Source organism: Esox lucius, chromosome 2 (assembly GCF_011004845.1).
Source record: "Esox lucius isolate fEsoLuc1 chromosome 2, fEsoLuc1.pri, whole genome shotgun sequence".
In the NCBI taxonomy this organism is placed as follows: domain Eukaryota; kingdom Metazoa; phylum Chordata; class Actinopteri; order Esociformes; family Esocidae; genus Esox; species Esox lucius.
The window spans coordinates 20,391,998-20,536,176 of NC_047570.1; the positions used below are offsets into that span (position 1 = coordinate 20,391,998).

The 144,179-nt window shown below is 39.3% G+C and overlaps 2 protein-coding genes across 5 annotated transcripts; both read left to right on the forward strand.

The window, feature by feature from the left end:
• The first annotated feature begins 945 nt into the window (after nucleotides 1-945).
• spi1b (Spi-1 proto-oncogene b) lies at nucleotides 946-21,992 on the forward strand. Of its 2 annotated transcripts, XM_010890487.4 has the most exons (6): nucleotides 946-1,454; nucleotides 1,904-1,994; nucleotides 2,860-3,047; nucleotides 8,884-8,937; nucleotides 14,909-15,068; nucleotides 15,234-21,992. In XM_010890487.4, the coding sequence occupies exons 1-6, from the start codon at nucleotides 1,407-1,409 to the stop codon at nucleotides 15,554-15,556; spliced, it is 864 nt and encodes a 287-aa protein (XP_010888789.1). In that variant the 5' UTR covers nucleotides 946-1,406; the 3' UTR covers nucleotides 15,557-21,992. The 2 variants fall into 2 exon arrangements, with proteins under 2 accessions (XP_010888789.1, XP_010888790.1); XM_010890488.4 differs by lacking the exon at nucleotides 8,884-8,937 and having other exon boundaries at nucleotides 1,072-1,454.
• Nucleotides 21,993-23,823: 1,831 nt separating this feature from the next.
• On the forward strand, nucleotides 23,824-118,321 carry mybpc3 (myosin binding protein C3). 3 transcript variants are annotated; one of them, XM_010890489.5, is made up of 31 exons: nucleotides 23,824-23,988; nucleotides 30,643-30,798; nucleotides 46,687-46,764; nucleotides 46,870-47,018; nucleotides 47,220-47,337; nucleotides 52,407-52,455; nucleotides 52,870-52,929; nucleotides 53,057-53,059; nucleotides 63,708-63,874; nucleotides 73,475-73,607; nucleotides 73,786-73,788; nucleotides 73,904-74,028; nucleotides 74,286-74,391; nucleotides 76,204-76,370; nucleotides 78,368-78,533; nucleotides 78,625-78,731; nucleotides 78,820-78,849; nucleotides 78,967-79,106; nucleotides 83,465-83,624; nucleotides 86,166-86,270; nucleotides 87,728-87,916; nucleotides 89,691-89,825; nucleotides 95,837-96,004; nucleotides 97,539-97,627; nucleotides 100,372-100,567; nucleotides 100,841-100,980; nucleotides 107,154-107,313; nucleotides 107,579-107,715; nucleotides 109,296-109,482; nucleotides 115,053-115,073; nucleotides 117,449-118,321. In XM_010890489.5, the coding sequence occupies exons 1-31, from the start codon at nucleotides 23,964-23,966 to the stop codon at nucleotides 117,487-117,489; spliced, it is 3,510 nt and encodes a 1,169-aa protein (XP_010888791.1). In that variant the 5' UTR covers nucleotides 23,824-23,963; the 3' UTR covers nucleotides 117,490-118,321. The 3 variants fall into 3 exon arrangements, with proteins under 3 accessions (XP_010888791.1, XP_019910482.1, XP_019910484.1); XM_020054923.3 differs by lacking the exon at nucleotides 53,057-53,059; XM_020054925.3 differs by lacking the exons at nucleotides 23,824-23,988; nucleotides 30,643-30,798; nucleotides 46,687-46,764; nucleotides 46,870-47,018; nucleotides 47,220-47,337 and adding an exon at nucleotides 51,172-51,275.
• Nucleotides 118,322-144,179: the final 25,858 nt, after the last annotated feature.

Consider the following 144,179-nt stretch of genomic DNA (forward strand, 5'->3'; position numbering starts at 1 on the left):
ATACCACATCCAGCATGTCAAAGTGATTCTCTTAGTTTGCCTTTCAATATGTTAATTTGTGCTAAAATAAAAAAAGAAGTTGAAAGCATTTAGAATCATTCACAGACAACTTCATATGGTCCTACAGCTAGATATATCATATATTGACATTGACATCCTTAGAAAAAAATTCTACAAAGAGGGGTTTTTAGTTTTTGTGTTATATAAAGAGTTCAACAACCAAGGGAATATAATGATACTTAAATTATCTTCAAGGAGATGTTGATCTTAAAGTATTTCAAGTAGCTTGTCTTTATCAGACTGATGCACTCTTCCTCTGTGCACGCATACACAAGTCTGTTAGTGGTGGCTTGCCTTGTTTTGTCATGCTCTGTGAAAACAAAGAGGTTGCGTGTCAGTGAGAAAAAAGAACTGAGACAGATAGGGCTGGTTTACCCAAATACTACCTAATACTGGACAGAAACTCACTCATATTGGGTCCTGTAAACCGCCCATCAGGTCAGGAAATTAAGTTAAAATTAATTTGTCAAGTTCTAGTAGAATACATTCAATACATGGTGAGAAAGAATTTTTTTTTGAGAAAACAGAATAAAATATTGGGGATTTATCAAGAATCCCCCCACCAACACCACCATTGTCAAATAATGCATTTTGTCTTCTTTCCCTTAATTTCCATAGATCTGTTGCAAGTTTGCAAAAAAGGAAGTGGCATAATTTTATCAGCTCACCTAATCTGGACACAGCTAAAACAGTTGTTTGGATAGAAATACAACAGAAAAAAATGAATTCACCATTGTTCGTTATGAATATCACGATTATCAACAATTATAACAACAATTACTGTTTACAAAGACCCTCAAGAATTTACCACTGTAAATCATTGTTTTTATTGTCAAAATACATTTGCAAATTCACTGCACACAGTAATATTGGTCTGAACTAGAAATTAAACCTACTTGAAATGTGACAATGCTATTTACTGATAAATGCTATGCTACTGTCAAGACAGTTAGAAATTGAAATGATTGGCTGGTTTGGGATGTGACACAACTGAGTCTTGATAAATCTCCTCCTGACAAATCACCAATGACCAGGAACAAGCACCAGACACTCTAAAATGCGCACACCCACAAAGATATACAGAAGTCAATATATCATGTTCCCTTTACATTTGTAGTCATTGAGTAGTAATTTATTTTATTTTATTAAGCTAAATTAGAGTCCCAGAGAATAGTGTGGCTTACAACTAGACAGTTGAGTAGAGGGAGACATTTTGGATTTCGTTTGGTGAGAGGAAATTTGGTAAACGTTGTGCAATGGTGCGGGAACAGTTTTGAAAGAGTGTGAGAAACAATTGCAAGCTCAGTGCCTGTGAGTACAGTAGGTAGGTTCGAGAAGAAGCCTCCATGTTGCATCCATACAGAATGGAGGGGTATCTCATCTCACCTGGTCCTGTAAGTACATAATGAGTCAAATATTTTATGTTTAGTTTCCACTATATAACAAGTATGTGTTTATTTGTTGAGTTTTTGTACTTGTTTATATGACACAGGACTTGCTTATACAGACAATGCCTCTTATTAATTGTAATCTCATTGCATTCAGGTCTGGATTTCATACAAATATACTTCAAAATCTATTAAAATTATGTTTTTAAGTTAGTGAAATACAATAATAAATTACAGTAACCTGATTACAATTCCATTTTTAAAATTGGTACACAATATTTGTTTATGCAGTGTAAGTAGTTTTATATTTCATAAGACAAATATTTCACAATAGTTTATACAACAAACATAACATCTTGTAAGGTTATGACAGATAACAAAACCATGCCACAGTTATACAGTCAGTTTAATTAAAAAAAGTTATTAAAAAACAATATAACTTTTTGTTTTAACAGCCATCAGAAGACATGTATGAATCTGAGATCTATAGACAACAGATTTCAGAATATTCATATCAGTATGTCATTGATGGAGAGAGCCAAGGAGGTAAGCTTTAAAACATTTTGGATCATTTACCAATAATCCTGATAACTAAGATAAAAATGTGTTTCCCTTACTATTATGAACATAACAAGAATTGTGAAGGCAAAATATTTGATTTTTATAGCATGATTCACACTGAGGTATATAGTACAGGCTAAAGTAGCAATAGGTTTTTACCAGGCCACAGGAAATCATACACAGTAAGCTATATTAAAGATACCAAGCACCAAGACACTGCAGCTGGAGCCAACCATGTTGCCTCTATGGACTACAGGAAACAGATGCATTTCAGTCTAAAGCTGTACCTACAGACGTCAAACAACTTTTACCCCTGGGGTTTATTGATATGGAAAGGTTCTGTTGTCCTTTCTCTTGTAATAACTTAATTCAAAAATACTGCCAAGAGTTGTATTTACCCTGTATTTACTAGGAGATATAGCCTAGTTGGTCCTACTACATTTAATATAGTAATGACCACAGAAATGTGTCAACTTGATCATGTGAAAACATTTTAATAATGGCAAGTCACCGTTAGAGTGTTAGGAGTAAAAAAATATCACTCAAACATGATTAAATTGGAAAAAGCTTGGAGTTTCTACATATTTTAACACATCTGAGACAATTGGACTAAAAAGTGCAGAAGGAAATTATCTACCAAAGCAAAATAGTATGAACAGCAAACTGCCTAATGCATTTTAATTTTGAACACTTTAAACGACTAACATACATAGTGAGTTTCCTGTATTTAGATTTGTTTATTAAGTAGGTTATCTCTTCGCTATCTAACAGTGCCATTTAGTGTACACTTGTGTCTAAACAGGATCCTTCAGACCTACTATAAATCTGTGGAACATTTCTCTCTGTTCAGATCACTGGGACTATCACAACACTCACCATGTTCATCAACTGGAGTTTGAAAATCTGCCAGAGAGCCATTTTACTGAGCTCCAGAGTGTTCAGCATCTACATGTACCTAGCATGGCTCGTTACAGTGATGTTGATACTCTCCCTCTGGACCCTGGCCTTGGAGGACACCATCATGTCATATCCCCACCGGTAAGACAAACCTCTGACCACTTTTTGTTATGTTAAGTGTTTTTTGTGTAGGACAAAGGATACATAGACAGTCTGATATTGTGGCCTTTTCTCGGGAGCCTGCAATTCAACAAAACTATAATGTGCCAACACACCAACTGATAATCAGAATTAGCCTCTTGAAAATAAAAACACTGATGATTAAAAGTATTCATAGTGAAAAATATAAAATGTTTATAGGAGTTTGACAGGCCTCACAGCCATTGCCTACTGCTATAACAGCAACCTGACATCACAAATCATGTATCCCCTAATCTTTGCTAATTCTTTACATCAAGTAACTTCAGAGTGTGATCTGATATGTACATGTGCAATAGTAACCCTGTGCAGTAGTTGCCTTGTTTTGCCATACAAAAAGTAAGCACTTCCTCAAAATATAAGGTCTGTTTGACCATAGAGTAGACTTGAAAGTCCTCCCCCTTTTTTAGTCACACATATTTAGTGAGAAACACTTGAATCATCAACTCAACTCACACAACACACTTAGCATTCCATATAAAAACGGATTCAGATTTAATGTGTGCAAAAACATGTGAACCCCTTCATTCAATAGCTTGTGGCACCTACATTAGCAAAAATAACTTCAATAACCAAATTATCTTCAATAACCACATCAGTCTATGACATCTGCTTTAAGGGATTTTTCCACTCCTCTTTACAGAATTTAGGCATTAGAGTAAAGTTTTAGGGGTGTCTGGCACGTATTGCCCACTTCAGGTCTTGTCATAGTATCTTGATTGGATTAGGATCAGGACAATTCAAAACACAAGTCTTTCTCCTGAGCCATTCTTTTTAGTACGTTTAATTTAATGCTTTGATAATTATCTTTTTGTTTACTGTGATGATGTCCTGAATCTATCTGTTCAATTATGTGCCACATACTTTCATTTATCATCTACAAAAATGAATGTGTCTTGAGCTTTGTGTGCCTTAGGGTTACTTTGTTATGACCACATTATTTGTGGACCTCAATTGATTTTCTGGCTCAATCTCATCTTTAAAAAGAGTTGCAATGTTTAGTTTTATGTAGTCAGCAAACTAGTTCGATTGTTTGTCTTGTTTCTACAGATGTCAGTCATTTAGAAACAACGCTAGCTGCTTGTTGAAGCTTACTATCTGGTTTGTCTATGAGGCTGATTAGAGAGGTTCTCTAACAAGCAGGTGCTTCGCTCGAAGAGGGAGAGGTGGAGGAAAAGTGGGAGGTGTAAAAAGTTTGAGGTGGATGAAAAGTGAGTAGTGGATAGAGAGAGACAGGTGTAGAAAGAAGGAGAACACAACAGAGAGAATAACCTAGATTCCCACATTTTTGTTGTGTTGAGTGTGAATTGTCTACACTTGAGAAATAATATATTATTCCAAAATACATTAATGGTGTGTAATATTAAAGGAGAATATGTGCTCTTTAATACCAAGTAAACTTGGAATTTTAATTTGGTCTGGTTTCAATTTCTTTTTAAATGAGTGAGAATGTTTTTTTATTTTTAGTTTGTTTTTTATTTCTCTGTAATCTTCAGCAGCATATGTATTGGGGTCTACATGGGTAGCCATGGCAATATGATTTCTTGCAACTTTTGATACACACCTTAATTTAGAAACTCCTTTCAGCCAGATACAGAGATGTGTGTACATCTAAATGTCACTATATGTCTTAGCTTTTCAAATATGAAATCAAAACAGAAATATACTTTTCCAGACTAAATTTATAGTGACTTTAGTAACCATTGCTCAACGATATTTGGCAACTTATATCGTTGAGCAATGAACAACTTCAATTTATAAGTATTTTCCTGCCAGATAAACGGACTACCTATATACACTGATCTAAAATAATTTGAAAACACAATCATCACAGTATAACACCAATTCAACTAACCTTCAGGGATATCAATCTGTCCAGTTAGGAAGCATAAGTGATTGTGAAACAATGTCACCTGTTTTGGTGCAAATGAAAGTGACAACAGGTGCACTGGAGAGGCAACAGCAAGACAACTCCCAAAAAAGGGAATGGTTTTGCATGTGGTGGCCACAGACAATCACTCTCTGCTTATCCTTTTTGACTGATGCCTCTCTAGATTTGTGTTTTGCTAGTGTCCTTGTCACTACTGTTAGGATACCTGCAGCTCATTCAGGTTATACAGGTTGTCCAGCTCCTCCAGGATGGGACATCCATACATGCTGTCGCAAGAACGTTCGTTGTGTCTCCCAGTACAGTCTCAAGAGCATGGAGGAAATACCAGGAGACAGGCCGTTACACGAGGAGAGCTAGACAAGGCTGTAGAAGGGCATCAACTTAGCAGCAGGACCGGTATCTGCTCCATTGTGCAAGAAGGAACAGGAGGAGCACTGCCAGAGCTCTACAAAATGACCTCCAGCAGGCTACTGGTGTTCATGTTTCTGACCAAACTAGGAATGCAAAGGTACACGGAACGTTATCGAACCGTTTGCTATGCCCCCTGCGGTTCAATACACACACGTGATTTCCAAAACAGGCTTATTGCGCTGCAGACTACACACACACTGTAGATTCAGATCCGCAGAACCAGACATGTAGCTTGTGAACAGGTAAGGCAGGCTACTGCTTGGGGCACCAGGTCGTTAGGGGGCTCCTGAGGGTTGACAAACTTTACTCCACAACAATATCTCAAAATGGGGTAATGGCAGGGACCACGACCTCTCCCTAAAACAACCAATGGACAATTTGCAATGACATCTCAGTAGGAAACCCCCCTAAAGGTGCCCCACAGGGTATCTGCAGTTTTCAGGAAGTTAACTTTAAGACTTTATTAGAGTCACTATGAATTCAATTTAAGACCAATTTCACAAACACACCCCATTCAAAAAATACATAAGGACACCACTTCGACAGAACTACCCACTGTTGTTAGAGCAGTAAGCCTACTACTAACAATAACATTACTGGCTGTATTTCGTGGGACTGTCATCGGTGAGTTCAAAGGAATCAACTATTACCAAGAATATTTTTGTACAAGCACATAGAGCACTGCACACTTTCGTGGGTAGTGCTAACATGAGCCCATGCCCCTGGTGGACAAAGATCAAAATAACACCCCAACAGCAAAATTGGGTTTAAGTTGGTTTAATTAGCTACAGTTGAAATAAAAAGAAACTGAAAGCAGAATTTCTCATGGTCAACAAGTGCATTATACAGTCGCTCATAGAGTGGATGGAGTGGCCATCACAGTCTCCTGACCTTATTTCATTGATCCACTCTGCAGATATCTCAAATGTGCGGTTCATGCAAGACAACCAAAGACTTTGCATGACCTGAAGGCATTTTGCCTTGACGAATGGGCAGCTATACCACCTGCAAGAATGTTGGGACTCATAGACAATGTTGCAATGTTTTGTTTTATGATTGTGCCATTCTGTTATGACTTACAGTTGAATATGAATCCAGTAAGAAATAAAAGACGTGTTTTGCCTGCTAACTCATGTTATCTTTACGAATGTAATATATATTACCAATTCTCCAAGGATATGCAAACGTTTGAGCAACTGTATATAAGATCAGTATAGGTCACTATTTCAGAGCCAGTACAATGGGAGTAGTTGTGTTATTCCGCCACTGTTTAAGTGACTGTTTTGACAAAAATTTTTAAATGATTTCTAACGTGGTTCCTGCTATTGATATTTAAAACGGTTGTATATGTGTGCTGCTTTTGTGAGCCACAGCCAAGGTAGGGGCTTGGACGGTTTGACTCTGTCATCACAGAATTGCTTCGCCTACATACAGTAGGTTTGCAAGAGAAAGGTCTCAAGTCATGCTCTGTAAACCCAGGCATCCGAGTTCTCTTTCTAAATGTTTTTCTGCAACTGAGGGCCTAGCTCCAATAGTCACGGTTCACCACTGCATCTTATAGATGGATTTATCTTCTGTCCACTTTTGATTCATGAACAGAATCATTAAATTAATCAGAGTCAGGAGAGAATCTTTCTTGATTTTTTACTTCTGTGCACCAGATTTACATTGCAACTGGGACATTTTGCCATTGACACAATCCACCTGTCCTGTCCTCTTGTCAAAATGATTGGCACTGCAAAACACTTTTTTTCAGTGGGAACTTGCAGTTGGAGCAGACCATTTATAAGGGTGGGGTGGAGGGGGCTCATGTTAAATAGAAGTAATTACACACCTACCATCATTTAAAGTGACTCAGCTGTTCTAGTAGGATTTTCCTGACATTTTGTTAGTTGCATCTCAGAGCAAAAGCCATGGTGCGCAGAGAGCTTCCAAAGCTTCAGAGGGATCTCATTGTTGAAAGATATCAGTCAGGAGAAGGGTACAAAATAATTTCCAAAGCATTAGATATACCATGGAACACAGTGAAGACAGTTATCATCAAGTGGAGGAAATATGGCACAACAGAGACATTAACAAGAACTGGACGTCCCTCCAAAAATGTATAAAAACTGGTCAGGGAGGCTTCCAAGAGGCCTACAGCAACATTTAAGGAACTTCAGGAATTGCTGGCAAGTACTGGCTGTGTGCTACATTTGACAACAATCTCCCATATTCTTCATATGAATGGGCTATGGGGTAGGGTGGCAAGACGGAAGCCTTTTCTTACAAAGAAAACATCCAAATCTGGCTGAAGTGTGCAAAACCAAACAAGTCGCACATGTTATTTTCTGATGAAACCAATGTTGAACTTTTTGGCGATAATTCCATAAGGTATTTTTGGCGCAAAATCAACACTGCACACGACCCAAAGAACATCATACCCACAGTGAAGCATGGTTGTGCCAGCGTCATGCTTTGGGGCTGTTTTTCTTCAGCTGGAACCAGGGTCTTAGTCAGGGTGGAGGGAATTATGAACAGTTCCAAATACCAGGACATTTTGGCACAAAACCTTCAGGGGTCCGTTAGAAAGCTGAAAATGAAGAGGAAGTTCACCTTTCAGCAAGACAACGACCCAATGCACACATCCAAATCCAAAAAAGTATGGCTTCACCAAAAGAAGATTTACGTTTTGGAATGGCCCAGCCAGAGCCCAGACCTGAATCTAATTGAACATCTGTGGGGTGATCTGAAGAGGGCTGTGCACAGGAGATGTCCTCACAATCTAACAGATTTGGAGTACTTTTGCAAAGAAGAGTGGGCAAATATTGCCACGCCAAGACGTGCCATGATAATAGACTCCTACCCAAAAAGACGGAGTGCTGTAATAAAATCAAAAGGTGCTTCAACAAAGTATTAGTTTAAGGGTGTGCACACTTATGCAACCAGGTTATTGTGAGAATGAACATCTGAAAGTGTTGTGGTCAGATGAGACCAAAATTGCGCTCTTTGGCATTAACTCAACTCGCTGTGTTTGGAGGAGGAGGAATGCTGCCTATGACCGCAAGAACACCATCCCCACCGTCATACATGGAGGTGGAAACATTATGCTTTAGGGGTGTTTTTTTTGCCTCATAGGGACAATGGACGATGGACGGGGTCAATCCCTCCTGAGATGTGTGCAAACCTGGTGGCCAACTACAAGAAACGTCTGACCTCTGTGATTGCCAACAAGAGTTTTGCCGCCAAGTACTATGTCATGTTTTGCAGAGTGGTCAAATACTTATTGTGATTCAAACTAGATCCTGCAAACGTTAGGAACAGGAGTGGTGGAGAGCGGTTTAGCCAATAGGCTACCGCCACACGTTTCTTGTAATTAAATCCACAACATTTAAATTACATTTTCTTGAGTAATGAAAAATTAATTTCTGTTGACCAATAAATTATCACTGCAGTGGAACACAGTATAATATATTTCTATTTCTTCCAAAACCCCAGGGAAGGCAGTGCCCTTCCTGTCTACCCAGACCGCACGTCACTGGCTATATCAAGGTACCAACTAAAACATATTTTATTTTATTTAAATCAAGCCCCAATAAATTTAGATGTAGAGTTCGAATCTAGTTATAGTTATTATTTATCATGCTTCTCCTCTTACACTATTTAAGATAGCAAGCAAGTTTATTTATATATCACAATTCATACATCGAATCAATTCAATGTGCTTTACAAAGAAAATGAAAGAAATATTAAAATACAATAACATAAAAACCAATACTCAAATGAAAACATCAACATCAATATAATAAAGAATAGAATAAGAAAATATAAAAATAATTAAAACGGGATTAAAACATAGGAAGCTATAAGGCTAAACAGTGTGGTTAAGTTTAAGTGCACAGTCTTAGGCACATGAAAATATAAGTGTTTTTAACCTGGATTTAAAAATGTATACGTTTGGGGCACGTCTAAGATCTTCTGGTAGTTTATTCCAGTTGTGTACAGCATAACTGCTAGACGCAGCTTCTCCATGTTTAGTTTGGACTCTGGGATCTACTAGCTGACCTGTGTTCATGGATAGAGGCACAGTTCAAACTTTTAGACTGGTTTTAATTGAGTTGCTTGCTTTCAACTTTTTATATCTTTTATACTTTAAAATATTTAACAATTAATCAACTTTTAAAATGTAACTGACTTGAATGGGATTTCTATAGAATCTGCCTATTTGACACTACTGTCAGTATTGTCTCTTCACTGTGAAATCAAAAATGCTACTTTCGACACAAAATTATCTACTTCCACCACTTCTCAACAAGTAGAAAATAATATAGCTATAAAAACCTACATCTAATTCTCTTCTATTCTACTGTTAACAAGAACAGAAAAAGCTTTTACCTTTCAAAAATTACAGCAGTTTCAAAAACTGCACCATAAACGTTTTCGGTTAACTTTTTATAAATTGCTGCCATTGTGAACATTTAGCAAACAAAATAAACAAAAGGTTAAAGCATTTAATATTTAATATATTTCCCAGCTATACAAATCAGAAAATCTGAAAGCAAGTGGAGTAACCGCATCATTGTCATGGTGCGGTGAGCAGCAGCGCCACATGTCATATTTTCACAAGTTCCCATATCTCACGAACACATCCCGGACTGTCACATGTTTCCAATCTTCCACACCAGGTCCAAATCTAGCTCGTTTGTATGTGTATATGTTTCCCCTCTGCTCCCCACATTGTGGATCATTGTTGCTGTTTGTAGGTTAATCGGTGAGTGTTGTTTAATGTACTGTTTGAATGTTTATTGTTAAGACGCATGTTGCGCACTTTTATTTCATTCAGTCATTAGTATTGTTTTCCGTTCGTGTTTAGTTTGTTTGTTGAGTATTAAAACCCACAAACGAGATTACTGCCTGCGCCTGGTTCCTAACCAACACTACACCACGACGAGTTGTTACAATCATCTTTTCCAAAATTCCTGACAGTTTCCCCACTTTTCCAGCATGTTACACAGAAAGTTATTGTTATGAAAGTGTTAGTCTACTTTTCAGCAATTCAAATCTGAAATAATTAAAAAAATATCACTTAAAGTCAAAATACTCAATCACCACCCAGACACAGCGAGATAAGATTTGAATTTGATTTAATACCATAACAAATTGATGTAGTTTGGAATGTCCTTTGACATATCCCATTTAATTACAATTTTATAAATCTGAGCAGAATTGTAAATGTACAGTATCTCACAAAAGTGAGTACACCCCTGACATTTTTGTAAATATTTAAGTATATCTTTTCATGTGACAACACTGAAGAAATGACAATTTGCTACAATGTAAAGTATTGAGTGTACAGCTTGTATAACAGTGTAAATTTGCTGTCCCCTCAAACTAAAACAATACACAGCCATTAATGTCTAAACCGCTGGTAACAAATGTGAGTACCCCCCTAAGTAAAATGTTTCAAATTGTGCCCAAAGTGTCAATATTTTGTGTGGCCAACATCCTTTTCCAGCACTGCCTCAACCTTCTTGGGCATGGAGTTCACCTGAGCTTCACGGGTTGCCACTGGAGTTCTTTTCCACTCCTCCATGACAACATCACAGAGCTGGTGGATGTTGTCATCACAGAGCTGGTGGATGTTAGAGACCTTGCGCTCCTTTTGAGGATGCCCCACAGAGGCTCAATAGGGTTTAAGTCTGGAGACATGCTTGGCCAGTCCATCACCTTTACCCTCAGCTTCTTTAGCAAGGCAGTGGTCATCTTGGAAGTGTGTTTGGGGTCGTTATCATGTTGGAATACTGCCTTGCGGCCCAGTCTCTGAAGGGAGGGGATCATGCTCTGCTTCAGTATGTCACAGTACATGTTGGCATTCAAGGTACCCTCAATGAACTGTAGCTCCCCAGTGCCAGCATCACTCATGCAGCCCCAGACCATGACAGTCCCACCACCATGCTTGACACACTTGTCTTTGTACTCCTCACCTGGGCAGCAATGCTGGCAGCACTCCTACGTCTATTTCCCAAAGGCAACCTCTGGATATGACGCTGAGCACGTGCACTCAACTTCTTTGGTCGATCATGGCAAGGCCTGTTCTGAGTGGAACCTGTCCTGTTAAACTGCTGTATGTTCTTGGCCACCGTGCTGCAGCTCAATTTCAGGGTCTTGGCAATCTTTTTATAGCCTATGCCATCTTTATGTAGAGCAACACATTTTATTCAGATCCTCAGAGATTTCTTTGCCCTGAGGTGCCATGTTGAACTTCCAGTGACCAGTATGAGGGAGTGTGACAGCGATGACACCAAATTTAACACACCTGCTCCCCATTCACACCTGAGACCTTCTAACACTAATGAGTCACATGACACCAGAAGGGAATTTGCACATTTTCACATAGGGGTGTACTCACTTTTGTTGCCAGCGCTTTAGACACTAATGGCTGTGTTTTGAGTTATTTTGAAGGGACAGCAGATTTACACTGTCATACAAGCTGTACACTCACTACTTTCAATTGTAGCAAAGTGTCATTTCTTCGGTGTTGTCACATAGATACACTCAAATATTTACAAAAATGTGAGGGGTGTACTCACTTTTGAGAGATACTGCATATTTATATTCTGTGATAGTTGTCAAATATACATTTGTGCTCAAAGGTTTGCATACCCTTGGAGAATTGGTAATAAACAGCTCTGAAAAACATTACGGGACCACTGCACCTTTTTCTTTCCTTTACAAAAAAGTTAAAAAGGGAAGTTTTGAGTGAGGATCAGAAGCGTTCAATTTACAGTGGTCTCTTAATTTTAACCCTTCTGTTCCTCACTCAAAACCTTCCTTTTTGACTTTTCTGGAGCTGTATGTACCATTTCTAAAGAAAACATGAGTGAGCAGGCCAAACACTTTTTTTCTTATGGGATTCACATTCAACTGTAGGTCATAACAGAATGGCACAATCATAAAACAAAACATGGCAACAAAGAAAAATAATTAACTAACCCCTGCTCAAAAGTCTGCATACCCTTAGTATTAATACTTTGTATTGCCCCCTTTAGCATCAATGAAAGCGTGCAGTCTTTTGTAATAGTTGTCTATGAGGCCCCACATTTTTGCAGGTTGTATAGCTGCCCATTCGTCTTGGCAAAATGCCTCCAGGTCAGAGGTGTCAAAACGATTCCATGGAAGGCAGAGTGTCTGCAGGTTTTAGTTTTTTCCTATAAATTAGTTCCCTGTTCAGACATAAACAACCAGGTGAGGGTAGAAACTTTCCAATTAGTGACCTAATTAATCAATTATGTAAAACTTGAGACTGAAAAACCTGCACACACTCGGCCCTCCATGAAACCGTTTTGACACCTCTGCTCCAGGTCGTGTAAAGTCTTTGGTTGTCTTTTTCTGCTGTAACCACTGGAGGGTCAACTAGGCCTTGTGTTTAGGGTCATTGTCGTGCTGGAAAGTCCAAGTGTCCCATGCACAGCTTTTGTGAGAATGCAAATTGTCAGACAGTATTTTCTGATAACATGCTGCATTCATCTTGCCATCAATTATCACAAGATTCCCCTTGCCTTTAAAGCTCACACACCCTCAAAACCTCAGTGACCCACCACCATGCTTCACAGTGGAGATGGTATTCTGTTCACTATAGGCCTTGTTGACCCGTCTCCAAACATAGTGCTTATGGTTATGACCATAAAGCTCTATTTTGGTAACGTCACTCCATATTACAGTGTGCCAGAAGCTGTGAGGTATGTCAAGGTGTTGTCAGGTATATTGTAACCAGGCTTTTTTTGGCATTGGCACAGTGAAGGGGGTTCTTTCTGACAACTCGACCATGAAGTTCATTTTTGTTCATGTACCAGTGCTAGCCTGTATTTCTCCTTAGGTTATCTGTGGGTTTTTCTTAGTATCCCAAACTAAGAAAAACCCACAGGCAGTTTTGACTGAAATCTTTCTTGGTCTACCTGACCTTGGCTTGGTATCAAGAGATCCCTGAATTTTCCACTTCTTAATAAGTGATTGAACAGTACTGACTGGCATTTGCAAGATTTTGGATATCTTTTTTTATCCTTATTTATAAAGTTCCATTACCTTGTTATGCAGGTTTTGACAGTTCTTTTCTGCTCCCCATGGCTCAGTATCTAGCCTGCTCAGTACATCCACGTGAGAGATAACAAGGTAATTGACTACTTATACATGGACAGTAATTTCTATTTAAAAAGCCACAGAGACGTGGACTATAAACCAATAGGTTCCGCGTTCAAGCCTCATCACAGTCAAAACAAATTATGCATTAGGATTTGTTCAGGATAGACAAAAACGTCACTGGCTACAACCTTCACTAGCTATTTTATAGTATGCCTAAAATAAAACTGTTTACAGTTATATTATGACTATTTCTGGTGCATTTTCGAAGTAGGCTACGCATCCATGCATGCATTATGAATCAGGATAGACAAAACGTTGCTGGCTGCAACCTTCCGTAGCTACGTTCTAATGAGCCTAAAATAAAACTGTTTATGGTTATATTGGGACTATTTTTGGTGGATTTCCAAAGTACGCATCCGTGCATGCTTTTTGGGGTAATATAGGCTAGATCACCCCCTCGAACAATAAAAGTGTAGGGGTTTCCACGATTCTGTCATCTTTTAACTTATTGTCACCTATATTGATATTTATTGCATCAATGTCATTCTTGAATGAAAGAATAACTAACGGTGTTGTGCCATGAAATGAAATAGCATTGGCAGTGTAAAGATAAAGCCTATTACTGGCTAATAAGCTGTTAAAATGGCCAGGTGGCATGCCATACAGGTCATATAAGCTATTTGTGGTAGAGGTAAACTTAATAAGAAACATTAGTCAGTTTAACACAATGCTTAATGGTGTCTAGTGAAATATTCAGATGTTGCGTAATGTTAATGTGTGACAAAATGTTGTAATGTCGAGATGCTATACCGATACTTGCACACTTACAGGTCTGTGGTGTAGTGATCTAAGACACAGCCTCTCATGTGGGAGACCTGGGTTTGAATCCTGCAAGGGCAATGGAATTTCTCATTTTTAATTGCGGGCCGGCTGAACTAGGCTTGCCTGGTTCCATTTCTAGTTTATTTTTCTTTCCCTTTTGCCTAATTTTACGCACACACTGCCCTGTCACACTGGTTTTTATATTTATTTAGAAAGCTAATCCTCTTACACCGTTTAATACAGAATCTTTGTTCAAAGCTTGAAATGTCACAGCCTGTTTTGCTCATATTTACCAAGGGAGCCAATATTAGTGGAGGGCACTGTATATACACATAAGCTCTAGATAAACTAGTTTGTTATAGAATTAATTAGTAGATAACGCTACAGTCCCCCCCCCCCCCCCATGGTAAACTACAAATACAAACAATGCTTTTATGGTCTTTTAGATAATGTTTTGCCAAAAATAAAAAGGGAAAATGTGTCAAGTATTGCTTTACTATCAAGATAAAAGAAACGTAAGAACCTGTGTGAAAATTGCTTATGATTGTTTGTCATGTTCCAGGTCCCGTATTACCCTCGAGCTATGGGATACCTGCACCCCTCTCCTCAGACGATGAGGAGCTCTGACGAGGAAGAGCCAGGAGGCCGCAGTCCACCGCTAGAGGTGTCTGATGAAGAGTGTCTGAGGGACCATATCACCCATGTGACTGGAATAGAGATTGGTAAGTTTAATGAACACTTTCTGGATCGGCTGCTCAAATTTTATTTTGCTTTTCATATTTCTACTTTCTAGGCCTCATCCATGTACAGTTACTCATGGGTAGGGAACATCATCAACAAATGCAAACTTGTTTTACCATTTTGAAATTTTGTGGACATCAATATAGGCAACAAGAAAAAAATCCGTCTGTACCAGTTCCTGCTGGATCTTCTGAGGAACGGGGACATGAAGGATAGTATCTGGTGGGTGGACAGGGACAAGGGTACCTTCCAGTTCTCCTCAAAACACAAGGAAGAACTTGCACATCGGTGGGGCGTGCAGAAGGGCAACCGCAAGAAAATGACCTATCAAAAGATGGCACGGGCTCTGCGCAACTATGGAAAAACAGGCGAGGTCAAAAAGGTCAAGAAAAAGCTGACTTATCAGTTCAGTGGTGAAGTGCTGGGGGGGAGGTCTCATATAGACAAGAGGCCCTATTCCCATTTGTAGAAGCATAAACATAAGAGGGGAATGTTTTGAAGAGGGGTAAGGTGAGTCAACTGTACAATATCAATGTTATAACAATTTTGTTTTTTAAAAATCATTAACATTTTTTTTTTTTTGCTTTAATTATTTTGTAAATAGCATTATGTATACACAAACATTTCATGTCTCATAAAATCAGACAGTCATAGCTTATATATCTTGGGACTTTTTTCATTCTTTAACATAGATAATCAGGATTTCATCATAATGATACAGAATTTATTGTTTCACTATCACTAGAGTAACAATTCTAGTGATAGTAACACTAGAGAACTACTGTCACTAGAGAATGTCTGCTCTACTACTAGAGCAGCAGTTCTCAATTGGTTTTCCTTTGAGACCCAAATTTGACGATGATAATTCAGTAGCAACTTCATTAGGTATGTTATGGATTGCATTGCCATTTACATTTTAGAAAGTTTTTTTGATTGTTGTGGCCTTATTGGACAGGTCTCTTTTGCAAAACACTGTGTCTTAATGGGCATTTGTCTGGTTAAATAAAGGTAAAATAAACAAGTTACATAAGTAGGCTATATTGCGTTTTGAAAGACAAAGACTTGGCAGACTTTTTTAGCAATATTAAAAAACAACAGTATTCAACCAAATTAGTTTGATATGACAATCTGTCACTTAACCACCATAGGAGGAATTATCTACCAATCATAGTGCTCATTCCGCTAACAGTAGCAGGAGTAAGAGTTTTAGCAATCCATGCTGTTTGTCATTTTGTAGAGCTCCAAATCGCCAAATTGTTTGGATATTCGTTCATCTTGCCAACTAAACCTCATAGGAATACAAACTGCTTAGTACTATTTTAGAAATATATTTGTTTATCCTTTAAATATGCATTAAAATTGAATGAAAGTATTAATATTTACCAAATATTAGTTAGCTGTACTCAAAAACATAAAGCGATATGAAATACTATTGTTGTTGCCAACTTTATGATATGAGTTTTATTGACCTTTGTAGATGTAGTCACTACTCAATTAATTTTATGAGTTAGGTGTTTTTACAATGCATCAATCAAAAGGGTAAACAGCATTAACACACAATAATAGCTTTGAAAACCTAACCTACCTAACCTGACTGGCAGACATGCTATATCCCTATGTGTAATGGCAGCTACAATCCCCGCAGCCAACGCGAGGCAGGGGTGCCCCCATACCCCTAGGGCCTTGCCCTGTCTATATTTAAAAAAAAGCACTGAGAGTCCATGAGTTTCGACTGCCAGGTAAAAGAAGCCAATGAAATAGGCTAAATAACAGATCTCCCTCATCCTTCCAGCCGAAAAGGGGGCTAAAGAGATACAAAATCCCTGCATCTGGCAACAATGGCCTTTGCGTATCTTAGGTGCATTAAGCCATTACGGCACTTTCAAAATTGCTAATCATTACATTTTGATAGATGACGGTAGACATAAGAAAAAGAAATATTCAAGCGGTGCTCAAAAGCGTAGCAATTGTGTTGTCTGAACAAGCTCGCCTAAAACATCCAAAGATTATGTCCTTATTTAGACAAGCTAGAGAGGAAGCTATGGTCAGCACCTCCAAAGATGAAACACTGCCTCCGCCGGTAGATAGCAGCAGCATGTCTTCACCAGCAACCAGCCACCAACAATACGGTTGTGCAACATGCATTTTTCATTGGCCAATTACATTTAGGATATGTCACACTTCCATATTGTGCACAAAGCTGCGCTTTAATAAATAGGCATAATTGTAGGCAATATCAACATTGGTGATATGGGTAACACTTTCCGATAAGGGTACATGAACTACCATTAACGAATGCATGTAGTTAATATGAATGAATGATAATCAAAGACATAAACAAACGGTTAGTAATGATAACCCCTACATTATGAATTACAAATGCATTAACTAACAGAGTGTAGTGTCATTTGTTCATGTTTAAACAGAACATAAATCATGTCATCAGTTAGTGATTGTTAATGTAGGATAAATCATCACTTTAATGAAGGGGACAAAATAATTACCTAATAGTGAGGTATCATTTATTAATGCTTTATTCCAGCTCAGTGGTTGCTCAGTGGGCCAAGAGTATGAACTCATGAGTTTGTGTTAGAATACTAGTGATAAACTAAAAGTGTAGGCTATAAAGGCAATTTGTAAAACAACCACTCTGGACACATTGACATGATCAAGGAAGAGATGAGTAATGTATTTTTGGTAGTAGTGTAAACAGGCAAGTCTGGTGCATACTAAGCAGTCAATCAAATTACATTTTGTCAAGCCCTTTTTACATCAGAAATTTCACAAAGTTCTTATACAACTTTAATTTTATAAGTTATATGTAAAATACATTTATGTTCAACTAATGTAGTTTTTACTAAAATTTAGTAAAATTATTAGCCAATTGCAAATTGCCTTCATGTTAACATGAATAGAACATGGCTGAGCAAGCTAGCAAAGTGCTAACCGAAACTAACAAACACTTGAGCCAGCATACAGCTAACTGGAGCCAGCTAATAACAAATCAAAGCCAGCTAACAACAGGAATTAGCTAATTGCAAAGCCTTACAGTGCAACAATTGCAAAGATCCTAAACAATACAGTTACAAATTTAAATTATATTAATCCTAGGGATATTGTCAGGAGTGTTGTTTTCGTATTCGTTTTTTTACAAAGGAAGGCAACACCGTCATTTCATTTTACATTCAATGTGGGTTTTCTGTCTAGTTCATAGTAATAAAATTACTATGCTTTTCCAACCCTCTACATACACTTTAACAGGGAATTGAAATTTCCAGTGTACTTTTGTACTTTACTGACATGGAAAACAGGATAAATTATGTGAAAGAAAACATGGCTTTTCCTTCAAGAGTTACAAGAACGCGCCTGGTGTTTGGATCGTATTCAGTCCCAACGCAATGTGACCATGTCTGTCTACCACCTACTGGCAAACTATAGAAAGTGTTTTTTAAATATATGTGATGTATTCCCCTTTCAAACAATACATAGCCTTAAATGCGACCATACATTTTGTGCGCATCACATTATTTGAAAACACAAATAGCCAGCCTACCTTATTAATAAAGGTTACAGCACTGTAATCATGTATTTTTTGTATTTTCTACTTTTTTTTATTTCTCTCTTACATTACTGAAAGGATTATTAAAGGTGGACAGCCATCATTCTATTGAAGTAGGAGGCAGTGGTATAAGCTAATAGATGGAGATACATTAAGAGGGATTTGGGGGAGGGGCCTCTCAGACCTTGCAGGGAGGCCTCTGCTAAGTCCCAGCTGCCACTGGCTACAAGGTTGTGCACTAAATCACAATCATTCGAAAAGTTGTGGATTTTTTCTTAGGGTTCAGCTGTTTTCACTCAAAGATGGCAAGTTTAACTTATGGCAAGTCTAACTGTGGTCACTCAAAGATGGCAAGTTTAACTTATGGCAAGTCTAACTGTGGTCACTCAAGGATGGCAAAATCTACCTGACGCAGATGAACAAATACATTTTGACATTATTGAAATACTGTGTTGTGAATAATCTCGTGTCAAATAAGCTTTTCACGCCCCTTAAATCAGTGACATCCCAAAAATTGATCATTGTTGCTCAAAAATCTTTAACTATTTTTAAAATGTTGCGCTTATAAAAGAAAATCTACAGTGTTTTACATTATTTACAGTTATTGTTTTAGATTTTGGTGATATGAGATTGTTTGGAGATGGGTCATGCTGAAACCCATGTATATCAGACATATTTACAGGCTCAAAGTCAAGTGATCAAGACAAAACACATGCTTGTTCAGTATTTGTTGCCAGACCATTGTCTTGGAAGGCGTATAAACTCGCTGACAATGTTGTTTACCTGGTAACTAACTCTCCGTCAAACAAGTGCTGTTGATGGTGATAATAGAATTGTTTCACTGCCTGTGTGAGATGTGTTTAGTTGCTTTCCAACTACGAGTTGAAGACCAGCCTTCATGTCACTGTTCATTTCATTCCAATACACACTGAGCAAGACTAAAGTAGCCACATAGAGTATTTATTGTGTAATCAGGTGAAAACCAATTAAGGTTTACCTGTTTACACAATTTAAAAAAAAATATCTCTGATACTAATCTGGAAGTTTCATTCAACTAGGTGAAACTATTGTATGGTAGAAAAACTCATACTAAAATATGCATTTTGGGATCTTTGGTTGTAAAAATGACACTGTTTAGAAAAAACTGCTCTCTGAAAATGTACAATTGTAATGTGCCCATATGTAACCAACATTATCAAAACCATTTGCTTTGAAACTTATTCCAGGCTGCATATTTGATTATTTGTGGAATGTATACAATATGTAAAAATGTGCTAAAGAAATTGTGAGAACAATATTTAAATAATCTTTTGATTGAATTGTTTAAATTTTTTATTTTAAACATTTCTTAACAGGCTGTTTTCTGATTATTTGATCATTTCAATAAATTTGTTATAATCATCCATATACCAAATGATCCAGTCATAATGTGCACACTTCTTCAGCATGCAAGTGGCCATCAGAGAATTCCGCTGATGAAGTAGATGGAGGTGTGGGCTGGCTACTGAGTTAGATTGTGGGCTGGTGTAGTTCCATATGGTCAGTGGTTGTAAGGCTGGTTGGACGCATTGCCAAATTATCTTAAATTATGTGGGAGAGGGCTTAAAACTTGTGAAATCTGTGGCATTGTATTCTGTGACAAAATGTTGACATTTTAGAGTGGACTTTTATTGTTCAGTGCACTAGGATCACCCATGTAATGATCATGCTGTTTAATCAGCTTATTTTGTGTGCAGTGAGGGGCAGATTACCACAGTGTAAAGATCAAAATGACAGGTATTGAAGGAGGCATTGTTGACAAAGGGAAGGGTATTGTGATAATCTAATTCATTAAGATGAGTGTTAGCTGCAAACCTGTAAACAACATCAGGATGGTCATTTTTACAAGAGCATGCTTTGCAGCATGGGTGAAGGAGGATTTATTGTATAATAGGAAAACGATTCTAGATTTGATTTCAGACTGGAGATGACTAATGTTGGTAGGGGAAGAAAGTGAGCTGTCTAACCAAATACAGAGGTATTTATAGGCATTCACATACTCTGAAACATCTAAGGTGAGAATGTTATTTTTTTGTGCGGTTGATTAGTAGTTTTAGAGCAAGTCATGTGTATATTAGTAAAGCTTTGTTGAAGGGTGTTCAACGTGGGACCATGTGCACAAAATAGTGTTGACACCATGGAGGAGGATAACAGTCACCAGTTTCAACCCTTAGATAAACAAAGGTCATTAAATCTGTTGATAAGGTTGAGCCGATAGACAGAGTCAAAAACGTTATTTTTTATTGTCCATAGCAGATATGTGTGGTGGCCTGCAAAAACCAAATGGATGTTGTACCCACTCATTTTATGATACATTTTTACATCATGTCCTTCAGACTGACATTTTTTTTTCATCAAATTTATATACAGAGCATGGGAAGTGTGCAAACCTATTTTCTTATATTACTTAATTACAAATGGTACACATTTCATTCTGTTTGATATTAATTCTAAATCACTGATACTTAATTATTCTGGTGACATTGGTTTATGTTGGGAAATATCTCAAAGACAAATACAACAGAAATATGTTGCTTAAATAGGGACCCACACCCAATAATTGGCAAAGCCACATTTGACTGCAGTAACAGAACTTCGTAGGTAAGTATATACCAGCTTTGTTCACACTGTTGGAGTGATTTTTGCCCTTTCTACTTGACATTTACTTACCGTTTTACGTCAACTGTATAAACTTTGTCACCCAAACACTTGGATATTATTTTGTACCCTTTTCCTAATCTTTTGTGATACTTCATGTCTGAAGACCGGTTGAATCAAACCTTGCAACACTTCCCCCTTTAATCCGGTTTGTTTGGGGAGGTGAGAACACACCGAATGACTTCACTGTGGTTTGTTGAACTAGGTGGTTTCGGGTGGCTTCCAACCTAGGATGTGTAATTTTGAGAACGAATGTACAGGAAATTATCCCAAATGTTGTGTATTATGGTTTGAACTCGCAATGTATTCTGTGACTAGCATGGCAATAAACTACATTGTGCCAGCTGGTGTTACAATTGAAGTATCTGTAATTATATAAAAATCTTCATTATGTTTACCTGATGTTAAAATACATAGATATATAGTTTCTTGTTTTCTACAATGATGTACAATGATGGACAATGATGATGCTCACCATACCCCCCTCCTCTTTCCTGTTTTGTTTATTAACAAAAGAGCGATGTCGTCATGTAAATCATTTACAAAGTTTCAACATTCCACTAATATATTAAAATGTAAATATTTTAAGGTCCCAACTCATGTCATATGACTTTTGTATTTGTGCAGTAATAAATAAGTGTGCAATTAATTGAGCTATGACCTGTATTTTTAACAGGAGAGCTGTATCTGTGCAAATCTACTAGCTAGCATACAGTATCTAGTTATATTTACAGTAGAGTGTTTACTGTGTGTAGCACCAGGAGCCTGGTGAGGGGTCCTCCTATGCTATAAATAAATGGGTACTTCCACTATTAAATGAAACCAGAAGTTAGGATGCAGTTCAGACGCTGTTAAAATGAGTTTTATTGAATTTTGTTCACTGTAATTAAAAACCCTAATTGTTAAAATGACTCCACTGGAACTCTTAAAACAGGGGGAAACCAAGATATAGAGGGCGCCCGGACATTATAACATAAACACTACAGGAAGAGGGGGGTGCGGGTAAGGTTACCCCACAATCTACAAAAACACCCAAACCTTACCTTTAGCGTGCACACACACCAAGTGGTCCTAACGATACACACCACCACCAATGCAAAACCAAAAAGGGCCACACAGGAAACCTCTGTGCACGTGCTCTGCCAACTGCCGGTACATAGAAATCCTACAAGATAGATGTACCATTTATATGGGAGTCAGTAGATTAAAACTGTTATACCCAACATGCTGCAAGTGGTAAGCAAAAGCTAACACAAAAATATCAATAAATACTTAATCACGCAAATAAGCAGTAGCCACAATAAATACTAAACTGCTCAAATAAGCAGTAGCCACATAAGTGAATAACAATAAGAATACAAATAAATCGAAGTAAATAGTAATCAGCGCTGAATCTTTAATTAAAATTATCACAAAGTTTGGAAGTTACAAGAATTCTTTAACAACCATGTTATTCATTGTTTCCAATGTACCGTTGTTAGCACCAGCCCAAACATATGCAGGTCATGCCACATCTGTTATAGGTGCACCTAGTGATGGGATGCGCGAAGCCGACGCTTTGAGTCTTGCATCGAAATTTCAAACCATTCTGCTCAAAACGATAGGGCCGAGTCTTGCATCCAAGCAACAATATCACGTTTTAAAAAACATGGCACTTTCCCACCATGCTTTAAAACATGAAACTAAAGAGTCTACAGCCTTATTATCAAGAACTAATGAAAATTACAAGCTGGTGAATGTCAAAACATTCCTGATACACATCATTCATTATTAATAACAAAAGTGTATCCATAATACTGTAGACTATTGTTAGAATTTTCATAGAAATTTGGTAGGAACGTCAGCTTGCTGATAGCTCAACATGTAGAGCTGTGGATGTAAATGTAGTTGTTTTAAAAAGCCCAGTTTGAGTCCCAGTGATTACTTTTTCATATATCGTTTTGCTGATAACATTGTCATGTTTGTAGGTTAAGCTTGTACTTAACTCGATGTTACCCTACATAAGCACCGCCCCTCCGCCCACAAAATGGCGGCACATTTTAAATACTTGGATGTGGGACAACAACATGATGTCAGGTAATCCAGAATCAAAAGTGAGTGATTCAGACTCAAGTCAGATGATAGGAATTTCAGAGATGCCTCTTTAGACAGCAATGATATAGATTTTTCCTACTTTGGTGATACTAATTATATTTGCCTTAGTCAACAGTTGATTACATTCAGTCAGAGTGCAGATTTAACTGTTTATACCCTTTATATGCTTGCTGTTTGTTTTTTATAATGCAAGTTAAATCAAGAAAGAGCAAGAGACCTTACTGGCTTCAAGCTTTAAATTTAACTCAACAACCTCCCTCATTCAGTCCTTTTGCACGTCATGCAGCTGAGGTGTTGGAAGAAGTGATGGTCAAAATATGGTCTGCAGGAAGTCAAGAGAGGTCTGAGGTTGTGTGAGTAGGTGGGCAATGGGGTGTGTTTTTTATCTCATTGTCAGAGAGGGTGATTGGGTCTACACATTGTGACAAAAGAGGTTCTGTTGGGATCCTCAGTATTAAAGACAGGGTGAACCAAATAGAAGTTCATTTGTTTTTGTTTGTTACTCGTGAGAAGAAACGTTCAGAGGATGGCAGAGCCAGTAAAAAAAATTGGTAAGTTACCTTGGTGGGGTTCCATATATTTTAACTAAAACATCTTTGTCTCTCCAGCTGCTATTTTAAGATTTTGCTGAATTTAGACTACTGACGTGAAGCTCTACTCTTTTTACTGATAGAGATCTTTTCTAATTATGTTCATTTGTGTCATTAACACCCAGAGAAGATACTCTACCAACAAACAATCAATTGCTTATTGTTCAAACAAACAATTAGGTTGAACAAATCACTCAATTGGTTTTTAATTTCAGCATAGACTCTATGTGTATCTATAAACCTATGTCTATCATACATAGATGGGTCTACCTTTCTCTGCATACGTGAGACATTGTTGATGGTCAATACACTGAGTTGGAGGACAGCATATATATACCAGTAATGCTGTAGAATAAGAATTGACTAAACATGTTGAAATTAACAGTTAAACTGAACAGAAAACTCTCAATAGTTCATGAGTCTTTTTAACTTGCAAGTGCAAGTGATCATGTTGTAGATATTTGCTGCCAGCCATTTCAATTAAAAATATACAGTTTTTAGTCATATTTATACAGTTGTGCTCATAAGTTTTCATACCCTGGCAGAAATTGTGAAATGTTGACATTTTGTTTTGAAAATATTTATTTAAGGATAGTGATCATATGAAGCCATGTATTATCACATAGTTGTTTGGCTCCTTTTTAAGTCATAATGATAATGGAAATCACCCAAATGGCCCTGATCAAAAGTTTACATACCCTTGACTTTTTGGCCTTGTTACAGACACACAAGGTGACACACACAGGTGAAAATGGCAATTAAAGGTGAATTTTCCACACTTGTGGCTTTTTAAATTGCAATTAGTGTCTGTGTATAAATAGTCAATGAGTTTGTTAGCTCTCACATGGGTGCACTGAGCAGGCTATATACTGAGCCATGGGGAGCAGAAAATAACTGTCAAAAGATCTGCGTAACAAAGTAATGGAACTTTATAAAGATGGACAAGGATATAAAAAGATATCCAAAGCCTTCTGGATGACCAGTAGTTACAGCAGAAAAAGGTGAAGATTCTGGAGTGACCACAATCTCCTGATCTCAACCGTGCAGTTCATGCAAGCCTTTGCAAGACCTGGAGGCATTTTGTCAAGGTCGAATGGGCAGCTATACCACCTGTAAGAATTCAGGGCCTCATAGACAACTTTTACAAAAGGCTGCATGCTGTCATTGATGCTATAGGAGCATTGCACAGTATTAAGAACTAAGGGTATGCAGACTTTTGAACAGGGGTCAGTTCATTATTTTTTGTTGCCATGATTTGTTTTATGATTGGGCCATTCTGTTATGACCTACAGTTGAATATGTATCCCATAAGAAATAAAAGACGTTGCTCATTCAAGTTTTATTACCAATTCTCCAAGGGTATGCAAACTTTTGACCACAACTGTAGTTTAGATCAGGGTTGCCCAACCCAGGAACCCCTTTCATGACCTGTTGGTTTTCTCTTCAACCCCATTTGTGACTAAACTGATTTATCTTTCCATCCGTCTAATTACAAGAATCAGGTGTGTTAAATTAGATTTGGAGAGAACTCAAAACTCAAAAGAAGACAACTTTTGACTTGATGACTGCTTTGCACACTCATGGAATTCTCTAAACCACCTTCATAGTGTAATCATCTCGAATGGTTTTCCAACAGTCTTGAAGGAGTTCCCGCATATGCTCAGCACTTGTTGTCTGCTTTTGCTAGTCTGCGGTCCAACTCACCCCAAACCATCTCAATTGGGTTGAGTGATTATGGAGGCCAGGTCATCTGATGCAGCACCATCAAATAGCCCTTACACAGCCTGTCATTGCCTGTTGAGTATCAAATTATAGTCCCACTAAGCACAAACCAGATGTTATATTGCTACAGAATGCTGTGGTAGCCATGCTTGTTGAGTGTGCCTTGAATTCTGACTAAATCACAGCAAAGTCAACAGCAAAGCACCCCTGCACAATCACACAATCTCCTCTATGCTTCACGGTCGGAACCTAACATGAGGAGATCATCTGTTCACACACAGTGTCTCACAAAGACCTGGCAGTTGGAACAAAAATGTCAGATTTCAACTCATCAGACCAAAGGACAGATTTCCACTGGTCTTATATCTATGTCTTGTGTGTTTGGGCCCAAGCAAGTGTCTTCTTATTGGCGTCCTTCAGTAGTGGTTTTGTTGCAGTAATTCAATCTTACAGGCCTGATTCACGCTGTCTCTGAACAGCGGAGTAGAATCTGAGGTGTAGTTTAATTACTGATTTCTGAAGCTGGTAACTCTAATGAAGTTATCCTCTACAGCACAGTAAACTCTGGGTCTTTCTTTCCTGTGGTGATTATCTTGAGAGCCAGTTTCATCATCATAATGGTTTTGTGACTGCACTTTAAGAAACATTAAATGTTCTTAAAAGATTTCCGGATTATCTGACCTGCATGTCTTTGTAATGTACTGTCAATTCTCTTGGCTTTTTTGTCCTGGTCTAACCATAATATACATTACTATATTACAGACATAACATTGGTCTTCAACACAACTGATTGGCTCAATCATCTTAAGGAAAGAAATCCCACAAATTAACTTTTAGCAAGAAATACCTGTTAAATTAAATGCATTCCAGGTAAGTACCTCATGAAACTGGTTGGGGGAATGCAAAAATTGTGCAAAGTTGTCGTCAAGGCGAATGGTTGCTATTTTGAAAAATCTAAAATGTGAAATTTATTTTGATCTGTTTATTCTACAATGTGGAAAATAGTAAAGAAAAAGAAATACCATTGAATGAGTCGGTGTATCCAAACCTTTTAAGGGAACTGTATGTATATACCCTACCAAACAAAGTTTTGGGGTTACTTAGAAATGTTTTTGTTAGTCATTGATGCAGTAAGTAATTAAAATAACTATTGTGTCTTTCAATCATTGCTTTCATCAAAGAATCCTCCATTTACAGCAATTACAGCCTTGCAAACCTTTGGCATTCTAATTGTCAATTTGTTGTGCTAATCTGAAGAGAAGAGAACAAGAATAGACTGATGAGTTTCAGAAGAAAGTTCTTTGTTTCTGGACATTTTTAGCCTGCAATCAAACTCACAATTGCTGATGCTCCACGTACTTAACTGGTCTAAAGAAGGACAGTTTTATTATTTCTTTAATCTGCACAACAGTTGCTTCTGTGCTGACATAATTGCAAAACTGTTTTCTAATGAGCAATAAGCATCTTAAATGGATTAATTTGGATTAGCAAACACAATGTGCCATTGGAACATAGGACTGATGGTTGCTGATAATGGGCCTCTGTATACCTATGTAGATATTCCATTAAAAATCTGCTGTTTCCAGCTACAATAGTAATTTACAACTATAACAATGTCTGGACTGTATTTCTGATCAATTTGATGTCATTTTAATGGACAAAAAAATTGCTTTCATATAAAAACAAGGACATTTCTAAGTGACCCCAAACTTGTGAAAAGTAGTGTACATTATATTATATATAGAGTATTATAAGAAAGTGGATGCAATGTTAGCTACCACCTGAAACATCCTCTGCAACCATCTTTGTATACCGAATGGAAACTCAATCTCGGCAAGCCCTTCGATACAACAGAGATGATCTATTATCTTATATCAACATGTAGTTCTGTACAGGAATCTTCCTGTTAGCTAATTGGCAACATCCAGATAGTTACCAATATTCCAAAACAGATACTGGCCAACTTTTGCAATCCATTTGATTGGTTAGAAGTGCCTAGCATAGTGTCACCTTGTTTAAGAGGCTAAGGAGGAAGAAGGACAAGAATGATTGGTCTATGAGACTGCAGACCTGTGTCCAGATCAGAAATTATCACTACATGAGGAGCACAAAGAAAACCAAGTACTTTAAGAACCACAGCACTGTGGAATGTTTGCTGCACAGCTGGTTTTAATTATCTTTGATCACAGTACACTTCAGACAGGCCCGGAGTACATTTTAACACAAAGCACTGTGGCATTCCAAACATAGTTGATCACACAGCAACATGTGCCCTTTTAGCTTGTCCGTAGGTACTGTGTCTGGTTTTATAAGGTAGAAAGTGGCTGTGGAGAACTGAGACATTGAGTGGCTCCAGCTTGTCCAGTGCCACCATGAATGACATCAAACCCTTCCTGATGACCTCCACCCTGGCCTGACACAACAGATTGTTTCCTCATGAGTAACCACAGCAGCAGGCACTCTAGATAGTCACAAGAGGCATCTGGCAGAAGATAACATATTGCATGTGGAAACTTGATCAGTCTAAAGTTGATAAAAATACATTTTTGTAAGGGAGTCTAATGTGTTATTTAGAAAGAGAGATGCTTGGAGACAGACATGTATGAAATGAAAATGGTAGGCCCTTCATTCAGCCAATATTTAACTTGACCTTCCACAAACCCTTAAGTAAAATAAGTAAGCATCACCAATATAACATATATATTTACTACCGTTCAAAAGTTTGGGGTCACTTAGAAATGTCCTTGTTTTCCATGAAAACATACATTAAATTGCAGTAGTTTAAATTTATTTTCATATTAAAACTAATTGATAAGGTTAGAAACAATATTTTTTTATTGAAGTTATAATAATATAATTGTGTCCTTCAAACTTTGCTTTTCAAAGAATCCGCCATTTGTAGCAATTACACCTTTGGCTGTCTAGTTGTCAATTTGTTGAGGTCATCTGAAGAGATTTCACCCCATGTTTCCTCCCAGAATTTGGATTGGCTTGATGGGCACTTTTTACATACCATACGATCAAGCTGCTCCCACAAGAGCTCAATCGAGTTTAGACCCAGTGGCTGCTGGCCACTCCATTATATACAGAATACCAGCTGACTGCTTCTTTCCCTAAATAGTTCCTTCATAGTTTGGAGCTGTGCTTTGGGTCATTGTCCTGTTGTAGGAGGAAATTGTCTCCAATCACGTGCTGTCCACAGGGTATGGTATGGCGTTCTTCTTCTACTCCACTTCCAATTCTTCTTCAAGATCCCTTTTACCTTGTACAAATCTCCCACTTAACCACCACCAAAACACACCCAGACCATCACATTGCCTCCACCATGCACTCCTCCAGCATCTTTTCATTTGCTCTGTGTCTCATGAATATTTTTCTTTGTGATCTGAACACCTCAAATTTAGATTGGTCTGTCCATAATCCATCCATCCCATCCATCTTCTTCCGCTTATCCGGGGCCGGGTCGCGGGGGCAGCAGTCTAAGCAGGGATGCCCAGACCTCCCTCTCCCCAGACACTTCCTCTAGCTCTTCCGGGGGGACACCGAGGCGTTCCCAGGCCAGCCGGGAGACATAGTCCCTCCAGCGTGTCCTAGGTCTTCCCCGGGGTCTCTTCCCGGTGGGACGGGACCGGAACACCTTCCCAGGAAGGCGTTCCGGAGGCATCCGAAACAGATGCCCAAGCCACCTCAGCTGACCCCTCTCGATGTGGAGGAGCAGCGGCTCTACTCTGAGCTCCTCCCGGGTGACCGAGCTTCTCACCCTATCTCTAAGGGATCGCCCAGCCACCCTGCGGAGAAAGCTCATTTCGGCCGCCTGTATCCGGGATCTTGTCCTTTCGGTCATGACCCAAAGCTCATGACCATAGGTGAGAGTAGGAACGTAGATTGACTGGTAAATCTTCACCACGACAGACCGATATATCGACTGCATTACTGCAGAAGCTGCACCGATCCGTCTGTCAATCTCCCGTTCCATCCTTCCCTCACTCGTGAACAAGACCCCTAGATACTTAAACTCCTCCACTTGAGGCAGGCACTCTCCACCAACCTGAAGTGGGCACTTCAGGTTCTGTCCATAATACTTTTTTCCAATCTTCCTCTGTCCCGTGTCTGTGTTCTTTTGCTAATTTCTTTCAATTCAGACTACAGGTTTTCCATTGGATTTCCATTGGAAGTCCGGAGACTGAGACTGATATTGTAAAACTGTGATTTTGTGGTCCTGCAACCATTTCTGTGTTGACGTAGATGTATTACTGGGGTCATTGCAACAGTATCTCCAATATTGCTTGGCAAAGATCAGGCACTGTCATTTGTGCGTTGGGCTCAGTAAGGGATTCTCTTGTGCAGCCCTTCCAAAGAGCTTGTTGACATGGAGCAGGCATCTAACTATCAAAACTGTGATCTTTTTTCCTCACTGTCCATTGTCTTTTTGGCACATTTGCAACTTCTGCAACTTTTTGATTGCTGCCCTGTGCTTAGTGGACATTTCAGGTGTATGTGTGGTTTTTATATCTTATACATGATCTGTGTAGGAAAACTATCATCTGTCTTCTTTCTGCTGAAAGGTCTTTGGTTTTACCCATGCTGATGGATGACAAAGGGAATTTACATGCATGTGTCCTCATATTTATATCCCAAAGGAACAGGAACAAATGAAAAGCATCAGTACAGTTCCTGAAACCTTAACTAAAAAGCATAGAATTACATAACAGTGCCCAGTTTGTTTGGTTTCATGTAGCCAATGCTTTTGAAACCTATATTTTGCAGAAAAAATCATACCACTAAATAAAATTAAAGAAATGAAATTTGGACAAAAAATGGACACTGGTACACTTACTAATTAGAGAAAAGTTCAGTTCTATGAATATCTTATTATAAACTTGCTATCACCAGAGACAGCCCTGGATGGAGAAGAGAATCCAGCAGTTCCAGACCCAGCTGATATAAACACTAAAGCTCCAGCGGAGGCCCCAGCAGATAGCTCGGAGATCCCTGCAGCCAGGAAATGTACATCTGCAGCTGATACTACACCAACAGCACCTCAGACAGGTAGCAAGTACACTCTTTCACTAAAATACCCATTCGTAGCTGTGGATAACAAGGTTATATGCTTGTTATACACAGCTATTGCTACTGGATACACAATTGTGGTGGTGGTGTAGGGTCACAATGAATGACAAAGGATATATTTACCTCATTGAAATCTGAAAAAAATAACTCAGCATCAACTGTTTTTATTTACAGTGGCTTCAGAATGTACAAAGAAACTGAATTTATAAATGATTAACATTTGCCATCAGTCTGTTACCTACATTACCCCATAACGACAATGCAAAAACAAGTTTTTAGAAATGAAAAAAACACGGAAATGAATGTACATAAATATTCAGACACTGCTTTGAAACTCCAAATTGAGCATAAATGCATCCTTTTTCATTGAGAGATCCATAGCACTCAATTAGAGGCCATCTGGCAAATACTATTGATTGGAGATTATTTAGACAGGCACAAAACTGTCTATATATTGTCCCACATGTCACAGTGCATGTCAGATAAAAAATCAAACCACAAGTCAATGGGACCCATGGCAGACCACAGAGATAAAATTGCATAGGCATAGTGATGGGCAACCTAGGTTTTCTGAAACATTTGAAGCTTATGTCGAAAAACAGTTCATTGCTGAATGCTTTTGAACACAGTGCAGAGCATTAACATCTGCTAGTGTGAAATAAATATTGCATGTTTGACGTTTATATAGTTGTCTTTTCTCTGTAATATTGTTAAAGACTGTGGTGCAATGGATAGGTGTCTGGTGTGCTTTCATAATTTGACTTCATTCAGAATGCAGAATTTGCCAACTGTTTTAAAGTGTAAATCCATAGTACTGTTTAGAGTGATAAAGAAAAGAGTCTCATAGCTTACACAAAATGTAAAAATATACTTGAACAACAAGACGCCTTAGTCACACAAGATGCATTTTGAAAAGAAACCAATGCATGGCTGGGAAACCTAGGGACAATCCCCAGAAGTTGCTAGTACAAAAAAAAGGGTTGTGGACCACTAGTTGTTGTTAATCGACATGTGCAAATGAAGATGTTAGCGTTCCAAAAGCAGTCCAGCAAAAATCTACAGAACCTGGATTTAGGGTTAGCTGTATTCACGCTGTAGGTAATGTAACATCTCTACCCATTGGCAGTTTGTTGCTAGCTAGCTTGCTAAAACTAGCTTGTTGCTAACTCAATGTATCAGATGTATTTTATAAAGCCCCTTTTACATCAGCAATTGTAACAAAGCACTTTTACAGATATCCGGCCTGAAACTAAAGAGCAAGCAACAACAAGAATCGGTGGACAGTGCCTAGAACAATTCCTCACCAGGTTTGAAACTTAGAAAGACACAGAGGAGCCAGACTCTGAGTCTTTATGCAAAATTCAGAACATCCAGCTGGACAAAGACCAGGATGATCAGGTGGGCTATGGGCAGAGACAGCAGGAATCATCAGGCAGCAACTAGATCAGAAATACAACCAGATTGACCTTGGATAGGGACAGTTATTAGTAGTCAGGCCAGGTAATCCTGAGGTGTGATATCAATCAATCAATCAAATGTATTTATAAAGCCCTTTTTTACATCAGCAGTTGTCACAAAGTGATTTTTCAAAATACCCAGCCTTAAACGCAAAGGAGCAAACAACAGTAGTGTTGAATTTCAGTGGCTAGGAAAAACTCCCTAAGAAGGCCGAAATTTAGGAAGAAACCTAGAGGGCAACCAGGCTCAGAGGGGTGACCCATCCTCTTCTGGCTGTGCCAGGGGAACATATTAAGAGTACAAATTGTATTGTGTTGTAACTATGTCCAGAGTTTAAACCAAGTCCAGGTCAGAAGCATGACCAGATGGACAAGGACAGGGACAATGCGGGGGAGTGGTGGGTCAGCAGAGTGGCAGCTGAAATCGTCAGGTATCATCTTGAACTGCAACACAACCAGGAGGACTTTGAACAGTGGCATCAACAAGTCTTTCAAGCCTGGTACTCCGGAGGTGTGGGCAAAGACCTCATGTTCTCCTAAGTTTAAAACAGGACAGGATACAGGGAAAATTTAGAAAATGCATTCCTTAGATCTACAAGGACAACTTACCCTACTCACCCGGCACAATAATATAGCAGCATAAGACCTTGGGGCTGAGACAGGAGAGTCCAGTGACACTGTGGCCCTATCTGGGGGAGGCCCCGGGCAGGGCCCAACAGGCAGGAAATCAGTCCACCCATATTGCCAAGCTTAATCCAAAGGGACACCCACCAACTGCTACCACCCTGAATGAGGGAAGAGTATTGCCAGGAGAGTACAGCCCAGTTGCACAATGTGCACAACAGAGAGACAACAACAAGCCAGTGACTTCACCCCGAATGGCATTGGAGGCATCCCAGTGGTGGTGAGAGCCCACCTGGCAAGACAGCAAGGGTGGACAGTATCAAGCCTTTATAGTCACCTTCATGCCCCTGGGCCAGACTATAATTAATCATACACCATGTTAAAGAGATGAGTCTTATGTAGACACTTGAAAGTTTGCACTGAGTTTGCATTTCTAACCTTAATTGGCAAATAATTCCACAGTAGTGGAGCTCTATGAGAGAAGGCCCTGCCTCCGGCTAGTGGTAACTAGAAATTCTATTTACAATTAAAAGGACTGCATCTTGCGATCCAAGATTACGTGTAGGTATGTATGGCTGGTTAATTTCAGCGAGGTAAGTAGGACCAAGTGCATGTATTAAGATGTATAGGTTAACAATAAAACCTTATGCCCTAACCCTAATAGGCAGCCAGTGTAAAGAGGCTGGTACTGGAGTAATGTGGTCAAATGTTTTAGTTCTAGTTAGGATTCTAGCAGCCATGTTCAGCACAAATTTAAGTTTATTTATTGATTTATCAGGGTAACCGGAAAGAAGAGCATTGCAGTAATCTAATCTAGAAGTAACAAAAGTATGGATTCGTTTTTCTGCATCAGTTTTTGATAAGCAACTATTGAGATGTATTTTATATGTTCATCAAAGGAGAGGTCAGGGTCGAAGGTACAGTGGGGAGAACAAGTATTTGATACACTGCCGATTTTGCAGATTTTCCTACTTCCAAAGCATATAGAGGTCTGTCATTTTTATTGTAGATAAACTTCAACTGTGACAGACAGAATCTAAAACAAAAATCCAGAAAATCACATTGTATGATTCTTAAATAATTAATTTGCATTTTATTGCATGCTTTGTAAGTGGGAAAACCTGCAAAATCGGCAGTGTATCAAATACTTGTTCTCCCCACTGTATAGGGGTAGTGATGAGCTCTACAGCAGATTTGCGCAACTCAATCGCTGGCTGAAAACTGAGTTCTGCCCGTCGCAGGAGGCACAGTTTGTAGATAACTTTGGGACTCTCCCAGAAATAGGGCCAAGCCTGATCTGCTGAAGAGCGACAGACTCCATCCTAGCTGGAGTGGTGCTCTTCTTTTATCTAGGAACATTGACAGGAGTCTCACTCCTATAGCCTCACCATGACTGTGACCAAGCTGAGAAGTTAAACCAGGTAGTGATAACAACAGAAATCTTATTAAGATAAAGACCTCTCGACTCCTAAATGTTAGATCCCTTCTTCAAAGGCATTTGCAGTAAATGAATTAATCACTGATCATGAACTAGATGTTATTGACTTGTGTGAAACATGGCTAAAGCCTGATGAATTTACTGGCCTAAATGAGGCCTCGCCAACTGGCTATACTAGTGATCATATCCCCTGTGCATCCTGAAAAGGAGGGGGTGTTGCTAATATTTATATTTAAATGTACTCTTAAATACATTAGTCGTTTTCATTCTTTTTAAGTTTTACTCATGAATGTTAACCATGCTGATAAATAGTTTTACATAGATACATGTTCCTCAATGAGTTTCCAGAATTATTGTATAACCTTGTAGTCATTGCAGATAGTATTCAAATTTTTGCTGATTTCATAACCATAAATGACTCAATGGTTTTTGTCCAACATGTCTTAGGTCCAACGCACTGCCACAATCATACCTTAGATTTAGTCCTGTCACGAGAAATTGATATTGCATCTAGTAATTTCCCCCAAAAATCCTGTATTATCGGATCAGTGTCTTATTACATTTACCATTAAAACTAGAAATCCACTTGCTCCGCAAACAATACGTTTCAAAAGCTGTACTATAAATTCTCGGACTACGAATGGATTTCTCTATATTTTTCCAAGCTGGCTCATTGATGATCCACAAACGATCTAATCAAGGATCTAAACTCAACACTGCGAAATACTTTAGATACGGTTGCACCACTAAAACCAAAAGAAATACGCAACAAGAAACTTGCTCCCTTGGTACACAGACAATACCAGAGCACTCAAGTAAGCCTCCAGAAAATTGGAGCGAAAGTTGCGCTCCACCAAGTTGGAAGTATTCAGACTAGCCTGAATAGACAGAACACTACAATACCGAAAAGCACTCAAATCTGCTCAGTCAGCTTATTTCTACAATCTGATTGAGGTGAAAAAAACAATCCAAAATGTATCTTTGATACAGTTGCAAGGTTAACAAAAAAGCAATGCTCAACAAGTGAAATGCGTCTTCACTTTAGCTGTAATGAATACATTAACTTCTTTGATGAAAAGATCATCACCATTAGAAAACAAATAACTGACTCCTCCTTAAATAGTTATAGTCCCCAAAATCTCAGTTGTCCTGAGAATGTCCTCAACGTCCTTGACTTGGTGTCCATGGGGATGCTTGAATTTTTTGATCCTCTATCACTCGAACACGTTAACTAAATGAGTAATGAGTTCTAAACCCACAAATTGTCAACTAGAGCCTATTCCAACACAATTGCTTAAGGAGCTATTTCCGGTGCTAGGTCAGCCAATGTTGACCATAATAAATTGCTCCCTTTCCTCCAGATGTGTCCAAACCCACTAAAAATAGTGGAAATTATTACTCTAATCTGGTTCCAGACAATTATAGGCCAATATTGAACCTCCCATTACTCTCAGAAATCTTAGAAACATTTGTTTACCAACAACTGAATGCCTTCCTGAAGACAAATTGCATTTATGAAATGATCCAGTCCAGACCCCATCATTGCACTGAGACTGCACTTGTGAAGGTAACAAATTATCTTCTAAAAGTTTTGCATCCGTACTGTTGCTTCTTGATCTTAGTGCTACCTTTGACACTATTGATCACTTCCTTCTCTTAGAGAGACTAGAAACCCATATTGCGCTACGTGGATCGTTCTAGCCTGGTTTAAATCTTATTTATCGGAAAGTTATCAGTTCGTATGTGTGGATGGCATATCCTCGAACAAATCAAATGTATGTTTTGGTGTTCTTTAAGGCTCGGTTTTGGGCATAGGTACTCTTCAACTGTGAGTGACGGAATCTAAAACAAAAATCCAGAAAATCACTGTATGATTTTTAAGTAAATCATTTGCATTTTATTGCATGACATAAGTATTTGAAAAGCAGAACTTAATACTTGGTACAGAAACCTTTGTTTGCAATTACAGAGATCATACATTTCCTGTAGTTCTTGACCAGGTTTACACACATTGCAGCAGGGATTTTGGCCCACTCCTCCATACAAACCTTCTTCAGATCCTTCAGGTTTCGGGGTGTCGCTGGGCAATACGGACTTTCAGCTCCCACCAAAGATTTTCTATTGGGTTCAGGTCTGGAGACTGGCTAGGCCACTCCAGGACCTTGAGATGCTTCTTACGGAGCCACTCCTTAGTTGCCCTGGCTGTGTGTTTCGGGTCATTGTCATGCTGGAAGACCCAGCCACGACCCATCCTCAATACTCTTACTGAAGGAAGGAGGTTGTTGGCCAAGATCTCGCAATATATGGGCCCATCCATCCTCCCCTCAATACGGTGCAGTCGTCCTGTCTCCTTTGCAGAAAAGCATCCCCAAAGAATGATGTTTCCACCTCCATGCTTCATGGTTGGGATGGTGTTCTTGGGGTTGTACTCATCTTTCTTCTTCCTCCAAACACGGCGAGTGGAGTTTAGACCAAAAAGCTCAATTTTCTCATGAGACCACATGACCTTCTCACATAACTTCTCTGGATCATCCAGATAATCATTGGCAAACTTCAGACAGCCTGGACATGCGCTGGCTTGAGAAGGGGGACCTTGCGTGAGCTGCAGGATTTTTATCCATGACGGCGTAATGTATTACTAATGGTTTTCTTTCAGACTGTGGTCCCAGCTCTCTTCAACTATTCGAACATCTGGTTGCGCATGCGCATTTTGTCAAGTGACGCGCATTTTGTCAATGACACGCATTATGTCAATAACAGGACATATTAATACAAAGAGACATAAATAGACTACCTATACAAGTAGTTACGTTTAAACATATTTGACAACGTATTACCTACACAAAAACAAGTAAATCAAATGATGACCAAGACCGCAGACCTCACGCTCGCTCGCTCAAGCACTTTCTCTCTCGCCCTCACGCTCTCTGCGCAATAACGGTTTAAAATGAACAACAATAAACACATTTTGAATCCTGATCAAGAATTATGTGCAAGCAATATAAGGTTGCGACTATTGTCCCAAATATAGCAGGCTTCATTCAGTGATTGAAACAAATATTAACATTAATTGAAGTTTCACAGTTGTAGAGTATCCAGTAGAAGTAGACGAACATCTTTCAAACTAACCTTTGTTGAGCTGAAATGAAGACAGATTCAGCAACTGCATGGCCTATTTCTGGCTTAAAATGTTTTCAGAAACACGTTTCAGTGAACTATTTTTGTAAAATACGAGATCGTATTTTCAACGAGCCGCCATGACACTGTTGGAGTAACGAGTTCAAACAGGTGCAGTTAATACAGGTAATGTGTGGAGAACAGGAGGGCTTCTTAAAGAAAAACTAACAGGTATGTGAGAGCCGGAATTATTACTGATAGGTGATCAAATACTTATGTCATGCAATAAAATTAAAAGTAATTAATAAAAAATCATACAATGTGATTTTCTGGATTTTTGTTTTAGATTCCGTCTCTCACAGTTGAAGTGTACCTATGATAGAAATGACAGACCTCTACATGCTTTGTAAGTAGGAAAACCTGCAAAATCGGCAGTGTATCAAATACTTGTTCTCCCCACTGTAGCTGGGAGGGAGCCAGAGACAATTAATTGATGCCGACACATCTTTCTAGCTGGTTTACATGCAAATGCTATGTACTGCTTTTTAACCTCTGACTGTTTGACTGTTTCATCCTAACGTTGTTGGTGCCAACGTGAATAACAATATCTCTGTACTCTCTATACTTGCCAGTTTTAGACTTTGCCAGAACCAACCCCAGATTTGCAGTTATGTCAGTGGCTCTGCCCCCCGCTAAACAGTGTACGATCGCTGACTGAAGTTTTCAGTTTTTCCTGGCCACCAGTAGAAAATGCTTGCCGATCATTCCCCTCCAAAGACAGCTCGGACCTTGACTCTGACTCCAGGGGGAAAACTTGTTGAAAATCTCTGTCGGTTCTAGCAGCGACACAGGTTTAACTGGTTCAACAGCTTTTCTTCCCAGTGACTAAGAGAAAGTTCTTGCCCGGCTGCAGGAGCTGTGCCACGGGTCTAACAACACCATTGCTTCCAGTTTTTTGGCTTCTACACTAACGTAATCCTTGCCTGACATTTGTGTCTGAAGCCGAGCCTCTATAATTCTGCTATCTATACCTGAATACGATAGTTCTCCTCCGTGTTGAAATGACAACAACTACAATGATAAGGCATAATAATGGTACTTAGCTTCAGGTGTTCAGGGACGAGCAGCTCTGTTTAGTAATTCCAAATAGAGTCCCGATGTAGAAAACTTTGTATGCAACTTTGTACGCTGAACAAGGTGTAGTGCAGTGCTGTATCATGAATACATTAAGAGATATTTTTGAGGATAGGATCAGAAACCAGTTGTATAAGTAGTTTCGTAGGATTGGTTGTGCTTTTTATCCCATTTTCAACCCTATTTAATACAATTATTTCAGTCAGGAGAAGTGATTTGGGAGTCAATGTTGCTCAATTAGACAAAATAAGACTTGGTTAGTACGGTACTGAATATACCTATTATTTGTGCAATAATTAAATGAAAAAATGTGTTTTTCAATTTAAGTTAAGTATCCTGTTATACGCAATTTCATATAATTGTGAAGTGGAAGCATCTGGAAGCAACAACAACAGCTCAGCTACGAAGTGTAAACTCACAGAGCACTGAGCTGCCGAGTAGCATGTATAAATCGCTTATCATCTGTTGCATTACTCACCACAGAGTTCCAAACTGCCTCTGAAAGCAACATCAGCATGAAAAATGTGCGCTGAAAGCTTCACAAAAAGGGTTTCACAAAATGGCCTAGCAGCTGTACCCAAGCCTCACATCCACTTGCACAACGCCAAGCATCGCAAAAATGTGTTCTCTGAAGTGTTGAATCACGCTTCACTATCTGTCAGTCTGATGGATGAATCTGGGTGTGGCGTATGCCAGGAGAACCCTACCTACCGGAATACATAGTACCTACTGTAAAGTTGTGGTCTGGGGCTGTGTTTCAGGGTTTGGGGTAGACCCCTTAGTTCCAGTAAAGGTTAATTTTAATGGTACAAGATACAAAGACATTTAAAAAAATTGTGTGCTTCCAACTTTGTGGCAATAGTTTGGGTAAGGCCCTTTCATGTTCCAGCATGATTGTGCCCCTGTGCACAAAGCGGGTTCCATAAAGACATGGTTTTGACGAGGCTGGTGCAGAGGAACTTGGGTGGCCTGCCAAGAGCCCTGACCTCAACCCCATGCCACATCATTAGGATGAATAGTAACAACGATTGTGAGTCAGGCCTACTCGTCCAATATCTGTGTCTGACCTCACAAATAATCTTTTGGCTGAATGGGCACAAATTCCCACAGAGACACTCCAAAATCTTGTGGAAATCCTTCCCAGAAGAGTGGCGGCGGTTACAGATGAAAAGAGAAGGGGGAAACTCCATATTAATGCCCATGGTTTTGAAATGGGTCATCCAGCAAGCTCATAATGGTGTGAAGGTTGGGTGCCCATATACTTTAAGCCATATAGTGTACATTTTGTGCTTTTGGCTTCTGCTTTATAGCTTTGAACTGGGTCAGAACTTGGTTCCGAACTGGTTTCAGAAGTGGAGGGGGGAGCTTGACAGGTGTGTGGAGGTATAAACCCAGAACTATTTTGCTACATACCGGTCACGACATGCATTTTTACCAAAAAAAATATTCCACTAATTCCCATTCAGTAATTTTGTAAAACAGTATAACATCAATATTTTGTTGCAGATTTTACCAATATCCTAACATAATATTACAAATAAAGATTCTGAAAACATAATATTACAAATAAAGATTCTGATTTTTTTGTTTTTGTTTGTTTTGCAATTTAATAAAAAAAAAGAAAAGTGAATCTATATTATTTTTCTAAAAACAGACAGAAGTTTTATGTTGCATTGAAAAATGTACCTCTGCTCTGCTGACCCTGCTGGGTCTGATTCTGCTAAAATTAGGCATTACATAGAATAACCTCTGTGAAGGCCACAGCCCTCTATTTCACAATACTAAGGAAAATTAAGGAAACATGTAATCATCACAGTATAAGTCAATTAAACTTCAGGGATATCAATCTGTCATTGAGAAGGTTGTCTTCATTTAAGATCATTGAGAAGGTTGTCTTCATTTAACTCAGCAATTTCGTGTACTCAAGTGATCTGACTGAAAAATTTCAGTCAGACTTCCGAACTCACCAAAGTACTGAATGGCTCTGATAAAAGTTTTAAATTATATATGGCTGAATACTGATTTGAATAAAATAACTATTAGATCTTAGTGCAGCATTTGACACTGTAGATCTAGACAGGCTGGAAAATTGGGTAGGACTCTTTAGGACAATCCTTAATCTGTTCAGATCTTATTTAGATGGCCAGAGTTGCTTTCTTACCATTGGCAATCATGAATTTGATAGGGTGGCTATGACATGTGGAGTTCCCCAGGGATCAGTCCTTGGACCGCTTCTGTTCAGTCTCTATATGCTACCTCTGGGCCAAATTCTTCAGAAAAACAATATTAACTGCCATAGCTGTGCAGATGATACTCAAATATATATGGCTCTTGAACCGTATGACAAAAGCTCAATAGACGCACTGTGTCACTGTATAGAACATATAAATACCGGGATGAACCAGAATCTACAATTAAACCAAGATAAAACAGAGATTATTGTGTTTGGCAACAAAAATACTAAAACTGGTATTAGTAAAGAGGTGGATTCTCTAGCTCTTAAAACCGGGGACCAAGTGCATAATCTTGGTGTTCTGATAGATTCAAACCTCATGTTCAATATCAAAGCAGTCACCAAAACAGCATTTATCATCTTAAAGATATAGCCAGAATCAAGGGCTTGGTGTCCCAAAAAGAACAAGAGAAGCTCATCCATGCTTTTATCTCTAGTAGGGTTGACTACTGTAATGGCCTCTTAACTGGACTCCCCAAAAAACTGTAAAACAGCTGCAGCTCATTCAGAATGCTGTTGCTAGAATGTTAAACTCCGGTTCTTATATCGTAGCACTGGTTTCCAGTCAGTTACAGAATAGGTTTTAAAGTGGTGCTTTTAGTCTAGAATGGTGTAGTCCAGAATCACTGAATGGTTTAGGCCCCGAATACATTTCTTATATGTTTGAAGAGTATAAACATAGCAGGGCTATTAAATCCATCAACTCAGGTCAGCTAGTAGAGTCCAGTGTCCATACTAAATCATGTCCAAAGCAAAGTTACGTTTAGCAGTTATGCTGCACACAACTGGAATACACTACCAGAAGATTTTAGACACGCTCCAAACGTAAACATTTTTAAATCTTTTATAGCTTCCTCATGGAATCTTACAGAATCTAACAGTTATGTTTTTTTTTTGTTTTTTTTTCTATTTTCTTATTCAACATTTTATTATTATGATGTTTTATTGTTCTTTATTGTTTATATTCTAGTATTTGTTTTTATTCTATTGTATGTTTCTCTTTTTCTTTGTAAAGCACATTGAATTGCTTCTATGTATGAATTATGCCATATAAATTAATTTATTATAATGATGTTTTATTGTTCTTTATTGTTTATATTCTAGTATTTGTTTTTATTCTATTGTATGTTTCTCGTTTTCATTGTAAAGCACATTGAATTGCTTCTATGTATGAATTGTGCCATATAAATAAATTTTTATATGGCACAATTTTAGAATTTCTTTGTAATTAATTTGTATATGGCATAAAAGATCTAGTGAAGCAATAAAACTGGCCTTCTTTTGACCAGTTGAGTATCTGAATAATCAGCAATTGTGGGTTCGATTACAGGCTCAAAATGGCCAGAAGTAAAGAACCATCTTCTGAAACTCGTCAGTCTATTCTTGTTCTAAGAAATTAATGCTATTCTATGCAAGTAATTGCCAAGAAACGGAAGATCTCATTGTTTTAAACATGGAAACAATATGACTTAAACACTACCCATTTGCTTACAATAGTCACAAATCATGCAATGCTATTGTATCTCCTCAGATAAGTTGTAGATCCTAAGTATGTTTGTCAAGTATACAGACTATACTGCGAAAATGACCGTGAATGAATTATTTAATAATAAAGACTACTGAGAGTGAGAGAAGACATACACAGCAGATTACACCAGACATTCTTTTTATTAAAATGTCACCCTTCTGTCAATTGTGTCTCAAAATAAACACTGAAATTCAAACACCTTAAGAGGAATATTATCAACACTGGCAAAATCAAACCAAGTCATTTGTTTTCAAAAACTATTATTATTAATTTTGTAGTATTTTTATTATGAACTAACTACAACATGCTAATGAAATCCACAAACACAAGCAGCAAACACTGTAATTTGCAAACTCAAAGCCCTCTCAATTTCTCCCCATATACTCTTGCACCTTTTCCAACATTTGATAAAATAAACATAAAATGACTGAAATCCTAAATCACTCAGTTAGTTGATCCCTCTGGTGGGCAGAATAATGATGAAAAAAACTGATGTTTAATGTGTAAACCTCTTAAACTGCAAATCACATGAAAATTTGATATAGTTTACGCATGAGCATGATAGGCCTATGCCATTAAAAGCAAACGGTTGCTTGATCACTAACCTCCATCAGACCAGCTCCCTCAGCCTGCAGCATCTTTCTCTCATTCTTACCTGTTTTAAAAAGTTATTATTATTACTCACATTTACAATAACTCAAGGCTTAATGTTTGATCAATGCATTCAAAAAAAATTCTGTCTGTTAGAACTGGTAGAATATTTATTTCTCACTTGACTGACTTTCGGCCGAGCTGCCGGCACCACCTCTCTTGAAGAACTTTCTTATATCCACAACATAGCTACAGGTTGAGGAATTCAGGGATATAAAAGTGCATTATGATCATCATTAATGTAACAAAGATGGTTTCACATATATGGCTACTGTGATAGGATTGTTTTGTTTGCAGTAATGTCCGTAATGTAATTTCTGGCTCATGTAGCCTACACTGACTGCCAGTGGAGTATCTTACCTCACATAGTTTAGACCTAAAGTTAGCTTACATTGGCTAACTTTTTGCATTGTGGATGCAGCAACATACTGTGTTCACAGACAATGGTTTTCAGTGTTCCTGAGCCCATACAATGATTTCCACTACAGTATCGTGTCTGTTTTGCAGTGTTGTCTGAGGGCCCAAAGATCACAGCCATTCAATATTGGTTTTTGGCCTTGTCCCTTGCGTACAGAAATTCTTCCAGATTCTTTGAATCTTTTAATTATATTATGTACCATAGATAATCTGAATTTTTTGCAATTTTACGTAGCAAAATTGTATTCTTGAATGGTTGCATTATTTGCCCTTGCAGTCTTTCACAGAGTGATGAACCCCTCCCCATCCTCACTTCTGACAGACCCCTCCTCTCTGAATGATATTTTAATATCCAATAATGCTAGTGACCAGTTGCCAATTGACCAAATTAGTTGTGTGATATTTCAGTTTAGTTTAGTCTATTACTTCAGTCTATTACTTCCTCCATCCCAACTTTTTCAAAATTCATAGTGGGCATGTATTTTTCAAGAAACTATAAAATATCTCAGTTTCAACATTTGCTTTGGTGTCTTTGTACTATTTGTTATCAGATTTGCAGATCATTGCATTCTGTTTTTATTTACATTTTATGCAGAGTCGCAACTATTTTGGAAATGGGGTTGTATTTGTTTATCCGAAAACAATACATCATGGGTGCTACTACATATTCACGAAGGAGTGGGTGTCTTTCTAATCTATCGTCGGCTCAATGGCTAGACGACGATAGTGTGAGAAAAGTGTTTGCGCACATATAGAGGAAGCAAAACTTGGCTACTTAGCCAAAATTTTCAACACACAACACTGAGTTTATTGGATTGAGAAGTCTAGAGGAGCAAATTAGCTAAGCTAGCCAGCTATAAGTTATCTGTTTAACTTTTTCTGCACTCCCAACAGCCTTTAGATTCCACAGTCTAACTTTATGTTGTGTTTTGTAGCCAAATCATTTTCATGAGTAACAATGAATTCCGATAATGCATTACATCTTCCCTTGAATTAGTTCACTTTCATCCACTTGCTAACAGTAGACTATGCATAAAATGACTGTTCCACCCCACCACTGCTCTGATTGACAATTGTAAACAAAAACATGTGTCATAAAAACAACTTCGAAACATTCTAAGTCATTATAATTATCTTATTATGCATTATGAGTATTGTTATATGGAATTACGAGTCTTCATGAGTCTATGTTTGTAGCTATGCTTATACTGCATTATTACTGTATTACAGGTCCGGAAATACTGACACAAGTTTTGCTAAATAATGAATTTGGACTTAAAGTGCAGTCTCTCAGCTTTAATTTGAAGGTAGTCACACCCAAATTGGAGGATGGGTTTAGAAATTACACCTCTTTAATATGTAGCCCCCTCTTTTTCAAGGGACCAAAATTGGACAATTAACTCAAAAGCTGTTTCATGGACAGGTGTGGGCAATTAAGCAGGTAAAAGGTCTGGAGTTGATTCCAAGTGTGGCATTTGCATTTGGAAGCTGTTGCTGTGAACGCACAATATATGGTCAAAGGAGCTCTCAATAAAAGTGAAATAGGCCATCCTTAGGCTGCAAAAAAAAATCCATCAGAGCAATAACAGGAACATTAGGATTGGCCAAATCATCAGTTTGGTATATTCTGAAAAATAAAGAATGCACTGGTGAGATATGCAACACAAAAAGGCATGGACATCCACAGAAGACAACAGTAGTGGATGATCGTAGGATCCTTTCCATGGTAAAGAAAACCCCTTAATAATATCCAGCCAAGTGAAGAACACTCTCCGGGCGGTAGGCATATCATTATCCAAGTCTACCATAAAGAGAAGACTTCATGCGAGCAAATACAGAGGGTTCGCCACAAGGTGCAAACCATTCATTAGCCTCAACAATAGAAAGATCAACCTGTACCAGAATGATAGGCTGAAAAAATACAGAGAAGCCTTGGAACGGCTCATGATCCAAAGCATACCCCATCAACTGTAAAACACGGTGGAGGCAGTGTGATAGCATGGCTTCCAATGGCACAGGGTTACTAGTGTTTATTGATGATGTGACAGAAGACAGAAGCCGCCAGATTCTGAAGTGTGTAGGGATATATTGTCTGCTCAGATTCAGCCAACTTCAGCAAAGTTGTTTGAACGGCACTTCACTTTACAGATGGACAATGACCAAAAACATACTGCGAAAGCAACCCAGGAGTTTTGTAAGGCAAAGAAGTGGTATATTCTGCAATGGCCGAGTCAATCACCTGGTCTCTGCTTTTGGTCTGCATTTCACTTGCTGAAGACAAAACTGAAGACAGAAAAACCCACGAATAAACAACAACTGAAGATAGCAGTAGTAAAGGCCTGGCAAAGCATCACAAAGGAGGAAACCCAACATTTGGTGATGTCCATGTGTTCCAGACTTCCAGCAGTCATTGCTTGCAAAGGATTCTCGACAAAGTATTGAAAATGAACATTTTATTTATGATCGTGTTAATTTGTCCAATTACATTTGAGCCCCTGAAATATGGGGGCTGTGTATGAAAATGGTTGCAATTCCTAAACGTTTCATACGATATTTTTGTTCAACCCCTTGAATTAAAGCTGCACTTCAATTGCATCTTGGTTGTTTCATTTCAAATCCGTTGTGATGGCGTACAGAGCCAAAATTATGAAAACATACATTCAGTGTCCAAATATTACTGGACCTGAATGTATGTGGCATTATGAGTACTGTACATGTATAATGCATTATGCATATGGTCTCCAGTGTTAAATGGTCATTGTTTTCAGGCTGGTTGTGTAAAGGAACAAATGCATTGATGTGGGGTGCTCTTATTAAAGAGTACTGAACATTGATATGGTACCAGTGAACAGTGTACTGTAGCATAGTGGGCATCAAAGTATAGGCTTGTGCCAAACAGAAATTATTTTTTCCTCCGTTTTATTTGTTTTAATTTACTTTGCTCCTAGTATACTAAACAAAAATATAAACACAATATGCAACACTACCTAAGACTTCCATTTTAAAATGTCTGGGATCTTTTATTTCAGCTCATGGAACATTGGACCTTCACATTTGTTTATATCTTGACCCAATGTAAAAAGTAACACCACGAAGACAGTGAGCCATGTTGTTGGTTTTTTGAGTATTAGAAAAATCATGCATTTTATATATAGAATAATCAATTCAAATAAATTGATACCTTTAGCCCTTTAAGAGCATATGTCAAGCATATTTTGCTTTAACCCACATTCTCCTTTGCTTTGTCATGCTTTGTTCATTTTCCCAGAGATTCAAGACCCTGACAAAAAAACGGACCTTACAGGACTGTTCACAGAAAAACCTCTGAGTGGGGAAGTCACTGTGGGTGAGTAAAACCAAACATGGTTATATTAGAGAACTCCAATGTTTGTAATCATTCATGCAAATCATTCATGATACATTGGGCACTTGTCTCTACTATTGTGTCCAGGTGAGAACATAACTTTTGTGGCTAAAGTAAATGCTGTTTCACTGCTAAAGAAGCCAACCATCAAATGGTTTAAGGGAAAATGGATGGACCTGGCTAGCAAGTCTGGAAAGCACCTGCAGCTCAAGGAGACTTACGATCGTCACACCAAGGTTACACTATACATTTCTCATCAATGGACATGTTATATGATTTTTTTCGGCAACGTACAGCTAATCAAATCACAGTAGAAATGTATGTGAGATATACAGTAATGAGCAGTTAAAAGTCCTACAGAAATTCCTACAGATCACCTTGCAAATGGCTTCTTAGATTTATGTTTTGAATGACATGTTTTATTCTTATTTTATCAGGTCTACACCTTTGAGATGCTAGTTATTGCAGCAAAGCCCAGCTTTGCTGGAGCTTACAGGTGTGAGGTGTCATCCCGTGACAAGTTTGACAGCTGCAACTTCGATCTAACAGTGCATGGTAGGTGCCCCACACACAATGCAATGAGAAAGGTCATCTTATTAATAAACATGTTTTAATGTCTTCTCTTTTGTTACTGGGGATATTTCAGAAAGCAGGTTTAGTGAAAACCTAGTTAGTTGACTCAGAGTTGATGGTTTCAAAGACGCTGTTCAGTTACTATGGCAACATACTCCGTGAAGCTAACCTGCTCGCTAGCAGGTTTTATCCAACTAACCCTGAGTTTGTCCTACACTTTCACTGAAACCTGCCATCTGAATGTGTCAGACAGAGTGTGTCCTTTTCTCGAAGAGCCAGTTTTCTGCACACATTCACACAGATTTCTGCACACATTCTCTGCAGAAATCTCAGTCGGGAGAGAGTGATCAGACCCTGCCTGGATGTTTTATCATTCCCTAATGATTATCTGTTTGAGAATTACAGTTTTTCTGCACAATCAATAATTTATCTGAAATATATTCTCCGCCCTCATATCCTATGACATGTCCACCATGTTCCTATGATACATGGTGGACACACTCTCAGTTCGGAAAAAACATTTTGTGTTGCAGTTTTCTGTATAACATTGGTGACGCTGAGCATGTGTTTAAAGCAACCAATATTTTGTACACTTTAGTAGTGTTCCAAAGTCACAGACACACAAGACTCATCAAAAAATAATTCCACAGAATTGCAGGTATCAGTCTAAGCAGTAATCAGTTTTAATATGAAGCTTTGAGACTTGAAGCACAAATCAGTTAACATTTTAGGGTTTCCATGGGTGATTGGCCGCATAGCTAGCACTCATATTCCTATCACATTTCTTTCAGTAAATGAAGGATATTATGTGAATAGAAAGTCTTTCCACAGGATTAATGTGCAGATAGGCAATTTTTTTTGAGGATTGTACTTACAGGGGCTGGTCATAAAATTTGAATATCATCAAAAAGTAAATTTTTTTCAGTAATTCCATTCAAAAAGTGAAACTTGTATATTACATTCATTCATTACACACATACTGATATATTTCAAATGTTTATTTCTTTTAATTGTGATGATTATAACTGACAACTAATGAAAATCCCTAATTCAGAATCTCAGAAAATTGGATTATTACTTAAGACCAATACAAAAAAAATATTTTTTGAAATGTTGGCCAACTGAAAAGTATGAAAATGAAAAGTATGAGCATGTACAGCACTCAATACTTAGTTGGGGCTCCTTTTGCCTGAATTACTGAAGCAATGCGGCGTGGCATGGAGTTGATCAGTCTGTGGCACTGCTCAGGTGTTATGAGAGCCCAGGTTGCTCTGATAGTGGCCTTCAGCTCTTCTGCATTGTTAGGTCTGGCGTATCGCATCTTCCTCTTCACAATACCCCATAGATTTTCTATAGGGTTAAGGTCAGGCGAGTTTGCTGGCCAATTAAGAACAGGGATACCATGGTCCTTAAACCAGGTACTGGAAGCTTTGGCACTGTGTGCAGGTGCCATGTCCTGTTGGAAAATTAAATCTGTATCTCCATAAAGTTGGTCAGCAGCAGGAAGCATGAAGTGCTCTAAAACTTCCTGGTAGGCTGAATTGACCTTGGACCTCACAAAACACAGTGGACCAACACCAGCAGATGACATGGCACCCCAAACCATCACTGACTGTGGAAACTTTACACTGGACTTCAAGCAACGTGGATTTTGTGCCTCTCCTCTCTTCCTCCAGACTCTGGGACCTTGATTTCCAAAGAAAATGCAAAATGTACTTTAATCAGAGAACATAACTCAGCAGCAGTCCAGTCCTTTTTGTCTTTAGCCCCGGCGAGACGCTTCTGGCGCTGTGTGTTGTTCCAGAGTGGCTTGACACAAGGAATGCGACAGCTGAAACCCATGTCATGCATACGTCTGTGCGTGGTGGTTCTTGAAGCACTGAGTCCAGCTGCAGTCCACTCTTTGTGAATCTCCCCCACATTTTTGAATGGGTTTTGTTTCACAATCCTCTCCAGGGTGCAGTTATCCCTATTGCTTGTACACTTTTTTCTACCACATCTTTTCCTTCCCTTCGCTTCTCTGTTAATGTGCTTGGAAACAGAGCTCTGTGAACAGCCATCCTTTTAGCTATGATCTTTTGTGTCTTGCCCTCCTTATGCAAGGTGTCAATGTCATCTTTTGGACAGCTGTCAAGTCAGCAGTCTTCCTCATGATTGTGTTGCCTACAGAACTAGACTGAGAGACCATTTAAAGGCCTTTGCAGGTGTTTTAGGTTAATTAGCTGATTAGAGTGTGGCACCAGGTGAATTCAATATTGAACCTTTTCACAATATTCTAATTTTCTGAGATACTGAATTTGGGGTTTCATCAGTTGTCAGTTATAATCATCAACATTTAAAGAAATAAACACTTGAAATACACTCACCTTAAGGATTATTAGGAACACCTGTTAAATTTCTCATTAATGCAATTATCTAATCAACCAATCACATAGCAGTTGCTTCAATGCATTTAGGGGTGTGGTCCTGGTCAAGACAATCTCCTGAACTCCAAACTGAATGTCAGAATGGGAAAGAAAGGTGATTTAAGCAATTTTGAGTGTGGGATGGTTGTTGGTGCCAGACAGGCCGGTCTGAGTATTTCACAATCTGCTCCGTTACTGGGATTTTCACGCATAACCATTTCTAGGGTTTACAAAGAATGGTGTGAAAAGGGAAAAACATCCAGTATGCGGCAGTCCTGTGGGCGAAAATGCCTTGTTGATGCTAGAGGTCAGAGGAGAATGGGCCGACTGATTCAAGCTGATAGAAGAGCAACTTTGACTGAAATAACCACTCGTTACAACCGAGGTATGCAGCAAAGCATTTGTGAAGCCACAACACGCACAACCTTGAGCGTAAACAGAATGAGAACATGAATCCATCATGCCTTGTTACCACTGTGCAGGCTGGTGGTGGTGGTGTGGGGGATGTTTTCTTGGCACACTTTAAAGCCCCTTAGTGTCAATTGAGCATGGTTTAAATGCCACGGCCTACCTTAGCATTGTTTCTGACCATGTCCATCTCTTTATGACCACCATGTACCCATCCTCTGATGGGTACTTCCAGCAGGATAATGCACCATGTCACAAAGCTCGAAACATTTCAAATTGGTTTCTTGAACAAGACAATGAGTTCACTGTACTGAAATGGCCCCCACAGTCACCAGATCTCAACCCAATAGAGCATCTTTGGATGAGGTGGAACGGGAGCTTCGTGCCCTGGATGTGCATCCCACAAATCTCCATCAACTGCAAGATGCTATCCTATCAATATGGGCCAACATTTCTAAAGAATGCTTTCAGCACCTTGTTGAATCAATGTCATTTAGAATTAAGGCAGTTCTGAAGGCGAAAGGGGGTCAAACACAATATTAGTATGGTGTTCCTAATAATCCTTTAGGTGAGTGTATATCAGTCTGTGTGGAATGAATGTATACATTATACAAGTTTCACTTTTTGAATGGAATTACTGAAATAAATAATTTTATGACCAGCACCTGTATTTCCTGCTTAGAAAATGTAACTTACTACTTAAATATATGTTGCATGTAGCCACTGAAATGTGTTTAATAAGGTAAGGGAGGCTAAAAAGCATCACAATTGCTTGTACTGATATACTTTTCCTGTTTGAAGTATATTTTTGTATTTCATCTTCAGTTGCTGCCATGTACGTTTTGTGCCTGTCAGGTTGCACCTACAGGTGCGAACTCGGCAGTGAAAACTGCCCAAAAGCAACTATACTTCCTGAGGAGACTCAATAAATTGGGCACGTCTGTAAAAACTCTCACCAACTTCTACGGTGCACCATTGAGAGCATCCTCTAAGGCTGCATAATTACTTGATACGGCAGCTGCTCCAATCGGAAGTCCCTCCAGTGGGTGGTGAGGTCTGCTGAGCATGTCATCAGCTGCCATCATCCCTCCATGCAAGGCATCTACTGTAAGCATGGAACATCTCCTTGTGCACGTGCTTTACTCAGGGTTAACTTAACTCAGAGTTGACTGAATGAATTGTTACCACCTGTTCTGAAACCGTCAACTCTGAGTTTGACAGCTCAGAGTCAGTCAACCCACAGTTGTGGTTTCACCCTGCTTTCTGAAATACCCCCACTATTGTCCACATTAAAGCGTACTGTAAATATTAGTTGTTATGCTACCTATGGTATAATTAAGCAATAAGGCATGAGAGGGAGTAGTATATGGCCAATATACCACAAACCCCACAGATAACTTATTGCTAATATAAACTGGTTACCAACGCAATTAGAGCAGATTACACAGGTATGTCATGTCATACCTGTGGTTTACTGTCTTATGTACCACATCTATCAGCCAAAAACCACTCAGGATTTGAACCACATTTATAAAAGTCATTACAAATTAAGGTTGTCGCAATATACCGGTATTGACCGTGATATTTAAAAAATGAAATATTGATATAATGTTAATGAAACTAAAGTTGTATTTTTCCAAAAAAAACTATTGTTTTTTTTATACCTCATTCATGTCACTTATAGACAAACGATGCATGTGCTTAAACAAGGAGCCTCGGCCTATGCACTGCGTTGAAATCAACTTGTTAGCCTCACTAAAACCCTCGGGAGAGATCTGCAAAGACGCGCCGTTTTTGTAGCCTATTTACATGGGGAAAAGGACGAATTATGCGATAACATACTATGAATCAGGACCTATACACAATTAACGCCTTTTTGTAGCCAATTCACTAGGCGAAAATGTTTTGTATTTTTTCAAAAACTCCTCTTGTGGATCTTTTGTTTAGCAGTTAATCTGGTTGCCTTTTCACTTACCATTACGTGTAATTGTTCTTTTTGTACGCTTTTGTTGTTTTATTTGTAGAGTTATGGTTACAGACTTCTTTGCCAAAAAAGAGGGGAAAAACACATTAAACAAAGTTGAAGATGAATTTGACTGATTGCATTTTTCTACTTCAGATTTTCTATAGATACCACAATAATATCATTACCGTTAATGATAATTGTGTAGTGAAAATCTGATTTCATGACAGCCCTATTACAAATAGACTATTGGAGATTTTTCTGTCATGTTGCAGAGGCCTGCACTGTGGAACAGATTGACATCAGGACAGCTTTCAGGCGCATGTAAGCTTAAACATTTATTTATTTGTGTGTACATATGTAAGAGTGTGAATATGCATGTCTCACAAAGAATGAGTATCAGTATATCAGTATTTACATCATGTCTATAATTCCTCTATCTGTTAATTCACTTGACCAGCCCTTATCATCCACTAATTGGTCAGCATCTTTTATTTCCAATAAGTCTGTATTTCCCTGTATGACTATATTATTACAGTGCATCCCAAAGATTTCTGCTATAACCTTTATCTCCCAGACCCCTGTACTCCAATTTGAAATCTTTGTCTCTCTTTCTTTCTCTCTGAAAACCATAATTGTCTTACTGCTCTGTTTTGTAATGACAGATAACTACACTGTAAGAATACATTGATTTGATATGGTATTGATATTGGGTGACTGGTGCTGATATACCCACAGTAGCATGGATGGAAGCGAGGAAGCTGGACAGTTAGATTTCAGTGCTTTACTTAAAAAAAGGTGAGTGTATAATTTATTTCTGAAAATTCTAAATTGTTTCTAATTACAATCAAAAATCTGGTTTTATTGGTGCCTATCAACTTGCTTTGTTTATCTTTCCCCTGCCTCCATATTTACTGGATTTCAGAGAGTAAGTAACTTTAGTCTTGCTGCCTACTCACAACACACCCTGCTAATTGCAGTCTCCTTCCTAGCACATACCCTTGTGGAGCAGTAATTCTCAACCAAGGGGAACATATTTTTTTAAGTAATCAAAGAACCTGGGCTATTGTTGCAGTATGTAGAGTTGCAATAGGCCTCTTGGCAGCCTCCCTGACTAGTGCCCTTCTCACCTGGATACTTCCTGTCCACAGTTGTACTATACTCTATCCATTTCTTAATAATGGACTTTATTTTCCTCCCATCACACACATTTTCCCATCTCATTCAAAACCATCTCTTTGTGGATATCATGCTCTGATATCATGTTCTGACATACAATTAACTACATGAGATTGCTTATCTGTTGGACAGTTTTATTTCTTAGTTATATTGAGCATTCTTTGGTCATCCACTGTTGAGGTTTTTCTTTGTCCACAGGAATGTTTTCCATGGCTACCAGTGCTTTTTCTTAATGTATGAAACGCTTCATTTTGGATATGTCTTTGTTTATGTTTATGTTTATGTTTTATTTGCCTTGCCTTTTTTTTTTTTTACTAAATCTGCAAACAGCCACGCTTGCTTAGTTAAAAGCAGCTGTGATCCCAACTGTCCAAATACTGTTGAAACCCTAATATAAGTGGGCTGTATAAAACAAGCTGTTATTTCGCAATGTTTAATTTGATAAGGATAAAAAAGTCAAATTATATTTGACGTTAACTCCATTATCAGTGTATAATTAAAAATAATACATTCAGGGAATTCAAAGCATGTCACTGTCCAATTTTTTTTTCTGGAATACAGAGCAATAATAATAAAGGTCTACAACAATGTTTGTCTAAAACATAACATTTTATTATTGTAACCAGGGAGCCTCTATCCAAGAACCTTTCCAAGGGGAATGCAGAGTACGATGTTTTCCAATAAAGATAGAAGCCTATCCCTCTCCACAGTACTAACGCTAGCTGCCTGGACCTTAAAAGCAGGGTATTCTATTCTTTAAATCTGTGCAGGAATTAGACTGGCAATACCCGGTTTAAATCTTATTTATCTGAAAGATATCAGTTTGTTAGTGTGGATGGCATATCCTCTGTCAAGTCAAAGGTATGTTTTGATGTTCCTCAAGGCTCGGTTCTGGGCCCATTATTGTTCTCACTATATAAAGTGGGGCAAAAAGGTATTGAGTCAGCCACCAATGCAAGTTCTCCCACTTAAAAAGATGAGTGAGGCCTGTAATTTTCATCATAGGTAAACTTGAACTATGAGAGACAAAATGAGAAACAAAAATCCAGAAAATCATTTTGTAGGATTTTTTATGAATTTTTTGGTAAATTCCTCTATAAAATAAGTATTTGGTCACCTACAAACAAGCAAGATTTCTGGCTCTCACAGACCTGTAACTTCTTCTTTAAGAGGCTCCTCTGTCCTCCACTTGTTACCTGTATTAATGGCAACTGTTTGAACTTGTTATCAGTATAAAAGACACCTGTCCACAACCTCAAACAGTCACACTCCAAACTCCACTATGGCCAAGACCAAAGAGCTGTCAAAAGACACCAGAAACAAAATTGTAGACCTGCACCAGGCTGGGAAGACTGAATCTGCAATAGGTAAGCAGCTTGGTGTGAAGAAATCAACTGTGGGAGCAATTATAGGTGCTGGTCATGAAATTAAAATATCATCAAAAAGTTGATTTATTTCAGTAATTCCATTCAAAAAGTGAAACTTGTATAATTTATACATTCATTCCACACAGACTGATATATTTCAAGTGTTTATTTCTTTTAATTTTGATGATTATTACTTACAACTAATGAAAACCCCAAATTCAGTATCTCAGAAAATTTGAATATTGTGAAACACCTACACACTATTGTGAAATATTGAAGACACCTGGTGCCACACTCTAATCAGCTAATTAACCCAAAACACCTGCAAAGGCCTTTAAATGGTCTCTCAGTCTAGTTCTGTAGGCTACACAATCATGGGGAAGACTGCTTACTTGACAGGTGTCCAAAAGATGACCATTGACACCTTGCACAAGGAAGGCAAGACACAAAAGGTCATAGCTAAAAGGCTGGCTGCTCACAGAGCTCTGTGTCCAAGCACATTAATAGAGAGGCGAAGGGAAGGAAAAGATGTGGTAGAAAAAAGTGTACAAGCAATAGGGATGACCACACCCTGGAGAGGATTGTGAAACAAAACCCATTCAAAAATGTGGGGGAGATTCAAAAAGAGTGGACTGCAGCTAGAGTCAGTGCTTCAAGAACCAAAACGCACAGACATATGCAAGACATGGGTTTCTGCTGTCGCATTCCTTGTGTCAAGCCACTCTTGAACAAAACACAGCAACAGAAGCATCTCGCCTGGGCTAAAGACAAAAAGGACTGGACTGCTGCTGAGTTATGTTCTGTAATGAAAGTAAATTCTGCATTTCCTTTGGAAATCAAGGTCCCAGAGTCTGGAGGAAGAGAGGAGAGGCACATAATCCATGTTGCTTGAAGTCCAGTGTAAAGTTTCCACAGTCAGTGATGATTTGGGGTGCCATGTCATCTGCTGGTGTTGGTCCACTGTGTTTTCTAAGGTCAACCCAGCCGACTACCAGGAAGTTTTAGAACACTTCATGCTTCCTGCTGCTGACCAACTTTATGGAGATGCAGATTTCATTTTCCAACAGGACTTGGCACCTGCACACAGTGCCAAAGCTACCAGTATCTGGTTTAAGGACCATGGTATCCCTGTTCTTAATTGAACAGACACTCGCCTGACCTGACCTATTGTGAAGAGGAAGATGCGATACGCCAGCTCCAACAATGCAGAAGAGCTGAAGGCCACTATCAGAGCAACCTGGGTTCTCATAACACCTGAGCAGTGCCAAAGAATGATCGACTCCATGCCACGCCGCATTGCTACAGTAATTCAGGCAAAAGGAGCCCCAACTAAATATTGATTGCTGTACATGCTCATACTTTTCATGTTCATACTTTTCAGTTGGCCAACATTTCGAAAAATACTTTTTTGTATAGGTCTTAAGTAATATTCAAATTTTCTGAGATACTGAATTTAGGTTTTCATTAGTTGTAAGTTATAATTATCAAAATTAAAAGAAATAAACACTTGAAATATATCAGTCTGTGTGGAATGAATGTATACATTAGACAAGTTTCACTTTTTGAATGGAATTACTGAAATAAATCAACTTTTTGATGATATTCTAATTTTATGACCAGCACCTGTATAAGAAAATGGAAGACATACAAGACCACTGCTAATCTCCCTCGATCCGGGGCTCCACGCCAGATCTCACCCCGTGGGGTCAAATTGATCACAAGCAAAAATCCCAGATCCACACGGGGGGACCTAGCAAATGACCTGCAGAGAGCTGGGACCAAACTAACAAAGGCTACCATCTGTAACACACTACGCCACCAGGGACTCAAATACTGCAGTGCCAGACGTGTCCCCCTGCTTTAGCCAGTACATGTCCAGGCCCGTCTGAGGTTTGCTAGAGAGCATTTGGATGTTCCAGAAAAGGATTGGGAACATGTCATATGGTCAGATGAAACCAAAATATAACTTTTCTTTTTGCATCCAAAGAACACCATACCTACTGTGAAGCATGGGGGTGGAAACATCATGCTTTGGGGCTGTTTTTCTGCAAAGGGATCAGGACGACTGATCCGTATAAAGGAAAGAATGAATGGGGCCATGTATTGGGAGATTTTGAGTGAAAACCTCTTTCCATCAACAAGGGCATTGAAGATGAAACGTGGCTGGGTCTTTTAGCATGACAATGATCCCAAACACACCGCCCGGGCAACGAAGGAGTGGCTTCGTAAGAAGCATTTCAAGGTCCTGGAGTGGCCTAGCCAGTCACCAGATCTTCTAACCCATGGAAAATCTTTGGAGGGAGTTGAATGTCCGCGTTGCCCAGCGACAGCCCCAAAACATCCCCACTCTAGAAGAGATCTGCATGGAGGAATGGGCCAAAATACCAGCAACAGTGTGTGAAAACATTGTGAAGACTATCAGAAAACGTTTGACCTCTGTCATTGCCAACAAAGGTTATATAACAAAGTATTGAGATTAACTTTTGTTATTGACCAAATACTTATTTTCCACCATAGTATACCAATAAATTCATTAAAAATCCTACAATGTGATTTTCTGGATTTCTTTCCCTCACTTTGTCTCTCATAGTTGAAGTGTACCTATGATGAAAATTACAGGCCTCCCTCATCTTTTTAAGTGGGAGAACTTGCACAATTGGTGGCTGACTAAATACCTTTTTGCCCCACTGTATGCGGCCTCTAGGCGATGTAATCCGAAAAATTTACTGTAGGATATCTGCCTTAATAAAATGCCTGTTTTCAGTCCTTGGAATGGGGTTGACAAAAGATCCACACACATCTTGGTGGGTCGATTCTGACCAGATGTTGTCCTGCTGCTGACCTAGGTTTATTTGCAAACTTAAAAATTCACAGCTGGGTTGATCATTACCTCATTTTGTAGCCTTCCATACAATTCCCTTTTCCAAAGTCTGTGACTGTTTTGTTGCTACCAGAGGGCCCTTGAATTGTGCAGTGGTAAAAGTCTCTGTATCATTGAAAGACCAGTGTTCAAATCCTGTGTGCAGATTGTCCTACTAAAATTGTAAATATTGATATCACAATTGATAAATATCAGCTAAACGGGTTTAAAAAATAACTATTTGCAGTTTATCTTCTTGGTTGTTCATTCAAAATGTTCACAAAAATCCATATTTTCATTGAAGTAAAATTATAAAATATTATATTTTCTTCAAAACATCTGCTATAATGAATGGCCCCCCTATTATTAATTTGAAATCTAACTAATGTATATTCCATATTTTCTGTTTTTAATTTCACCTGAGTGATTAGCAACACTTAAGTGGTAAGCCATGTTTTCCTCTTTCACTGGGGTAAAAATATCAGGTGACACACAGGCCAAATTCCCATTGTCATCCATCACTATGGGAAAAAACCCAAGAATATGGTAATGACGGGCAACAAAAGGTTGTTGAGCTTTACAGTCAGGACATGGCTATAAGACAATAGCTAAAGGGTTGAAAATCAGGGCAATAAAATAACTTTAAAGCAAATGGAGATGTTAATAATCACCTTGGAAGAGGGCTTGTGGCTATATTGACCCTAAGCATAGTGAGGTGAATGGATAGAGTGGCCCAGAGGTGGAGGTTTAATCAGTGAATTGGATGCGCAACACCCATGGCAGCCAATCACAGGGGCTCCGAAGAAGTTTATCTTATGGTTGAAGAAATAACTACACGTTTTTTCAGAGGGTTGCCATAAAAAAAGCCTTAGCTGATATCAAACAAAAAACCCAAATGCTTACAATTTGTCAAATGTTACCAGACCTTTCAATGGGACCGGGTTCTGTAGTGAAATGAGACCAAAATTTAGCTTTTTGGAAACATGAGGTGTTTCCAAAATCAACACAAAAATAGTTCATTGACCAAAGAATCAAGGTTTTGCAATTGCCTTCCCACTCCGCTGACCTAAACTTAAAAGAAAACCTGTAGGTTGAGCTGAAGAGGAGAGTCCACAAATGTGCACCTTGGAATCTGAAGGATCCAGAGAGTTTCTTTATGGAGGAATGGTTTCAGATCCCTTGCCATGTGTTTTCCAACCTCATTCGCTTTATACTGTAGGTGAAGACTCAAAGCAGTTTTCTTGGCAAAGGGAGGCTGCACAAAGTAACAACTTAAGGGGTGCCAAAAATTATGGCACACAAATATTTGAGAAATATTAGTTTTATGATCTGATTATTTATTTTTTCCATAGTTTTTTTAAATAAAGGTTAGATTTTTGTTCATATTTTGAATAAGAGATCAAGAGGATAAACAATAAATATATATATACACTTCTCAAAAACATTAGGGGAACACTTAAATCACACATTGGGTCTTGATGAACGAATTATATTGGAGATCAAAATCATTACTGTGCATTGTGTAATTCATTGAGAACAAAATAACATAACAACGATCAATGGAAATCACCAACCGATTGAGGGCCGGATTCAAACTCTGAAAATCGAAAATCAAAGTAAACAATTGAAACCACAAGCTGTTCCAACTTGCGTGAATTTCATCACTGCAACTCATAATGTAACTCAGTAGAGTGTATGGCCCCCAGGTGTCTGTATGCACTCCCGACAACGTCTGGGCATACTCCTGGTGAAATGCAGATTGTGTCCTGGGGGATCTCCTCCCCGACCTGGATCAGGGTATCAGTGTGCTCCTGGACAGTCTGTGGCACTCCTTTGCGGTGTCGGATGCGCCAATACATAACCACCCAGAGGTTCTCAATTGTATTCAGGTCTGGGTTATGTGAGTGCCAGTCAACAGCATCAATGCTTTCATCATTCAGGAACTGCCTGCACACTCTGGCCAGATAAGGCTGGGCATTGTCCTGCCAGGGCCCACTGCACCAGCGTAAGGACTGGCGATGAGTCTGATGTACCTAACATCCCAGTACCTAACAGCAGTCAGGGTACCATTGGCTAGCACGTGGAGGTCTGTGCAACCCTCCAAGGATATGCCTCCCTAGACCATCTCTGACCATCTGGACATGCCGGATGATGTTGCAGGGAGGCATAGCGTTCACCACGGTTTCTCCAGACTCTTTCAAATCTGTCACATGTGCTCAGTGGGAACCTGCTCTCATCTGTGAAGAGAACGGGGTACCAATGGCAGATCTTTTCTTTTGAATGCCAATCGAGCTGCACGATGCTGGGCTGTGAGCACAGGTCCCGCTAGAGGACGTTGGGCCCTCATGCCACCCTCATGGAGACTGTTTCTGACAGTTTGGTTAAACTTTCAGAAGTTTCAAGGCATTCTCTTGAATTACACTACAAAAGGAATGTTTCACTCTAGTATGGCTTCACTTGCTTTGCTCTCCAGATATTATGTTTGGCTTGGCATTTACCTGTTTTTGTTTTTTTGTGGCTCTTGGGGGTGAATTGGGCTGAGTTGCAGTCTTGTTAAATGCTCTTCATTTGTAAATGATTTGCTTCACAGTGGACTTATAGAGCTCAAATCTTTTTGAGATGATTGTATAGCCTTCCCCACTCTTCCTTATGTCTTCAGAGATCTCCTTTCCTCTCAGTATGGTGTGTTTTGCATTCACAAACTGACCAGAGGGGTGTACTACGAAGCGAGGTAACTGGCTTATCCAGGTAACTTCAGGAGTAACTAAGTGACGTTGGGTGTAACTTCCCATCGGCGCATGGATTATGAGTGCCTCACTACGCATGACGAGGGTGTTCAGAGACCGTGTACCTCCTGTAGTTTACCCCGATGATGTTCTCTAATAAAGATATCAATCCTCATCTGAGGGAATTCCATATCTTTGCCGGCTTCAAGGGCCAGACATCTCCAATGCCAATCGCCGGAGTAATGCACTCAGAGCTGAACAGAAAAGTGTGCCTTGCTTTGCAATATTTTGCAGACGGATATTTTGCAGATTTGATGTATTCCATCGGCGATGCTGAACATCTGAGCAAGAATACTGTATGCTGTGTAATTTGCAAGGCGGTACTTGCTTTCACTAAACTGCTTGATGCATTTGTTGTGTTCCCTGGCTGTTTAAAGAAGAAATATGCTTTTTATGCGATCGCAGGTTATTCGCAAATAAGTTATTGGGCCTAAGCTAGATACAGAAAAAAAAAGTCCTATAGGATTCCCGAGGGTGATTGGTGAGATTGACTGTACGCATATGCCAATTAGAGTGACCCTGGGAGAACATGGGTTGGGGGGGGCTATGTTAATAGGAAGTCATTTCACAGCATTAATGCTCAGATATTTCATCATTAAATTCATACAGGTAGCTCTACAACCTAGGTGCTTTATGGAGTGCATCTTCAATTATTAACAGTGAGTAATGGGTCAATTTCAGAAATATAGTAGCCCATATGTAGGCCATAATTGAATTATTTTAAATGGTTTTCATATATTGAGATAGACTATATTACTTGTCCTCGCATCTACATCATACTACAAATAAAAGAATAGTCTGTAAGATGAAATTGAGAACATAATGACAAGAACACTGCCTTAACGAATTTACTCTGTCGGCAATTCCCTGCCAACAAGCCTCTCAGGCATTGTTGACCGCCATGGTGTTAGATTTAGCTGTTAACCTTTCTTTAAACTCATTGTGCAAAAACTCAACCTGCATTGCCAAACGCGCACTTTTTGGCGAATGTGCACAAACTCCCATTAGGGTAACACGGAGTCAACTAAGTGTTAACATAATGTTTAACACCAATTCCTTGATAACACTGAGTTAAAACTGAGTAGGGTTGAACTCCCTTCATGGTACAGCCCTCAGATTTCTAGTGTCTATTTATCAGTGTCCCAGCCAATCAATTTCCTAAATATACCTCCTTTAAATTGGTTCATTTGGTACCCAATTATTTACCCACCTGATTCTACTTTCCTACTTAATTTAACCAATGCAGCTTGGAGTTCACTTATTACCACACACATGATTTCCACTAAACCAACCTATGAAATTGGTAACTATAAACATGCTATGTCAGATATAGAATTCAATGAATAGTTCTTATTATATTAAGAAGTCATACTGAACACTAAAACTATTTTCATAGCAACACTGTATCTCAACAGACTTTCCAGAATGTGTTGGGTGTTGCTACAATAAAGAATTGGATATTCAAACACAAATTGGAGGAGATGACATTAAGGACAAAAAATATAAAAGGATAGTGACTAATTGTTTTGTTTATGAATTAGCCAATCCTACCAACTACTGCCAAATATCACATGGAAGATTAAATGTGTTTGCTAAGAGTTTAGGAATTTGTTGGTAGTGTAACACTGTAACACAGAGTTAAACAATATGTTGTCTGAATCATTGAACACACCTATCAATACAGATGCATCTAAAAAAAATGAATATTTTTGAAAAGTTCCTTTTATTTCCATAATTCAAATTAAAGGTGACACCTTCATATATTCTAGATTCATTACAAATAAAGTGAAAAATGTCAAGTCTTTTTTGTTTCAGTATTGAGGATTACGGCTTATAGCTCATGGAAATAAATAAATACATTAAAATAGAAAATTTACAATAAAGAAATGTCAACCTAAAAAGAGGTCAATTCAGCTAATTAACTCCCTGGGCCTTCAATACACACAACCACAATCATGGGGAAGACTGCTGACTTGACAGTTGTCCAGATGAAACTCATTGACACCCTCCACCTTAGAAGGTTATTGCTGACAGGGCTGGCTGTTCACAGAGTGCTATATCAAAGCATAAGCACTGGAAGGGAAAATTTTGGTAGGGAAGCAGCAGGGAGAACCACAGTCTTAAGAGGAATGTCAGGCAAAGCCAGTTCAAGAACTTGAGGGAGCTTCACAAGGAGTGGACTGAGGCTGGAGTAAGTGCATCAAGAGCCACCATGCACAGAAGTGTCCAGGAAATGGGCTACAAGTATCGCATTCCTAGTGTCAAGTCACTCCTGAATCAGAGATAACGTCAGAAGCGTCTTACCTGGTTGAAGGAGAAAAAGAACTGGGCCGTTGTTCAGTGTTCCAGAGTCCTCTCTTCAGATGAACGTACATTTTGCATTTAATTTGGAAATCAAGTTCCCAGAGTCTGGAGGAAGAGTGTAGAGGCACTGAATCCAAGATGCTCGAAGTCCAGTGTGAAATGTCCACAGTCAGTGAGGATTTGGGTTCCCATGTCATCTGCTGGTGTTGGTCCACTGTGTTTTAAGTCCAGAGTCAATGCAGCCATCTACCAGGAGATTTTAGAGCACTTCATGCTTCCATCTTCTGACAAGCTTTATGGAACTGCTGATTGGTCCCTTTTCCAGCAGGACTTGGCACCTGCACACAGTGCCAAAACAACTGATAACTGGTATTACTAACCCATGGTATTACTGTGCTTGATTGTCCAGCCAACTCACCTGACCTGAACCAAGAGGAAAATTAGATACACCAGTCCCAATAACAGACGAGTTGAAGTCTGCTATCAAAGCAACCTGGGCTTCCATAACACCTCAGCAGTGCCACATGCTGATTGCCTCCATGCCACACTGCATTGTTGAAGTAATTTTTGCAAAAGAACCCCACCCAAGTATTGAGTGTATAAATTAACATACTTAGGAAAACTTTGCAGGTGTTTTGAGTTAATTAGATGATTAAAGCTCTTCTACATTTCTGTATTATACATTTTTTATTCTAATGTTTTGAGATACTGGATTTTTTGATTTCCATGAGCTGTAAGCCGTAATCAACAAGATTGACACAAAAAAGGCTTGGATTGTTTCACTCTATGTGTAATGAATCTAGGTTATATGAAGGTGTCACATTTTCATTTGAATTTCGAACAAAAAAAAAAGTTTACACAATATTCTAATTTTTGGAGATGCACCTAATGTCAAGACTGCAGTGAAGACTTTAAACTTGTTAAATTTTACTTGTTATGACATTTTTTTAATAGTCCTATTGGGCATGATTAATCCAAACTCCAATTTGATATTCTATGTTCAGTATACTGTTTGATAATGCTTAGTGATTGCATCAGACATTGTCTTACCTACACCCATGGGTTCTCTTTCTGTGCCAGTACCTCAAAATCCCAGGTCAACGAGTCTGCTGAGGATGTATGGGACATCCTACAGAAGGCTCCAGCCACTGAGTATGAGAAGATTGCCTTCCAGTATGGCATAACAGACCTGCGTGGGATGTTGAAGAGACTGAAGAAGATGAAGAAGGAGGACAGGAAAAGCAAAGGTTGGCAATTCTACATTCTACATTTGTGACACAACAAAATTTACTCTTACAAAATGGACACTGTAAAATAACAGTTTAGGCACTAAAAAAAAAAAAGCCTATTTTTATCCTCGGCAGTTAGCTAGCTAGCTATATTTACACAACAAAATGGCTTCTAATCAATACTGAGTTCGAATGACAAATTTTTCTTGTGAATATTGAACCATACAGTAGGCTAACTAAGATTATTTCAGAGTCTGTGGGCACCATATTAGCTGTTTTTCCTTGCATTATCTCAGTGAAACCCATTGAAATACAGATTGAAGAATGCGTTTACTACTCCCATTCGGACAACAGCAATTTGTCAGGAACAAAATGACAATTAAGTTAAATCTATTGATTTCTGCCTTGCCACAGTGACTGTGGGAATTAACTACAGATTTTTTTGTGTAGGTTTAGAAGCTACAGTAAATGTTGAAATTTGTGGCTAGCAATCATTATGTAAAACACACAGCTAAAGTTTGGAGAAATGTCTACTGGCAAACGTGTTAATGTTCATGTTTTTGCCAACTTTAGCAGGATAACAGCAAAGAAACAGTGCATTTGGATTAGAATTAGATTTAGGATCAGGACTAATTTAGAAGGTGGTTAGGTTAGAATTAAGAGGTATTCTAAATTAAATTATTTAATAGGATATATATATATTTATGTTTAAGGTCCAAATCCCTTAAAAAGTTTAATTTTAAGACTAAGTCATATTTATCTATTTCAGGGCTAAAGCACTACTAAGGATCTTAATATGATTGATGGAACAAAGGAAAGAACCATTTTGAAATACAAAATCAGATCCCTAAATAAAGATCAATGTCTATATTGCATCATGGAAAAAGGTCAAATCAAGATATACAAAGATCCCAAAAGTCCAGGTCCACAATAAATGACCAAACATAGCAGCCCATATAACAAGTCAAGGATTAATATGTGGAAGCTATTCCAAAAGTATAGGAACTAACAAATTGACAGGTATATAAATTGCTTTTCAAGTGCTGTTTAATGTTCTTAAGCCGGGTCCCATAAAGGAAAGGCATCAATTTCCAATTCACACAATTTTCTTAAGCTCATAATAATTATAGTAATATCAAAGGGGATTCAAATCCCTATACATACCAATCTAATGAATAAAATGTATATGAAATCTGCAACAGAATCCTAAAACCATCTATACAATTCAAGGGATAGTTCGTTCATAGATTCACATTTGGGTGAAATAACACATAACTTGAGTTTTTCTTGAAGGCCCATGGAGTAAAGGGTGTTGTTTTGGAAGAAAAAGTAATTTGTCAATATAATATTTAATGCAATATCAGTGCACAGATTAATTTAATTTTATTTACCTTTATTTAAACAGACAAGTCATGAAAAATTCTAATTTTAAATGTACTCAGTGACACACACTTTAAAAGAGGCCTTTTTATCAAACCAAATACCCAGATATATATAATAAGGAATTCATTCAATTTGTGAACTGTCCAGTGTAGTAATTCAAAACTTATTTTGTTCAGAGTTATGCAATCTAGCGAATATCATGTGTATTTGTTTTGGATTTAGCACAAATTTAAGATCTAATATGGAATTCTGAAATGTTTGAAAATCAGACTGTAAAGTGGCTATAACCTGATTGATAGAAATTGCAGAACAATATACAGTTGTGCTCATAAGTTTCCATACCCTGGCAGAAATTGTGAAATGTTGTCATTGATTATGAAAATATGACTGATCATGCAAAACAACTATGATCAACCGGATAGTGATCATATGAAGTAATTTATTATCACATAGTTGTTTGGTTTGCGAGCGCCTGGTGGCCGGGCCTTTCCCCATGGGGCCCGGCCGGGCCCAGCCCGAACGAGCGACATGGGGCCGCCCTCCCGTGGGCTCACCACCCACAGGAGGGACCATAAGGGGCCGGTGCAGAGAGGATCGGGTGGCAGTCGAAGGCGGGGGCCTAGACAACCCGATCCCTGGACACGGAAACTAGCTCTAGGGACGTGGAATGTCACCTCGCTGGCGGGGAAGGAGCCTGAGATGGTGCGTGAGGTTGAGAGGTACCGACTAGAGGTAGTCGGGATCACCTCTACGCACGGCTTGGGCTCTGGAACCACACTCCTTGAGAGAGGATGGACTCTTCACCACTCTGGAGTTGCCCATGGTGAGAGGCGGCGGCTGGTGTGGGTTTGCTTATAGCTCCCCAGCTCTGCTGCCATGTGTTGGAGTTTACCCCGGTGAACGAGAGGGTCGTTTCCCTGCGCCTACGGGTCGGGGATAGGTCTCTCACTGTTGTTTGTGCCTACGGGCCGAACGGCAGTGCAGAGTACCCGACCTTCTTGGAGTCTCTGGGAGGGGTGCTGGAAAGTGCTCCGACTGGGGACTCTATCGTTCTACTGGGGGACTTCAACGCCCACGTGGGCAACGACAGTGACACCTGGAGGGGCGTGATTGGGAGGAACGGCCCCCCTGATCTGAACCCGAGCGGTGTTCAGTTATTGGACTTCTGTGCTAGTCACAGTTTGTCCATAACGAACACCATGTTCAAGCATAAGGGTGTCCATCAGTGCACGTGGCACCAGGACACCCTAGGCCGCAGGTCGATGATCGACTTTGTTGTCGTTTCATCTGACTTGCGGCCACATGTCTTGGACACTCGGGTGAAGAGAGGGGCGGAGCTGTCAACTGATCACCACCTGGTTGTGAGTTGGATCCGATGGCGGGGGAGGAAGCTGGACAGACTCGGCAGGCCCAAGCGTACTGTAAGGGTCTGCTGGGAACGTCTGGCCGAGTCTCCTGTCAGAGAGATCTTTAACTCCCACCTCCGGCAGAGCTTTGACTGGATCCCGAGGGAGGCTGGAGATATTGAGTCCGAGTGGACCATGTTCTCCACCGCCATTGTCGAAGCGGCCGCTCGGAGCTGTGGCCGTAAGGTCTCCGGTGCCTGTCGAGGCGGCAATCCCCGAACCCGGTGGTGGACACCGGAAGTAAGGGATGCTGTCAAGCTGAAGAAGGAGTCCTATCAGGCCTGGTTGGCTTGTGGGACTCCAGAGGCAGCTGACGGGTACCGACAGGCCAAGCGGGCTGCAGCCCGGGTGGTTGTGGAGGCAAAAACTCGGGCCTGGGAGGAGTTCGGTGAGGCCATGGAGAAGGACTATCGGCTGGCCTCGAAGAGATTCTGGCAAACCATCCGGCGCCTCAGGAGAGGGAAACAGTGCCCTACCAACGCTGTTTACAGTAGAGGTGGGCAGCTGTTGACCTCAACTGGGGATGTCGTCGGGCGGTGGAAGGAGTACTTCGAGGATCTCCTCAATCCCGCCGTCACGTCTTCCATTGAGGAAGCAGAGGATGAGGGCTCAGAGGTGGACTCGTCCATCACCCGGGCTGAAGTCACCGAGGTGGTTAAGAAACTCCTCGGTGGCAAGGCACCGGGGGTGGATGAGATCCGCCCTGAGTACCTCAAGTCTCTGGATGTTGTGGGGCTGTCTTGGTTGACACGCCTGTGCAACATCGCGTGGCAGTCGGGGACAGTGCCTCTGGGATGGCAGACCGGGGTGGTGGTCCCTCTTTATAAGAAGGGGGACCGGAGGGTGTGTTCCAACTATAGGGGGATCACACTTCTCAGCCTCCCCGGGAAAGTCTATGCCAGGGTTCTGGAGAGGAGAATACGGCCGATAGTAGAACCTCGGATTCAGGAGGAACAGTGTGGTTTTCGTCCAGGCCGTGGAACACTGGACCAACTCTATACCCTCTACGGGGTGATGGAGGGTTCATGGGAGTTTGCCCAACCAGTCCACATGTGTTTTGTGGATTTGGAGAAGGCATTCGACTGTGTCCCTCGCGGCATCCTGTGGAGAGTGCTTCGGGAATATGGGGTCCTGGGTCCTTTGCTAAGGGCTGTCAGGTCCCTGTACGACCGAAGCTTGGTCCGCATTGCCGGCAGTAAGTCAGACTTGTTCCCTGTGCATGTTGGACTCCGGCAGGGCTGCCCTTTGTCACCGGTTCTGTTCGTAATTTTTATGGACAGAATTTCTAGGCGCAGCCAGGGGCCGGAGGGTGTCAGGTTTGGGGACCACACGATTTCGTCTCTGCTCTTTGCGGATGATGTTGTCGTGTTGGCCCCTTCAAGCCAGGACCTTCAGCATGCACTTGGACGGTTTGCAGCCGAGTGTGAAGCGGTGGGGATGAAAATCAGTACCTCCAAATCCGAGGCCATGGTCCTCAGTCGGAAAAGGGTGGCTTGCCCACTTCAGGTTGGTGGAGAGTGCCTGCCTCAAGTGGAGGAGTTTAAGTATCTAGGGGTCCTGTTCACGAGTGAGGGAAGGATGGAACGGGAGATTGACAGACGGATCGGTGCAGCTTCTGCAGTAATGCGGTCGATGTATCGGTCTGTCGTGGTGAAGAAAGAGCTGAGCCGCAAGGCGAAGCTCTCGATTTACCGGTCAATCTACGTTCCTACTCTCACCTATGGTCATGAGCTTTGGGTCATGACCGAAAGGACAAGATCCCGGATACAGGCGGCCGAAATGAGCTTTCTCCGCAGGGTGGCTGGGCGATCCCTTAGAGATAGGGTGAGAAGCTCGGTCACCCGGGAGGAGCTCAGAGTAGAGCCGCTGCTCCTCCACATCGAGAGGGGTCAGCTGAGGTGGCTTGGGCATCTGTTTCGGATGCCTCCGCAACGCCTTCCTGGGAAGGTGTTCCGGTCCCGTCCCACCGGGAAGAGACCCCGGGGAAGACCTAGGACACGCTGGAGGGACTATGTCTCCCGGCTGGCCTGGGAACGCCTCGGTGTCCCCCCGGAAGAGCTGGAGGAAGTGTCTGGGGAGAGGGAAGTCTGGGCATCCCTGCTTAGACTGCTGCCCCCGCGACCCGGCCCCGGATAAGCGGAAGATGATGCGATGCGATAGTTGTTTGGCTCCTTTTTAAATCATAAAGATAACAGTAATCACCCAAATGGCCCTGATAAAAAGTTTACATACCCTTTGTGATGGTAATTCCAACGATCGACACTCTTAAATAAGGAAGTACAGAGACGAAATTCTCTGGGCACAATTAACAGTTTTATTAATTATTTGCAAATAAGAGTGACGCGTCAAACGCTTACCAACATAATCGTCTCTGGAGTCTCTGACTCCATACATGCACAATCTGTATTTATTACAGTTAAAAGGGGTGTGGTAAGTTGTTGCCCAGCTGTCCTATGTCAATAAAACATTCCCTTTGTTATGTTACTACCTAAGCTTCACACAAAGGACAAGCTCTCCTTCCCCCCATAGGTAACTTCTTCAATTCTAAGAGTTCTTACAGCATCTGGACAGACAATAGATGCCCCCTAGGCAAATACCAGATCCCCCACAACTGTCAAAAGACCTCGTAACAAGGTAATGGAATTTTATAAAGATGGAAAAGGTTATATCAAAAGCCTTGCAAATACCAGTCTATACTGTTCAATCACCTATTAAGAAGTGGAACATTCGGGGATCTCTCCATACCAAGCCAAGGTCAGGTAGACCAAGAAAGATTTCAGCCAAAACTGCCTGAAGAATTGTTCAGGATACAAAGAAAAGCCTCAGGAGAAATGCAGGCTGCTCTGCAAAAGGACGGTGTGGTTGTTTCAAGGAGCACAATACGACGATACTTGAATAAAAATTTGCAGCATTGTTGAGTTGCCAGAAAGAAGCCTTTACTACACCAGTGCCACAAAAAATCCTGGTTACAATATGCCCTACAACACCTTGACATGCCTGACAGCTTCTGGCAAACTGTAATTTGGAGTGACGCGACCAAAATAGAGCTTTGTTTGGAGCGGGGTCAACAAGGCCTATAGTGAAAAGAATACCATCCCCACTGTGAAGCATGGTGGTGGCTCACTAATGTTTTGGGGGGGTGCAAGCTCTAAAGGCACGTGGAATCTTGTGAAAATTGATAGCAAGATAAATGCAGCATGTTATCAGAAAATACTGACAGACCATTTGCATTATTCTGCACAAAAGCTGTGGATGGGACGCTCTTGGACTTTCCAGCACGACAATGACCCTAAGCACAAGGTCAAGTTGACCCTCCAGTGGTTACAGCAGAAAAAGGTGAAGTTTCTGGATTAGGCATCACAGTATCCTGACCTTAATATCATCAAGCCTCTCTGGGGAGATCTCAAACGTGTGGTTCATGCAAGACGACCAAAGCCTTTGCATGACCTGGTGGCGTTTTGCCAAGTTGAATGGGCAGCTATACCACTTGCATGAATTTGGGCCCTCATAAACAACTATTGAAAAAGACTGCACGCTGTCATTGACGCTAAAGGGGGCAATACACAGTATAAAGAACTAAGGATTTGCAGACTTTTGAACAGGGGTCAGTAAAAAAAATATGTTGCCATGTTTTTTTTACGATTGTGCCATTCTGTTATGATCTACAGTTGAAAATGAATCCCACAAGAATGTTTTTCCTGCTCACTCATGTTTATATATATATATATTTTTTTTTTTACAAATGGTACATATATTACCAATTCTCCAAGGGTATGCAAACTTTTTGCAAACTGTAATTATAATCAAGGAGTCAGAGAAAAGTATTGCAGGTTCCAGATGCAGAGTGTTGGTAGTATTTATTAGGAGGTTAACAGTTCCAAGCAACGGCAAGGCAGAAAGCAGAGTCAAAAAGGCAGGCCAAAGGTTAAAACCGGTAAGTCAGAAAACGAGAGGCAACGATAAAGGCTAAGACTAAGCATGGTCAAAATGTAAGGCAGAATTTGAAATCCTATGGCAAAAATGCTAAATCACAAGGCTAGAGCGACATTGAGAAATACTAAAGCTAAGGTCTTAACACTGAATATCTAAATACTACGCATACTAGGAGTACTCTAAACAATGGCTCAGTATGTTGGCTAAAGTCTAACACTACCTCACAAAGTAACTACAAAAGAGAACTGAGTATTTCACAATCTGCTCAGTTACTGGTATTTTCACGCACAACCATTTCTAGGGTTTACAAAGAATGGTGTGAAAAGGGAAAAACATCCAGTATGCGGCAGTCCTGTGGGCGAAAAATGCCTTGTTGATGCTAGAGGTCAGAGGAGAATGGGCCGACTGATTCAAGCTGATAGAAGAGCAACTTTGACTGAAATAACCACTCTGAGGTATAACAATTGAGGTATGCAGCAAAGCATTTGTGAAGCCACAACACGCACAATCTTGAGGTGGATGGGCTACAACAGCAGAAGACCCCACCGGGTACCACTCATCTCCACTACAAATAGGAAAAAGAGGCTACAATTTGCACAAGCTCACCAAAATTGGACAGTTGAAGATTGGAAGAATGTTGCCTGGTCTGATGAGTCTCGATTTCTGTTGAGACATTCAGATGGTAGAGTCAGAATTTGGCGTAAACAGAATGAGAACATGGATCCATCATGCCTTGTTACCACTGTGCAGGCTGGTGGTGTGGGGGATGTTTTCTTGGCACACTTTAAAGCCCCTTAGTGCCAATTGAGCATGGCTTAAATGCCACGGCCTACCTTAGCATTGTTTCTGACCATGTCCATCTCTTTATGACCACCATGTACCCATCCTCTGATGGCTACTTCCAGCAGGACAATGCACCATGTCACAAAGCTCGAATCATTTCAAATTGGTTTCTTGAACATGACAATGAGTTCACTGTACTGAAATGGCCCCCACAGTCACCAGATCTCAACCCAATAGAGCATCTTTGGGATGTGGTGGAACGGGAGCTTCGTGCCCTGGATGTGCATCCCACAAATCTCCATCAACTGCAAGATGCTATCCTATCAATATGGGCCAACAATTCTAAAGAATGCTTTCAGCACCTTGTTGAATCAATGCCAAGTAGAATTAATGCAGTTCTGAAGGCGAAAGGGGGTCAAACACAGTATTAGTATGGTGTTCCTAATAATCCTTTAGGATTATTATGTTGTACTAGAATATATTGAAAACAAAAACAAATGAGAAGCAAGAAAAAATATAGGCAAACCCTCACAATAATACTGTATCATCGGAATTAACATTTTCAAAATGTTTTCATTAAACCCAGTGTCATTTACATACAGATTGCAGAACCCAAATTCGAACCATGGCACACCCTTGTATACTTCAATAAATTATTACAATGGCCCTTCTGTAACAATAGCCTGAGTTCTATGAAAAAGATTGTTTTGAAACCCTAAACAGGCATTAACAGTTAATCCTAATGATCTCAACTTGCTGAATTGTTCAAGCTTAGTCAAATTGCTTGTTGACCGCTTATGGACTGCACTCTTCAATTCATTCCATAGATTCTCGATGGGATTCAGGATGCAGTTCTGACTAGGCCAATCAAGGACATTCACACTTTGTCCTTCAGCTGTTTTATGGTTGCTTTGGCGATGTGCTTTGTGTCATTGTCATGTTGAAACACAAACCATCTTCCCATTTAAAATTGTCTGGCATGTTCTCCTCAAGAATCTGTCCATTTTCCCTTTTTTCCTGACAAGTGCTCCAGTCTTTGCTGAAGAGAAACACCCCCACAACAGGATGCTGAGACTGCCGTGCTGTACTGTGGGCATGGTGTTCCTTGTATTAGGTTTTAACCAGTCATATCCTTTTGTGTTCAGGCTAAAATGTAAATTTTTTGTCTCATCTGTCTTCCTGGCAGTGGGCTGCAGGTTCTCCTAATGAATCTGTCTGTGTTTTTGGTTTGTTAATTTTCACTTCTATCCTGACAATTGCTCCAGTCCCTGCTTACCCTTATGGAAAAAAACACATACATTTCACATGTGGAAAATCACATGGTTTCACGTGAAATTAAAACATGATTTTCCAATGTTGAGACATTCCACATGTGGTATTTGACATGTGGTAAGTACACGTGAAAAATCACATAAGTTGATCCAAATCACATGTGGAGTTTTTAGAACATTCCACATGTGGTATTTCACATTTTTCTCAGTTTCAACATTTGATATTTTATCTTTGTAGTTTTTTCAATTAAATATAGGGATAAATGATTTGCACTTCATTGCTTTCTGTTTTATTTACATTTTACACAGCATCCCAACTTCTTTGGAAACAATGTTGTACTTTAAACAGCTAGGCTACATAGTTTCATAGTGGGAATCAATATTTATTTATTCTTATAGTGGAGTATTTACTTTCATATGTGATGAAGTCACAGCGTGCACATCTGTGTTATTTTAGAGGCTAAATTCTCACCAAATGTACTAACATTTTTAAATAACTTTTTTTTTCTTTTACAAAATCGCCCTGATCCACACAGTAGTCCAATCCAACCCCCTGCTGCATTTATGATTTCATTAAATTTATCCAAGATAAAATAACAAATAACTGTTACTACATACATGTATGAAAAATAAGTATATAAATACATAGTATTTTATACATTCATTAGTTGATTAGTTAAAATATGGTGCATTTAGCTCTCTAAATTACATTCATAAATGTCTTTGTGTGGAGATAAACATTTCCATAAATCTAGAACCACTGGGTGTCCAGTAGACAACTACCTATATTTCTATTAATGAAACTGTAGCATTACCATGTGTCTTTGCCTCCACAATTTCAGCTTTCCTCAAGAAGCTGGACCCTGCCTACCAGGTAGAAAAAGGGCATAAAATCACACTCTGCGTTCAGATGGCAAATGAAGATATAGATGTAAAATGGCACAAGAACGGACAACTTATTCGGCCAACTGGAAGGTATCTTTGTGGAGGGGGTTGATATGGCTGTTGAGTATGTATAAAACATATCTTAGGTGTTTATAATGAAACAATACAATTAGCAATTTTTCTGTAAATGTCCGGTTAACTTTTCTCTTCCCTTCCCCCACAACACATTGACGGAATGGACTGATCTGGCTGACCTTTGACTAACAAGCAAGTAAATGAAATATATATTAATTTTTTTGCAAACTCTACCTACCACATAATGTACAGTGTTTCATAGTAGACCAATTTGGTTTGAATTCTATCTATTATCTATCTATTATTACCAGGTACATATTTGAAAGTGTTGGGAACAAGCAATACCTTACCATCAACAACTGCTCACTCTCAGACGATGCTACATACAGCTGCCTTGTCGGAGATGAGAAGTGTGCAACAGAGCTGTTTGTAAAAGGTACATGCCAAACAACTGAAAGTGGACAATTAAAAGTCCAACATCAATGTTAAACTTCTCCACCATATGTAATGTAGTGCCAGTGCTTTCCATAAGTATTGGGACAGTGAAGTCAAAATTGCTATTTTTGATGTACACTCAAGGCATAACTTTCTATTAATTATAATGAAATAAAAAGAGACTAGAAGGGAAACTCGCATTAAGAGATTATTTGCAATGGAGCCTCTGGTTAATGGTGGGCCTTATTGTTTATGCAGAGCCTCCTGTCACTATTACAAAGAATCTGGAGGACCAGATGGTAATGAAGGGTGAACGTGTGGAGTTGGAGTGTGAAGTGTCAGAAGAAGGGACCCCTGTCAAATGGTAAGATATTTTCTAAACCCTCAATCCACAAATGAAACAATATTGATCCTAAATTCCATACTATATCACAGGTGAGGTGCCATACCAGGCTGGGCCTTAAGATGTAATAAGTACTAAGTCCCTGACCCAGAACATAAAAAGCATGGACTGGCTTGCTGTTTTGATTACCTCATGCCAGAAAAACTTGGACAGAAACAGAAGATGGCAGGAATAACTAATATCATGATTGGGGTACTGTGTAGTGGTCATAAATATTTTCTTAAGTGTATGTATTATTTGTTTTTGTTATTCATTTAAATGTTTTGTTTAATATGCTGTCACTCTTATGTTGAATACCTAGATGAACACAGGCTGGCCTCATTCTGTTCCATTTCTGGCGTTCTCTCCATGGTTCCTACTGAGGCATGAGCCCAGGCCCAGTCCAAAGTCACAGAAAATAAATGATCCCAGCCCGATTAAAGCCCAATTACAAAAAGAAAGATAATGATGTTGTTAGTTTGTGTATAAAGACAAAATTAACAATTTACACTGGTGTTGAACACAATGAGAGCAACAATAGAAACCTGGAAATGAAAACAACTTTAAAACACATTGAAATAACTCTGAAGCATGCTTGACTTTATAATTGTGTTGCTTATTTTGAGTATTCTTTATTCATTCATTTATTTATTTGAACTCACGCATCACATCAGTCTATTGCCTGTTTTAAATCTGAGTTGTGCTCTGCGTGAATGTTAAGGGAACATGTAATCATCACAGTATAACACCAAGTCAATTAAACTTCAGGGATATCAATCTGTCCAGTTAGGAAGCATAAGCGATTGTGAATCAATGTCACGTGTTTTGGTGCAAATGAAAGTGACAACAGGTGCACTGGAGAGGCAACAGCCAGACAATCTCCCAAGAGGGAATGGTTTTACATGCGATGGCCATAGACAATTGCTCTCTCCTTATCCTTCCTGACTGATTCTTCTCTAGTTTTGCATTTTGTTAGTATCCTTGTCACTACTGGTAGCATGAGGTGTTACCTGCAGCCCATTCAGGTTAAAGCCACCAACCTGTCACAAACTCCATGAGGGTGGCATGAGGGACTGACATTCTCTAGTGAGACCTGTGCTCACAGCCCAGCACCGTGTAGCTTGATTGGTCTGAGGAGGCATATCCTTGGAGGGTCATACAGACCTCCGCGTGCTAGCCAACGGTAACCTGACTGCTGACCCATTGTCCAGACCCATAGTCAGACCTTATGCTGGTGCAGTGGACCCTGGGGTTCCTCTTGGTGCAGGACAATGCCCGGCCTCATGTGGCCAGACTGTGTAGGCAGTTTTTCTGGATGATGAAGTAATTGATGCCATTGACTGGCCGTCACGTTCCCCAGACCTGAATTCAATTGAGAACCTCTGGGACGTTATGTATCGTGCATCCGAAGTAGCACCAAAAGTGCAGCTTAAATTGCACAATTTATATTGGTCAAGAGTTGTCAAATTGAAAAGCTGCACACCCTTACTCTTCTCAGAATAATGTAATGAATCACTGTGCCATCTAAATATCTCTTTTACATTTTTAAATATCCAAATTATTGTAATTGTACCTTTTATAAGCTTGATAACCATAAGTGAAAATAGAATTTGTGAGAGGGGAGAGTTGGTTTAAATGCATTGTTTTGGGAAACAAAAAAATATGAAGGATATTCAGTTTAAAGTGCAAGATTGTCAGCTTTTTTGGCAGGACAGTTAAAGTTGAAATGTACAACATATTAATGAGAAAAAATGAAGAATTTGCTGGTTCTCATGTGGGGCTTTCACTATGCAGGGAGAAAGATGGTATGGAGCTGACGAGAAATGAGTCTTTCAAGTACCGCTTCAAGAAAGATGGCCGCAAACACACCCTCATCATTAATGAGGCAACTAAGGAGGACTGTGGCCACTACACAGTTAAAACCAGTGGGGGTGAATCTATGGCTGAACTCATGGTGTCTGGTAGGTTTTCACTTCAGACAACACAATAGAAAAAGACATCTATGTGAAACAATGTTAAACATGATAGCTTGCATCCACCTGAAGTACATAAAGCATGTCTAGTCAATTAAAATATTAAGCCATCTTTGTACTACACTACTGGTTTAAGTAAAAAACCTGATTCTTCTTTGATGCTGCTTACTAAATATGTTCCTGTGACAATAAACATAATGCTCTTCTGCCTAACATTGCAACCTGGTTGCCAAGGCCATCATACATTACACTGTGCTAATGTCCTATTACATTCAAGTTTGCTTAAGTTAGAAGACACGACACAGTGACAGTAATAAGTATTTTCTTCTTATGCTAAAAATATGGATTGGAAGTGTAAGTATAGATGCTTTAGTATATTATTGGAAATGTGCCCTCCAAATTTTTGGCTCTGCCTTTTTAAAGATTAGCAGAAAAGGGTATGCAGAGTATTATTGCTGTTTATCAAAGAAATAATTATTATTATGAAAAATACTGCTTTCTTTAAAATGTGTCAGCCAAGAATATAAACAATCCTGACTTGGGTCTACGCATCTGTGGTGGATTCCATTCTAACCTTGTCCATCACGTATGTTTTGGGTATGCATCTGCCTGCTACAGAAGTAAAAAGTTATGTGGCACACTTTATGCTGATAGAGCAATTGACTGCCACCTGCCGGTCACCAAATGCCTCAACGATTCTCCTCTGGCATGCTAAGGGCCAGTAACCGTCAGTAACCGTCCATCTCCTCCACATAGACTAACAAGACTGCCAACCAAACCAAGCCAACTCCGAACAGTTAATTGTGATTTATATTAATGCACTAAACCACTTCTAGAACCATTCAGCTATATAGTGAATGCATTTAAGATCACCTAAAGCGGTATATTGCCAATGTACCACAAGTTAGTGCTATGTATGTCCAGAAACTGCGATATGTTATCCCTAAAAACAGCTGTTAATGATGGTATATTGGTCATATACCACACCTTCTAATGCCTTCCTCTTAATTATACTCTCAGCACAGTTTGTTAGTGTCCCTGTTAGGGAACTCTAACAAATAATGTTCACTGGTACAGCGTTTTACATTAATCATTGCAGACATACATTGTATACTACCCTTGAATTTTCTAATTGTAATCAATGAGTTTGCAGCTGCAATTGAGTAAAGAATGTGCCATAAGCCTACTCCACAGCTAACATGAAATGTTGCCAATGGGCTATCCAATTGGCAGGTCAAACGGTTGGATCATTGCGTAAAAGGATAGTCTATATTCGCAGCAGGATGGTGGAAAAAAACATGCCAGGAACCCAAAGTCAATGTATTTATTTTTCTTTGTGATGTTGTCTTACTGTTTTTTAAACAAAACAAGCCCAAGGGCAGAACCAAAGGGGAAAACAAGTGCTAAATAACAAAGAAATAGTCCAACCAACTCTACATGGGAAAGTAAAACTACGAAAGTAGTAGGCGCTGCTTCCTGGGCCGTCATGTCCTCTCAGATATAGCCTCTGCCTAGTTCTTCATCCCTGTCCTGATTGCTGACACCTGCTTTGTAGTGGACAGGGAGAGAGAAGATTAACCCCACAGGTGTTCCTTGTTATGCCTGACACCCCATTGCTAATGCATCGGGCAGGGCTTCCACCTGGAGGCAGTACGTTCACAGTTTTCAAAGAGAGTGGTCACATTGTGTTGTGAAGCAGAGGACCATGAGTTTGCACCCAGTGTGGGGACAGGTGAACTGACAGTGGACGTAGCTAAACTGGTAGCAACAGCACATTGTCGGTGGTTTCAATAACCTCCAAATTATTCTTCCCCTTTGTAAATTAGATGCTTTATCCCCTACATCCCTAGAAAAAGCACCAAAATCATGTAGGATAATATCAAACACATACTCTGCTGCATAGTACATGCTCTACAATGTGAATCATAAAAAGGCCACTCATGAAATAGACTACATCTCTGAGCTCTGACTTCTTAATCCTTTAGAGAAAGAATTGGAGGTGTATCAGACCATTGCAGACCTCACAGTAAAGCCAATGGATGAGGCTGTGTTTAAGTGTGAGGTCTCAGATGAAACCGTGAAAGGTACATGGTACAAGAATGGAGTGAAGGTGAAGATCGATTCCAGAACTAATATTACACATGTTGGCAGGTGAGAATGATATCTATACTGTGGTATTGGGTCGGTTCAGGTTTTTTGTGTTGTTAAAAATACAACTAAAAAGAATGTTCTTTCACTGAAGGATCCATAAACTCACTATTGATGATGTCAAACCTGAAGATGAAGGAGACTACACTTTTGTTCCAGATGGATATGCATTCAACCTCTCAGCCAAACTGAACTATCTGGGTAAAACTTTAATTTGTACAATTAACCATATGCCCTTGTGTTATGCACTTTTTGTTCAATGAATGAATTGCTTTTGTCTGTTTTTCAGAGGTTAAGATCGATTATGTGCCTCGACAAGGTATGCTATGGTTTATTATTCCTCCTCCCAGCATCTTATTCTGTTACACAGATGAAATAGCTTGGATCAATATTACATACATTTATGTTGCATTTGTACTGTTCTTGATTCCTAAAGATCCTCCAAAGATCCACCTGGATTGCATGGGTCGCACGTCAGACTCTACCATAGTTGTGGTGGCTGGGAACAGGCTGCGACTGGATGTGCCCATCACTGGAGACCCAGCACCTACAGTGGTCTGGACAAAGGGAGAAAAGGTAAAGTATCTGGTTTAACTAATCAGCCACACAGACTACCACATTGCTTTAATTTCTAATTTTGGTAGCCTAAAACACAGGCCTCCGGTCAATTGATCTTTAGGACGGATTACCTCAATTCCAATTACTGTCTGGATAATTAATTGTTATAAGTAAGGTTCTAAGAGGATCGTGACATTATCTCTTAAGTGTTTTAGCAGTTTCTCAAAAAATACGCATGGTGCAGATGACAAACTGATTAAGATTGGTGTGTCTGTTGGGCAGGTGCATTGTACCAGCAGACACACCAATCCTATTCAATATATCCATAACCATTATTATAAATATAATGGTTATTATTTCAGGCTTACAATAATTACATAAAAAAGAGGGGTAGGAAGCATTGTGCATATTTGGCTATAGTTATCAGCAGGGGGCATTGTTGTGTTACAGTATTCATATTTTTGTGAAAACAACCCTAGAATATAAATATGAAATAATATGAAAATAAATCCATGAATTTGTTCTAACAAAATAAATTGAACAAGTTTATAATAAGGAGCTTAGCACAAATTTAAAACAGGCAATTGACCGACGTGATGTGTGCAAGTTCAAATAAATAATTATTAACAGAATTAGAAAAATAAGCAAAATAATTATAAAGCCCAGCATGCTTCAGAGTTATTTAAATTAATTTATTTATTTTCATTTCCAGGTTTCCTTTGTCGATCTCATTAGTGTAAAATGTACATTTTGTCGTTATGCAGACACTATACACCGATCAGCCATAACATTATGACCACCTGCCTAATATTGTGTAGGCCCACCTTTTGCCACCAAAACAGCCCTGACCCATTGAGGCATGGACTCCACTAGACCTCTGAAGGTGTGCAAAAGGGGTGTAATCAACTGGCTTTTTAAAAAGAAAACAGGTGTAAAAAAGGCTGTCCTGCTCCTTCCTCTCTACATAACTTACCACAGTATTGGTAGTATATTTGATTGATTATTTGTTTAGCTGTACAGCTAATCATAATTGTTATGCTTGCTCGAGCGTTCTTAACGTATCTGAGTGCTTGTAAAGATGCCTATTAAATGTGCACACACCCCACTCAGGGCATAAAATGATGGTCTCAGAAGAGAGAAGACGTGAGTTGACAAACTAATTAATTACCTACCGCTCATATAGGTGAGCGTAGAGCCAACCTGTAATAATCCCAGCCTAACGGGATCGTTCCAGTCCTTGTTTTAGTTTTGATTGTCTTGTCCTTATTTCGTCTTTCCTTCTTGTCTTCCCTCCCGAACTCTGTTTATCAGTTTCATCAATCTCACCTGTGTTTGTACTGTGCCCATTTTCCTGTGTATTTAGTTCTGTCCTTTTCCCCCCAGTTGCATACAAGTTATATATTTTTAAAGATATTTAACTTTTTATATTGCACTTTTATAACTTCAGTTGACTTGAATGGGATTTTCTCGATGGGATGTCTTTTTTGACTTTAATGGGAAACGAACTGTTCTTTTTTGCCGGATTGTGTAAGCAGAACTGGCTATGAAGAGCGATTGTCTCTTACTGAGTGACTGAGTGACTGTCTGACTGGCTACCTGTTGTTAAATAGCATAGTGGTTAGAGATGCAGACTGTCACAAAGGTGACGGGAGTTCAATCCTCGCCACAGATCAAACAAATTAGGCATTAGGATTTGTTCATGATTTAAGTTAGGTTAAAGTAAACTGTTGATGGTTATATTGAGATGGACAAACTACACATTGTTCTCGATTCAAGTCATTGTTTTCATTATAGTTACTGTATAGCTATTAGCTATCCATCCACAGTAATCTCTTTCTTATTTAACGTGTTGAATGTTGTGTTGCGATCCTGTTATACCTATTGTTGGTTTGGATGTTGACTAATATAGGGAACTAGTTTTGAGAACCATGGAGTTTCGACTAATTGGTTTGACAATACAAGAAGTGAACAGACACCACATCTCTACACCAGAGCTGTGCAGGGGCCTGGATTTTAAGCCCGAGCCCTACCCATTTCCCATAAAGTTCAAGCCCTACCCTACCCATGTCAAATTGCTCCTGTCAAATTGTAGGCCTGGTCAGCCCGAGCCTGAAAAATAAATAGCTTACCAATAAAAAAAGGTGTAGTATATATTGTGAGGGAAGAGTATTGTACCCATTATTGATGGTTTCAGCAATGTCCACCTCTGGTCCCCGCTGCACTAAAGTTTCTCTCGCTGCTGCTACTACTAGCTGGAATACTGAGCACACTACGGGAGAGTTTAGCAAGCATTGGATAAGTTCCACTCTGTGTTTTCCACCAACCTAAGACGTCCATTTCATCTTCCATAATGATTGCGTGATTTATACTCTTCCACTTCATCTACAACGGTTTCCACTGGCACATTTTCCCATTCTTCGAAGTCGTGCAATCTTCTCTTAGCAGCAGGTTCAGTCATCTCACCTGTGGGGATAGAGCGAGCAGATAGAAGCGGGAAATTCTTAGTTGGGCCTCTTCATGCACTCTGTTTCGTTGAAAAGTGGAAGCATTCTTAGCTGGCTGAACTTAGGCCACAAGAATGTGGCAAGCTTGTGCAATGTCTGAATTTGAACATTTCTGTTGATCCACTCCAAATGTCTCTGATGGCGCCTCAGCCGCTCTACCCACAGGATGACTAAGTTGAGGGTAGGGTACTGGTCACTTTCGACCTCCCTCTGTGCCTCATAAAAGGGTCGGAGAAGGTCCAATAAGAAATCCAGTACATTGAGAGGTATCTCATCTATCCTCCGACTCTCACCTCGGCTCTCAAGCTTTTCATGAAGCTCAGGTTAGACTGCCTTGATTGAATCCAGGGTGAGGTAAACAGTGCTTTCACCCATTTGTCTCACAGTCTTTGACAATTGGGCTACAAGTCCTGATTGCTTCACATATCTTCTGCCACCTCTGGGACAGCATCTTCCAGCTCAGTAGTGTCAAGTGCATGTTTCAGCACAGTGCTGTACACATGATCCTGGCAGTCAAGGCATTGGTAGGGCCTGAGTGCTGCAATCATATTGGATCCCTGGTCCGTTATCCAGACAACTTTATTCAGCACAGCTGAATCAAAATGTAACACAGTCACGAGTTGTTTCACAATTTCTTGGCATCTTCTGGGGGGAACATTTTTGGAGCTAGAACTCTGGATTTTAGCTCGTACTCTGCGGTAATATAATGACAGGTAATTGCCATATAGCTGATCTTACAGTAATCATCGGTCCACATATCTGTGGTCATCCCAAAATTATTTACATCAGCAATAGCTTTCTTAATCTCCGCGACTACTTCAATCCTCTTTGTGGCTGCTGTTTCATGGCACCTCCCTGATATGGTTGTGCGGCCTGGGAGCACCATGTCAACGGGAATTCGGCAATGACTTGCCCCCACGTTAATGAACTCTTGCACTAAATCAACAAAACCTCTGCCTTCAACTGTGTGGAATGGCTTTATATCTTTACAACAGAACGATACACACATGTCAGTGATTTTTTTATTTGACTGGGGCAAATAGAAACTATGTCATGCTTTGCTGACCGGTAGGCCTACCTTCTGTTGGGCAGCAGTTGCATCGGTCAAAGTGTCGCTGGAGAGAAGAGGTGCCAGTTCTCTTGCTGTCATACTTTAAAATCGTGGGGCAAGCTCGACACTTCACGTAGCCAGTGGGTATCTTAGTTTCAGTGGTTACAACTAAATCAAATGATTTCCAAAGGGCGTCTTTTCCCACTACATTTGTAATTTTTACCAGCTCTCCTTTGGACATTTTTGTTTTAACTTACTACGCATCCATTGCGAATAATAAGCCTGCCAGCTAACAACTTGTAGTCTCAAACACACTTTCTTTTTTTTTGTGCAACAATGCCTGTTCATGGATAGCTATGCGTACATCACGTGACGTCAAGTGCAGTTGCTGCCGCAGCAAAAGCAGAAGAATATTTATGCATCAGCGCAGATTAGGATAATAATTATGTTTATAGGCCTACCCGAGCCCCACCCTACCATCCTTATCCATGCCTATCCTCGGGCCGGTCGGGCAGGGTTCGGGTAGCCCAGCTCTACTCCACACACGTATCACGTGCACCCCCACCCACTGTTTAAATAGTGTAGTGGTTAAAGACAGTCTGTCACATAGTAAACGACCGATCGAATCCAGCCTGTAATGTTTACTACATTTTATTTTGCTAAAACTGCAACATCTTATTACTATTAATACTTCAAATACTTTAAAACAATTCCAATACTTATGACATAAAATCATTCTAACACTCTTCATGTCACAACATTTCACTTCAAAGACCTAACCATATAATTATTGCTATCTATCTATGGTCCTTATGCCTCAGGTGATGACCAATGGAGATGGACGAATCCATGTGCAGAGCTCAATGGGACACTGTATCTTCACCATTGAGGGAACAGAGAAAGTGGATGAGGGCATGTACTCTGTGATTGTACGAAATTCTGCAGGGGAAGACAAAGCTGACATCAATGTCAAAGTTGTTGGTAAGATACAACCACTGTCCCCCCAATCATTTAAGTAGATTAAACACATTTGAATCCAATAGATGAAGAACCATTTATTGCAGTTTTAATTTTTAGAATGTGGAACAACAGTATTATGTGACATTTTGTATGATACTTATAAGATGTCCTTTTTCAAGTGTTTTCAAGAACAGATGCCCTTAAAGTAAATAACTTATATGCAATATGTAGTAAAGGTATTTGTATGGAGGTTCATTTAAAGTTGGTCCATCAACTTTAGCACTGATGACTTTCCTTAAGAGTTCAGTCATCAAATCTAGGTCTTATTTAAAATAAAGCCCTAAATGTGAACATACCATAGAATAACTACATAAATAGAATACAATGAAATACGTTCAATCAAAACAAGCACAACTTTTTTATATCAGATTGGGATCAATATGATGTGCCAATATGCATGTTCCTAAAGTAAATATTACAAAACATTCAGAAAACCATTCTCATTGCATTTAACATTATGATCCACAATTAAGTTTTAAATTGAGTGAAAACCATTGTCATGGTTGAGGGAAAGGACACGTGGCGCAGAGCAGGTAAAGGTAGTCATTCCTTTAATTATCTTTCACTCCTGAACAAAAATAACAAAAGGAGAGACTAACCGTGAACTGATGCCTTCAACACAAACAGTGACCGACAAATTAAGGGGAAAACTAGGGCCACTTAAAAAGGATTCCCAACCAGATGTAAGAGGCAGCAGTTGCCTCCGATTGGAGATAATTAAACATGTGGTGCCCTTGTTTGTGCTGGTTCAAATCATACACACATTTATTTATATAAAAAACACCTACTACACTTTAATTTCCTGAGGATCGGGGTGACATCTGCTGAAATTTTGTCAGATTCAACTTACTATACCAATTCAGCGGATCATATACTCACAAATAAATTTTTATTATGTAGCTTGGTTTAACAACAATTATTTACTGCAGCGATTCATAAAATTTTCATGCAGCAGCTGTCAAGTAGTTGAGCATTGTCAACAGATCTTGGTACTTGTCTTTTTTGATGGGCAGAGGACTCTCAAATGCTCTGGGGTAGTGTCTTGCAAAGTAGCGAGGTTGAGATGTACAGTAGCTCTTTGTTTTGGTTTGGAGATCAGCCACGATTTCCATCCCTCAACAGACTTTGGCTCTTGTATACAGATTCCAGTGATCCTCTGCTGAAATTAGAACAGAAACATTTCCTCGTATCAATAAATTACTTTCACAGTCAACCATTAGAATATTTTATTCTTAGAACAACATGATGCATGTTGAGGGGATGTTAGTATTCTCTGTGCAGTACCTGCGACTTTTAACCACATCAGAAAGGTGATATGTAGACCAGCTGTAGTCAGTAGTCCATCTCTTCAATCCCTTCGATATGCAGCATGCCACCTCAATGGACCATCAATGTGTAATCCCCTCATGACAAACACACATGTATGCAGGTTCTCCTTTTCCAAGTTCCTGGATGCAAAGGTTGAAATTTGACAGCTCTGCCGTTTGAAAATGTCCCTATAAATCCAAAAATGCAGAGGTGGTACATTCAGAGTCAGTACATTCTGGGTTCTTGGGAAAGATAGAATGTGATGCCCTCTTTCACTGTAGCATGTATCCGATGTGGCCTGTAAAGAGCCATCAGAAGACAACAAGATGTTATTGAATATGTATCCTCTCAATGGTCTAAGTACCTGCTATGGAGAGTAACTTTGTCGCTATAACCTGGGTACAAATCCCAGTCATGCCATTGCCGGTTGTGGCCGGGGGGTCCTGTAGGGTGGTGCATATTTGGCCAGTGTTGTTGCAGTGACACAAGGTTGTAATATGGAATTGGACACTTGAAATTGGGAGGAAAAAAATGTATTCTGTCATTGAAACAGCCTGACTGATCTTGCCACAAACCAAAGTTTGGTCCAAAGTCTTCGATGCTCAGGTTGTAGTCCGACTGCATAGTCCACCATACTTGTGTTTAAATGTAATAAACAATTCAATCTTTTTGATTTAGAATTTGAAGATTGTTTAGAGGACTAATTCCGAAATTCCATCGATTTCTATCAGCAAAAAGAAAGGTTTTTTGCCTGTCTGTTCATCCTGAGTGGTGCACATAAACGGTTATTCCACAAGAGCCTATTTTTAAATCTAAAATGACGGTTAATTAGCGGATGGAAAGCTTGTGAAACAGGTTCACTATTAAAAATGGTCGACCAATGAAGATTGTTCATGTATATCTCAATTCTTTCAATAATGTCACATGTGGTTTTTCATCTGTAGGATTCATTTAATACATAGCATTGTACCTTGCTCATCCTACATTTTAGACTAAATGTGTCACATTGACACTGTGTACAGTTAGATTTGATTTGCCTAAGTTACCAGTGAATGGGAATTAAATGTGAAAGTGTCAACAATTCATTTGATTCAGGTTAAAGGTTTTGTGGAAATTATTTGGAAACCTAATTCATATTCAAACGGTTTGTGCCTCAGTGTTTTTAATGCTTTTTATGGAATTGTTACCACCTAGATGTGCCAGATCCTCCCGCCGCCCCAAGGATCATCAGTGTTGGAGCAGATTCCTGCGTTGCCCAGTGGGACCCCCCTAAGTTTGATGGTGGCAACCCAATCATTGGTGAGGATATACAGTAATGTGCAGTTGACCAAGTTTTATGTTAAGGCATCACAAATCAGGTTCAGAGCTTTCTCTCCCATGGGTGCGAACCTTAGCCGCGGAGGCCTCCACCCTACCCTTTGCAGCTAAAATCTTAATTTTGCTATCTGATTTAACAGCTAAAGGACAGAGGCAGATAATATTAATATTTAATAGCCTCATCCAAATAAATTAACTGATGAACTGCTGAGTGTTTTTAGGCTACAACAATACCTACCTGCATTTATAAAACATCTCTGCTAGCTGCTGTTGGATATGGATCATGACTGTATCTCCCCCATCATTTGATGCTGTGATTTTGCTTGTGTCATTGTAACATCAGATTTATCCATCTTTTCCTTCTTCTGCCGCTCAACAACTTTACTAGACGTTTCTGTGTATTGCCCCCTTTAGCATCAATGACAGTGTGCAGTCTTTTGCAATAGTTGTCTTTGAGGCCCCGAATTCATGGAGGTGGTATAGCTGCCCATTCGTCTTGGCAAAATGCCTCAAGGTCAGGCGAAGTCTTCGTTTGTCTAGCATGAACCACACAGGAGACTGTGATGGCCACTCCAGAACCTTCACCCTTTTCTGCTGTAACCACTGCAGGGTCAACTTGGCCTTGTGCTTAGGGTCATCGTCGTGCTGGGAAGTCCAAGAGCTTCCCATGCACAGCTTTCATGCAGAAGAATGCAAATTGTCTGCCAGTATTTTCTGATAACATGCTGCATTCATCTTGCTATAATTTTTCCCCGATTTGCTTTTGTTGCCAGCGGTTTAGACATTAATGGCTGTGTGTTGAGTTATTTTGAGGGGACAGCAAATTCACACTGTTATACAAGCTGTACACTCATTACTTTACATTGTAGCAAAGTGTCATTTCTTCAGTGTTGTCACATGAAAATGTATAATCAAATATTTGCAAAAATGTGAGGGGTGTACTCACTTTTGTGAGATACTGTATGTACATGTGTTTGCACTAAGTGTGTGTGCATTTCAATGCCTGAACTTGGAAACAAATAAGGGCACAACTGCTAATGACATATGCAGTCAGTGTTTTATTTAAATACTGTACATCATAGTGTATACTGCATTTGTCAGTACCAGAGAGGTATTAAAAGATCAATAAGTAATGCATGTTACATGCACCAGCACAGCAGAATGAAGTACATGTTGCAGGAATCCTAAAACCTAGTGTCCTCATATGTGGACACAGGGTCTAAGGAGGTTAAGCCTCTCTAGAATATATATTTTGTTCATCAAGACCTGATGTGTAAATTCAGTGTTCCCCTAAATTACAGCGGTGTATAAATGGCTATACTATGGCTATACTAAATAATGAAGAATCATTTAATGCGTAAATAAACATAGAATTGAAATGTTTCAGTTCCTTCATGGGTTTGCTCACAGTCTGTAATCCCAAAGTTTGATTTTTTCAGGCTATGTGCTGGAGAGGAAAAAGAAGAAGAGCTACAGGTGGATGAGGCTAAACTTTGATCCCTACCCTGATATGACCTATGAGGCCAAGAGGATGATAGAGGGTGTGGAATATGAGATGCGTGTTTATGCAGTGAATGCTATTGGCATGTCACGTCACAGCGTTGCTTCACAACCCTTTATCCCAGTGGGTGAGTATTTTTACTGTACCATTGTTGTCTTTATATACATCTGTGAACTTGCTTATGTAAGCGATGAGGGAAGAAAATCTCTTCCTATGTAGCTATTATGATTAGATCATCAGAAATACAAACAGGGGTGAGCTTTGTAAACTTTTGGGTAATGATATGGTTACAAAAGCAAGAAAGCAAGAACGTTTATTTATATAGCACAATTCATACATCGAACCAATTCAATGTGCTTTAAAATATATATATATGAAAGTACAATAACATAAAAACTAATTCTCAAATGAAAACATCAAAGCAAATGAATACATCATAATAATAAAAAATACAATAAGAAAACATATAAAGATTAAAAATGGGATAAAAACATGGGAAGTTATGAGGCTAAACAGTGTGGTTAAGTTTGTGCTCAGTCATAGGCACGTGAGAAGATTTTTTTTTTTAACCTGGCTTTAAAAATGTATACGTTTGGGGCACGTCTAAGATCTTGTGGTAGTTTATTCCAGTTTTGTACAGCATAAGTGTTAAACGCAGCTTCTCCATGTTTAGTTTGGACTCTGGGCTCTACTAGCTGACCTGTGTTCATGGATCTAAGAGCCCTGCTCGGTTTATATTCTGCAAAGATATCAGAAATGTATTCGAGTCCTAAACCATTCAGAGATTCATAAACTAAAAGCACCACTTTGAAATCTATTCTGTAACCGACTGGAAGCCAATGCAAAGATTTAAGAACCGGAGTGATGTATTCTGTTCTCTTGGTCCTAGTAAACATTCCAGCAGCAGCATTCTGAATGAGCTGCAGTTGTTTTACAGTCTTTTTGGGGAGTCCAGTTAAGAGGCCATTACAGTGGTCAACCCTACTAGAGATGAAAGCATGGATGAGCTTCTCTTGGTCTTTTTGGGACCACCAAGAGACTGATAGTTAGCTGAACATATCTTGACTACTCAGTTTATCATTATTGGTTTCATGTTTAATCAGTGACACTTAGCTTACATCTTATTTTTTATATTTTATTTAAATATGGCAAAATGACACATTCTTCTGCAGTATTGCTATGATGAATTCAATGACAGAGACCCCTCCCCATCAGCCAATCACTGTGGGCATAGTAAGGTTGTTCATGGAACACAACATCATCCATAGCAACGAGGACAACCCTGTCCGTTCTGTTAGTTTAAGACTTCTCCCTGTTCCTTTGTAAAAGTTGATCTTAGCAGCTTTGTGAATAGGTTTTAAGAGGAAATTCTTAGCTAGGAACTGTTTAGGAGTCCTGCTAGTAGTAAGATACAATGTTTTGTGGATATGGCCTCTGATTCCTATCTGTCTGATTCTTGTATACAGTTTATGGACTTTGTCCATAGAAGATTGTTGCTAGCCACATGTAATTGAAAGCTTTTGCCTTGCAAAATCAATGCTAAGTCTCCCTTTTATTTAGCTCCATATCAGCTAGACGATTTACGTTTGGCAATGTGTTTTAGCAGGAAACTCATGCTTTTTTGAGGATCTTATTTTTCAATGAATGATACCTATAGCAACACCACACATTATACAGATAAGTCAAGCTTAACCTATACTGAGACAAGTGAGTAGCATTAAATTCATCATACATTTTGCACAAAAGTCTTGACACTGGCTGACATCTGTTTTGCAATTTCTCCTTAACCATCAAATACTGTGATATTCGTGAAATAACTTTTATTTTATGTAAATCATGTACTTATTTTACATATCCTGTTCTTTCTCACTTCCTTTCTTGTGTCCTTCTCATTCTTTAAGGCCCCACTAGTGAGCCTGTTGGCCTGTGCGTGGATGACATGTGTGATACCTCCATCTCGCTGAAGTGGAGAGCACCAGAGCATCTGGGCTCAGCTGAGCTGGAGGGCTATGGGGTCGAGTACCTCAAGGAGGGTTGTGAGTGTTGAAGTCCAGAGTTTTCTGGAATTAGTAATAAGGGAGAAAACTACATTCAAAGCTTTCATTCTAATTCCATTTAGACACTCATTCAAAACAGATTGTGAATCTTGATCAAATTATTATGCTGTACAATTATGTATTTCAATTCATTTGAATGGATGCCAAAATAACTGGCATGCTTTTGATTATCAACAACTAACATTTATAGAAATATCTGTTTAGTTTGAAAACATACAACAATGGATTATACATAATTGTTTTAGAAAGGTCTGATTAGTAACTATTACACTGTAGAATTATTGATGAATAGATTTTAAATGAATACAAACAGAAATGTAGATAGTGACAGTTGATCGTGATTACCAACAGCAAGTCGTGTTTTTTAAACAACGCAATGATAGACCCATTTGATATAACAATATATAACAAAATAATATTTGAGCGATTGCTGCATGCAAAGTGTACTGACTGAAAAATATTATTTTCATAAAATGATTTATTGCAAATGATCCAGTTCCTGCTTGGTCTAAAGCAAGAATTTAAATGCCAAAAACAAAATGGACATGCCATTGTAATAATCAACAGTAAAACAACATAATACAAAGACCTGTTTAAATTGGTAGTGACATTGTAGAAATAGGGTTTTTGAACATCCAGGAGATGTGGCACAGTTTCCTATCAGTGTACTTCCAGGAACAGTTGCAGTCTCAGAGTGTCTCACATCTCCATGACCAGGAGGAACAATCTCATCTAGTTCTTAATTGTTTGGTGCTGCGGTTCGGTTAAAGAACAAACAAATAATACATTGGATCAGGTTAATTTACATTAAAAGGAAAAGGAAATATACATTAATCTTCCTGTATTACAGTACCGTTCAAAAGCTTTGACTTAGAAATGTCCTTGTTTTCCATGAAAACATACATGAAAGGAGTTTAAATAGGAAATATAGCAAAATGAATAGGGAATATAGTAATTGAAAGGTTCGAAATAATTATTTTGAATAGAAAAAATTATTGTGTCCTTCAAAGCTTTTGTCAAGGAATCCTCCATTAGCAGCAATTGCTGCCTTGCTGACCTTTGCCATTTCAGTTGTGAACTTGTTCAGGTAATCTGAAGAGATATCACCCCATGCTTCCTGAAGCACCTCCCACAACTTGGATTGGACTTGGACTTCTTACATACCATACGGTCAAGCTGTTTCCACAAAAGCTCAATATGGTTGAGATCAGGTGACTGTGCTGGCCACTCCATTATAGACAAAATGCCAGCTGACTGATTCCCTAAATAGGTTGTGGATAGTTTGGAGCTGTGCTTTGGGTCATTGTCTTGTTGTAGGAGTAAATTGGCACCAATCAATCGCCATCCACAGGGTATGGCATGGCGTTGCAAAATGGAGTGATAGCCTTCCTTCTTCAAGATCCCTTTTACCCTGTACATAACACCACCAAAGTACCCCCAGACCATCACCTTTCCTCCACCATGACAGATGGCGTCAAGCACTCCTCCAGCATCTTTACATGTTTTTCTTTGTAGTCCGAACACCTCAAACATAGATTAGTCTGTCCATAACACTTTTTTTTCCAATATTCCTCGGTCCAGTGCCTGTGTTCTTTTGCCCATTTTAATCTTTTCTTTTTATTGGCCAGTCTGAGATATGGCTTTTCATTGCAACTCTGCCTAGAAGCCAGCATCCCGGAGTCGCCTCTTTACTGGTGATGTTGAGACTGGTGTTTTGCGGGTACTTTTTAATGAAGCTGCCAGTTAAGGCCCTATGAGGGGTCTGTTTCTCAAACTAGAAAGTTAGAGACAGTTTACGCTGTTCTGTGAAGGGAGTAGTACACAGCGTTGTACAAGATCTTCCGTTTACTGGCAATTTCTTGCATGGAATAGCTTTAATTTCTTAAGACACAATAATTCACTTTTGAGTTTCAGAAGACAAGTTCTTGGTTTCCTAATGATCACTTAGTTTTGAAAGTGATTGACTTGGATTAGCAAACACAACATGCCATTGGAACACAGGACTGATGATTTGCTGATAATGGGCCTCTGCATGCCTATGTAGATATTCAATTAACAATTAACTATTTCTAGCTACATTAGTCATCTCCAATATTAACAATATCTGGACTGTATTTCTGATCAATTTGATATACATTTAATGGCCCCAAAAATAGCAGTTCTTCCGAAAACAAGGACATTCCTAAGTGACCCCAAACTTATGAACGGTTGTCTACACTGAACTATAATTGGGCTGCCAAAACATGTTCTTGCTGATCTACTATTCTGAAGGATTTCTCCCAAGCACCAGTTTTGATTTGATTTATATATATATACACCGATCAGCCATAACATTATGACCTCCTACCTAATATTGTGTTGGTCTCCTTTTTGCCGCCAAAACAGCCCTGACCTGTCGAGGCATGGACTCCACTAGGCCTCTGAAGGTATCTGGCACCAAGACTTTAGCAGCAGATCCTTTAAGTCCTATAAGTTGTGAGGTGGGGCCTCCATGGATCGGACCTGTATGTCCAGCACATCCACAGATGCGCAATTGGATTGAGATCTAGGGAATTTGGAGACCAAGTCAGCACCTTGAACTCGTTGTTGTGTTCCTCAAACCATTCCTGAACCATTTTTCTTTGTGGCAGGGCGCATTATCCTCCTGAAAGAGGCCAGTGCTCCCATTCCACCACATCCCAAAGATGCTCTATTGGGTTGAGATCTGGTGACTGTGAACTCATTGTCATGTTCAAGAAACCAATTCGAAATGATTTGAGCTTTGTGACATGGTGCATTATCCTGCTGGAAGTAGCCATCAGAGGATGGGTACATGGTGGTCATAAAGGGATGGACATGGTCAGAAACAATGCTCAGGTAGGCCGTGGCATTTAAACGATGCCCAATTGGCACTAAGGAGCCTAAAGTGTGCCAAGAAAACATCCCCCACACCATTACACCACCACCAGCAGCCTGCACAGTGGTAACAAGGCATGATGGATCCATGTTCTTATTCTGTTTACGCCAAATTCGGTCTCTACCATCTGAATGTCTCAACAGAAATCGAGACTCATCAGACCAGGCAACATTCTTCCAGTCTTCAACTGTCCAATTTTGTTGAGGTCAGGTGTTGTAGCCTCTTTTTCCTATTTGTAGTGGAGATGAGTGGTACCCGGTGGGGTCTTCTGCTGTTGTAGCCCATCCGCCTCAAGGTTGTGCGTGTTGTGGCTTCACAAATGCTTTGTTGCATACCTCAGTTGTTACGAGTGGTTATTTCAGTCACCTAACCCTAACCCTAAGTTGCTCTTCTATCAGCTTGAATCAGTTGGCCCATTCTCCTCTAACCTCTAGCATCAACAAGGCATTTTTGCCCACAGGACTGCCGCATACTGGATGTTTTTCCCTTTTCACACCATTCTTTGTTGTGCGTGAAAATCCCAGTAACTGAGCAGATTGTGAAATACTGTTGGTGCCAGCCCGTCTGGCACCAACAACCATGCCACGCTCAAAATTGCTTAAATCACCTTTCTTTCCCATTCTGACATTCAGTTTGGAGTTCAGGAGATTGTCTTGATCAGGACCACACCCCTAAATGCATTGAAGCAACTGCCATGTGATTGGTTGATTCAATTATTGCATTAATGAGAAATTGAACAGGTGTTCCTAATAATCCTTTAGGTGAGTGTATATATTAAGAGACCACTGCACCTTCAAAACCTTCCTTTACAACTTTTTTGGAAAGGAAAGAAAAAGGTGCAGTGTTCTCTTAATTTTTTCCGGGGCTTTATCCGCTGATCCGCGAAAATATTATGACCACTCACAGGTGAAGAAAATGAGTTTGATCATATCCTGACAGGGGCACATGTCATGGTCTGGATAGATTAGATGCTCAGCAAACAATCGTTAGTCAGTATTTTGGATGGAGGAAAAAAGGGCTGGGTTGAAGACCTGAGCAGCTTTGACAAGGGCAAACGACATGGCTTGTGAGGTGCTCCTGTTCAGCAGTGAGTACCAACCGACACGTGCCACCTACCTAAATATTTTTGCAGTCTAGGTACCCATTCATGACAATGGTAGTTCCTGATGGCAGTGGCCTCTTTCAACAGGATTATGCACACTGCCACACTGCACACGTTGTTCGGAAATGGTTTGAGGAACATGATTGTTCCTCAAACCATTGAGGTGTTTTCCTGGCCTCCAAATTCTCCAGATCTAAACTGAGCATCTGTGAAATGTGCTGGACCAACTCGTCTGATCCACAGTGGCTCCACCTCACAACTTACAGGACTTGAAGTATCTGATGCAAATGTCATGGTACTAGATACCACAGCACACCTTCAGGGGCCTTGTAGAGTCCATGCCTTGGCAGGACGCTGCTGTTTTGGTGGCACACAGAGGACCAGTAGCACATTAGGCAGGTGTTCATAATGTTTTGGCTCATCAATGTACATTAAACATACCACAGGTGGGTGGGTTACATAGTAGTTAGTGTAATTTCATGGGGCAATAAAGGAGGCATTGCTAGAAGCATAATGCAATACACGACTACTTGCTCTATGACATTTTCAATGATAAGCAATTTAAAAACATTGGGTTTTATCCAGACAACAACTAGGGCCTCCAATAACTGGCTTGAGACAGGGAGAATAAATACTATGTACACCACTTTTCCAAAAAAGTTGGAACGCTATGTAAAAGGGAAAGAAAAACAGAATGCAATAACGTGCAAATCACTTAAACCGTATATTCAATAGAAAATAGTACAAAGACAACGTATCAAATGTTGAAACTGAGAAATGTTATTGTTTCTTGAAAATACATGCCCACTTTGAATTTGATGCCAGCTACACGGAAAGTTGTGTAATACAAAAAAAAATAAACCTGGTGGGACATCTCACAACTAATTAGTTTAATTGGCAACAGGTCAGCAACATGATGGGGTATAAAAAGGACATCCCAGAGAGGATGAGTATTTCAGAAGATGGGGAGAGGTTCACCACTCTGTGAAAGACTGCAGAGCCAAATATTGCAACAACTGAAGAATAATGTTTATCAACTTAAAATTGCAAAGAGTGTAAGGATCTCATCATCTATGGTACATATTATCATTAAAAGATTCAAAGAATCTGGAGAAATCTCTGTGCCCAAGGGACAAGGCCGAAAACCAATATTGTGATTTTCTGGCCTGCTCTGCATTAAAAACAGACACAATTCTGTAGTGGACTTCCCTGCATGTCCTCAGTAACACTAACGAAACACAGCCATCTACTCTAGTCCTGAGCCCATTTTAGGTAAAGTGGAAAACTGTCCTGTGATCTGACGAATCAAAATGTGAAACTATTTTGGGAACAATATATTTTGGATCAACAATATATTTTGGAGGTTTTGGATCAACATGTTTTTGACAATGTGACAATGTTTTTTTCAGGACATTTTCAGGACATTTTGCATGTATTACAACAGCATGGCTCCGTAGTCAGAGTCTGGGTGCTCAACTGGCCTGCCTGCAATCCAGACTAGTCACCCATTGAAAAAATTTGGCGAATTATAAAACAAATACAACAAACAGTGGAGCATCTGAAATCCTATATCAAGCAAGAATAGGAATAGATTTCACTTTCAAAACTACAGCAATTGGTCTCAAGAGGTGATGCAACACAGTGGTAAACATGCCCTGTCCCAACTTTTCTGAAACATGTTTTTGGCATCAAATTCCAAATTCCATTTTCCCAAAATTATAAAATTTCTCAGTTTCAACATTTGGTATGTTGTCTTTGTACTATAAATATAAATGATTTGCACATCATTGCATTCTCTTTTTATTTGCATTTTACGCAGCACTAAACTTCGGAAACAGGGTTGTAGTCCCCTCAGAGATAACAACGTTCACATTAATATTCTACCTCAATCCATGCAGACAGGCCTGTTTGTGATGACTAAATTACATACAGATGGATTGGGCACTGAGCCATCTGATGTTAAGTGTTCAACTGACTGTCTTCTGCCCAAAGCTGATGAATGGGTGCCAGCCTTCAAGGGCCTGACAAAGAAGACATCTGTGGTCATCCGGGACCTACCTACTGGAGAGAAGATGCAGTTCCGTGTTCGAGCTTACAACATGGCAGGACCCAGTTCACCCGCCTCCCTAACACAGGCTGTCACCATCTCCAAGATAATGCGTATGCATATCGATTGTACTTTCCCATAATTTGTACTCTCCTATACATGCAGTGAGCATACATTCAAGACATGCAACACATGTTCTTTACCTGGGGGGGGGGGTTCTGAACCACAAGCACTGCAAAAGTAAGTATTTGTTACTTAAGATATTCAAATTCCAAAGTTTGAAATTGAAAGTAAGTGGAGTCCCACTGTTGTTTCCATTTTCCGGTCTGTAAAGTTTACACATCATATATGTTTGGGAATGCAGATTAATTCAGACAGGAAACACCACGTTCTTTGTTTTACCATTATTAGAGAAACTATACACATACGATGTCTTGGCGTTAGGTTCTGTTCCTTTGGAGTAACTCATTGCCATCACATGATGGTGCTTCTAGTAACATTAAGACTATAATATTATAATAGCAATACTGATGGTGATGGTTGGTGGATGGTGGGTGGGTTTAGCAACCACATGCTGAGACAACCAGTAGAGTAACAGACAGAGTGCGATATTAGATCATATTAGATATATTAGATAAGGAATCGTGCGACTGTGGTAGGTGCGATTCCGATGTCAGCTGATGATTCGCTGAGACAATGCCCAGTTGGGTTCCCTGGCTGAACTAGCTTCTCCCATTTCCGACAGGAAATGCCACGTTCTTCTTTTAACCATTATTACAGAAACAATACACATTCGATGTTAAGGTGTTTGGTTCTGTTCCTTAACTCACTGCCATAACATGATGGTGCATATAATATTACTAATAACCTTAACACTGTAATATTATAATAGCAATATCGATGAGCAAGGTCCGCAGTAACAATCCCCCAAAACACCAGAGCAACTGCCAGATACTACTATGGGCATAGCAGAGTGTGCTATGACATTATGACTATTGATGCATGAGATGCAGCCTTGCCTTACTGCACACTAAAACCAAGTATTAAGTAATTGCATTAATACAACTTTTAAAATAAACTGACAGAATCCCCTGTTTCTGATTTCTTGTTAAAGACAAAATCAATGTGAATACAGTAGGTTTTTAAATCGTAGATGCTACGGTATTTACACATTATTAAAGAAAAAACTTTCACTGAAATTCCAGTAATTTGTTGACAGCCACAGGGGGTCTAACTGGTTAACCTACATTCCACCCATTATTGTATAGACATGCAAACTAGTAAACTGAGATTTTAGAATGACATGTGTTGCAGTTGATATTTTTTTGATGAGAGATGATGAAAAACAATTACAATGTCGTATAATAGTTGTATTCAGAAAATTCTCCATATACCATACCTGGCACATCCTTACTACATCCTCACAGGTGGCTATTCAATATGTAGCACATGATCAGTAAAGTATTCTAAAGAGACAAGTAACACATGCCTTGGAAAATGTAGTTAAAAGTAATGTAGTTAAAATAGTAAAAAATTATTGTAATACTCACATTCTCAGGGAAAAACCACACACAAACAGACAAAAACAGCTAGGCATTGACATATATTTACATATATACACATATTTACTTATATTTTCTCTTACAGAGAAACCCAAAATCTGGATCCCTAGGAATCTTCGCCAGACCCTCATCAAGAAAGTGGAGGAAACAATAAACCTCGTAATCCCCTTCCAGGTATGGGTTCGAATACATGCTTCTCACATTATACTGTAGGGTGGTTATAGACTGGTATCTTGTAGACTGGCATCTAGTACTCAATAAAATATTTTATGTTTGAGAAATTATTGTGTTGAAATGCCTGCAGTTTTTGTGGGATGAAAGAGGTGGAAAAGGTCTTTGCACTCTGCGGTCCAGAACTTGAATTCGTTTATCAGTGTATATGGGAGCATTATCACCATGGAATATTGGTACATCATGAGAGTATAGTGTTTGGGCCATGGGTGCACCAGGTCCTGTAAAATGGCCTCATGTTCCATGGCCGTTACATGACCATGCAAAGCAATAATCAGACCCAATGACCCAGGTCATTACAAATCCCCCACAATGTTTAACAGTTGGCAGCAGACAGTGTGGGCTCAAGGCATCATTTTGCTTCCTTGAGCCCACAGGCATCATAGGGTGAAAGATGACTCATCGGTCCATATTACTTTTCCATTGCTTAGGGACCAGGTTTTGTGCTCCTTACACCAAGTTATGCATATTTGTGCATTGGCCTTGGATACAAGTGGATTCCAACCCGCCCTGTCATAGATTCCAGCTTTGTGAACTTCCCAACATACAGTTTCTTTTTAGAATGGGTCACAGAGGTGCTGATTTAATTCTGTTCAAAGCATTGACTATTTGGCCACTTTGGAACTCTGTTAGTTGCCCCATGATATTTATGTGATCTCTGCATGTGCTTTTGGAATTGTGAATTAGTTCAAATTAAATTACCTTTATTGGGTATGCACAGCAAAATCTGCACTTTAACTGAATTTAATCAACATTCTAAGGCAGGTGCAATTAGTATCACCACAGCATGACTAATCGATATTATTGTTATGTCTGTAGAGCCTTATCTGAAAATTCAATCATGTGACTTGAGTCTGAATCACTAGGTTTTGATTTTGCTTTGAAGATGCCACATCAACATATTATTTTAATACATGAAATAATATACTTTTTAATATTTTCACTTCCAGCCCTAATTTGAATGTGTACAGCTCATTACCTGTACATTTTAAATTCAGCAAGCAACTTAACAGATGAGACTGTGAAATTTTTGCTTTGTATTGATGTTTATATAATAGCATATAAAAGCATATTGGGAAAAATCCATTCTAATTGTTTGAAATAAAAATGGAACACAAGCATTCAGAGCTGAAGAAATCAATGTTCTTCTTGACGAGGTAGAGAGGCACCGTCACCTATTCATCAAAGACAGTAGCCGTGCAGTAACATTGGCACAAATACTGCAATTAACAACAAATTAAAACTTGGATACTGAAAAATAGGTGTAACAGTACGCGTTCGTACCATTTGGTACAGGACATTCGGTTCAGTATGCGTTGTGATCCGAATGAATTTTGTCTAATTTTAAACTCCAAGTTCCCCCCCGGAGATTAATCTTAAAGATGGATCTTGGATCCGTAACTTAGCAACTGAAGTAGCCTGGCAGCTTTGTAAATAAATATGACAAATGCAAATGACAAGCCAAACCTTTATGTGCATTCTTTTGTTCAGGGAATTATGGATAATTAGCCATTGTTTTCAGGTTTATAACTTCATAATAAATTAAAATAAATGTTATGTTTTGCATGTGTTTTTTCTATGGTACCCCTTAGAACCATTGTTTTATAGACATTCATATACATGCAAAGGAGAAGTCAATAGTTTAGTATACTATACAATAGTATTATATTAGGATACTAACGCAGACAGAACGTAGTGAAGTTGTTGAGCATCGCAGACTGCTTACAAATTCCCGACCCAGAAACCTCAAAGAGGATGCAAAAAGAGTTGGTGGCCTGCAGGGCTGTTGACAGTAACAGTGACTTTAGCTAGGTAGACTTGAGGTGTGGTCCAAGGGCTCATGTCCTAAGCTTAAAAAAGACACCCATACAATTTGAGAGAGCATTCCTTGGATTCAAAAGGATACCTCAGCATATATTTCAGACCACATACACTAATGCAACATAAACAATTGGGATTAAGACAGGACGGGCTGACCCTTGCTGATCCAGAGACCGGGCAAACCAGGCAAGAAAGTAAATTCACCCACTTTATCAAGCACTAGACTTAAGGTACACAAGCCAACCACAACCACCCTGAGAGAAGTCAGAGTATAGCCCACAGAGTTCATTCCAATCAATTGAGGATGGCAAGGTGGAACAACAGTTCAAGGTTCAAGGTAACTTTATTATCCCCAAGGGGCAATTTAGATTGCAGCCAGCAGTAACAGCATACATATCAACAATGAACACAAACCACAAGAACTTTAAATTAAACTACATTTACATTTACAGGGCGATATTAACAATAGTGATCACAGTCGGGATAAATTAGTTAGCCAGTGACTCCCCCCCAAATGGCATTGGAAAGAGGATATCCCAGTGGATGTCTGATAAAAATTCAAGGATCTCATTGAGGACCGCTGTTTGCGGTCAATGGGGCCTGCGAATAGTTGTGCTTTCATGGCTAAAATCTCAACAGACAGAAACCCAGTCATTTGTTTGGGTGTGAATTGATAATTGTTATCATAAATATTAGCAAAACCTTCCCAGGATGCATGGGGGATATGGTCATTAGTGTTAACTCGAGGAATGGCTGGTATAATAACTCTGGTATAGTTTCAAGGGGGTTGCAATCCAACTCAAGTATAGGAAGTAACCCAAAATGTGGTGTTCTAATGTCCATGTCCAACTCAACTTTAAATTTAGGGCAAGCCTAGACCTGTGATCACCTGGACTAAAGATGGGGAACCGCTGAACCCAAAGCAGGTCAGCATCCGGAACAGTGACAATGACTCAATCCTCTTCATCCGCAACTCAGACAGGAAGGACTCTGGGAAGTATGAAGTCAAGCTTCAGATAGAGAATCTTGAGGACACAGCTAGCATCTCAATTCAAATAGTGGGTAAGGATGCCTCACACCATGAATAACATTTTTGATTATTCATTTTATGGTGTGATTATCAGTTCCCTCAGAATGGGTTTTATGCTGTATCTGAACTGTTGTACATCGAAACTGACAAGCTTGTCCCTTTGCCTTTGGATTTTCAAAACAAAGTCACAATACCTTGCTATTTAAACAAAATATTGTGTATCAGCATTCCTCTTTTATTGTATTTTAGTTGAAGTAAAGTATGTTGACTCCATTAATTTAACAGATTTCTTATATATAATTTAGATTTACCAGGGTCGCCAGAGAAACTGAAAATCATAGACATTTGGGGCTTCAATGTGGCTTTGGAGTGGAAGCCACCGAAGGACAATGGAAACTGTGAAATTGCCGGCTACATGGTTCAGAAGGCTGACAAGAAGAACATGGTGAGAGTTAATGTGGTTGGCACTGTCTAAAATGTAACTGTTATCATAATAAATTCAAGCAAAGGGTTCAAATATGATATAAACTGAACATTTAAAGCATTAAGGATGTAACATTTTCACACAAAATCGAAAAATGTACTTACAGTATAAACAAACGTTGTAATGTACATATTTGTAGAGCCCTTCAGAGAATTCGGAAAAAGCAATCCTACTTTATGGATGTGACGGAAATCATCAGTCATTTTTGAGAGAACAGAAACACTGACAAAAGCCAATGAATCCTACATTCATTCATTGTCATTTAGAGTATTCATTTGTAGAAAATAACAATTGGTCAAAATAACAAAAATAATATTGAGGTTTTCAGACCTCAAATAATGCAAAGAAAACAAATTCATATTAATTTTTCAACAACAAAATGTTTTAATTTAGGAAGAGTTCAGAAATCAATATTTGGTGGAATAACCCTGATTTTTTATTACAGCTTTCGTGCATCTTGGCATGCTCTCCACCAGTCTGTGACATTGCTGTTGTGCCACTCCTGGCACAGAAATTCAAGTAGCTTGGCTTTGTTTGATGGCTTATGACCATACATCATCTTCTTGATCAAATTCCAGAGGTTTTCAATGGGGTTCAGTTCTGGAGATTGGGCTGGCCATGACAGGGTCTTGATCTGGCGGTCCTCCATCCACACCTTGATTGACCTGGCTGTGTGGCTTGGAGCATTGTCCTGCTGGAAAAAACTATTCTCAGAGTTGGGCAACATTGTCAGAGCAGAAGGAAGCAGGTGTTCTTCCAGGAAAACCTTGTACTTGAATCATGCGTCTTTCAAAAACACAAATTTGCCCGATTACAGCCTTGCTGAAGCATCCCAAGATCATCACGATCCTCCACCAAATTTCACAGTGGGTGCGAGACACTGTGGCTTGTAGGCCTCTCCAGGTCTCCGTCTAACCATTATATGACCAGGTGTTGGGCAAAGCTGAAAATGTGACTATTCAGAGAAGATGACCTTACTCCATTCCTCTAAGGTCCAATACTTATGGTATTTTGCAAACTTCAGCCTGTGTCTTCTTTGCTTCTCATTGATGAAGGGCTTTTTTCTAGGTTTGCACGATTTCAGACCTGCCCCTAGGAGCCTGTTTCGAACCAACCTCGCCGTGCAACTGTTTGCCATACTTTTTGTAGGTCATTTGATGTCATCCTATGGTTGTTGAGTGACATTTGAATGAATTGACGGTCGTCGCGGTCAGTGGACAGTGGTTTTCGCCCTCTGCCAGTCTGTAGCTTTGTTGTCCCCAATGTCTGTTGCTTGACTTGTTCTTATGAATAAGGATAGTCATAGGGATGGTCATACTTTTTGTAAAATCAACTCACAAACAATATTTAACTCTAATTCATAATGAAGACATTTCATATAAAGGACACAAAATACCAGAGATTGGGACAAGTCACACATGGTCAAGTCCAAGCAAGTCTCAAGTCTAAACCATCAAGTCTCGAGTCAAGTCTCAAGTCACAGTTCAGATAAATCAAGCAAGTCAAGTCAAGGGTTCACCCTAAGCAAGTCAAGTCGAGTCCTTATAAGTTTCAAGTCAAGTCACAGTACTAAAAAGATGAACACACACACACACTGTCCTCTGTTTCTGACGTGCGCTCGGTGCGAAGCTCGATTTCAAAATCAAATATTTTTCTCCTCCGCGGTACAATTTTTTGGGGTGACGAAGCGGAGGGATCTTGAATCAGCCTGAAGGGGTTGTATTCGCTATAACAACCGCCTCGCTATACCTTATCCCGCTTATTACATGGCTACCTACCAAATAAATCTATAATTTGACACAAAATATTGATTTCAAAAGGAATTTATTGATTTAAAAACGATTGTATTACTTCCTCTAAAGAAAATAATCCGTTCCGTCTCTGGTTAGAATCCTGCTGCGTCAATTGCAACGCGCTGTTTTTCAAGGCAACGGTCTGTTATCAAGAAATAACACGCATTCTGCACTGGAATTTTGCCAATCCATGTAATAAGGGCTAATAATAACAACAACCTTATAAACTAATTATTGTGACTGAAAAACTGCCTAATATGTAATTACGTTGTAATTATTCTTGTCTGTATGAGTAAAAAAAAAAACCTCTTCGAAATGTTTAGGTGCTAATCAAATCGGCGCCTCCATGTTAGCCTTTCATACAATAAAGTTAATGCTTTTTAGTTTCCACACGCAGTCCACAAACACTTGAAAATGCCCACATTTAATACAGACATTATAGCCTACGTGTAATAATATACATGCCCGCTCATTTTAAGATGCCCATCAACATTAAAAGTCAGGCTATGCCACTGTTATAGTCAAATTTCCTTAGCCTACATCTATTTACCAGACGTATTCAGTAATGATAATGGTCACATTTCTAACAAGAAAAAAAAAAAAACATAATATGCAACCAAGGCCAAATTATAACAAACAAAAGATTAATTAATTACATTAGTAACTTAATCGTTATAGAGTGAAACTGAATATAAAGAGATTACTTTCTTACCTTTCCTTGTGGTTCTTAAAATAACGAATGAAATTTGATGTTGTTGCATATTTTGCATCAGGCAAATCTTTTTTTATTCACACGGTCCAGTTCAACGTCCTTGTATCCAAACGATACTATTTGTGGAGCTCGATAACGTTACTGTCTGCCATGTTTGGCGCGGTTTGAATTGTGCAGCGTTAAAGGCACATACGCTGATTAGTGGTGCTGATGTCACAACATGTAAAATAATTTTATTGCTGTTTGTTTATTATAAGTTCAAGTAATTGTCGAGTCTTCCACTTCAAGTCAAGTCAAGTCTCAAGTAACTTGTTCTCAAGTCAAAGTCAAGTCAAGTCATTTTCATACTTTAATCAAGCAAGTCACAAGTCCTGAAAATTGTGACTGGATTCGAGTCAAGTCATGTGACTCGAGTCCCCCATCTCTGCAAAATACACAGTGTGCAGTCATTTGTAATAGTTGTCTTTGAGGCCCCGAATTCATGCAGGTGGTATAGCTGCCCATTCGTCTTGGCAAAATGCCTCCAGGTCATGCAAAGTCTTCGGTTGTCTTGCATGAACCGCATGTTTGAGATCTCCCCAGAGTTGCTCGATGATATTAAGGTCAGGAGACTGTGATGGCCACTCCAGAATCTTCACCTTTTTCTGCTGTAACCACTGGAGGGTCATCTTGGCCTTGTGTTTAGGGTCATTGTCGTGCAGGAAAGTCCAAGAGTGTCCCATGCACAGCTTTCATGCAGAAGAATTCAAATTTTCTGCCAGTATTTTCTGAGAACATGCTGCATTCATCTTACCATCAGTTTTCACAAGATTCCCCATCCCTTTAGAGCTCACACACCCCCAAAACATCAGTGAGCCACCACCATGCTTCACAGTGGGGATGGTATTCTGTTCACTCTCTCCACACATAGCGCTTATGGTTGTGATCATAAAGCTCTATTTAGGTCTCGTCACTCCAAATTAGTGTGCCAGAAGCTGTAAGGCTTGTGTAAAGGTGTGGTCATATTGTAACCAGGCTTTTTTGTGGTAACTCAACCATGCAGCTCATTTTTGTTCAAGTATCGTTGTATTGTGCCCTTTGAAACAAACACCCTTTTTCCAGAGCAGCCTGTATTTCTGAGGTTACCTGTGCGTTTTTCCTTGTATTCCTCTTGCAATTTTGGCAGAAATGTTTCTTGGTCTACTGGACCTTGGCTTGATATCCCCAAATCTTCCACTTCTTAATAAGTGATTGAACAGTACTGACTGGCATATGCAAGGCTTTTGATATATTTTTAAATCCTTTATCCTTTATAAAGTTGCATTACCATGTTACCCAGGTCTTTTGATAGTTCTTCTCTGCTCCCCATGGCTCATTATCTAGCCTTCTCAGTGCATCAACGTGAGAGCTAACCAAGTCATTGACTATTTATACACAGACACTAATTGCATTTTACAGAGCCACAGGTGTGGGAAATTCACCTTTAATTGCCATTTTCACTTGTATGTGTCACCTTGTGTGAGGCCAAAACAAACAAGCCCAAACATTCAAGGGTATGTGAACTTTTGATCAGGGCCATTTGGGTGATTTCTGTTATCATTATGATTTCAAAAGGAGCCAAACAAATATATGATAATAAATGACTTCATATGATCACTATCCTAAAAATGAAATATTTTTTATTTGCATGATCAGTCATATTTTCAAAATCAAGTCATATTTTCAAAATCCACCTTTACATAATTTTTTGTCCATTAACATCACATTGATCAGAATTACAGTGTAGAAATTGTTAAGGTTGGAATGACTTGTTTCTGGAAACAGCTGATTTTTTATGGAATATCTATGTACAGTAGGCATACAGAGGCCCATAATCAGAAACCATCAGCCCTGTGTTCCAATGGCATGGTAGTGTATACCATTCAAATGTTTGGGGTAGTGTTGGGTAACATTACTTTTAAAAGTAACTTGTTACATTACAAGATTACTGCCATTAAAAAGTTAATTGTTATGTTACAGCATTACCTACTGAGAAAAGTAACTTGTTAGAGTTTTACCAAAAACCAAAATCCATTTGCGATTCCTTGCACATGTTGTTTATATTGTCCAAGAGTGCGTAGCCTACTGTACGACAAAGTTTGAATGTACTGACTCTACCCTCATTGCATAGCCTAGTCTATGGCCCATAATCTGTAACTATGCTGGTAAATAACAGGAATGACAGACTCAATACCCCTTTTAAATCTCATTATTTATGAACGATTATGTTTGATTACAAGTAAACATAAACTTAAGAGGGTACCGGGGCTCAATGCATATACCCTAACAAGTTCATACAACATGTAATTATTTTTTGCAATTCAGCTGCAATTAAAAAAGTTGCATTTTTTTCAAGTGCATGAAAGTAACTAGAAACCAAGGGCACCTGACAGGTGCAGCCTTCTGGCTGCTATTAATCTGACAGCAAACTGGGCAGAGGCATAGTAGGCACAGCTGCCTCTAAGAAAACAATAAAACACGGCTCGTATAGCCTACAGTACATCATACATACAATACAGCAGAGGTTTTTCATAACATATCAGATTCTTGGTTCCTCTTGGGGGTATGAGACTTCCAAGGCAAATCTATCCATAGGCACATAGGATGGTGTTGGAGTATTGACTCAAAGAAAGATTTTTAGTTCCTCTTGGGGGTAAGGGAAAGGTTATTGGATTGTTGGTTACTCTTGGGGGTAAGGGAAAGATTATTGGATTGTTGGTTACTCTTGGGGGTAAGAGAAAGATTATTGGATTGTTGGTTACTCTTGGGGTTAAGAGACTTCCAAGGCTAAAAAGCCTATCCATACATTTTGTGAACAAATTTGTGGATGAAAATTGCTACGGAGCATGAAAAACGTTTACCTCGACTGTGTCATTGGACAAACCAGATATCTTGTCATCAGCATAAAAATGAAATATAAAATGTCTTACAGTGTCACAGATTTCATTTATATTCCCAGTGAATATAGGATCCAACTTCTTTGTGGAATATAAGAATTGTAGACTTAATTCCATCGCTTAAAATAACATAGGTAATTTTTAAACCTGAAGCAAGTATCAGACCCAATGAAGACAGCTTTTTTAATAAAATTGAGTGTTCTACTGTATTGAATGTCTTCAACAGAGCAACACATCTTAAATTCTCATCCAAGGCAATATCATTTGACGATGTAATTTACCAACAGTGTAGTTACTGTAATTGTACTGTGCCCAGGTCTAAAACCAGATACAAATCTTTTCAAAATGCAATTTTCAGATAAAAGTTAATTACCAGAATGCGTTATTAGCTGCCTTTTTGCCAAAGTGGGGTGCTCTAAAGAGACAGAAGTCAATAAGATGTCTGGAAATATCAAAATGTTTGTGACACAAACATGTGGTATACATCAATCGAAAGGGGAGCCATCTCACAGTGGCAATGATGTTATGTGTAAGATTATTATATTATAAAATTATACAGAACAATATCTCAATTGTTTATCTCCAAGATGCAACATTGCTAAATATAAATTTGTTTGGGTCCCATTTGAATGCATACCTACGCTATCTAAAAAAATTATAATATGTCTCTCCTCAAATATCTGAGACTTTCACTAAAATACGTTTGATTTTCAGGAATGGTACACTGTCTATGAACTGTATAGACGAACTAACTGTGTGGTGTCTGACCTCATCATGGGAAATGAATACATGTTCCGTGTCTACTCGGTCAACATGGTAGGCCTCAGCCTAGAACCCTGCTTTTCAGCCGACACTGCCTACATTCAGAAAACAGGTGGGCTCAAATACGTTGCTAAATTCTAAATACATATCCAAATATTGGAAAAAATATTCAAATACATTTGAAAACTAATAGAATTACATTGTTGTTTTCATTTATGTATATTTCATTTATGTATATTTCATATCTAAAACCAAACCAGAATATATAAAACCTTTTCAGTATGGGATGATTTTAAAAGAAAAAAATATTATTGCTACCTTTATAAAACCCATATGCTTTCTTCATATGTAACGTGCTGTACTAATCTTTTCATTAGGTGTTGAATATAAGCTTCCAGCCTACAAGGAGCTTGTTGTTTCAGAGGCACCCAAGTTCACACACCCTTTGGTGAACCGTTCAGTTATAGCAGGCTACAATACTACCCTCAGTTGCTCTGTCAGAGGCTTCCCCAAGGTGAGTTTTACTTATTAAAGAAAAAATGAAAAAGGTGACTGCTTTGTTTCTAACCATGCATGATATAGTGTCTGTAATCATCATCAAAGAAGCATGACCATTAATTCCTAATAATTTATGGTAGAGCAGACCTGGTTTAAGATATTATTTAGATTTTTTATTTTAGTTGAAAATGCATAGTTGCTACTACAAAATACATTTACAGAAGTAAATTTTTTTAAATTAATATAGTCAGAGTTGATACACCTTTAAGAATCTAAAGTAGGGATAGCTTAAATATGCAAAACAAATGTAATATAATTGGTTAGCTTTAAAGTTGGTATTATAGCATCACAGAATAAGAAACAAACATTTTAAACAGAAGCGTCTTGTATGAATAGCTCCTCTTAGGGTGGACGTATAACTATCTGTTGTAAGGACAATCTGTAGTGCAGTCAAAGATGCTTGTGCATTATATGGCAACAATTGTTGGCGCAATAATTAGAAAATGGAAGAAGATCAAGATGACGGTCAATCTCCTTCTGTCTGGGGCTCACCTCGTGGGGCATCAATGATCATGTGGAAGGTGAGGGATCAGCCCAGAACTACACGGCAGCACCTGGTCAATGACCTGAAGAAAGCTGGGACCACAGTCTCAAAGAAAACCATTAGTAATACACTACGCCGTCATGGATTAAAATCCGCAAGGTCCCCCTGCTCAAGCCAGCGCATGTCCAGGCTGTCTGAAGTTTGCCAATGAACATATGGATGATCCAGAGGAGGAATGGGAGAAGGTCATGTGGTCTGATGAGACAAAAACAGAGCTTTTTGGTCTAAATTCCACTCGCCGTGTTTGGAGGAAGAAGAAGGATGAGTACAACCCCAAGAACACCATCCCAACCATGAAGCATGAAGGTGGAAACATCATTCTTTGGGGATGCTTTTCTGCAAAGGGGACAGGACCACTGCACTTATGTTGTGCAATAAAATGCAAATTAATTACTTAAAAATCATACAATGTGATTTTCTGGTGATTTTCCATCACTCACAGTTGAAGAGTACCTATGATAAAAGTTACAGACTTCTACATGCTTTGTATCAAATACGTTCTGCCCACTGTATGTTTCGAGCAACAGCAACACCATGGGGCCTGTTGGCATGGCATTGCATGACAGCGTGTGGGCGATTGACCTTCACGGTCATGCCCTTCTTGGCCTTTAATCTCAGGAATTTGCATATTTGACTGAAAAAAAAACAGTAGGAGAATAATACTAATAAATGCTAACAAATACAATAGTGTTTACCAGTTTCACTGCCAACCCCTAATAATTAGTCATAAATTAAAACTGTGGACTATTTATTTGCAAGCCCCAGTAATAATAATAAGACTGAGTGAAATCTTAAGATATCCATTACTTTGGCAAGCCCACCTGAATACTAAAATGTACACAGTATTTGAACCCATTTGTGCTTATACTGTTGGAGTATTACTATTTATTCACCAGTAAAAGCTCTGTGCCTTAGTTATTGTAGATAGATATTACCTAAACTGCTGTTGCAACATGCATTTTTTTTTCTGTATTGTAACCTCTACCTTTCAGCCCAAAGTCACATGGTACAAAAATAAGATGGACATTTCTAACGAGGCCAAATACCGCATGCTCAGTAAGCACGGCGTACTTACCCTGGAGATCCGGAAGCCCTGCTTATTTGATGGAGGAGTGTACATGTGCAAAGCAGTCAATGCCAGTGGGGAAGACAAAGTAGAGTGCAAGTTGGAGGTTCGCCGTAAGTATTCCAAACAGTACTAATTTTCCCCTTCTGATAACCTGCTTAATACCATTCTCAGCTCTGCAAAACCACAGTCTAATCCATTCCATTCCATACTCCAGGTACCGATTGTATGAATAAATAGAGGATAAGTTAATGTACTTAATGACATAATTTTAAAGGTTTCCAACCTTCGGAGTACTTATTTTGCTGTCTGGAGAAGTATTCTCAATGCAGGAAAATATAAAGTAATGTATGAATGTCATCATTCAAGCCCTATTTTTTGTTTCCTTATCTAATAATGTATTTGGACATAATATTGTTTCATGTTTTTTACATATATAATGTTTAATTTATACATTATTTAACCAGGATCATCTATTAAGAACCCATATTATTTCTAATGACTACCTGGACAAAATCTGAAATGGAAGAATCAGACAAAACAAATATTGCTACAGATATAAAACGTCTACACACCCCTGTCAAAATGCCCGGTTCTTGTGATGTAAAAGAATGAGACAAAGATAAATCATGTCCGAACTTTTTCCACTTTTAACGTGACCTATAACGTGAACAATTCAATTGAAAAACAAACTGAAATCTTCAAGGGGGAAAAATTATAATTGATTTTATAAATCAATAATTATATCATTTGCATAGATATGCCAAAATGATCAGACAAACCATTTTCCAAGCATTTAAACTCTACACCAAATCAACTCTTAATACTCTAACTCTTAATTTAAAAAAAAATGTGCATTAACAAAAGATTTTCTCAAAAAGAACTTGCCTAAATAAATGATAAAAAAGCCTAATACACAGTCCACTCTCCTGTCCTAAAACTGACTTTCTGAGCACTGTCCAGGAAATCAGGGGTCCACAAACCCCACGTTACTACAGAGAACCCCATGCTTCTTGTTATTGGAGTATCCCACAGTTTAAAAAAAAAGCACTCAGCAAATGGGACACACATTTCTTCCCTTACAACCCTGGGTATCTTGTTGAGTTTCACCACACCTAAATCAAGAACAGAGGATTAGAATGAGCATGCTTATATTTACAATACTACCCAACACAGCATAATACACATAAACAGGTGAAATGCAGACCGAATACTGTTATATATCAATCAACTGTGATCTAACATATAATGCTTTACCTCTGCCGCCCTGAAAGTTTGATAAGTGAATATACTTTCTATTCCTAAATCACATTTAAAATGTCAAAAACATTTAATAATACTTAACAGTATAATATGATAAGTGTTGTTTGGTACCTGAAAAGTTTAATTACATTTCTACCTATTTAGAAAATACTTGTTCTCCAGCCAGCCAAAGTGGGCCATCTTTCTAAAGTGCTCACCACATCCCTCAAGGATTTGCAATTTACCAGGTGGTGAACTGAACATAATGTGGATAAAATGTAGTAAAAAAAAGTTATGCGCTACCTATCATGTCTGATAATAAACTGGTTAATATCTGTAGTAACTCATTGAGTCTATAGACTATGAGCACACCAGAGTTGTCCACGGAGACTCTTTAAATGTTTCTATATTCTAAAAACTCCTGACACGTCGACAGTTTAATTCACAAACATCCTGATTTTTTTCAGAATAACTAAGGCCTCAATTAAGTAAAGATGCCATTAATTGTTCCCTAGTGACAATTCCATGATTAAGAGTATACTGTACAGAGTATTTTTGGGATAATCAATGCTGTCCGACTATTTTAAGTGTAAAATCACTACTGCAATAATTTTGTATACAGTATAGCAACAGCAGCAAACTTGAAACAATGGACAGTTTTACAACTAGCTAGCAATTTTTACAGATAGAAAATGTTTATGTATTTGAATGATTACTTTATCTAGTAATTATCTAGTTTAAAAATATCTTAGTTTGGGCCCAAAAAGGCCCAAACTTGCATAACAGTAAATGCCCAAGGGTCACACACTCTCATGCAAAATGGCCTCATTCCGAATGTCAAGCCACTGAAATTGTCAGAAGCGTCTTACCTGGGCGAAGGAGAAAAAGAACTGGACCGTTGCTCAGTGGTCCTCAGTGGATTTTAGATTTTTAGAAGCCATAATCATCAAGATTGAAACAAAAAAGGCTTGAAATGTTTCACTTTAAGTGTAATGAATCTGGAACATATCAGGTGTCACTTTCAAATTACTGAAAAAAATGAAGCTTTTGTTGCTAAGGATGTACAGTTTCAATTCATGAATTTGGACATTGCTAATAACCCTAATTCCAGGCTGGGACAGAGTTGAATAATGGCTTGTAGTGAAAAATCACTCACTGGGCCTTCAAGAACAAGCAAATTAATTGCAGTCAGTGCATATTATGTGGTATTTATATTTTAGGCAGGTTTGAGTGGTTTTATCTTTTTAATGCTGTTGTAATGTTTAAACTAATAATAGCAAAATGTGTAATATACTGTAAGGTTGATGATTGCTTGTGAGCCTGCTTGGTGGAGAGTGGAACATTATACAATTCTACATTAATTTCCCTGCTGGATTCATATCTCATCTTAATAAAAATCTTTGTTTCTTGGTATAGGCTATATCAGCATTTGAAACTGACTTCTTGATTTTCCAGCACGACTATATCAAATCCAATTACAGATATAAAGTGTGAAAAATAGATACAACTACAGATGTGATTATGATGAGATTGGCACACCCCTAATAAATGTCATGTTCAAACATAGAACATACCACCGCTAGGAATAATACATGGAGTAAATGACAATATGTGCAAAAATACACTAAATATATTCTTCTATTTTCAGATGTCTTGTTAACATGCACCAATCAGCCATAACATTATGACCATCTGCCTAATATTGAGTATGTCCCCCTTTTGCCGCCAAAACAGCCCTGACCCGTTGAGACATGGACACTAGACCTCTGAAGGTGTGATCTGGTATCTGGCACCAAGACATTAGCAGCAGATCCATAAGTTGCGAGGTGGGGCCTCCATGGATCGGACCTCTTTGTCCAGCACATCCTACAGATGCTCGATTGGATCTGGGGAATTTGGTGGCCAAGTCAACAAATTGAACTCTTTGTGTTCCTCAAACCATTCCTGAACCAATTTTGCTTTGTGGCAGGGCACATTATCTTGCTGAAAGAGGCCAATGCCATCAGGGAATACTGTTGCCATGAAAAGGTGCACATGGTCTGCAACAATACTCAGGTTGTTGGTACAACATGAATGGCATCCACATTAATGGCATGACCCAAGGTTTCCCAGCAGAACATTGCCCAAAGAATCACACTGCCTCCACCAGCTTGCCTTCTTCCCATTTGGCATCCTGGTGCCATGTGTTCTCCAGGTAAACAACGCACACACACCTGGCCAGCCATATGATGTAAAAGAAAATGTGATTCATCAGACCAGGCCACCTTCTTCCATTGCTCCGTGGTCCAGTTCTGATGCTCACGTGCCCATTGTAGGCGCTTTCGGCAGTGAACAGGGGTCAGCATGGGCACCCTGACTGGTCTGCGGCTACACAGCCCCATACACAACAAACTGCGATGCTCTGTGTTCTGACACCTTTCTATCAGTATCAGCATGAACTTTTTCAGCAATTTGAGCTACAGAAGCTCATCTGTTGGATCGGACCATACTGGCCAGCCTTTGCTCCCCATCTGCATCAATGAGCCTTGGCCGCCCATGACCCTTTCGCTGGTTCACCGCTTTTCCTTCCTTGGACTACTTTTGATAGGTACTGACCACTGCAGACCGGGAACACTCCACAAGGTCTGCAGTTTTGGAAATGTTCTGACCCAGTCGTCGAGCCCTCACAATTTGACGGTTGTCAAAGTCGCTCAGATCCTTACCCTTGCCCATTTTTCCTGCTTCTAACACATCAACTTTGAGCAGAGAATGTTCACTTGCTGACTAATACACTGCATGCACAATTATTAGGCAAGTGAGTATTCTGATCGTATAATTATTTCTATGCCCATTTTCCAACTACAAACCATATAACCTTGAATTCTCAATGGATTTAATTATTTTCAGGTAAAATGTATTGGTGTAATGAGGGGGGTGTGGCAACAGTGAATAACAGCTAATATCAAGGTGTGCATAATTATTAGGCAGCTTCATGACCTCAGGTAAAATTGGTCAAAAAAGAGATTTAACTGATTCTGAAAGTCAAAAAGTGTAAAATGCTTTTCAGACTGATGCAACACTCTTGAAGTAGCTAAACAATTGAAGCATGACCACCGGACAAAGGTTTTGTTGCAAATGGTCAACTGGGGTGCAAAAAACATGGAGAAGAAAAGATGCTAATTAACTGCAAAAGACTTGAGAAGAATTAAACGTGAAGCTACTAGGAACACACTATCCTCCAATGCCATCATATTCCAGAACTGCAACCTACCTGGAGTGTCCTGAAGTACAAGGTGTCAAGTGCTCAGAGACATGACCAAGGTCAAGAAGGCTGAAACACGACCACCACTAAATAATATTTGAAATGTACTGTATAGATTGTCTTCAGGTATTTCTTTGCCCAGATTTTTTCAAAAGTTTTATGGACAAATTAAATGAGCATGGCTCTTGATGGAACACATGGACACACAGAACCACTTCAGTCAGGCGCCAGCCAGGTGTAGGAGGGGTACTGGTATGGGCTGCTATCATAAAGGATGAGGTAGTTGGATCTTTTTGGGTTGAAGATGAACTCCCAAACCTACTGCCAGTTTTTGGAAAATACTTTCTTCAAACAGTGATACAGGAAGACGTCCTCAGGCCATGATCTTCATGCAGGACAATGCTCCATCACCTGCATCCAAGGACTCCATTGCTTAGCTAGGGCCACAAAGATGCCCGAATAATGACCTGCCCCACTCTACTGACTTAAATCCTATCGAGAATTTGTGGGGCCTTCTCAATCGTGAGATTTACAATATGGGAAGACAATACTTGAAAAGGGTGGTTATATTGGTCACAATTTTTTTTTGAAAGGACATTTGAATTAATTGTCATTTTTGTAACTTATTTATTACACTTTTAAAATTGAGTTGGGAGAAATTATCTTTTTAATTAGTTGCCTAATAATTCTGCATACCAGTTGTTGCCTCATAATTCTGCACTCTTATGTATTCCCTTGAGAAAGATCAAAACTCAATTTCTCTTTTTTAAACATTCAGGTTTGAGGTAAAATTTTATTTTGGATTGACTGAGAGCATTGTGTTTGTTCAACAATAAAATCTTACAATTTGCCTAATAATTGTGCACGCAGTGTATATCCCACCCATTGACAGGTGCCATGATAATGAGATTATCAGTGTTATTCACTTCGCCTGTCAGTGGTCATGTTGTTTTGGTTGATCGGTGTATACAGACATAAATATATATATATATAAAAATCTCCTTATAAGTTACTATATTAATATCCTTATAAATACTAACTCCATTATTAACCTTTAGATGTATTCCATTGTACATTAAAAAAATAAACCAAAATAGATTCTGCCTTACATGATCCATCTCCTCTGATGGTGTATGTCCATTGTTATGTCTGTAACCACTATGTTGTCTCTTGCATAAATTGTACCCTTTTCCTTCCCAGCCCCAGGCACATTGTCCCAAGGTAAGCCCTCACACCCCACAACTTAATGATACTTAATTTGCATGCACAACATTTCTATATACAGTATGTGCAGTACACTATTTCTATAAACATTTAAAAACAAGTTGTTACTTGTTTTGTTCACTAATGAATAATATTTGATATCGGTATACTTCTTAATATTGGTGTTAATTGCAGAAAAATATAAGAGCTGCTTAATGCAACTCATGAATATGAAACAGACTGTTACGCAGTCCGGCTAACACAGTTGATACAGATTGTTAGCTATCATAAAATCTTGCAATGGACAAATATCGATTTTTTTTGTACATTTGTCTACATTTGTCCACTAACAGAGAAATGATCAGTCTATAATTTAAATGGTAGGTTTATTTGAACAGTGACAGACAGAATATAAACAACAAAAATCCAGAAAAACGCATGTCAAATTTTTTTACATTGATTTGCATTTTAATGAGTGAAATATGTATTCGACCCCTCTGCAAAACATGACTTAGTACTTGGTGGCAAAACCCTTGTTAGCAATCAGAGGTCAGACGTTTCTTGTAGTTGGCCACCAAGTTTGCACACATCTCAGGAGGGATTTTGTCCCACTCCTCTTTGCAGATCTTCTCCAGGTCATTAAGGTTTTGAGGCTGACGTTTGGCAACTCGAACCTTCAGCTCCCTCCACAGATTTTCTATGGGATTAAGGTCTGGAGACTGGCTAGGCCACTCCAGGTCCTTCATGTGCTTCTTCTTCAGCCACACTTTGGGTCATTGTCATGCTGGAATACCCATCAACGACCCATTTTCAATGCCCTGGCTGAGGGAAGGAGGTTCTCACCCAAGATTTGATGGTACATGGCCCTGTCCATCGTCCCTTTGATTCGGTCCTATCCCCTTAGCAGAAAAACACACCCAAAGCTTAATGTTTCCACCTCCACGTTTGATGATGGGGATGGTGTTTTTGGGATCATAGGCAACATTCCTTCTCCTCCAAACACGGCGAGTTGAGTTGATGCCAAAGAGCTCGATTTTGGTCTCATCTGACCACAGCTTTCACCCAGTTCTCATCTGAATCATTCAGATGTTCACTGGCAAACTTCAGACAGGCCTGTACATGTGCTTTCTTGAGCAGGCGGACCTTGGAGGCACTGCAGGATTTCAGTCCTTCACTGCGTTGTGTGTTGCCAATTGTTTTCTTGGTGACAATGGTCCCTGCTGCCTTGAGATCATTGACAAGATCCTCCTGTGTAGTTCTGGGCTGATTCCTCACCGTTCTCATGATCATTGCAACTCCATGAGATGAGATCTTGCATGGAGCCCCAGTCCGAAGGGGCTCCGTCAGTTCTTTTGTTTTACTTCCATTTGCAAATAATCACACCAACTGTTGTCACTTTCCCACCAAGCTGCTTGGCGATGGTCTTGTAGCCCATTCCAGCCTTGTGGAGATCTACAATCTTGTCCCTGACATCCTTGGACAGCTCTTTGGTCTTGGCCATGGTGGACAATTTGGAATCTGATTGATTGCTTCTATGGACAGGTGTCTTTAATACAGGTAACAAGCTGAGAATAGGAGCACTCCCTTTAAGAGTGTGCTCCTAATCTTAGCTCGTTACCTGTATAAAAGACACCTGGGAGCCAGAAATATTTCTGACTGAAAGGGGATCAAATACTTATTTCACTCATTAAAGTGCAAATCAAATTTATAACATTTTTGACATTTTTCTGGATTTTTTTGTTGTTATTCTGTCTCTCACTGTTCAAATATACCTACCATTAAAATTATAGACTGATCATTTCTATGTCAGTGGGCAAATGTACAAAATCAGCAGGGGATCAAATCTTATTTCCCTCACTTTAGATATATGTTAAACTCACAGCTAGTTTAAGCATAACTAAAAGCTTTATGGGGAACATTGGCTAAAACAAAGTGCCACTGTTTATGGAATTATGAAGGTGTTACAGTATATTGTCAATTTTATAAAACTAGCATCACTCAAGTTTCAAGGTTTATCTGTCAAATGCACCAAAAAAACACAGCGAAATCCTGTACAATTAAATTCTTATGACATGGCACCCGACAAACTATGTAGTTAGAGTTAAAAGGAAGAGTATATAAGCAAAGATACACATAACACTGTACACTAGTAGCAAATGTAAAAAAAATAAAAGTAAAAGAGTACTGTAAACTAGCAGCAATCTGGGTAGTATTTTGATAGAGCAGCACTCAGATTTGTTAGTCCTGCTTTAGCCTCTTAAACTAGGCCTACATTTTCCATTGAATGAGAATGTTTTTATTTAAAATATATATATGTGTGTGTGTGTGTATATGTATATATGTGTGTGTGTATGTGTATGTGATTCAAAAGCTACAAAATGATTGCCTTTCAGAAAAAATGCCCAAAGAGGAGAAGATATACAAATCAGATTAAATGAGAAGAAGCTGGTTGAAGACAAGATGGATATCCAGCCTATCCTCTTGGTATATTTACACAAATCTGTACTGGGACCCTTGACAGACTACAGCTCTTTGTAGAGACCAGAGATCATACATTAACTTTTTGTTTCCCATATTTCCCATATCTAACCAGTAATATGCACATCTTTCCTGATTTTTGTTGTGAAATACACCCACGTACTGTAGGTCAACATAAATTCATCCACAGTGGTTTATTGAACATCCATTTATTAAACATACAGTATTGCTTTTTGAGGAGTAACAAATGAATGTACCATTACAATGTAATTGATGAATATTGCTTAAAATGGTGTGCCTTCTTAGAATTAATGGCAATACAGTGACCTCCACTAATAATGGCACCCTTGGTAAACATTAACAAATTGGGCTTTGGAAAATGTATGCTCTTGGTCTTTCATTCAAAATATTCACAGAACTCCAACCTCTAATTGAAGTAAAATTATAAAATAAATGCAATAAATATTTTTTTCCAAACCATGTGTACCATTTGGGTCAGAAACAACCACCAGAGGTGGGTTTGGCGTAGACAGAAAGTAATTGTGGCACACATTTGATTAAAATATTGGTTTCATGAAAATGTATTTTCTTTCAATTGTTTTACTTTAATTGAAGGTTTGATTTTCCATATTATTTTGATTAAAAAAATCAAGAGGATAAACAATAAAAAAAAAAAATTCACAGTCCGTCTTGATCATGTTTACCAAGGGTGCCAATATTAGTAGAAGGCACTATAGGTATTTCATTCTCGGTTATGAATAATAAATTCAAAACTTATTAATCTGGCATTGTGCATCAAATGTCCTTTATTCCTTTGTCAAAAAATGTCAGTTCCCAGCTATTGAATCTCACAAATGTCATTAAAAGGTTATCTGATGAGACAAATAACTCAAATGAAAACATTATCATTCCATAATAACAATGAAAATATGTACTTCATTTTACACTTCCATTTATCATTTTTGCTTTTTTATTTTTGCTTTTAACATTTTCTCAATCATAGCACATTTCAATAATTTATCGATTTCCCATTTGATACTGAGAAGAATGTATCTAAAATGCCTGAGCAGTATCTAATACACCATTAGCTAATTGTGTGCAACAAGGTGACCTCACTGTCTCAGACAGATCACCACCAATCAAAATCCCAATCAAAACTAGGTTCAGGTGAGCAGCAGGTTGTTTGGGGAGGGGGATGCACTGCTCTCTGTTTTATTAGCCTAGAACCCTCAAACTCACCTCTGGACCTCAAAACCAGTTCCCCTCCATTTTTTTTTATTGTAAAACCCGCTAATCAGGGACCTATTTAGACCTGGGACACCAGTTGGGTGCAATCAATGATGAGATAGAGCAGAAAACCAGCAGGCTCCTGCATTTGTAGGATATGTGTAGGATAAGAGTTGAGTATTCCTGGTCTAGAAGTAGTTCTCACCGTTATTGTGTCTTCTAAACCAATGACTGGCTTGTGAGTTATTACTTTTTAGCTGAAAAGATATTTAAGAAGGATTATCATGTGAAAGGTGTTCATTTAAGTAAACGTTTGGTAAACCACTAACCCTGGTGTGGCCTGTTTGCTAAAGGGGGTTTCATAAAAGCTCAATTATCAGGCACAAGAGGCAGGAATAACTGTTCAGGGTTTTTTATGCACCCAAATTTGAAGGCAAAGATCAGGTAGTATAAACAGGCAAGGGTTCGGTATGCAAGATAACTCGGCAGAGGTATAGACAGACTATTAGCAGGAGAGCACTGGGAACACTAGAAAACAAATAGGCAGAAACATGGATGTAGCACAAAATTCTGGGCCCTGTACATAGACGGTCTCTGAGGGCCCCTCCACACTTTATTCAAGATTCAAACATTTTTGAGGGCCCCTCTACACATTAGGGCCCTATATACTTAGTACCCCTTTTCCCCCCAGTCCAACGCCCTTGGGCAGAAAACACACAAGAAGAACTGGCAACTGCAACAAACAGAGAAGACAGGTCAAGTAGGCAGTGATAACAAGGGGATGGGAGACACCTGGTGGGGGTGAGACAAGACAACACAGGTAAACAGGGTGAGGGTGTGACATCAACACTGTTTATCAAGGAATAGCGACACTGCACAAGGGTGAATTTTGTCTGCACTGTTTGAGTAGCATGTTTACTTCAAGCTTCATAGCCATACACCATCTTCACAATGATGTCAACAGTGTGTTGTGCTTGAAAGCCAGTAGGAAAGAAAAAAATCTGTCCAAGGCCTAAGAGGATACAGTTATACAGCTAGGTGTGAGGAGGGCTGTCATAGTCCGATTTTTCTATTACAGTACCTGCATAGTTGGATTGACCAGTGAAATCTTAGAATCGCCCAAATGGTTGCCAAGCTGCTAGTTTTAAAGGTCCACTACAATTTGACCACTCACACACAATTTGAACACATTTTATAGACATAAACACATTATATAACTATCTATGGTGATTTGACATCTCACCTTTTTTTTACCAGGCAAATCTGACTGAGAAAACATTTGGTAAACTACTAGAATGACATTTTTAACCTTGCCAGCTCAGGGATTTGACAAAGCAACTTTTCAGATACCGGTCAGATACTTTAACCCAGTGTTTTTCAACCCTGCTCCTGGAGGCAACCTAAAAAGGCAATCCAAACTCAATATACATCATTTAAAACAGCCACATGGAAGTAATGCCAGTTGTCCCGGGGCCTACTTAAAACTGTGAATCAAATTAAAAGCACGGCTTATTCAATGGCTCTCTATAGTATTCACCCCCTTGGTGTTATCCCCATTTTACTGTTACAACATGAAATCAAAATGGATGTAATTAGTAGTTTTTGCCACTGATTAACACAAAAAGGCCATAAGTGAAAAGTAAAATGAACAAATATTCAAAATGAATTGGCAGCACTGACATGCAGCACTGTGAATTTACATTTTATTTTGGCTAGTTTAAGAAGCTAACTATCGAGGTATGTGGCTAGTAATCTACTGTAAAATCTATTGAGTCACCTACTCTTTTTACATTATGTCTAGTTATTTTCGTTAAAATGCCAAATGATTTGAGCCTTGCTTATTGAAAACCATGACTCTGGAATTAACTTTTGAGATTTCAGGCCAGCATTCTACTGTATAATGTAGAAAAAAATGCAAAATCAGTTACTGCCTGTTACAACAAACGGCGGTGTACTTCATAGAACAATCAAATTTAATGGAAAGCTGAGAAAGATTTAATTATTAGTTATTTCTACTAGTAAAAGTGAATTCATGTTTGAAGATTTTGCAAACTGTAGAGATATAACCAAAACATATAGCCTAATATTTTAAGATGTGCTAGTTAAAACGCCAATTCATGTGTTGCATATAACCGTGGCTGTGGGAATTATTGAAATCTGTCGCAATCTACTCACTCTTTTTAAACAGGTTTACTTAGTCGTAAGTCTTGCAAAAAATGGTGGTGTCTTTCACAGAACAACCAGATTCAGTAGTATAAATGCTTATTTCTACTGCTAAACGTGTGTAACAGGTCATATTTTTGCCAAAAGGTATAGAATTTGCTAGTCAAAAGGAAATTATCAATGTAAACAGTCATTTCTACTGCTAAATGCGTGTTAACTTTGTTTCTTGTTATGGCGGTATCTCTGTTAATTCTGGAAGGAAGTAGAAGTAGAGGAAGTAGAATCTATCACAAAATTCATTCAAGATTGTGTTGAGGTTATAATGAGGTTTATAAATATGACATTCCAGTCCAATGAGCTTATATACCCACACTGGGCCAACAACATATAATCTAAAGTATCTCACAGAGATGTGTTCGAGACCACCTAAAGCGAGACCAAGTTAAGACCAAGACCGAAGCAAATAGAGTCCGAGTCAAGACCAAAGGCGAGACTGAGACAAGACTGAAACAGCAGGGAAAGGGTTGAGTCCGAGATCAGAACAAGTCCAATTCTAGTATGAGAATGTTCCAAACACATTCTCTGCCCTACCTGAAATTCAAAACAGGTGACATTATCAAGACTCTTCTATTTTTACTATCTAATATTTCTATATTTAGCCTACTTCATTCAGATTTTCTGAATTATAAAAACATATACTCATCTCATCTACATCCGCTTATCCGGTATCGGGCAGCAGCTCCAGCAGGAGAACCCAAACATCCCTTTCTCAAGCCACATTTGCCAGCTCTGACTGGGGGATCACGAGGTGTTCCCAGGCCAGTATCGAAATATAATCTCTCCACCTAGTCCTGGGCCTACCCCGAGGTCTCCTACCAGCTGGACGTGCCTGGAACATCTCCCTAGGGAGACGTCCTGGGGGCATCCTTACCAGATGCCCAAACCACCTCAACTGGCTCCTTTCGATGTAAAGGAGCAGCGGCTCTACTCAGAGTTCCTCACGGATGACTGAGCTTCTCACCCTAAGGGAGAAGCCAGCCACCCTTCTGAGAAAACCAATTTCAGCCACTTACTTGCGATCTAGTTCTTTCGGTCATTACCCAGCCGTCATGACCATAGGTGAGGGTAGGAATGAAAACTGACCAGTATATCGAGAGCTTTGCCTTCCGGCTCAGTTCTCTTTTCGTCACAACGGTGCGGTAAAGCGAATGCAATACCGCCCCCCGCTCCAATTCTCCGGCCAATCTCCCGCTCCATTGTCCCCTCACGCGCGAACAAGACCCCGAGATACTTGAACTCCTTTACTTGGGGTAACGCCTCATTCCCTACCCGGAGGAGGCACTCCATCGGTTTCCTGCTGAGAACCATGGCCTCAGATTTAGAGTTGCTAATCCTCATCCCAACCGCTTCGCACTCGGCTGCGAACCGGTCCAGTGAGTGCTGAAGGTTACAGACCGATGATGCCACCCTGACTATGCCTCGATACCCCCCACCCCGACTACGCCTCGATAACCTGTCCATGAAAGTAATAAACAGGATTGGTGACAAAGCGCAGCCCTGGCGAAGGCCAACCCCCAACAGGAACGGATCTGACTTACTACCGAGAACCCGAACACAGCTCTCACTTTGGACGTACAGGGATTGGATAGCCCTCAGAAGGGACCTCCTCACCCTATACTCCCGCAGCACCTCCCACAGTATCTCCCGGGGGACCCGGTCATAAGCCTTCTCCAGATCCACAAAACACATGCAGACTGGATGGGCATATTCCCAGGCCCCCTCCAGGATCCTTGCAAAGAGTAAAGAGCTTTTCTGGCATCCCTGTGGAGGTTAGGTTCAATGTTCAAAGCTTCCATTGCCGAAGCTGCGGTGGAGAGCTCTGGTCTAAAGGTCTTAGGTGCATCAAGGGGCGGTAACCCTTGAACACCCTGGTGGACACCGGTGGTCAGGGAAGCCGTCCGACTGAAAAGGGAGACCTTCCCGGGATATGTTATCCCGGAGGACTCCGGAGACAGTTGCAGTGTACCGACGGACACAAAGTGCTGCAACCTCTGCTGTGAAAGAGGCAAAACATATACTATTAGCTTTAAATCAACTATGTTTTTGTGCACATTTTTGTTATGTAGAATTAGGTCATGTGCATAACTTAGTCATATGGAGAACAACAGATTACAGGCCAGTAGTCTTCAAAATAGACAAATTGTAACAGAGCACCATAACAATTTTTAAACTGAACAGGTCCAGAGGGCTAATCTGTAGTATACAGTGGATATAAAAAGTCAACTTAGTCATATGGAGAACAACAGATTACAGGCCAGTAGTCTTCAAAATAGACAAATTGTTACAGAGCACCATAACAATTTTTAAACTGAACAGGTCCAGAGGGCTAATCTGTAGTATACAGTGGATATAAAAAGTCAACATACCCCTGTTAAAATGCCAAGTTCTTGTGATGTAAAGAATGAGACAAAGATAAATCATGTCAGAAACGTTTCCACCTTTAATGTGACCTATAACGTGAACAACTCAATTGAAAACAAACTGAAATCTTTGAGGGGGAAAAGTAAAAAACTCACAACCTGGTTGCATAAGTGTACACATCCTTAATCTAATACTTTGTTGAAGGACCTTTGGATTTTATTACAGCACTCAGTCTTTTTGGGTAGGAGTCTATTAGCATGGCACATCTTGATTTGGCAATATTTGCCCACTCTTCTTTGCAAAAGCACTCCAAATCTGTCATAATGCAAGGACATCTCCTGTGCACAACCCTCTTCAGATCACCCCACAGATTTTCAATTGGATTCAGGTGTGGGTATGGTGTTCTTTGGGTGATGTGCAGCAATGTTTTTGCGCCAAACATACCTTTTGGAATTATGGCCAAAAAGTTAAAACCTTGGTTTCATCAGATCATAACTCATTTTCCCATGTGCTTTTGGGAGACTTTTTTGCAAAGTTTGTTTTTGCAAACTTCAGCCGGGTTTGGATGTTTTTCTTTGTAAGTAAAGGCTTCCGCTTGCCACCCTACCCCATAGCCCATTCATATGAAGAATACGGGAGATTATTGTCACATGTAGAACACAGCCAGTACTTGCCAGAAATTCCTGCAGTTCCTTTAATGTTGATGTAGGCCTCTTGGAAGCCTCCCTGACCAGTTTTCTTCTCGTCTTTTCATCCATTTTGGAGGGACGCCCAGTTCTTGGTAATGCCTCTGGTTGTGCCATATTTTCTCTACTTGATGATGACTGTCTTCACTGTGTTCCATGGTATATCTAATGCTTTGGAAATTATTTTGTACCCTTCTCCTGACTGATATCTTTCAACAATCAGATCCCCCTGAAGCTTTGGAAGCTCTCTGTGGACCATGACTTTTGCTCTGAGATGCAACAACGAAAATGTCAGGAAAATCTGAACTTTATTTGTGATTAATCAGTCACTTTAAATGATGGCAGGTGTGTAATGACTTCTATTTAACATGAGTTTGAATGTGATTGGTTAATTCTGAAAATAGTCACATCCCCAGTTATAAGAGGGTGCACACCTATGCAACCAGGTTATTGTAAGGTTTTTATTTTTAATTTTTCCCCCTCAAAGCTTTCAGTTTGTTTTTCAATTGAACTGTTCACATTATAGGTCACATTAAAAGTGGAAAAAGTTCTGACATGATTTATCTTTGTCTCATTCTTTTACATCACAAAAACCTGCCATTTTAACAGGGGTGTATAGACTTTTTATACTCACTGTATATTTTATCACTCCTCAGCATCCACCCTACTGTCCCTCATCTCTTTGACTCTCTGCTTCTGGTTCAGACTCACTTTGCTAAATGAGTGAAATAATACAATCAGACATACACAGTGGACATTCCATAAAATAGAATTTTCAGATCTATTACTGTCTAGGCAGTCTTTATTACAGAACATGATGAATAAACTATTACTCTGTTAATGGTGCCTAACTTTCCAGCAACTTATTTTTTTGCAATGCTTCAGATATCATCTGCCATCTTTGTCTTGTTCATGATCGGTCATGCCCTGCAGCAAAATAAAATGACAACACCATCGCAAAGCAACGAAAAGGACGAAAATTATGAAGGAAAAATGTTTCAGCGCAATCTAAGATAGCCAGCGTCCAATTCAGACAACAAATGGCACAACAAGCTATCTCAGAGCTGGAATGGATGAGACTTTTGACAAACTGTCAAACTTTTAATATTCCAGCAAGGCTATACTGTAGCTAACGATAGGCTACTGCGCTGTAGTTCAGTTCTAGCTAGCCTGTTCGGGATATTAGCGGTCAGTAGCTATGCTTGTCAAAAGTCCATGATCCATCCCAGATAAATTGTATTCCAATAGAAGTTCAAAAAAATTATACTAGCCAAATTCAAGTGAAATGGGCAAGCACCTTGTCATTATTGCCCTCAACAGTATTGACCGCATTATCACAATATTCAATTATTGGGGGGACAAATTGGTCTTTTATGAATATTGAAGGGGACTTATTTGGAAAATTTTGGGCAATGCAACCGAGACCAAGACAAGACCGAGACACTCAAAAAGTGGTCTAGAGACCGAACCCGAGACCGGCCTAGAGTACTACAGCTCTGGTATCTTGGCTATGAAGAATCATATGTATGTCCTGTGCATAGTTGGTTATTTAGAATCAATTACATGCTTTCTGTTTTGCTGATGCTGTGATGAAGCCAATCAATAATATCATAAAAGCAACGTAAACATAAAAAGCAACATAAATTGTCTAGCCCATATACAGTACAAATGAAATACAGCCCTGAATGTTTGGGTTGTTGGAGTTTGAACATGGCTGGTTTTCCAGGCCCATGAAGCACCCTGCAGAGCACAAAGTCTATGACTAATTTACATTTGTTCTTTTATCACAGGCATATCCTACGGAACACACACCACCCCAGTCCATGGGCAGATAAGGGCATGTATTTAATACAAACCCAGTACATTCCAACTAGTGCAACTAAAGTACATTTGAGACAATAAAGTCATACCTTTTAAGTCCATCTGGTTTGGAGCACTCATTAGGATTCTAATTAGTCGCTATGTGTGAGATATGTTTATTTCCAGAATAAAAATAATCATATAGTTTAGAACAATTAACTTGAGTTCCCAGCTGCACTGAACCCATCCCTTTCAAACACCAGGGAAAAATACCAGTTACCCCATTAAGGTATATAGCTGGAGGTGAATCAGTAAATACAGATAAACACACAATATCAATTAGGCTTAACATAATTCCAATGTAGAAATTACCATTGTGCCTTCATTACACTCACTGTTAGTGGTTATTCCCTGGCAAAGCACAGTCTGTCATTGGTTAATGCATACTTATGGAACACATCAGAATGTATAGCCCACAATGTTGATCATCTTGTATTCACATGCTAAGGAAAGATGGGCCCATGGCAGTTGGTAGGTATTTGCATAATTTCTAATATATATTAATCAACATTATGGTGATTTCATTGAGCGGTTTCTTGGACATCCATCCATCTTCTCCCGCTTATCCGGGGCCGGGTCGCGGGGGCAGCAGTCTAAGCAGGGATGCCCAGACTTCCCTCTCCCCAGACACTTCCTCTAGCTCTTCCGGGGGGACACCGAGGCGTTCCCAGGCCAGCCGGGAGACATAGTCCCTCCAGCGTGTCCTAGGTCTTCCCCGGGGTCTCTTCCCGGTGGGACGGGACCGGAACACCTTCCCAGGAAGGCGTTCCGGAGGCATCCGAAAAAGATGCCCAAGCCACCTCAGCTGACCCCTCTCGATGTGGAGGAGCAGCGGCTCTACTCTGAGCTCCTCCCGGGTGACCGAGCTTCTCACCCTATCTCTAAGGGATCGCCCGGCCACCCTGCGGAGAAAGCTCATTTCGGCCGCCTGTATCCGGGATCTTGTCCTTTCGGTCATGACCCAAAGCTCATGACCATAGGTGAGAGTAGGAACGTAGATTGACTGGTAAATCGAGAGCTTCGCCTTGCGGCTCAGCTCTTTCTTCACCACGACAGACCGATACATCGACTGCATTACTGCAGAAGCTGCACCGATCCGTCTGTCAATCTCCCGTTCCATCCTTCCCTCACTCGTGAACAAGACCCCTAGATACTTAAACTCCTCCACTTGAGGCAGGCACTCTCCACCAACCTGAAGTGGGCAAGCCACCCTTTTCCGACTGAGGACCATGGCCTCAGATTTGGAGGTACTGATTTTCATCCCCACCGCTTCACACTCGGCTGCAAACCGTCCCAGTGCATGCTGAAGGTCCTGGTTAGAAGGGGCCAACACGACAACATCATCTGCAAAGAGCAGAGACGAAATTGTGTGGTCCCCAAACCTGACACCCTCCGGCCCCTGGCTGCGCCTAGAAATTCTGTCCATAAAAATTACGAACAGAACCGGTGACAAAGGCTCACCGGCTCACCGTTCGGCCCGAAAGGCTCATTTGTACATCAGTATAAATATTACAAGCGTGTACATCACTATATATGATGTTTTTAACCATAATACATCGTTTGTATTATATATAAGATATAAAAATTAATATTTAGTCAAAATAGTATGGGGATGTTCTTGAGTTTTTGGGAAGAAGTTGGTAATTTTTCTGAGTTTATAAAATATATAAGTCCAAACGTAACTAGCGATCTAGTGCTGCCATCTGCTGGCCGTTTTGAGTCATTACACCTATTACATGGGATTTTACATTCAATCTTATTTATTTCATAATGTTTTATTTCTAGGTAGAAGAACCACATTTTTTGGGGGTGCCTATATTTTTTACCTTCTATTATATTATTTTTCATTATTTTCAACCCAATTACAGTGTAATTTGATAGTAAAGGCATGAAAGTATGAGGAAATACCATTGACACAAAATCTAATAATGCTTTAAAAAAAAAATCTTGATGCTGAATGGCAGAAATGTTTTCCGAAAACATTTTTTTTGCCTGTCAAACAGATGAGTTTTATAAATATTGACCCAGAAGTCTGTTTTTATGTGTTTTTATTGTAGCCAGAGGGGTTGCTATTAAAAGGATACATCATAATAGGTTGTATCTGTTACAGAAATGAATCTAGGACCCAAAATGTCCCACTAGTGAAATCCGGCCGAAAGCCCCATAGGCTACCAAGGGATATACAAGTTTCACTTTTTGAATGGAATTACTGAAATAAATCAACTTTCTGATAATATTCTAATTTAATGACCAGCACCTGTATGTTTTTCTAACTTGTGTTTTAATGACAACCTACCCATGCATAGGTATTCAATTTCAAGATAAGACACCACAGAGAATAACATAAATGTTGTAAACAAAACAATCATATGAACAAAATGTGACTGGATACTTGAACCTAAGCACCAGACGGAAATTTTTCTGAAATTGAATACCGATGGATAGGTCGTCATTAAAAACACAAGTTAGAAAAACATACACTACCGTCCACAAGCTTGGGGTTTTTCTTTGTATCCCAAACAATTATTCTGCCAGTTTTGGCTGAAATCTTTCTTGGTCTACCTGACTTTGGCTTGGTATCAAGACATCCCTGAATTTTCCACTTCTTAATAAGTGACTGAGCAGTACTGACTGGTTAGAAAGTGTTAGAAATCAATGGTTGGAATAATGATTGCGTACCTGGTCGTCATGGGAGAGAGCAATTCAATTATTTATTGAAGCATATGATAGTCTATTGTTCATGATGATACAGACTCAGTCTTCACACACAATGTCTTACGAACTCAATATCATCTCATCTCAAAGAAACGTCCTGTCGTACCTCAACTTTATAGACATCCCAACCTGCAATACACATCCCAGTACTGTAAGCCCATTGACTAATTACTGTCGCTTTGAATGAACGTGACCTCCTGTGTACGGATAAACAGATGGTCTTTTGTTATCTAAACATAAGCATACACTTCAACATAAGGCTTTGAATATCTTTTTATATCCTTTTCCATCTTTATCGAGTTCCATTACCTTGTTACGCAGGTCTTTTGACAGTTATTTTCTGCTCCCCATGACTCAGTATTTAGCCTGCTCAGTGCATCCATGTGAGAGCTAACAAACCCATTGAATATTTAAACACAGACACTAATTGGAATTTAAAAAGTCACAGGTGCGGGGAATTCACCTTTGTCATTTTCACCTATGTGTGACTATAACAAGGCCAAACATTCAAGGGTATGTAAACTTTTGATCAAGGCCATTTGGGTGATTTGTGTTTTCATTATGATTTAAAAAGGAGACAAATAACTATGTGATAATGAATGGATTCATATGATCACTATCTTTAAATAAAAGATAAGTTATATTTTCAAAATCAATGCTAAGATTTCACAAATTCTGCCAGGGTATTGTTGTGGAAATTTCTCATACAATGTATTCTGACTGAGTAAAGGTTTAGACTGAGTCCCACGGTTTAGATAGGTACAGGAATGTGTGGGATCTGGTATTTGCATAGGGTACATCTATTGTCTGTCCAGATGCAGATCAATGGGTTTTAGGACAGGATAGGAGAAGATACAGCAAGGGGGCAGTAAGGTCAGTTGGCCCCTTTGGGTAAACATTATTGCAGGAAGGATAAGGTGGGGGAAGATAGCATTTGACGTGTGTGATAGAACAAAGGGAAAGGTGTTTGATTGACATGAAACAGATGGCAGCATCTTACCACACCCCTTCTTCCTATGTAATAAATACTGTCGAAATGATGTTTTTATTTAGAAACTATCCACCGTTACTTTGTAACCTGTATACTTTCTCCTTGCAAGCAAGATTAAAACCGTTTATTGCGCAATTGATTTCTCCTGTCTTACCTACCATTTTCATAGAACTATTTGGAATTTAGAAATTGCCATCACAATTTGGGGGCTCGTCCGGGATCCTAATCCTGATCGGTTTGAGTCCCTTTCCTAACAGGTTAACCGTGCACGGCCAGAGAAAGCTCTGGAATTCTAGTATCGTCCAGAAAAGGCTTATCCTTTGACGGGCTGAGAAAGAGTGCCTGACGGGAGCTGTGACTCGTGCTTGATCAGTACAGGTTTCCTGCGGAAATTGAATTTGGAGGCCTATGCTGCTAACTTATTGCGTTGCGATTAGTGCTGGATTATAAGCGGTTGGACTGCTTGAACGTCTGCAATTTAGGTTGGACTTAAATATGCAATTGAGATTGGATCTCATACTTTCCTGTAAATTGCCGCAATTGTTGGTCAGCTTATGGTTTGGATCAGTATGCTACAGAAGTTGTATATGCACGCGCCACTTGTGTTTGTTCTGAATGTGGTTATGGCCCGAGTCAAGGGCATTTGTCATTGTCTGGTTGTGGTCGGTCTAGTAAATGCATTTGTCCATTTTGGTATTCCCTGTGCACGAGGGATCCGATTGGCTGCATTGAGTATTCCTTGATAGAATATTGGATCTTGTTTACCGAGGTTGGTGTTAACTTGGAAGTTTTGTAATAGCAATGTTTCGTCTTGTTTGGAGTGCGTTTGGGCGAACGCTTACATTGCGTTGTTAACATGGTTATTATGTAAGGCCTACTCTTTTGGCCTTTGCCTTTGTGTTGAAATTGAATTTGCCTGATGGCTTGCACACGTGGGAGTGTTAGCCTGCTAACTTAGGAGTTTAAGAAAATAATGGCATAAATATAATTAGAGGGATAGCTTAGAAATTGGTATAATGATGATTCTGTGATTTGGTAAAATATGGTCTCGTGGTTTCGTAATGAGGGGTTAAAATAGTGTTTTCTCTCTCCTTGTATGGAGTGGGATGCAGACCATAGCGAAAGTTTTAGTATTAAGATAACATGCTGTTTTCCATGAAGACTGGATTCAGCCAATATAGTCATAGCCTGCAAAAGAGGGTAAAATGACTACGGCCCGTTTATTTCCCAAATAGCCAAAGCCAGTTTATTCCCCGTTTAAATTAACCTAAAATTAGACGTCCTATTTTAAATGCTAAATTGAGTTTGGTTAAATAAAGGTGTTTTCCAACGATAACTGGGATAATACTTGTGTTTTTAAAACCAGCGCCTGCTACTTGTTCATGGAATGTATATTCTGGAATGGTACATTAGTGAACAAATAGGGTATTGATGTAACGGTGTTTAAGGCCTACATTGAGTTTTCCTTTGGATTACTTATTGTACCTTGATTATAGTGACGTCATAAATCTGTTTTCTGCCTGGAGTGCCATTCTTAAGAAGTTTTTTAATTTCCACCATAATGTTGAGTTTCTGTATAGATAATGATAAGCACATTTTTACAAACTGCGAAAATATTAGATAGGTTGGACACTAAATCTAGAATCTTCAGTTAATGAACGATGTAGGTTAAATTGAGAGGATGGTCTGGGGACCATAAACGAACATTTGGCCTTGCTAATGGCTCACCATATATGTGTGGAGCTCAGAGCTTCAGGAAGGGTGGGCAGGTCCACTGGGATGGCTTCCGCCACCCTTAACATTATATCAAGGTAGCATATTACTAAGGGTTAAATTCGAGTGTTCAGCCTGTTCTCACACGTGGTAATTTTACCAACACAAGCATGTTGAGTTTTGGGATGATAAAACATTAAGTGAAAGCAGAATAAGTTTTCCTTTTGGTTGCTTTAATGTTTACATTTATGATTTCGAATCAAATTGTAGTAAGAGTGGAGACCTTGAGTCATCCAACATTGTTAATTGCTAGAACAAATTCGATGTCTTTGCATGAGATATGCATGGAAGTAGCGATTTTGGCTGACCGCCACTATTTTGAATGACGTAGACTTACATCTAAAATTGAGAAAATTCCCTAGAGTTTAGGAGGTAAATTGAGTCATGATGTTGTTGGTCTCAAATTAGTTTGGCCATTGCCTGTGTAGATGCACATTTTGATATGCTAATTTGGGAGTTCCTTCACACGAGCGACCGTGTGTGTGGTACGGTTTTTATTTCCTTTGTTTTTCTTATTTTCGGTTGTTTTGGTTGGATATTCAGTTTGCGACATTTACTGAATGCATGTTAGAATTTTCTTTTCATTTTCGGTCCTGTAATGGTTCTGCTTTCAAGCTTGAAGTCATTTTCTGTCTTGAAAGCAGGGGGGGATTGTATGAAATGATTATCTATAGTGGAAAAGAGTTGAACTTAGAGTTCAAATGAAAAAGAGTTGAACTTAGAGTTCAAAGCAAATTAAATGGGTACTTAAAGAAGTTACGTGAATAATCTAGTTTGTCAAATTGGGTCTTTGAAATGTATGTTTTATGTGAAATCTAACATGGTTATGGTTGAGTAGAATACATCTTGCCATTTTGAAATGGTGTAGCTAAGCAATACCTAATTTGATGGGTGTGTTACTGTTTAGTTAGTTTGATATTTGATTAGAAGTAATCATATTAATCTCATGCATTATGGAATAAGTGGGTAGAAACGTGCAGGGAGCACATTTAGTTATTTCTTACATGTTTACAAAATTTTGCCATGGTTTAATTGATATTGAGAAAATAATTCTGCATCAAGTTATATTTCTGGTAAACAAGTTGAGAAGTCTTACATAGTCTAAATTGCATAAAGAGAGGTACAGACCCACTGTAGCACTCCACTCACTGACAGTTTGAGATGGATTTTAACTTGTTTGGACTCTTTAGAAGAGAAACATACATTATCAAAATTGGGTATTCTAATACTAATTTAAGTTCAGTCCTAGTAAGCAATGATTGGAAAGTTAATGGTTAACAGAGGTTTCTTTGAGGTGAATGATGAGGAAAAAAGTTTGTTTTACTATTGTCAATGCCTGGGGTGTTTCAAGATAACAACAGTGTCCCTTAGTGATAAGGTGACAATCCTTCAAGACCAGGGTCCGTTATCCTTAGGTTAGTAGACCACCCCCCACTCCAGGGAGAGCCCTGTGGTGATAAAGGAGTAAAAAGGGGGGGGTCATGATTTATGACAGGATTTCAGAGTGTGTTTGATGTGCTAGGATAATAAGAAGAGACTTGGAGAAGTTCACACTAAGTTTCATCTTGTAGAGAAATTAGGCTAAATAACAGTTATGTTAGCTGACCTTCAAGTTGGTGTGTAATGTTTGATTTGAAATGAGGTATTTGATCCTATATGTGAAACAATGGGTGAATTTGATTGTAGTTCCGATACAACACAATCAGATGTAAATCATATAGGTGAACTGAGAATTGTTCATGAACTGCTCTTAGAGAGTGGAAGCAAACTATCTTAACTGATGAGTTTTTGGAACAGTAATGAGATATGTGAAATTGTGTTCTTCTGTTCTTTGTGTTGGTTGTTACACCAACTATAGAAAAGAGTGGAATTGTTAGTTTGCTACACTAGCAGAACAGAAGCACCAGAGATGTTAATGTTTTAACGATACTGTTATTGATTTCAACTGTTCAAATCTATTTGGAGAGAAGAAGTAGAGAGATATTGGAAATATAGGGTTTGAGTGTTTGATAGTGTGTGGTTCTAATGTATCAGCGAGTTGCAACAAGCTAACGTGATGGACATATGTGATGATGTACTGTGCAGTTGGAACTAATCTTCTCAAGGATAATTCACACATTCAGATACAGAACACTTGAAAGCGATTCGGCAACAGAGGACTTGCTGGAGCCCAGAGAGAGACTGAGCTTGGCTTACAAGGACAACTGTGAGGTGGCTGAGGTGAGATGGATCTCACAGACACACAGACAGACTGTCCTACAGCTGAGAGAGGAGTCTACTCTGGCCCGCTGCACGTCTAGGTGCCGCACGTCTACAGGATGCTGGGTTCCTGTGAGCTGGACTGACTCGAGTCCTGATGGTTCTGCAATGTGATGGAGAAGACAACCTCCGACCGAGAGGATGGAGGCGTAGGAAAGATCTACTGCACAACATCATGCTACGCTGATTGGGCCCATACCAGGTACATCTCATCTGCTGTCCAGGTAGCTGAGAGAGGAACCTGGGGTCGACGACACGCTACACGAGGATTGCAGTGTTTAAATTTTAGACACAGTGAATTGAAGTCACTGAGGGAAAAGTGAATTTTCTGGTGCTAGTAACCAGTCACTTTCTACATGGCCTTTAGCTCTAGAACCTTTAGCTAAAACTGGTCATCTTTGGAGTTCACAAGGGAGAACACACAGATTCTCCTGGCCTGGCTGATAAAGCAGCTAGAATGGAGACAACAAGAGCTGTGTCTGCATTTGAGCTGTGAAGGACAACACCTTGGAATACACATCTGACTTTTTCGTTCTGTTACATCGACCTGTCAAAGAAATGGTTCATAACTGACTGTCTGACGTTTGGAAGAGCAGAACAGTTGTGATGACTTTGGAAGAACATCCAAATGGAACCATGGAGAGGACTTTTCAGCGAATTGAGCAATTGGCATGAGAGAACTTTGTAACAGTGATAAATTGAAGGATGCATTCAGTGATAGGTGTTTATGATGATTTTAACATAAAAGTTTTGCTGTACTATGTTATGATTCTGTATGATGACAATGTATGATCTTGGAGTTTATACGGAAGGTAATGATCTAGAAGAATGTAAAGGAGGACTCAGACATTTCAGTTTGCTCAGTTCTCTAATCACTAAGGATAATAATATTGACTGGGTCATGTTGTTAAAGAGTACTGTTTTGTTGCAGTCTACATCCTAATGAGTGAACTGTTTAAGGTTTGATACCAAGGTTTGACATGGTATCAAGAGGATGGATTGTTGTGGAAATTTCTCATACAATGTATTCTGACTGAGTAAAGGTTTAGACTGAGTCCCACGGTTTAGATAGGTACAGGAATGTGTGGGATCTGGTATTTGCATAGGGTACATCTATTGTCTGTCCAGATGCAGATCAATGGGTTTTAGGACAGGATAGGAGAAGATACAGCAAGGGGGCAGTAAGGTCAGTTGGCCCCTTTGGGTAAACATTATTGCAGGAAGGATAAGGTGGGGGAAGATAGCATTTGACGTGTGTGATAGAACAAAGGGAAAGGTGTTTGATTGACATGAAACAGATGGCAGCATCTTACCACACCCCTTCTTCCTATGTAATAAATACTGTCGAAATGATGTTTTTATTTAGAAACTATCCACCGTTACTTTGTAACCTGTATACTTTCTCCTTGCAAGCAAGATTAAAACCGTTTATTGCGCAATTGATTTCTCCTGTCTTACCTACCATTTTCATAGAACTATTTGGAATTTAGAAATTGCCATCACAGTATGCAAACTTATGAGCACAACTGTAACTTAGTTTACTTACTATGCCCCTCACTCTTGGAATCTTCTGCAAGAAGACATTAAGGAAACTGTGCCTATAATGCATTTTCAACAATTGTTGAATTACCATTTTACAGTGAGTTGTGTTTGCTGTTCTTAATGTGTTTTTCAAATCTGTTTTAAATCTGTATTATTTACTGTTTATTGTTGTAACACAGGGCACCACTGTTAATGAGACCTTGGTCTCCGTAGGTTTTCCCACTTTTGGTTTTCTACAAACAATTGCTGTGGCCTAATTATTGTCTAAAACTGACATCATTTAAAATTATGTCATACAACTATCATAACGATAGTCAATAAATCTTGTAGAAACCAACACTGCCTCATTAGTTGATGTTGAGTGACACAAGATGCAATGATTTTTTTCTTACAGGTAGTCTCAGATATTTCCAATGTGAAGGAAACACTTTTGTAGAGAAATGCTACCACTTAGTGGTGACAGTATAAAATGTTACTAGTTTTTATTAGTCACTTAATCAGGCATGCAACAGAAAAAACAGAATTAAAGGGTATTCAACTGTACTTGCCTTCATATGAAAATCTACTTCAAACTAATGGGCCATGCCCCAGTCCTGTTATATTCACTTTGTCTTAGACTTCTCAATCAACTCAAACATATTTTGTGTGGAAGGTGAGTCACCAACAATCATGTTCTCTTGCCATCCATCAGCCACTCCTTCAGAGTTTAAAATCAGATCTTGGTATTGTTATAAGACCTAATATATTGTCAGTAGTGAGCAAAAGAGGACATTAACACCAGATAGACACATTTTGTTCATGATCACCACCTGATGAAACATCTGTGTATAGTAAATGCTCGTCGAGATCTGTTGTATTTTACAATACATCTAGGAGTAGAAGGATATCATAGACAAACAGGACGAGAGAAAAAAACCAAAGCTAATATGTAAGAAAAGGTGTTATTTACTCATTAAGGAATTGCAACAACCATGAATTGCAACAACCCTGTTGCAACAACCTTCCACTGGCAACAGGGTTGTTGCCAGTGGAAGGGCAAAGCCTTTATAAAGTCATTAATGCATATTTTTCATTGGTGCTAAACACTAGTGTACTACCACAAAGTTGCATTTTCCATTGACAAACTTACTCCATTCGGACATTGCTCGAGTAGCCTGGGTCTTATCTGATATCTAAGCCACGGAGCACTGGAAACTTAAAGACTTGAGGCAGGGTATGTGGGTTGGCATATGCTACAATGGAAAATGGCAGATGTTTTGGTAGTCACGCAGATCTTAAAATATAGGCGAATCCACTCTATATAATTCACTGTTCTAATATGCATTACTGAATAATTTCTGTTTCTTAGCCTATAAAAAAATTAAGAACATGGCAATGTCATTCCAATGGTCAATCGATGAAGTCCATGCACTTGATGTAATGTATTGTGAAGTGGAAACTTGACAACAGTTGGAATCGGCAGGCTATTCCAATAGCAATGTTTATTATTCACTGAGACTTATGCTTCACAACTTGGGCTCATTATGATTCAACAAACAGATTAGTGATAAAATATAGAGAATAAAGCAACAGTATGGAGATGCCAAGACTTACAATAGAATGAGTGGAAACTACAGCTTTACTACTATGCTACTACTACGTCATTTAGTCTGTAATGAGAAACTGACCAGCAAAACTCTGGTAACTGCTTTTATATTATGAAAGAAATGCATTCGAAAGTAATTGCCTTGGAAAACGTTTGTTTTTAGCAGATGTTGTGCTTATATGAAGTTTTGCATTAGCTGTAGGCCAACCTGAATTGAATCAGAACAAAAGAACAACCTAGCCTCTACTGTAGAAAGCTAGCTGGCTATCGCTTACCTAAGCAATTGTTTTGTTTTTGTTGTTTTGAAGTCTTGTGGTTCTAATGAGTACATTATTTTCTGAAACTCTGGCGGCCCAATGTTGGACAGATAAATGTGGTTTGAAGAAACGACTATTAAAGTAATGTAAACTTGTGTACTAGAAATAATTGGTTTTGAGTTCGAAGTTCTATCAAGGTCTTGTATTCTTTACATGCATAGGATTTTTTGTATAATCACAGTCAAACTACTCACAGTATAGTATATGCAGGGGTTAAATTGGAATTTGAAAGGTGAGGGAACTCTTGTCCCTAAACAGGGCGGAGGGTCAGGAGCTTACAATAAATAAGCTGCCATCCATATTGCTGAAAGAATCACAATTGTTTAATAAACAACCAAGGCACACTGAATAATTAAATATGTAGTAAGTTAGCACTCAGAACTGTAATCCTTTGCACTTAAGCACCATGAACAGTGCCAGAACACCATACGTACACCCATTATACTATTTTGAGCAGCTGCTCAATCTAAAAGCAAATGCAAAGTTAATATTAGATACTAAACAGAACTACAGTAAAACATAAAAAATAAATTGCAGTACAGGCCTATACTGTACATTTTCTTATTTTTTTTTTACATTTTTTGTTTTTATTAATTAATTTGATTGGCTTACACTCTGTGTTCCAGTAAAAAGAGAAAATCGGGATGAAATACCTTTGAAAATAATCAGACAGCAAATTCAGCTTGGCTATGGAGCCCCAGAGGTGACATGAAGAAAAAAACTATTTTGAGGCCTCAGAATACTATTTTGAGGAAATGTAATACTATGAGGCCACTAAATACTAATTTGAGACCACAAAATAATTATTTTGAAGTAATAAAATATTATTTTGAGGTATTAAAATACTTTTGTGGCATAACAGATAAAATACAGATCAAATACATGTCATAACGGATATAGCTTATGCCAAACTGACATCACACTTTTCAGTTGTCATGGCTAGAAGGAACAGGTAATGTTAAAATGGCATTGTATTCATAGCAAATATGAAAGGGTTGTGAATTTTTTTGTTGTTGTTTATCCTCTTGACCTTTTATTCTAAATATTAACAATTTCTAATCTAAATGAAATAAAACAACTGAAAGATAAAATAAATTCTTATCATAAAACAAATATTTTTTTCAAATGTTTGTGTGACACAATTATAGGGAACCCTTCATTTAAAAAAATATATATACATTTTAATTTAAGTAAAATAATTGGGAAAAAGTTAAATACTTTCTCCAAAACTAGTCAGTCATTCTATTATTCTTGGCAGCCCCAGAAATTCTTATGAGTGAAATCCCCCCCCATATTTTACCTTTTTAAGTTCACCTGAGTGATTAAGAACCCTTAAGTGATAAGCCATGACATCCTGTTTCAATGTGGTATAAATATGAGGTGACACATTCCCATAGTCATCAGTCACCACAGCTAGAGAATTGCAGAAGTTAGTTGGATCTTGGGGTCAGAAAGTCTCATAACCCCAAGTAGTTTCAGGGGGTTGCCATAAAAAAAGCTGTGTGTCAAACAAAAAACTCAAGTGCCTACAGTTTGCCTAGAACTTACAGCTACGGAAAAATCTTTGACCACTGCACCTTTATCTTTTCTTTCCAAAAAAGTTGAAAAGGAAGGTTTTGAGTGAGGAACAGAAGCGTTCAATTTGCAGTGGTCTCTTAATTTTAGGTGCAGTGGTTTTTCCGGAGCTGTACAATGGAACCAGGTTATATGGTCATATGAGACTGAAAAATAGCTTTTTGGAAACAAACACCAGGATGATTTTGGCATAGCCATAAAGAAAAGCAATGCAGAAAAGTACCTAATCCCCACTGTGAAGTATGGTGGTGGATCTTTGACATTGTTGGGCTGTTTTTCTCCCAAAGGCCCTGCACAACGTGTTAGGATACAGTGAGGGAAAACATTATTTGATCTCCGGCTGATTTTGTAGGTTTGCACACTGACAAAGAAATGAGCAGTCTATAATTTTAATGGTAGGTTTATTTGAACAGTGAGAGACAGAATAACAACAAAATAATCCAGAAAAACGAATGTCAAAAATGTAATAAATTGATTTGCATTTTAATGGGTGAAATAAGTGTTTAAACCCTCTGCAAAACATGACTTCGTACTTGGTGGCAAAAACCACCAGGTTTGCACACATCTCAGGAGGGATTTTGTCCCACTCCTCTTTGCAGATCTTCTCCAGGTCATTAAGGTTTTGAGGGAGACATTTGGCAACTCGAACCTTCAGCTCCCTCCACAGATTTTCTATAGGATTAAGGTCTGGAGACTGGCTAGGCCACTCCAGGACCTTAATATCCGTCTTCTTGAGCCACTCCTTTGTTGCCTTGTCCGTGTGTTTTGGGTCATTGTCATGCTGGAAACCCATTCACGACCCATGTTCAATGCCCTGGCTGAGGAAAGGAGGTTCTCACCCAAGATTTGACGGTACATGGCCCGTCCATTGTCCCTTTGATTCGGTCCTATCCCCTTAGCAGAAAAACACCCCCAAAGCATAAAGTTTCCACCACCATGTCTGACGTGGGGATGGTGTTCTTGGGGTCATAGGCAGCATTCCTCCTCCTTCAAACACGGCAAGTTGAGTTGATGCCAAAGAGCTTGATTTTGGTCTCATCTGACCACAACTCCTTCACCCAGTTCTCCTCCGAATCATTCAGATGTTCACTGGCAAACTTCAGAAGGGCCCGTACATGTGCTTTCTTGAGCAAGGAGACCTTGCGGGCATTGCAGGATTTCAGTCCTTCACGGTGTAGTGTTACCAATTGTTTGCTTGGTGACAATGGTCCCAGCTGCCTTGAGATCATTGACAAGATCCTACCGTATAGCTCTGGGCTGATTCCTAATCGTTCTCATGATCATTGCAACTCCACGAGGTGAGATCTTGCATGGAGCCCCAGTCCGAGGGAGATTGACAGTTCTTTTAAGATTCTTCCATTTGCAAATAATCGCACTGACTGATGTCACCTTCTCACCAAGCTGCTTGGCGATGGGCTTGTAGCCCATTCCAGCCTTGTGTAGGTCTACAATCTTGTCCCTGACATCTTTGGACAGCTCTTTGGTCTTGGCCATGGTGGAGAGTTTGGAATCTGATTGATTGATTGCTTCTGTGGACAGGTATCTTTTATACAGGTAACAAGCTGAGATTAAGAGCACTCCCTTTAAGAGTGTGCTCCAAAACTCAGCTTGTTACCTGTATAATAGACACCTGGGAGCCAGAAATCTTTCTGATTGAGAGGGGATCAAATACTTATTTCACTCATTAAAATGCAAATACAATTTATAAAATGTTTGTCATGCGTTTTTATGGATTTTTTTGTTATTCTGTCTCTCACTGTTCAAATAAACTGAAAATTAAAATTATAGACTGATCATTTCTTTGTCAGTGGGCAAACATACAAAATCAGCAGGGGATCAAATATTTTTCCCCTCACTGTACATGGTGTCATGGACTCCATCATGTACCAGCAGATATTAAGTCAAAACCTGACTGCCTCTTGCACAAAGCTTAAACTGGGCCGTGATTGGATCTTCCAGTAGGTCTAGGATCCAAAACACACTTCAAAATCCTTATTAAAATGGTTCACTGACCACAAATTCAAGCTTTTTCCCATCACCACCCAAGTCCCCAGACCTAAACCACAAAGAAAACCTGTGAGATGAGCTGAAAAAGAAAGTCCACAAAGATGGAACTCAGATTCTGAAGGATCTAGAGAGGTTCTGTATGGAGGAATGTTCTTAGATCCCTCATGTGTTCTCCAACCTCATTACCCACTATAAGAGAAGACTCTTATCTTGGTAAAATCAGGTAGCATAAAATATTAAATGGCAATAATTGTGTCACACAAATATTTGAGAAATATATTTGCTTTGCTATTTTGTATGTATCTTTGAATTGCTTTACATAACTTTAATGTTGAATTTTGTAAATATTTTGAATGAAAGCTCAAGAGGATAAACAATATAGACATGTTTTTCCACAGCCTGTTTTGCTCATACAAAAATGCATCATTTTGTCTCTGCACACGACCCAAAATTGTTTTGAAAGGAAGCAATCAGTGTGTGCAATCAGTGTTTTAAGTGTAGATTTTTTTTCAAAATCATTGTATGAACAGTGTAGGAATAAAACCATTTTTATACATAGACCCGAAATATAGGGGCTCAAAAGTAATTGGGCAAATTAACAATCATAATATAAAATGTTAGTTTTAATACTTGGTTGCAAATCCTTGTTAGTCAATGACTGCCTGAAGTCTGGAACCCATAGGCATCACCACATCACCAGATGCTGGGTTTCTTCTCTAGTGATGCTCTGCCAAGCCTTCACTGCAGCTGTCTTCAGTTCCTGCTTGTTCTTTGAGGGTTCTGCCTTCAGTTTTACCTTCAGTGAGCTCAAGTGGACTCAGGTCAGGTAATTGACTTGGCCATTGCAGAACATTACACTTCCTTGCCTTAATGCTTTCACAGTCTGCTTTGGATCATTGTCCATCTGCACAGTGAAGAGCTGTCCAATCAATTTTAAAGCATTTGGCAGAATCTGAGCAGATAATGCAGCCATAAACACTTCAGAATTCAACCTGCTGCTTTTGTCAGCAGTCACATCATACTATATAATACAAGGGAACCAGTTCCATTGGCAACCAAACATGCCCACGCCATAACACTACCTCAACCATGCTTCACCGATATGGTAGGACCACAGTGTCGCCGGGACCCCCCATCTCAGTTCTTACGCTGCTATACTATTGTGCTGGGGGATTGGGTCAGTTCTCCTTCCCCACTAAGTTCTCCTTCTCCACTATAAATCGTTGTTGATATGAGAATTGCATTTTCTGAATTTTCCCAGTCTTCCCGTTTTAAACTTTAGGAGGACATGAGGTCCTGGTCCACAACTGAGGAGTACCTGGTTTGGGGGGCCCGTTGCTGTCCCTGTCTGACCAAGTCTAAATTTAAATAAGCTCTGGCTTTAACCCACATGCATTTATTAATTATTCCAATTGAACTCTTAATAGCTCACCCGGCACAGCCAGAAGAGGACTGGTCACCCCTCTGAGCCTGGGTCCTCTCTAGGCTTCTTCCTAAAATTCGGCCTTCTTAGGGAGTTTTTCCTAGCCACTGAAATTCAACACTACTGTTGTTTGCTCCTTGGGGTTTAAGGCCGGGTGTCTCTTTAAATTACCTTGTGACAACTGCTGTTGTAAAAAGGGCTTTATAAATACATTTGATTGATTACATATTGTGGTAAACACTCTGTATTTACCCTGGTTAAGTCTTCTCCTGATTGCTGACAGATTTGACGCAGACAAAGATGTTGTACTGGAGATCTGGCCAACTGTTTGAAGGGGTCTTTCTTCACCAGGGAAATAATTCTTCTCTCATCCACCACAGTTGTTTTCCTTGGTCTTCCCGGCATTTGATGTTCCTGAGCTCACCTCTATGCTCTTTCTTCTAACATTATTATTAACAATATTACAATATACAGCTCCAGATTTTTTTTTAAAGACCAATGCAACTTTTTCTTTCCTTTCCAAAAAAGTTGAAAAGGAAGGTTTTGAGTGAGGAACTGAAGGTTTAAAATGAAGAGACCACTGCAAATTGAACCCTTCTGTTCCTCACTCAAACCTTCCTTTTTGACTAATTTGGAAAGGAAAGAAAAAGGTGCAATGGTCTAAATTCTTTCCAGAGCTGTATACTTAATCTGCAACACACAAGAAATAGCTACAGTGTTATCACACATTTGGTCCACACGATGGCAGTTGAAGACCATAAAGAAACTAGTACTTAGACTAAGTAACTTAGTCATGTGATCACTCCTATAGCAGCAAAGACAGTTGCTAGAATGTAAACAGGATAGTATTGGTGAAACAATCTCTTAAAGGGATATTTTTCCTATTTTTCTCAAGGGTTCACTTGCCAAACAATATTTTTGAATACATTTTTTCAAACAATCCATTATTCAGCTCTATCCCAGTCTGTAATTAACGTTATTAGCATCGTCCAAATTCATGAATGGAGACGGTTCGTACCTTTATCACAAAGCTGCATTGCAAGCGGAAACTGCTCCAAAACACTTCAAACAACATTCGTGGTATCATTGGTAAAACAATTATTTAAAAAAGGTACACTGACAAAACAGTTGGCGAACAATTCCCTATAGCCACCATACACAGCTTCTCTTCTTTGGGAGTGATGTAAGAGGTGAGCGTGAACTTGAACCTCAACATGCAATGGGAAGATTGGTTGCTTTACCTAGTTGAAAACATTTTTTTTTTTACACGTACTGCTATTTTTTCTGCTACATTTTGCTTTATATGTTTCTTAATTCTTACCAGTAGATGCCGTGTGTGTATCACAAGAATGTCATTGTGTAGGATGTTGTTGTTTTATTCAGTGCATTTGATAAATAAACTTTGAACTTCTGGATTTCATTTGTTTGTTAGTATCGATTTTGACTTCTGCCTCCTCGTGGATCATTAGTTTATTAAATTCTACCCGCTCTGCAATTGGGACAATATCTCTGCCTCTCCAGAGTCATATTGTGGGAGAATCAATGGACCAACGAGACATAACATTTTTGTGAGAAATATTTTAATACAGATGATCATGCCCCACGTTCACTTAGAAGAGGACTAAAGGCAAATGCAATTCCATCAAATTACCCAGTTCAGACAAGACAAATTGTAAGTAATACTTCTGATTGCTATGTTATAATACACAAAGTACATATTGCCTGCAGATATTCTGGGCAATGGATGGGGATTCACTTGTTCACCATTGCCTCCTTTTATACCGCTCTCCAAGCTTCTATTCAGTGAATTCATCATCTGTGTATTATGGTCAGAACAAGTAAGTACAGTGGGGAGAACAAGTATTTGTATGTAGAGGTCTGTAATTCTTATCATAGGTACAAAAATCCAGAAGCCCTCCTGTTCTCCACGCATTACCTGTATTAACTCCACCTGTTTGAACTCGTTACCTGTATAAAAGACACCTGTCCACACACTCAAACCGACTCCAACCTCTCCACAATGGCCAAGACCAGAAAGCTGTGTAAGGACATCAGGGATAAAATTGTAGACCTGCACAAGGCTGTAATGGGCTACAGGACAA

Bases quoted from the DNA above. Each gene is read 5' to 3' on its own strand.
- spi1b (XM_010890487.4), top strand. From the start codon at position 1,407: ATGTTGCATCCATACAGAATGGAGGGGTATCTCATCTCACCTGGTCCT. The intron at 1,455-1,903 runs GTAAGTACATAA...TTGTTTTAACAG, and splicing joins ATCTCATCTCACCTGGTCCT to CCATCAGAAGACATGTATGA. The intron at 15,069-15,233 runs GTAAGTTTAATG...ACATCAATATAG, and splicing joins TGTGACTGGAATAGAGATTG to GCAACAAGAAAAAAATCCGT.
- mybpc3 (XM_010890489.5), top strand. From the start codon at position 23,964: ATGGCAGAGCCAGTAAAAAAAATTG. The intron at 78,850-78,966 runs GTATGCTATGGT...TGATTCCTAAAG, and splicing joins CGATTATGTGCCTCGACAAG to ATCCTCCAAAGATCCACCTG. The intron at 115,074-117,448 runs GTAAGCCCTCAC...ATTGCCTTTCAG, and splicing joins CCCAGGCACATTGTCCCAAG to AAAAAATGCCCAAAGAGGAG.